The 127,302-nt window shown below is 43.1% G+C and overlaps 2 protein-coding genes across 3 annotated transcripts; both read right to left on the reverse strand.

Annotated features, from left to right (window-relative positions):
* Nucleotides 1–8,990: 8,990 nt before the first annotated feature.
* LOC308420062 (histone H3.3A-like) lies at nucleotides 8,991–9,335 on the reverse strand (the record flags this gene model as incomplete). Its single annotated transcript, XM_080916007.1, has 1 exon — nucleotides 8,991–9,335. One exon carries the CDS (start codon nucleotides 9,333–9,335, stop codon nucleotides 8,991–8,993), a length of 345 nt encoding a protein of 114 aa, XP_080772133.1.
* Nucleotides 9,336–70,884: 61,549 nt separating this feature from the next.
* Nucleotides 70,885–121,649, reverse strand: LRIG2 (leucine rich repeats and immunoglobulin like domains 2). 2 transcript variants are annotated; one of them, XM_080915762.1, is made up of 18 exons: nucleotides 121,257–121,649; nucleotides 107,801–107,866; nucleotides 105,130–105,204; nucleotides 104,740–104,874; nucleotides 102,823–102,966; nucleotides 102,566–102,709; nucleotides 102,031–102,174; nucleotides 101,689–101,832; nucleotides 95,666–95,746; nucleotides 93,915–93,986; nucleotides 93,589–93,657; nucleotides 84,341–84,504; nucleotides 81,370–81,690; nucleotides 79,841–80,122; nucleotides 77,865–78,314; nucleotides 76,672–76,800; nucleotides 75,438–75,725; nucleotides 70,885–71,812 (listed from the first exon to the last, which is right to left on the reverse strand). In XM_080915762.1, the coding sequence occupies exons 1-18, from the start codon at nucleotides 121,490–121,492 to the stop codon at nucleotides 71,613–71,615; spliced, it is 3,144 nt and encodes a 1,047-aa protein (XP_080771888.1). In that variant the 5' UTR covers nucleotides 121,493–121,649; the 3' UTR covers nucleotides 70,885–71,612. The 2 variants fall into 2 exon arrangements, with proteins under 2 accessions (XP_080771888.1, XP_080771887.1); XM_080915761.1 differs by having other exon boundaries at nucleotides 76,672–76,821.
* Nucleotides 121,650–127,302: the final 5,653 nt, after the last annotated feature.

The raw sequence follows: 127,302 nt of genomic DNA on the forward strand, positions 1-127,302 counted from the left end.
TTCGAAGGCAGAATACTGGCCAGAACCAGTTACCTCAAACAGAGGCCTAGAAATCTCTCTTCTTCTTCTCCTCCTCCCTCTTCTTTTCCCTATCCTACTCTGTATAGATAAATTGTTAATTTTTATTAAAAAGCCCAAGAAGTCAGAGCCTCCTGAACAATCCTGCAGTGACTCACAGGGACAGGGAAACTGTTCTTGCTTTTCCAAATCTACTTTTGGTACCATCTTTGAGGATGAAACAATGTTTCTAAATTAAGAGACCCTGGCCATATATTTTACAATAACACAAAATTCATTCCCTCTCTCCCCTTCCTAAGAAGGGTTCATCTTGGCTCCTTTTCTGAAGTTCACAAAACAGTGATTTCCTGGTATTTAGTTCACTTTTTTTTAAGCCCTTTTCTCTTTATAATGATATACAAAGTAACTCTAAATTGGGATTACCTCCATGAAGGCAGAAATGGGCAGGAGGGGATTTTTAACTTCATCCCTTCAGCACTATTAAAATCAAGCTAAGTTCTTTATATAATTTTTTATGACTAATTATTTATTTCATGTATGTGAGTACACTGCCACTGTCTTCAGACACACCAGAAGAGGGCATCAGATCCCATTACAGATGGTCGTGAGCCACCATGTGGTTGCTGGGATTTAAACTCAGGGCCTCAAGAAGAGCAGTCAGTGCTCCTAACTGCTGAGCATCTCTCCAGCCCCTGTATAATTTAAAAATAATTTTTGTAACTACAATGAGTGTTTGCACCGTCAGCAAATATTGCAATTTGTTAAGATATAGAAGAGAGTGAAAAGCTAAATGCCTAAATGCCGTTCTCATTCTTCAAGTACATACCTGGTGCGTCAAGTTCTTCTACTTAGGAACCCAGCAGGCTCCTGGATGATGACCAGGAAAAGGAATGTACCTGAGCTAGGGACAATGGTATCTTGGCATCTCCATGCTCTGACATCCTCTCAAGCAATCCTCACCTGCCCCGTCCCCAGGTACCTGGCAGCCATCTTACATTTAATGCTTGTCTGTTTGCTTTTAGCTTCTAACTTATTTTTTATCTTTTTTTTTTTTTTTTTTTTTTTTTTTTTTTGATACTGAGTCTCTTAAAGCCCAAGCTGGTTTTGAACCGATCCTCCTGCCTTTCTCCTGACTGCCTGCACCTCTGGAAAGCTGGACAGCCACAGGATAGCCTGAGTCCCAAGCTTCTAAAGCTTGGCTGTTGTGTTCTCTCCTGTTCTGCTAGCCTGAGGATATTTTGCTTGTTTTGACTCCTATTCATAGACTCTTATAGGATTTTCCAAATGGATAAAGGTTTGTGTGTTCAACTTGGCATCTTTAACTAGGAGTTGCCCACAAACAGCTTGAAATATTTAACATTTTTTAATGACTGCATAGTCATTGCTGCATGTAAATGGGCCATGATTTACTTGATCTCCTCTAACAGGTAAGTTCCTGTCTGTATTATTTATATTTGCTAAGATAAAATACTAAAGACAGACATGTGCCTAGAAATATGGGCAACGTATAGACTCTTGGCAGGTACGTCTACATACTGGAAGGGTGTCTGTTTCTGTGTCCTGGGGTTAAAGGTGTGTCCCTCCCTGCTCCCCGTGAGTCTGCCCTGCCTTTCTGTGCTCCACTGTCTAAGACTGTTCTTCCTTAGGAAATGGGTCCACGTCCTGTTTGACTCTTCTCTTTGGCTTTTGCTCTCTACACAGTTCCTCTGGGCCTTGGGGGATTATATGCTTGATGGGAAAAAGATTTCATTCAATTTTTGTGTCCAATGCTTTGTCTGCATGTATGTTTCCACACCAAGCACATGTAGCACCCACAGAGGTCAGAAGATGGTGAGTTACATCTATAACTCCATCATGTGGGTACTGGGAATTGAACCTGAGTCTTCTGGATGAGTATCCAGTGCTCTTAGCCACTAAGCCATCTAGCCAGGATGCCAGGCTTTGCCGTTCAGCCTAGGTAACTTTGATGTTCCTAAGCCATGGTATTTCTTCTAGTCATCGGCTTTTTCGATTGAATGGAGATTTGTGCTTTAGCCTCATTAGTCTGTATCTCAGAATCTCTGAAGCAACTGTGATATTAAATCCAACTGTGATTTTGTTGGTCTATTCTGAGTAGGGAGAGAGCTTGACAAATTAAAGAACAAGACAAGTACTGGATATTTTTGTAGGTAAAATGCTCCTATGTGTAACAGACTGATTTTTCACTGACTAAATGTACTGGTTTGAGTGTGTCTGGGATGAGGGGAGATGTCCTGAGCCAGAGCACAGTCCCCTTTGACTGCCTTCTCTTAGGTTCAAGGAAGAATCCTAGCATATTCATAATCACTAATTGAGAATAAAGGCCTGAGAGTTTCCCATAGGGTGCAGAGCCCCTTTGGTTCCTAATTTCCCTTGTTTTTCACTGCTAACTTGACTGGGTTAGAATCACAGAGGAAACACACTTCTGGGGCTTTCTGGGAGGCCAATTCTAGAGAAATAACTAAGGATAAAAGACTCATTCAGCTACATGTGACTTGTCCCATAGTTGGACTGAATAAAAATTTCCAATGAGGGCTGGAGGGATGGCTCATGGTTAAGAGCACTGACTGCTCTTCCAGAGGTCCTGAGTTCAAATTCCAACAACCACATGGTGGCTCACAACCATCTATAATGAGATCTGATGCCCTCTTCTGTTGTGTCTGAAAACAGCTACAGTGTACTTATAATAAATAAATAAATACATACATACATACATACATACATACATATTTTTAAAATTTTTTTCAATGAGCTGAACATTAGCATTTGTCTTCCTCTACTTTCTGACTTTGGAAGCAGTCTGACCAGCTACCTCAGGGCTCCTGTCAGCCATTTTGTTCGGCCATGATGAACTATATCACCTCTTAAACCAATAGTCAAAATTAACACTTCCCTCCCTCCCTTCCCTTCTCATTCTCTTCCTATGTTTTTCTGTCAAATATTTGTCATAGCAACAAGTAATAAACATCTCTGTCAATAGAGAAGCATCCTGGCACTGCCTGCTCAGTGGTTTTCCTTTCCATGACATTACAAAGGGCAGAAGATGAGGTTTGTCTCCCTGACTTTGCTCCTCGTATCTTATCTGTTTCATGGTTTTGTATTTTATCTTTGGCCCCATTATTGTTCACTCTCTACATTTCCCCTTTTCTCCTTTTTATTTAATGTTTCTCCTTGGTCTTTCTTTACTGCTTCGACAGGACTGATACTTAAACTTTCAACCACTGAATACCCATCCACGGCTGCTCGATTTGATGCATTCAACTGTTTTCTGTCTCAGTTCTAGAGGTTACTGTTTTCTCTTTTTAATGTGATTTTTTTTTCTCTTTATATTAGAAATTGCTTTTGAATTGTTTGTTTTATGGCTCAGCTTTTGTCCCCTATGGTCAGTAACATCTGGTGGCAGGGTTTCTTCGTGTGCAGAAGCTCTCACTGTCCTGCCAACTCTTCCAAAATACTGTCAAGACTCTGATGTTGTCTTCTATGCGTTGCTTTCTCACTTTTATGTGTATACTTTTATGTTATCTTATTTTTATGTTTTTGTGTATGTAATTCAACATATTATGTGCATGTCTGGTACCCACAGAGACCAGAAGAATGTGTTAGATCCCCTGGAACCGGAGTTACAGGCAGTTGTGAGCCACCATGTAGGTCTAGGAATTAAATCTGGGACCTCTAGTAGAGGATCGTTGCTAAGCCATCTCTCCAGCCTCCATTTCAAACCAGTTCGAATGCATCACATTTAAAAAGTGTTATTATTGGTACTGGAAATTTCAAATGTAGATGATGAAAATACCAGTCAGGTTTCCTCTCAGCACCAACCTTCCTAACCCTTGATTCTGGCTTTTGTTTGCTGTAAGGAATGGTCTCACTAGGCAGCCCAAACTAACCTCACACTGCAGGTATACCTCTTCCTCAGAGTGCTGGGATGTATAGGTATGCACCACACTGCACCAGACCACATCCCCACACCCCAGCACACCCACCTCCCATCCTCCCATCCCCATTACCTCATCCCCTACACCACCCAACCCCCACACCCCCTCACCTCCTCAACACCACCACTCTACTCTGACTTTCCTTAGTCCTTGTCCTTAGTGAGAGAAACAAAGATCTTCACTTAATAAAAACAAACACAGAAGCGTAGGAGTAGCCAAGTGAGGCCATTGGTTTTGCAACATTACACAGTGGGGCATCAGCCCAGGACAGGCGGGCTGACAGCCGAGAATAGATTTTATAACTCTAACACAGCAAGCCCTTCCTCCTGACCTTTGTGACCGAGTGTGACAGGCTTACACATCATCTAGGTGTTCTCTTCTGTAGTTTATGCCCACCTTCTATTTAATTGTTTCAACAAAGACCACATGTGTTCATCTCTACATTTTACATCCTGTTTATTTTAACGCTTAACCAGACCTTGTCATGGCTAAAGGTCACTAGGTTATCCAGACTGTTGGGGTATGGGGTAGTTTAGCAACCATTTAGTCTCCACCATGTCCTCGAACATCACCCCCATTTTAAAGATGAGAAAACAGAGGCACAGGACAGTTGAGTGCTTGTAACAGCAGGCACATTTGTAGGTGAAGGAGCAAGCAGCCTCCCCACCCCCTCCCCAACTCTTGCTCCACAGTCTTTGCTGGTTGTCAGCAAGAGTACCCAGTCTCTGATGTTTGCTTTTTTTCTAAGCAAAATAGAATTTTGTAAGGAAACAAAAATGCTGTAAAGTCATGTGAGGCCTCTTTAGCCTCCTATTTCTGCTCTCTGCAGTGTCCCTCACAGATAATGCCTGGAGCTGGTGTGTCCCCTTCCCGCCTCTGCCTGGCTGCCTTGCTATCTGGAACTGTCTTCTTGAGGCTGAGCCAGAGTGTTGCCTGGGCCTCCACAACACTCCCAGATCCACCCAAGGCGAGTATCAACTCCCATGCGTTCACTTTCCTGGTGTTGGAGTGATTTTTTCCCTCTCTTTTCTACTTACAGACACCCATTTTTCTAGCTGAAAATAGAAAGCCTTATCAGGTTGGAATAACAGTCCTTTTTGCTGTAGTTTCCCCCCCCCCCAAAGACTGGATGAATTTGGGCTTCATCAGAAAGCCATCTGCTCTGTACGCACAGACCTATTCCGAGCCAGAAAAAGAAAACGAGGGAGGAGAAAACCCTGGCTTCTCATCTTAATGCAAAGAGCTGTGGTCTGTCAACTCCAACTCCTCAAAAGGAAACTGACCCTGTGACTGGGGACCTAGGACTGGGGAGGTCTCACTGAACACAATGACCTTGTAGCCAAAACTCTGTTTGAAGAGGGAATCAAGCTGGTCTTCCTCAGACCTACATGGTTTGTGGCCAGCCGCCTATTTCATCCAGACCATACCCTCTCCTGGCCATAATTAACCACTTGTCATCCCTGCTATGTTCGACTTCGGCAGTCTCAGGCCAGGACTATGTCAGAAAGACTCAGGTTTTTTAGAGACTACCTCGTTCTCTCGTTGAGTAGCCTTACCAACAAGGAAGCACTCAAATTTGCTCCTATAGACAGGCAAAGGACAAGAGGGAGCACCGTGTTCACTGCTATGAGGAGCACTCACAGTTGCTGCTGTGTACAGAGGGAGCACGTCTAGTTCACTAAGTAGATGAATGGATGAAGCATGCATATTCATTTCTGTAGATGAGCAGAAGGGAGCACTCGCTTTCACTACTGCAGATAAACAGGTCCTCCACTAAGTACAGTCTCGGGGTCCTGAAGAAAACCCTTATCTCTACCTTTCTCAGACCAGCATGGCAAAAATTAAAGTCAAGTGCTGTCATAGTCTTAAGAATACTCAATACTTTTGACTGAGAGATGGCTCTGCAGTTAAAAGCACCAGCTGCTATTTCAGAGAACCCATGATCAATTTTCAGTATCCATGTAGTAGCTAAAAACTATTGGTAACGGTATTTCAGGGAATCTAAGGCACTTTTCTGGCCTCCACAGACACTAGGTAAGCATATGGTGCCCAGATATATATTCAACCAAAACACCCATACAAACACACACACACACACACAATTTTTTTTTTTGTTTTGTTTAAAGGATACTCGATACTTTTTTGAAATCAATTAATTAATTTTCAAGGCCTTCATTTCCATAAGTACAAAAGTAATATAATCTTGTTATAAAACATTTAAGGAATACCTATATACCTTAGAATGCTAAAGGGGTAATTGTTACAAGTTTGTTGCGTATGCTTATAGACTTTTCACCATTTGTATAGCCGTGACATGTGTAAATCTGTATGCCTCATAGACCACTGTACTTTCCAAAGAAGTAACCCTCCCCTCCCTCCTCTGGTCACTATTTAGTGTCTGTGTTTCCTTCCTACAAGAAGCTCCACCACAGTCTTTTGAGATCAAATGGAAACTCTGTCATCCAAGAACATCTTCCTCTTGGCAACTGTTGGGAAGCCATGACCATGTTCCCAACCAGAAGTCTTGCCAGTATTCAAAACATCCCATGGAGGAGCCTAGGAGCCTCCCCATTCTATATTAGGGGGATAAGTCACATTCCATCTGACATTTTTGAGTAAATGACTTACAGAGGAAAGATTATCATTCATTATCTTGGAGCACAGCAGTGTCCAGGGACTGATTTGTGAGACATCTTGTTGAATAAATGACTCGGTCATGAAGGGCGGTTCTACTTGGCCACCATGGAGACAGAAGTGTGGGCCTCTCCCACTCTTGGCTGGCTCCCACAGCTCTGGGCTCAGAGCTGCACAGTTTATTCAACTCAAAGAGCTGCAGCAAACCAGGGGCTGTGTGGTATCACCCGGAAGTGAGGCTCTGGATCAGAGCCGCGTGATGTAGCAGGCCCTCATGACTGTAGCTCTATACAGAACGTGTCTGTCCATGCCATCGAGGCTGGGCAAGGATCCATGCAGTTCTCATGGATCCAGAGACTCTCAGGTGAACAATCCCCAGCAATGACTGGCCGCTCAGATGGCTCTGTTATGGTGTGATCCGTTTTTTATTTATTCATTATCCAGTCTTATATACCTTTGGCGCCTTCATTTCAAAGGGGACAATTTTCTTCAGAGAGAAATTGTACCAATTCTTCAACAATATGTCTCCACTTGAAGGACATTCATCATCCTCCCTTCGGTTTTAATTTTTCCTTAAGCTAGTTTCAGAAGGTAATTCTGATGCAGAATAGTGTAATTGGGTTCTTTGAACGCTCATTGCCTTAGTCATAAAAAGGGAAATAGTATTTCTCTCCCGTCTTCCCCCTCCCTCCTCCTCCCCCTCTCTTCTTGCCACATGCCCGCCAGAGCTTCCTTCTCTTCTTGCTCTGTCTCTCCCCTCCCTCTTTCTCTCTCTCCTTCTTTCTCTCTCTGTCTCTTCCTCCCCCCTCCCACTTTTCCTCCTTCTCTCTTTTCCTTCTTGGGCACTACATCCTGTTCTTGTTCTGTGTGGCACAGTTGGGTGCCCAGCTCAGCAATCCTTTACCTCAGCCTCCCGAGAGCCAGAATCCCAGGCCTGCCCCTCTCTACCCAGGATTCCTTTTTCGAATTTACACATTTACTTTATGTGTATGAGTGCTTTGCTCTCGTATATAAATGTGTAATGTGTGCATGTCTATTGCCCACAAAGGCAAGAGATGTAGGATCCCCTGGAACTGGAGTTACAGGTGATGGTGAGCTGTCTTCCAGCTGCCGGGAACCAAGTTCCGAAACCGCCAAGATGCTCTTAGCCACCAAGCCGTCCTTCCATATCTGATTTTTAAATACGGTTTTATAAAAAATTCTATTAATAAAAGATGTTAATTCTACTCCCCCCCCCAAATATTAAAATATCTTTCAACATTGCAGTCACCGAATCTATGAGATTACCGAGACAGAGCATAGAGAGTACTATGAAACTGCACATGGTCCCAAGCGAGTAAGGGGTCATGTGGGGGTTAAACATTATAATAGGGACACTTCAAATCAACAGAGAGATCGAGGTGGTGAAACTACCACACAGACATTTGAGAAACTAAGCCTGGATCCAAACCTTATTTTTATAGCAGAATAAAACCCAGTAATATTGCCAAAGGTCACATACAAAATGTAATCATAAAAATAATAAAAGTAAGTTAAGTTTTTAATAATTTTGGGACAGAGAGGGAGACCTTTAAAAGTAAAAACATAAATTCAAACAGAAAGTTATAGTAGCTTTTGCTACATAAAAATGGAAAGAAATACACTATTTAACATTTTGAATGACAGAGAATAAATTCTTAATTTTACCTAAACACATACATATCTCTGTACTAGGTATCCTCAATATACAGAAAGCCTTAGTAAATAAAAAATATTAACTATCATGAAAAATGGAATCTTTCACTTCTCTCTATTCATAATTTGTTTTTTTATAGTTTAATGTATTTTAATAGCAAACTTACAGGAACAGCACAGAAGACAGACAACATTAAAAACATGTACTTGTATGTAGGAAAACTCAGAAAAGTCTAGTGAATGGATGGAATCTATTGGATGATAAAAACGTTACAAACACCATTTAGTTGCCATCAATAAGAAATTTAAGCTTAAAAAACAAAAAACAAAAAACAAAAAACTGCTGGCGTTGCCCAGAAAATTTTAACAGGTTTATTTATAATTGTTATAAAGTTGAACTGTTGAAATGTGTTCACTGAAACATTTTGCTTGCATTAATGCTTTACATCTTGCATTTATATTAAAAATTCACACACAAATGAACGTGGAGAAACTGCCAATACCTGATTCTGTCCTCTATGTTTCCACTCAAAATCATATACTTAGGTACTTTTGACCCTATGGAAAAAATATCTAACTTTCAGAACTACTGATAACAGGAAGAAGAGGGAAAAATTTTTTTTGAGAATGAAATGTTTCCCCTCATAGTGGACTCTTAAGCACGTTCCTCGCGTACGCGGCGTGCTAGCTGGATATCTTTTGGCATAATTGTTACACGTTTGGCACGGATAACACACAGGTTGGTATCTTCAAAAAGCCAATCAAACAGGCCTCACTTGCCTCCTGCAAAGCACCAATAGCTGCGCTCTGGAAGCGCAGGTCTGTTTTGAAGTCCTGAGCAATTTCTCGCACCGGACGCTGAAAGGGGAGCTTGCGAATCAGAAGTTCAGTGGACTTCTGATAGCGTCTGATTTCACAGACTGCCACAGCGTCAGGCCTGTAACGATAAGGTTTATTCACCCCTCCAGCAGAGGGCGCACTCTTGCGAGCAGCTTTTGTAGCCAATTGTTTCCTGGGTGCTTTACCACCGGTGGCAGTAGGCTTTGTACGAGCCATGGTATGAGCACCTCCTTAATTACCCCCCTTCTTCTTCGGCTGGAGCTCAGCAAGCGAGAGGCGGCATCGCTGGCTTTAGAGAGTGGAGACTGCGAACACAATTCATAATTTGATTTTCTTACAGTGAGGTTTGTTGGGGGAGGGAACAAATCGGAGCCCAGGGCCTAGAGCCCAGGGCCCTGCAATGCACATTAAGAATTTTAATGTTAAACCTACTGTTAATTAAAAAGATTAAACATAGATGGACATTTTTAGTAGTTAGATCTGAAGCCTAAAGTGCATTTGCAGAATCATCTTATGATTCTAGCCTCACTATAAATCATTAATAGCCTTCCATAACCTGTGTCATAATTCAGACAAGCAAATGACTGAGAAATAGTGGGGAAATCATGAGACACAAATACATAATGAAGAATTTGTTCTTCAAAAACTGATTCCAATCTGTATCTTTGGATTAAATTTATCTTTAAAAAATTCTCCAAGGATAACCGTCCATTTGGCAGAAGCTCTTTCACCCCCAAGACACTCATTTTTAATTCCAAGGTCTTTTCGTCTTAATACAGGTGTCGCCTCGACACCTCTCTCCTTTCTCCCAACATCTAAGTTGTTCCATTAAATAAAATGTATGATTTAAATTTCAATTTTACTGAAGCTGTGGATAGAATTAAAGGGCTCATTCAGGTGAGTGATTTCATTGAATGTCACTTCACATGAATTTACATAAAGGTTCAAAGAGATATGGCAAAGCCTCCAAAAATTCTTCTGAAGGACAAAGGAAGAAAATGTATATTTATTGGGCACCTATGGTTGTCAAGCAATGGTCTGGGCTACTTTATGTCATCCCATTTAATCCTTGTGGCCAGCAGGTGACATCGGCAGTCTCACACCCATTTGCTAGGAGATGAGGTGCCCCCAGGAGATGAGGTGGTCAGCAGAGAGTCACACCCAGCTGACACACTCTTGGCCTCCCCAGACCCCTGACATCCAAATGTAGTTATCTCCTCGTAGAAGGGAACTCACACAGCATCAGGCATGGTCCTGGAAGTACCCTGCTAGCATCTCAAGTGGTCTTCAAACCACACATGAGTCCTATCTACTGCCAAGACATAACCACATTGTCCCATCTCCAGGTCCAGATGCACCATGGGAACCATTGCTGCTCCCAAGGTTGAGAGTCCAGGGTCAAGGCTGGATTCTTGACTTCCTTTCTCTCCCACCCCTCTGCTAGGTGCTGCTGGCCTCAGTAGCACTAGTGGACATGATCCAGTACTCGTATCTGAGATATGGAGAGACAGTCTGTGGAAGTGACCAAGCCCTGCCTGGCTTTGCACAAGTGATTTAACATCTCAGTGCCCACCTCCTTCTCTGAAAGTTGGAGTCCGCATCTGCCAGCATCGTGAATTTAATGATCAAAACTATGAATGCTTAGCACAGTGCTCAGTGTGACAAGTGCTCCCACTGCTATGGCTGTCGGCCTCATCACAGGTTCACTCAGCAGATGGCAGATTCACCCTTCCTGGTCATTATGTCTTCACCAAACCTATGGTCATTCTGGGTTTATCTGGAATCTAGGATGGCTCCAAGTTAGGCACAAGCTTGTTCTGGAGATAGATCCAAGTCCTCCCTAAGGTAAATACAACCCCATATGCCACGCTAATGGAATCAAGGTTGAATTAAAAGTTTCCCGGCCAAAGACTGATCTGTGGATTTCCGAAGGAAACTTGTCTACAAGACTCAGTGGTGGTGAGGAAGGCTGTGTCTGGAATACCGGTGATCCCTAAGGACTCCTCTTCGTGTTAATTTTCCCTGCTGACAATCCTGCCTGAGACTTGTTCCAACAGAATAAAGGAGGGCTGGCAAATAAAAGGGCATCTTTCAGGGAAGGTGTAAGCCACTGGATAGCTGCTTTTCCCTCTGCACTGAAATCCCAACATTCTATCCCGGGCCAGCGTGAGGTTGCTAGGAGGTGCCCTCTTCCTGGGGTCTCTCTTGCTTGCTCTCTTCTTACCCACTTTCTTGACCTTCCTTGAAGTCTTTGCTGATCCATTTTGTCATCTTATAGCCATGACTGACTCACTGTCATCTCTGCCCACGTTTGCCATTGCCTAGGACTAGAGAGTGAGTGAAGAACCCCAGCTACAGACAGTGTAGCTCAGTATTTCCCACCAAACCCCAGCCTCCTTCCCTCCATTAACCATTCCCTTCCTTTGACTCTCCAACTGCTTCCTCTTCAGGAAAGGCTTTGGGGCTGGAGAGATGGATCGGTGGTCAAGAGCACCTGTTGCACTTGCAGAGAACCTGGGCTCTGTTCCCACAGGGTGGCTCGCAACCATCTGTAACTCTAGGGCCAAGGGAACCGTTGCCCTCTTCGGGACTCTGAGGGCACCTGGGACAGACGTGGTATACATGCATATGTGAATGCAAAATATCCATACACATAAAATTAAATAAATCTAAGAGAAGGGAAAGGAAAAAACACCTTTCCCCATCTGCAGGGGATAGGGTAGAGGAGTAGGAGTCATGGACTTCCACAGTTTCTAGATCTCTCATCTTCATTTATGACCCACACAAATCTCTGTTAGCAACACCCTCCCCACTTTGTGTTGGGGTGAAGGGTGAAGAGAGCACTTCTAGAAACTTCCACTTAAGGGCTGTCTTCGTATTGTTTTATTTTGTATATATGAACACGGTGTTCTGGGATGGTGTCTATGTGCTCCTCTAACCCTTCCCCACAGTTTGTTGAGGTGTTGAGATGAACTGGACCTTCATGGATAATAGTTCTCACAGCCAGTGCATCAGTGTATCTTCAAGTACACTGCTTGGGTGGCCGTAATGTCCCGTGGGACGGCCCAGGGTTATTCTAATGCTATGCATGCTGCTCTGCTGGTCCAGGTCCCAGAATGGCTTTGGGGGCTCCTGGGCATCTGACCCAGCTGTCTTTACACCAGGCTGGGATCCAGACGCCAGCATGTCTGTGGCTTCTCAAGGTCAAGGGAAGGCTCCATCTTGGAGCATAGGCTCTCAAGTCTGAAAAGCAGCCTCAGCAGAATTTGCTTTTGGCTAATTTGTCTTTTTTAGCATCCAATGAGGGAAATTGAACTCATTGTTCTGCTCTTAATAAAATGGAGCGCAGCCTGCAGAAGCTCAGAGCTGCTGGTGTCGCTCACCCGTGCAGGCCAGCTTTCCCTAAAATTGATTGATAGCTACACATAAAATGATGTAATTTTTATGTCTCTGGAAATCCCTCATTACATATTTTACCCCCTCCTTGAGGGGCCTCAGCAGTAAATGATTCTGTGTAGAGAATATTATAGGAAAACTGCCCCAAGGTGACAGGCGCAGGCTGAGGAAGGGGGTCAACACAAGCCATCTGAGTGTCTACTGTGTCCCAGAGAGTATCACACAGTTTGCTCACATACTGTCACTGTGACCCTCTGGGTAAGGTGGACAGATCTACACTTCAAAGATGGGGAAGCTAAGAGTCAGAGGCGGTGAGACACTCACACCCTAGGACGTGAGCATCAGGACCAGGCTGGAGCTCATTGTGGCCCTGCTACAAAGCTTTCTCTTTCCCATGGAAGCACATATAAACACACCTTTCTACCTGTGCTTATGTGTGTGTTTAGCCCTCTCACCTGGATCGGCCCATGTGTCCACAATCCCTGGTGCTGTCTGGCCTCACCAGTCCCTGGGAAGGTGTGGAATGTCCCACCACTTTACTAGCAGTGAGCAAGCTGGCAGAGGAAGTGCCCTGGGATTCTAGGGCAGGACTCCACAACCTCACCCAGGCTTATAAAGGACACTGGCATTTCTACAAACCTCCAATTCATGGTTGCCTTTGTTCCTTTGTGATGCTGTTCCCTTTCAGTTACCATCTCTAAACATCTTCACAGAGCTTTCTCTTCATCTTTTCTTACAGAAACCTGCCCCAGCCCAAAGTCAAATGTAACAGTTGTGCTGACTCTGGGGAGCCCAGAGCTCCCACTCAACAGTCCTTGAATTTTCCAGGAGCCCAGAGGCCTTACACCTAAGGAATGGATTTGTGCCATGGAGCTCTTTGAGTAATGGGCAATCTAAGAGATGATGGGGGAGAGAGGAGGTGTGGACCATCTTCCTGTGAAGTTCTGCAATTCCATTTGGCACACAGGTGAAATGGCAAAATCGGCTCTTTAAGGGGCAGCATCTGATGGAGATTCCAGGCTTGGTTCAGTGACCTCTGAAGCATTCACCTGCCCCCAACCCACTCGTATATCCCTTTAAAAACCCCAGAGGGCCATAAAGAGCTCGGCTTGCCACCATGTCTCTGAACTTGCTGCATGGTACTGGTTCCTTAGCTGCCCATTTAGCTGTTGTCTGGAAACGTCAGAGCAGCAGGGTATAGGGAGTATATATGGGTCAGTATGGGCCCCATGACTTGGTCCTAGGGATGACAGTTTGGGTCAGTGTGCTAGATATTCTTGGTTGTCAACTTGACTACATCTGGAACTAACTAAAACACAAATAACTGGGCACACCTGTGAAGGATTTTTTTTTTAATTAAATCATTGGGAGTTGAAAGACCCACTTTAATCCAGATCTTTGAGGTGGGAAGATAAACCTTTAATCCAGATTTTTGAGGTAGAAAGATGCTCTTTTAGTTTGGGCCACATCTTCGACCAGCAACCATATAAAAGATATGGACAAGGGAAGCGTGCTCTCTCTTTGCCTGCTCGACTTTGTCCTTTCTAGCAAGTCTGCTCCTTCACTGGCATTAGACTCTTTTCCTTCAGGATTCTGACTTATACTAAAGACCCTGCTGGGACATCTAGTCTTTCGGACTAAACAAGTACTGCATTCTTGAACCTTCCTTTGGTAAAAAGACCAAAGGACTAGCTGGACCACAGCATGTAATCCATTCTAATAATCCCATGTTATCCCTCTGTCTCTGCTTATGTCTGTATGAGATAGATAGATAGATAGATAGATAGATAGATAGATAGATAGATAGATAGATACAGAGAGAGGGGGAAGGAGAGGGAGGGGGAGGGATTTATTCCATAAATTCTGTTCCTCTAGAGAACTCTAAGACAATTGAAACCAGGTCTCTGTCCCCAAGGAGCTTTGTCTGATAGGGGAACAGGGTGACCTCACCTCATGTCCACATATTTTTGCTGCCTACAAGTGGGTGCTGCAAATAGCAATGAACCCTAACACGTGAGGATGGCTTTGGAAGTAGACCTGCTGAGTGGACGGATGTGCTCTGTTCTAAAGTGATGTGTTTGGGTGCAAGTTAGCAAAGAATGTATTTGTGCAATTAATCTCTATTGTCAGCTCAACAGCATTTAGACCTTTCTAGAAGAGATGGCACTGGTCAAGTGTATCGGCTAGGATGCTTCCAGAAAAAACTAGCAGATGGGCAGTAAAACCTACCTCAGTCCTCAGCACTACAAAAGATGGGTGTGGGAAACGTGTGCAGGGCCTTCCAGAAGACACTCTCACATCTGAACTTCAGACCCATTTCAGACATTCTTTGAGCACCTGCCTCATGTCTGCTAGGTACGCTGGCAGGTCTCTCAGCAGGAAGCTGAGAGAGTTCATCCTTGGAGCGGAGAGAGGAAGCAGGAAGGAGTTATATAAAGCCTGCCCCTGGTGACATACTTCCACCAGCAAGGCGGCTCCACCTGCTCTTCCCCACACAGCGCCTCCAGCTGGGACCCAAGTGTTCCAACACCCAAGCCTATGGAGAACAGTCTCCATTCCAGCCACGACGTCACTGCAGCCCAGACGCATTTGCCCGGAAACCATTCTTCCCGCTTCCAAGTTTTTTTTCCTTGTCTGTTCTCCGTGTCAGTGTGTCGCAGCTTTGATCCATCTCAGCAAAGGGCACTCTCTCTGTCTATCGGTGCTTTGCTCAGACGGAAATGTGGCACCGTGCCGCACTTGCCCCGATTGTCGCTGCCAAGGCCGACTCTGTGCAGCCAGCACCACCTCTCAGAGCACAGAAAGGAGGGGGTGCTGCTCCCAGTGTGTCTCTCACGCACAGTCTGTGTGCTTATCGTCTCTGCCATTGCATCTGGCATCCAGAAATTCTGCACATGTGTGCTGAGGAAGAAATGCACTGTGATAAAGTGAGCGCAGAACAAGCTTGGACCCTCCATACCTTAGGACAAACTATCACTATCTCCTCTCTCTCCCTTCATCCCCTTCTTCTTTTTCCTCTTTCCCCTCCTCTCTTCACTAAAACACTATCTACAGTGAGTTAATGACAGCTTTTGCTCTTTCAGATGTAATCTAATAACACAAATTATATTACTGTTCCTGCTTCCAAAGCATTGCATCCAGAGCTGAAAACCCATCCTGAACCTTGCCGAAACCTGAACTCCCTCTGTCCACATGGCCAACCCTGCTCAGCACTCTGCATACCTAAAGCCACCTTCCCCTAGACACTACCTATTCCTAACAATGTCTGTGATTCACTCAGACCAGGACCTGACTGTTAGGGTTTTTTTCTAAAGATTTATCTATTTTATGTATACGAGTACGCCATAGCTTTCTTCAGACACACAAGAAGACGGTATTTGATTCCCATTACAGATGTTTGTGAGCCACTATGTGGTTGCTGGGAATTGAATTCAGGACTTCTGGAAGAGCAGTCAGGGCTCATAACTGCTGAGCCATTGCTGCAGCCCCCTGACTGTTAATCTTGATGGTCTCACTCTGGTAGGAGCCTGGAAGACAACAGTACTGAGAGAACACAGACAATGGAGGACTGGCTTATGGGGTTTCAGAGGAGAACAAGAACTCTGCCAAAACCTGGGCTAGAGGCCGTTCCTGTGCTGTTCTTTCGAGGAACCTGGCTGTCTGTCCATGTCCTGAGAGTCTGAATGGCTTTGGATTTAAAGTAGGGGATTAATTCATTTGGAGGCGGAAATTTCAAACAGGATGGCACGCAGACTGGGCTGTACATCTGTCCTTGCCCAGGGCTACAGTGAGAGAGCAAGGAGGACGCAGAAGGTGTGTGAACAGCTTTACAGCTTCAAGGGAGGAGTGTGAAGATGACACAGTCACTTGAATTATTAGTGATTAGTGTCACTAAAGAGAAACCCTGTAATGGGGACAATAAACTGACATAAGGGACAAGAACCCATCTAGCAAAGTCCCTATCTTGTGAAAATGCAAATTCATTTAAAAGGAGAAAGCCCAAAGTGAGAATGGGGTTCCCTGCTCAAAAATACCCACATATGAACACTTTGTCCTGAGATTAACACACAAAGACAATGTGCAAGTGTGTGCCAAAACCAGCCAGGCTCCATCCCAAGCTAGCGTCAGAACTTGGCAGCATTGTCCAGATGGTACTGGTACTATAGACACGAAAGGCAAAAGACCGAAGAGGTCATGGGGTCTTCTACCATGATTCCCGAGGTTAAGCAAGGAGATCCCAAGGGGCTACCACAGGGCTGTGAAAATCAAGCTAAGTTTCAGTGGAGTCTCCTGGATGGTTATTATATTAGCTATGCTGATTAACAGAGTAACAATCATATTAACGGATGATAATAAGCGATGTTGGAGATGCCAAGACCATGGGGCATCTGCTGAGGAAAGCCGCAGACCCGAAGTGGAGTTGGCACAAGAGAGCTGCTAAGTTTGCTGCAGGTAGCAGAGCCAGAGGCGTGAAGCACGCCAGCCCTTTGGAGCCCGAACAATTCTATCAGTGCTCCCAGATGTCAGACATCTAGCTATACCATTGCTGTTTGCCCTGCTAAGGCTCCATCTATGGTCTGATCAGTTCTTGCTAGTCACCTATCCATCCCTTCTGTAATGTATTCTACACATTGTAAACTGGAAGAATATAGTGTGTTTTTCTTTCATAAGAGCTCACAATTGAGAGATTGCCCAAGTCCAAGCTGAGGCTTGGATTTTGGACTTATAAAAGTGTTGCATTTGTTAAGATCATGTGGACTATTGAAGTTTGACTGGATGCATTTTGTTGTTATGAGCCTCTGGGGAGAAAGGTGGAAGATTATGGATGAAAAGTGATATGTTGGAGCCGGAGAGATGGCACAGCGGGTAAGAGCCATCACCGGCTGCTTTTCCATAGGTCCTGAGTTCAATTCCCAGCAACCACGTGGTGCTCAAAATCATCTATAATGGGATTTGATGCCCTCTTCTGGTGTGTCAGAAGACAGCTACAGTGTGCTCACATACGTTAAATAAATAAATAAATATTTTTTTAAGGTGATACTCTTAGGAGTCAAATTGACAGAGGTTAGGACAGTTAATCTTCATTATCAACTTGACGAGGTTTAGAGTCAATGTGGAAATAAATCTTAGGCATGTCTGTGAGGGCTTGTCTAGACTAGGATAAATGAGATCACAGGCTGGGGTCCTAGACGAAATAAAAAGAACAAAATAAGTTGAGCACAGACATTCATCTCTCCCTGCTTCTTGACTGTGAATGAAATGTTCTCTGCCCTGTAAAATTCTTCTGTTAGATGATGCATGTCAATTACTTCAAGTACCCACCCACATTAAAATGTTCAATAAATGATTAGCATTCTTAATCTCAGGAGGAGCAAATGGGTCAGCAGAGGGATCACAGACAGAAGTCCTTTCTCTGAAACTTCTTTTCAGGAGAGCCAGCACATCAGAACTGGGGCAGAGGAGGACCCTTCCTTACTGTGCGACACACACCTCACTTACAGCCTGCGCACTGAACACCTGCAATGAAACCTTCTTCATATTCACATCACTGAAGCGCTAGAGGCTGAACACAGCCTGGAGAAATGCTCCCAGCTCCTGACCTGGATAAGCAGGTGACTGATAGACACTGGGATGGGATCTCCTCATCAATAATAAAAGCATTTCACACAGGCAGGGCACAGGGCACAAGCCTATTTTGTTTTATTTTATTTTTATTTTCAATCTACTCTAAGAAGATATTTGACAGAAACACAAATAAAAACATTAAGGGGAATGTAATAGTCAGGCGCCTGTCCAAAGCCCCACACTGTGCCCCAGCAGGAAAGCAACACAAGTTGCCAAGCTTGCGGAGCACAGGAGAACCCACGCCAAATATCCACTTCCAAATTCGAGTGGAAGCCAGGGATGCTGCAGATCAAATCTGCAGGAGTGGCTCTGTCATTACGTCTGAAAATTAAGTTAGAAAAGCTTCATTAAGACCTTGGAGTCAGAGCAGGCTCTCATTTTGCAAACCTAAACAAAAGCAAGCATCTGAAGGAAGCCTATCTGCTCCGCAGATCTCAAATCCCAGTCACAAACCAAGTCTAGTGTGAGCCATTTGTCCCTGGAGGGGGATGGGGGGTGCTCCGGCAGGTCCTCTCAGATCTGTGCGGTATTAGGGGATGGGAGCCGGCACATCTCTGAGACCGGAATGGCTGATGAAATGAAACGAACTGTGCACCACCACAGCACAGTGTGGAAATGGAACTAGGTTCATAATGACCCAAGCCGAGAAACTCAGACAGTTACAAAAACAAGTAACACAGCCCTGGAGCCAAAGTGTGTTATTGTCCTACCACGGCCCTCCTGTCTGTCTGCTCTCTCCTAGCAACAAAGCTTGAAATAGGCTTTATTTTTAAAGGGTGTTGTGTTTCTATTTGTTGACCCTGTGAGCCACGCATATGCCCGGTGCCTAGGAGGCCAGAAGGCACCAGAGCCCTGGAGCTAGAGTAACAATACTTATAAACTGTCATGTGAGTGCTGGGAGCCAAAGCTGGGGCCTCTGAAAGACCAGCAAGTGCCTCACCCTCTGAGTCATCTATACAGTCCCAAGTTGATCAGCTTATTTTTTTTAAAAAAACAACCAAAGGTCTGGGCTGGGAAGATGGCTCAGGAGTTAGAGCACTTGCCACGGCAAATGTGAGGACTGTGGTTCAGACATCCAGAACCCACATAAATGCAAGGTTGCTGTGGCAGCCTGCCAGTGACTCAGCCTCAGAATCTCCAAAACGAAGAAATCTGGCTCTTGAGACTAGCCCCATCCGGAATTCTGGATTTGATGGCGAACCCCTTCCTCGGTGAAGAGCTACTGAGAATGATCCAGTTATCAACCTCAGGCCTCCACACATGCGCATTTGCATGTGCACCTACACTCACATGTGCAGATGCACACAGAAACATGCATATATGCATGTATGTGTTCCCAACCTCCCATGCAAGTCATGCACACACACACACACACACACACACACACATGCCCTCCTCTGGGATCCTTGAGCACCAGGCATACATGTGGCATACATATAAACATGTAGGCAAAATATCAATACATGTAAAAATATGTTACACAATGAAATATTCAGAAAGTAAAGAATGAACAAAACCAGTGTTTGAAGTCCAAAGGCATAGATGGAGGTGTCCATTGTCTATAGCTTGCTTCAAAGGGGTTTAGGGGTCACCCTACTTGAACCACCTGTTCCTCTAAGGAAAAATAGAGTTATCTCTGGAAGTAGGATAATAAGCCTAGCAAGAAAAGAGCAAATGTTCAACCTTTGTGGGTAAGAGAACTCACTTTGGAGGTGGGTAAACCGGTGCTCTAGATAATTAGAAAGAGATTGAATTGTATTGGCCTGTGTTGGAATTCAGTTCCAGGAAACACCCTGAGCCTCTCCTGCACCTCCTTGAAGGCTTTGTGAGTAGATTGCTGGCATCCATGGGGACTTCCCTTCCTCATGTCACTTGAGAGCCAAAACATCAAGTAACCCAGGCACCACTCAGAGGATTCTTCTTAGCTCTGCACCCCACACCCTGGCAAGAGGGGTTCTCCCAGCCCGGAACCCCTCAGCTCCATCTCCAGCTTGTAGTTCCAATGTCTGTGTTTATTCAACAGGCCCAGCAAAGCAAAACAGTCCTTCAGTTCCACCATGGCCTCAGACACCAGGGAGGGCTGTGATAAATGTTCACTAAGGTCCTTCCACAGCAGGTGAAAGTAAATACCCAAGGAAGAATTTGAATTTGAAGGACACACAGCCAGGTCCCCCTACTATCCATCCATCCATCCATCCATCCATCCATCCACCCTCCAGTTCAGGAGAGTGATATATATCAATGGTATGTGTGAGGTACACACACACATATAAGATCACCTTTGTGAGTGTTCTAGAAAGCACATGTGTAATCAAAGACCCACACCCATGACCATGCACAACTGTTTTCATTCAGTTAGTAACTGCTGAGTATTTGACAATTGCTCTCCAAAAAACCACAAAGGTGTTCCAAGTCAATGGGCAGAGAGCTCTTTTATCTGCCCAACAAGGCTGGAGGCAGCACTTGGAAGGGCTCTGCCACACAGAGGCAGGGAGGAGCTCGGAGTTTTGCCTGGCATCTCCTCCTGCTTCTCACCAGCTACTGCCAAGGAAAGAGGCAGCAAGGCTGTACCCCACTGGGTCCTAAATACCCGTCATTGCACCCCGGGTAAACCCAGAAAAAATATTTATACTGTTCTATTGTCCGTTAAGTTGTATAGAGGCAAACCCTAAATTCCCACCACTCCAACCAAATTTATATGTTGAGGTTCTAAACTCCAGGACTCCAGAATGTGAGTGTATTTGCAAATCGGGTCCTAAAAGAGGTGATTAAGCTAAGAATGAAGTAAAATGAGGTCATTAGGGTGGGCTGTCATCCAATGAACCTACTTTCCACATAAGAGACAATTAGGAGACAGGTGTTCACAGAAGGAAGGCCATGTACAGAGGGAAGGCAGTCATCCACAAGCCAAAGAAGAGGCTTTGAAAGAAAACCTGCTGCCACTGTGACCTCAGAATCCCACCCCCAGAACTGAGGCACCAAACTCCAGCTGTTTAAACTCCCTAGCTACGGAATTTTATTACCCTAGGAAACTGCTATGCAGGCTCTAAATATGCAAGTCCTTCGCTCAAACCTCACTTCATTTTTATGAAGTCACTCCGTTCATAAGAGCCTTGGCCCCTCAGTTGCTGACTCTGAATCCTTCTGATGGCCCGTACTGCTTCCGAGTGTTCCTGCCCCTCTGTCAAGAAGGGGTTAAAATTGGATCCTGACCTAGTGAGATGCTGTGGAGCTCAAGCTTCGGCAATGGGTTGGCAGCAGGGATGCCATTCACATTCCTGTGCTTGGTCACTGTAACAAAATGCCTGAGGAAACCAACTTAAAGCAGAGGTAAGGTTAGGGTTGGGGAGATGGCTAAATCAATAAAACATTTTTCTCCTTTAAGCATGAGGACCTAAGTGCAGAGCCCCAGCACCAAAAATTCAGGCCTGCATTTGTAACCCAGCACTGGAGAGGCAGACCCAGCCAGATCTCTGGAGTTTGCTAGCCAGTGAACTCTTGGATCCTTGAGAGACCTTGTTTTTTTTAAAAAATAAGGTGACCAGCACTTGAGAAGAGGCAGGCAGATCTCTGTGAGTTGAGGCCCAGCCTGATTCACACAGTAAAGTTCTGAGTCAGCTAGGATTACAAACGCGGTTGCATGCATACCTGCATGCATTCACACACATGTGGAGAGCAACTAAGGAAGACACCTGACATTGACCTCTGGTCTCTACATGCTTACACACACACACACACACACACACACACGCACGCATGCACATGGACACACACAGAGGTGGGACATTTTAACTTACAGTTTCAGGTTGGTTCTGTTACAGGAGTTGGGGGTTGGGGTTTCTGAGGGAGAATATTACGGCAGGAGCTTGTTGTTAAGGAGGAGCCTGTTGTTAAGGAGGTGCCTGATGTGGTAAATATTATAAGGATGGTTTAACCTTATATCAGCCCCCACGTTCTCACTCCATGGATGCCGCTCTAGTGTGGAGCTAAGCCCACGGACTGTCACTCGGTCTGCAAGCCGCCCTCTCCACGTGGTTCCCTTCCCAGGCCGTTCATTCCGCCCGCCCTGCTGTTTCTGTCCTGGATGGATATGACCGCCCCAGTGTGTTCCGTTCCTCCACGCCAGGCACAAACATGACTCCAAAGCCCAGTAGCTTATCAAGCAGGTTTATATATTAAATTCTCAATCCACAAACCCTCTATACAATAAGCTTACATCCAACGAACAAAGATACAAACTGCCCTTCTATATGAGATAAAATGACCTACAGAAACCCTTAAAAATATTCCTATCTACCTATTGCCAATTCTGACCACCTGGTCTAGAGCCTTCTTCTTCAGCGCCATCTTGATTCCTCCTGGAATCTCTCTTTCTCTCCTCCTCTTCCATTTTCCTAGCCTTTTCCCCACCTACCTCTCCACTGTCCAATCATGTATCACCTTAACATCAACCCACAGGTCCCCATATCATGGTGGCCAGGAAGAAAAGGAGAGGAAGGAGTTGAGGGCCCAATGTCCTATTTAAGGAAATATCCCAGTGATCCAACTTCCTTCTAGTAGGCCCACCCTTCAGCAGCACTACAGATTGGGAACCAAGACTTCAACCCCTCATCCTTTGGGAGATACTTAAAATCCAAGGCACAACAGTATTCACGTGGCTCAGGTCACTGTGAAAGGCTGATTTCTTGTTTTTCCCATTCATGTTTCCAAATCCAACGAGGAACTAGTGAGTATCTTTGTGGCTTCCAGGCCCTCCTCTGCTGTCTACTCCAGGAGGACAAGCCCCGCCCAGGACTGCTGGTTGCTTGTCTGCCTTGGCCCTCATTGCAGGGGGACCAGGGGGAACGTTCCCACTGAGTCACAACACACTGGAAGGAACACCACCAGAGAAATGGGTTCACCTGAGGGTTGCTTTCAAAACAGTCATATCTTTTCCTCTGAATATTGATTGAAAAGTTGATAGCATACTAAGGAGTCAGACTGGCAAATCCCAGTGGTTCCGTTTCTTTTTCCCTTCCTGTGTATGTGTTTGAGGGTTGGGGGGATGGGCTAAAGGGGAGGGCTGAAGGGCTGAGACCGGGCAGGATGGAAGTACAAGACAGTGAGCAAGATTTTAAAGTGTTTTCTATTTCTGTCATTTTTGTATTGTAAGTGTGTGTACGGGTGGCGTGTTCATGTGAGTGCAGAACATGAACACATGGTGCTCATAGAATCCAGAAAGAGGAGCTGGGATTTCTGAAGCTTGAGTTATAGGCTGTAGTCAACCACCCAAAATGGGTACTGGAAAACAAACTTGGGTCCTCTGGAAGAATAGCAACCTCTGGGCCATCTCTATAGCCCCTTAAAATATTTTTTTTATTTAGATACCAGAATATATCAGAAAGGTGAAATTATATTCATGATCTTACTCTCCTATATCCTTAAAAAGTATTCCTTCCTGTTCTTATCTAGATGTTCATATAATTTTTACAGCTATATTCATGGCAAAAAGGATGCGATTTGCTATTTCCATTTAACATTATACTAGAACATTTTCCCAAGTCACTACATAATCCTCCCGATTATTATTATTTTTTTAATGGCATAATACAGCCCAGCGCAACAGAAGCACCACCATTCTCCTTCGATAACCAATTTGGGTTCTGTCCGATTTTTCACCCCAGATGAAAGTCCCCCCACCTCTAAGACTCCAGCAAAGCAGCAGAGCTGATGTAACTGGGAGTTTGGGTATTGAACAGTGGTTTCTCGAGGAGGTGCTTTGCCCAGGACTCACCCTCAACAGTGAAAACAAATGGGTGGGTCGGCCTGGCAGAAAGGCTGGGTGAGAAAGGCACCCTGGAAACAGTGATGCCAGCCACATCATCCATTCCCCAGGTCCCTCGGGAACCCACGCCAGCTACTCAGCTGGTACCAAGGTAAGGGGGCACTTAAGGTGAATGACACAGGGTCTCAATTTAGTTCCTACAAGTTTCCAGGGATAGGGAAACTCTGCCTCCTCTAGATCTTGCCACTTTCAATTTTTAAGATTCACTTATTTATTATATATAAGTACACTGTAGCTGCCTTCATATACACCAAAAGAGGGCATCAGATCTCATTACAGATGGTTGTGAGCCACCATGTGTTGCTAGGAATTAACTCAGGACCTCTGCAAGAGCAGTCGGTCCTCTTAACCACTGAGCCATCTCTCCAGCCCAATCTTGCCACTTTCTTGAGCCTTGGACCTCCAGAGCATGAAAACTGAGGACTCGATGCTCCCCCCAGGGGCCAGGCAGAAGTGGTGTGACTCTTCCTGGTGACAAGTCTGGCTGATCCAATGCTGGTTCTTGTCATTCTCCTGAACCTCTGCCTCACAGACAGACAGTTCTAGCCCCAGGTCGGTAGCCTGGTACCGCCCCTCATACTGATGGTGCCACTGGGACTCCTGGCCCAGGAGCCTCTCTCCTGGCTCATTTGGGGAAAGTACCTGGTATGAGAAGTACTGGCAACTTTAGGGGGTGACAATAGCAGAAGGCAGAGGATGTCACTGTTGCTTTTTAGGTCAGATCTGTTTGGAGAGAATTCGAAATGCAAGCATACTAACGCAGTCACCGTGGCCAGGTTAATTTATTGTCTCCTGTTCACAGCTGCCCTGCCCCTTAGAGTGAGTTGAATTTTGAGGTCTTCTGGTGGGGCAGAACCCAGTGCAAACTTCACCATCACCCATGGTCAATGTCAAGGTCACTCTAGACTGACTTTCATTTGTCACAGAAGCAGCCAATGCATTTATTATTCAGTATTATGTGAAATAATACCTGTGTTCTCCACAAGACACAAATAACCCTCATCGCAACTCTAGAATAAAGGGCTGTTGCTTGTTGACTGTGTTCAGTGAGTGAGACAGTATAAGGGCAGGAAAGGGGAGTAGCTAACCCAAGCCATCCTGGCAAGCAGTACAGCTAGCTAAGATGCAGGTTCAGGTTGGGTCTGGTAGCACTAACCTATGATTGGTCCTCCAGAGGTTGAGGCAGAAGGATCATCAGTTCAAGACCTGCCTAGACTATAGAGTGAGTTTAAAGGCAACTTGGGCAAAATAGTGAGAGGCTATCCCAAAACTAAAAAGAGGGGCTGACAAGATGGCTCAGCACTAAGCCTGATGGTATGAGTTCAATCTCTGGGCCCCACATGGGAGGATAGAACCAACTCCCCAAATTTCTCATCTCCACATGAGTACCATGGCACAGGAATGTGTGTGCGTGCGCACACTCAGACTCAGGCAGACTCGTTTGTATGCATAAGCTCCCTCTCAGGTGAACACCTTCTGCCAGCCTTGCCGCAACCATGGTAAAATAATCATAATGACTGAGCCCTTAGGGAATGCCAGACACTTCACTAAGAGGTTTGCTCTAGCTCCTGAATGAGGAAATTGGGAGTTAAAGAGGTTATGTAAGACCTGTGGCTACTGAGCCTCCAGTCATGTTCTCTCCATTCCTCCTTCCTACAGAATAGGCCCCACTTTTAGCTGCACATGTGGCCTTCTAGAATGAAGGCTGCACTCCCAAACTGTAGTGGGGTGGGGTACAGTCATGTGACTGCTGTAATGGATGCAATGGATATAACCAAACATAGCTTTCTGCCACAGCCGGACTTCTTTTCTCCTCCCAGATGACAGGACACAGCTGTGACGGTAGAGCTACCTGGAGCTCAGGGAGGGCAGCCAGATCCCTGAACAGCAGAGCCACAGGACAGCAAGAACCAGGCTCTCCAGGGGATTTATGAAGTCGAGATGAGGTGACTACCTGTAGATTTTTCCATTAAAAAAAGAAATAAACATTACCTTGCTAAAGCCATCATTGTGTTAAGGTGTGTGAGAGTTTCAGCCCAGCCCCATTCTTGTTAGCAAAGAGGATGAGGCCAAACTCAAATAACTTCTGCAACTTATCGGAGTAAAAATCTCATAGTAAATAGAATGGAGACCCGGAGTAGCGTTCTCAGATCTCACGGTTGGGTCCCGGTGGTCCACACGGCCGAAGGCTCCCCCTGAGGAAGGCAGGTTCACCTTACGACATGCCAAAAGACAGGCAAACATAACTGGTTTCTCACTTTGGAGCTAGATTATTCAGAAAAGGGTGTCCTCTCCTTTCTATCTCTTTCCTCAATACTTTGGCTGTTCCCCAACATTCTGGGCTTTCCTCACTCTGCCCCTAAAGCCTCCCTTCCTGCTATGTGGCTGATGAGGGCCATCCTCTGTGAGCTCCGTGCCAGCTCACGTGGGGCTTTTTCTCTTCTCTCCTCCCTCTCCTTCTCTGGGTAGTGCCTGAACTTTACGGTTTACCCACTTTGGGGTTTTTTTCTTTTAAACTCTAATAAAATTGACCTTGAGTCCGTTCTTAAATTATGTTTATTAATGAGATTGAAAACCACCAAGAGGGACCCTGATTTCCCTTGTATCGATGTTATTTCTACTACAACACTTTGCCCCACTTGGTGGCTTGGTTTTGAGCAAAGCGTCCATTCTTAGGCCCCACCCCACCCCCACCCGACACTCCGGTCAGTCTGTTGATATTCTTCAGGGCCAAGCTCTGTGGTGGGGACCTGTATTGATTACATCATCATGTACTGCTGTCACAAAACACCTGGTGAGAATCACCTTAAGGAAGGAAGTTGATTTGCTTTGTTCTTATAGTTTGAAGCTAGGGTATCACAGCAGGGAAGACATGGCAGCAGGAGCCGGAAGAAGCTGGTCACAAGGAGAGATGGATCAAGGCTGGTACTCAGCGCTCTCTCTCCTTTTGCTCAGTTCAAGAGTTAGAATGAGTCTATCCATGTCAACTCACCCAATGTAGAAAAATCCCTCCTGGATATGCAGAGATTTGTCTTCAAGATGAATGAACACAAACCATGCATGTGACTTGATTTATACTCTAGAAGAGCCAGCAGTCCATCCTGGAAGGTAGATGCTGAGTCTTGTGACAGGGACATGAGCCCACTGCCATGGAGACATGTAGAGGGGAGTGACTTTCTAGATGCTGGTCACAACACTTAAATCAAAGAGATGTCAGGGAGCTGGGACTGCCATGCTCTCTGGAGCAACTGTGACATGTGTGGTTCTCGGTACCCACCACTTTGGTGCCTCAGCCCCTGGGTGCTGGGATAGTAATCGTATACATTATCAATACATTCCGACCATTGTTCTCAAGCCTGGTCCAGAAATGTCCCATGTTTTCCTTGGCCTATCATTTTAGATGCTGATCTATCGTCACTGGAGACCCCTAGCCCTTGGCAATCTAGAACTTTCTGTGAAGGAGATGCAACACTATGAAGAAAAATGTGAGAGGGAGGATCCCCAAGGCCAACCTCCTGACAAGGAATAAAAGGAAATGGGGAACTGGGAGGGCCCCCACACTGGGCTAGATACTCTTCAGCATTGCAGTAGAAGCCATGAGTTCTGTCTGTAATGACTCCGTACTTGAAAATGGTATTTCCAATGTGACCTTTCTCCCTGTTCTTCCAACAGTGGAGCTATTGTCACTATCAATAAAAGGCAGCCGTGGCTATCCCTGACTGCAGCCAATTAGAATTACCTTGAGAAGTCAACAAGGGTAACTTGGCTGCTAATGAGGGCAGCTGACATCTGGGCACTGGCCTACTTGCCTGATCAAGAAGAAAAGGAAAAACTTACCCCACCAAATGTTCTTCTTCCCCCACTGAGCACCTCCAACACTACTATTCTGTGAGGACCAAGGCAATGTGACTCACTAGGCAAAGGGGCTTCCCCATCCCCTGGGTAATAGCACCAAGCAGCTCTGCCCTTACCAGCAAATACTCCTTGTCATGGGTAATCTGCATTGTTGAATTTGGGGCCATCTAGGAGACACGCCTCTAGGTATGTTTCCAGAGGTTGAACTGAGAAAGGAGAGCCGGCCATGAATACAAGCAGCACCATCCCGTGGTGGGCTGAGAGACTAAACCAGGGAACGGGAAAATGAGTGGGCGCCAGCATTCTTCATCTCTGCCTTCTGACTGTGGCCTCCATGTGACCACCTGTCCCACATCCCTGCTGCCTTGCCTTCCTGCCATGAGAGACTTTGGTCAGGCATTTGTCACAGCCCTGAAGAAAGTGACTGTACACTCACTACGTAACAACCATAAGCCAGATGTGACATGGCACTAAAAAAACAAGCAGAGGTACACTCAGAATGAAGCTGAGGAAGTTTAAGCTTATGGGCCTGAGGCTTGTGGTGTAGCTCAGGAGTGAAGCATTCACCTAACACCAGCCAGCCTTGTGTTTGACCCACAGCACTGAGAAAGGACAGTTTGGGGTCTATCGTTCACATGGTCGTATGATTTGTAAAGGTTACGGACGTTCACCAGCTGCCTTTAGCACACACAGTCAAAGCTGCTGTCTCTTTCATCCAAACCTACGCACTGTCATACTGGCTGGTTAATCTTCATTTCAGCCATTTTGAAAGGCTCATTAAGGAGATGTTAAGTCAGGTATAAACTAGGTTTTGGGGTTCTGTGGGCCATGGGTAGGTGGTCTGCAGTCACTTCTGAGAGTAGTCACCCTTCACTAGCTGGTTCAGTGTGGAAATGGCTTCAAGAATAACCCTGCCCATGGTGCTGACCTATTCTGGCATTGCTATACTGAGGTCCAGCGCCAAGGCTCTCTCGGAAAGGAGAGCGCCCCCTGGAGCCCAACTCTGGGTGTGTGGGTAGTATAGCCGAAAGAAGACGAACAAAACAGCCTGGGGGACTTGTCCTGTCACCCACGGCATAAAATATAAGCACAGGACTAAGTCGCCACCATAGTCATGGCACTGGGACTGTAATGAGCCATGCGGCGAGTCAGTTATGTGCTTGTCATTTGTTTCTCTTTTGATGGGAACGACGCCCAGTGGGATTCGTGGGAATTCCTGTGTGTACGGTACAAACTGCTGCAGTCCTGGGGACAGCAAGTGTACCCGGCTGTGAAATCATGTGTGTTATGCATCCCATCCATCAACATAAATAGTTTTTATTATGCTGGAGGAAAGATTAATTATCTTCCCTTTCTCTGTACAGAAAACATCACATAATCGTTGAATATGAAGAGGTGATGAGTGTTCAGCCAAAAAAAAAAAAAAAAAAAGAACAGAAAACATGACAGTGGTGCACTAGGCAGTTAATTAATACAAAATCCTATTATTTCTCTGGATTTTATGATATTTGTGACATTTTTTCCACACTAAATAAAGACTTGTTTTCTATTCTAATCTTATACTGGTAATTTTGTATTGTTCTTAAAGGGATCCTTCTACATGGCGTAAGCTTTTAAGTTCACCCTGATCAGTCTGTCTCTATTTATCCTTTATTGTTTCTTAGTTTGAGTTTTATTGCTATGAAAAGACACTATTACCCTGGCAGCTCTTTTTTTTTTTTTTTTTTTAATCTTTATTGTTTCTACTGGGAGAAGCCTTTGCCTCTTCTCCCCTCACGTATGTGATATATGACCAACACATGGCAGGCACTGCACCGGTAATGAGAACACGGAGAGAACAGGGCAGATCCCCTTCCTATCTGGAGACTGAGTGATGGAGAAGGTGCTGGGAGAAGAACTTCATGGAGGAAATATTTCCTCCTCTGAAAATCCTAAAATAGAGTTAGAGAACACATAGGCCAATAGTGTGGGCACCTGGGTTGGTTGGGACAGGCTCAGTAGAATATACCCAGTAAATACCTACTGAACTAAAACAAGTAAATAAACATTGTGACTTGGGTCAGGATTGAGATGCTAGGCACAGATGAGGAGTACACATCAAGCCCTTCCCATGGCAGCTAGCAACAGAGAAAAGAAGGAGGAGAGTCAGGGTAGACTTGATGGAACTCCTTATGAAATAGTGAATCAGCACATGCAAAGGCCCTGGGGTCAGGGAAAGATCAGAGAACAGCTCTGCGTGACTGGACCACACTAGCGAGATTTGCAAAGGAGAAGTTTTTGAAGGAAAGTTTCCAATTTAAAAGGTGGTGAAATATGATAAGTCTGGCAAGAAAGGGGCTGGAACCTCAGAAACCTCAGAAGCCTCAGAAGCCATGATGAAATATGGAGCTCTATGTTGGATGCTCTGGTGAGGTGCTCTCGGGGAGTGAAATGGCATGCTCAGATCAGCAAGTTAAAAAGACTGTTTCTGTGGCTGACAGAAGCCTGAATGAGGGAGAAGCAAGGACATGAACCGCTCAGCTCAGCCTCCCTCCCTGATGACAAATGCCCATCAGAGAGGGTGTGGCACCCTGAGGAACTCTGTGTGCCTGCTGCAGAGGCAAATAAGAGGTCACATCAGGGCTGGGAACCTGGCTGTCCCTCCCCAAAGCCAAACACTCTCACAGAAGACCCTTGGTAGTCAGTCTTTCTTTCTGTACAGAGATTGTGGTGTCCCAGTATGGTAAGCCTATGTGGTGTTTCCTGTTCACTCATCCCCTCCTAAATGCCTGCCCATTGACTTCTCATTGGAATTTGCTGTCTGTTTTTTTAGTGGGGTTTTCCCAATGGCAAACAGGTTTGTTTGTTCGGTTGTTTTTGTTTTTTTTTTCTGCAAAACAAGGTGGGGCTCTTAGAGACAAGACCCAGCCATTGATGCGTTCAATCTTATACCACTGCTGGCCAGATATGGGAGTAACCTGGTTGCCGAAACGTTGATGTTTTCTTCCAGGCTGTAGACAAACAGTCACCTTACCTGTACCCCCACTTCCCTCTTAGATAATTAACAAAGAGCTGAACCTCCAAATCTCTCTACAGGAGCTTTTTCACCCTAGGCTAAGGAATTTCATGAACCGAGTGAAGGTTGGTTGGAAGAATGAATATTCTCTGAAATGTCTGACCTTACCCTTTCCCAAGGATGTGCTTACCCACCCTCTACAGGCCTCTGACAACAGAGGCCACAGTCACCCGAGGCTTTTCTCTAATTTGAGTGACACCTGTGATCAGCACCACTCACGACTCCGAATAGCCTGTCACGTGGCAAGACTCACTGTATCATCACCTTCAATATTAGCTACCTCTCGGGGTTTGTTACAGAACTTTCCGAAATCTGTACCCGAGTGTCTCTCTGACTAAATTATGAGCTCCCAAAGGGCAGAAACTGCTTTAGATTCCTGTTGGCTTGGGTAGAAGTTGACTTTAGGAGACTCAATGACTCTGGCAGAGGCCTCTAGAGAGCAGGCTTTCAGGGGGTGGGGGGAAGCAGTGAGGTGTGTGTGTGTAAGGTGTGTGTGTATGTATGAGGTGTGTGTGAGGGAAGTATGAGGGGTGTGTGAGGGTTCACACGTGAGGGAAGTGTGAGGGGTGTGTGTGTGAAGAGGGTGTGGAGGGTTGTGTAAGGTAGGTGTGTGTGTGTATGTGTGTGTGTGTGTGTGTGTGTGTGTGTAAGGTGTGAGGGCTGTGTGATGTAAATGTGTGTGTGTGTGTGCATCAGAGGTGAGATGCAATGCAGCTGTGCACAGTAGAGCTGAAGCTATCAGGAAAAAGCTGTCATGGCTGCAAGGCCCCGTTTGGAAGAAAGACCTACCTTTCAGATATGAGAAAACTCTGGCTTCAAAAGGAAAAGGCAGAATGATCAGATGCCAGCAATGTAGCCAAGTCCCAAAGGTTGTCATCCAAAATTGTCAGGTGGACTGGTCACCAGGATAGAGGAGGCGGATTATCCATGATGGGAAGTTGATGGTGGCCTTTAGGGTCCTCATAGTACAGTGTCAGCAAGGACAAAGCTACAAGAGTAATGGATAGGGGAGACAGGGCAGAGGCAGCACTGGAGGAAGTCCAGGGGTGACTGATGTCTGGCACACAGCAGGCATAGTTTCTCATATAAATGTGAAATGGCTGGATATTTTAATAAACTCTCACAGTATTATAAGCCACGTTTATGAGACATGGTAGGAAGAGCCTTTGGGGGTAGTGTGTGTGTGTGTGTGTGTGTGTGTGTGTGTTTTCTTCTTGCAGTACTGGGCTTGAACCCTATACCTTATATGTGCTGAGTAAACACGGCAGCTCTGAGCTACACACCAGCCCTAAAAGGACCCTTTGCAAGGGAGCATTTAAAGCTGAGAGTAAGCCAAGTCTGTGTAGAAGTGTGGGATTCTGTTAGGATTCTGTAAACCCCACCCCACAGTTACCTGGCACTACAAAAGGGACTGCTTGCCCCCTCCTCCCTCCCTCCCTCTCTATCTTTCTCTCTCTGCCTCTCTCTCTCTCTCTCTGCCTCTCTCTCTCTCTCTCTCTCTCTCTCTCTATCTATCTATCTCTCTATCTCTATCTCTCTGCCTCTTGCTCTCTTGCTCTCTCCCTTGTCCCTCTTCTCCCCATTCCCTTCCCCCTTCTCTCTCCACATGCTCATGGCCGGCCTCTACTCTTCTCTTCTCTTTCTCTGCCTCTACTACCCTCTTAACTCTCTTCCCCATGCCCTGAATAGACTCTATTCTGTACTATACCGTCACGTGGCTGGTCCCTCAGGGGGAAGGGATTCTCAACATGGCCTCCCCAGAGGCATTGCCCTTCCCCCCAGGCCTCACCACACCTCCATGGAACAATCCCCCCACTCTCTTCATCCTTTTCCTAACAATGGTGTTGAAACCCAGGACTTCTCTTTCCGTTCATTGGTCCCAGCCACTCTCTTCCTCCCTTTCCTAACATCTTCAGATGGAGGCCACACACTCAGGAAAGAGAAAGGCGTTTCCCATGAGGTGAGAATGAGGGGAAGAAAAAAAGGCAAGGAAAGTGGGTGTTTGAGGTAATGGCATCCCTGGCAATTTTGCCAAGTTTTTAAAATGATCCTGGCTTCTCCTGCTCTATGTAGAAGCTTCTGGTGGCTCCCAAGCCTCCTACAGAACAAGAAATTCCCACCATTGCATCGAAGATGGCTTCCTTTAATGTTACAGTGCTATCCTGGACAGGACGTTGGGGCAGGCCCAGAAAAGAACCACAGAGGGTTCAGAAAAGCAAAACACCTCCTTCAAAAGCAGAGAGGACAGTAATATTTTTTTAAAGGGCTTACTACCAATTAATACAAAGGTAGGATGGAAAGAAATGGGAAACGCAACTCTAAACTCTATGATATGCACTCTCCCTCTTTATAACCCTGGCAAAAGCTAGCAAGAGGCAAATCCCACTTACAAGGACAGCAGAAACTGTCTCCTCCCTGCCTCGTGCCTTCCCGTGCATCATAAATATTCCCACAGACATAAATATCCCTGATGAGGAAGCAGAAGGCTCTTAATTGGCTCCAAGTAATTTCATGGTGGAGGGTGCTGGGTGAGGTGCATAGAATGGGAACAGGACAGGGGAGGGGCATCCCAGGAGGACACTAAAATCTGATCTATGCTGCATCGAGAAAGCAAAAGCTGGCTCATGAGAAGACCATGTTCTTCCTTTGTCTCAAGCCAGTTCCCTTCTGGTTAAATCTTATGGCCACTGATGTTCTTTATTCTATACCACTGGAAAATAAGAACCATGACGACATTTATTAAAAAGAAATGTTAGAATAATAAGCAAGTGGCGGTGTCTTGATGCAGTAGCAGACTGTGTAGCAATAAAAAATGTGAACTACTAACCACAGAACAGAGATGAGCTTCAGAGACCGTCTACAGCACTAGGTCTGGTGGGTTTGTAATCACAGCACTTAGGAGGCTAAGGTAGACACATCTTTAATATAATGGTAGCCTGAGCTACACAGCCAAGTCCCTCACTAGCCTGAGCTATATATAGTGAGACTATCTTGTAGTGGTAACATTAAAATTGGCTCTATGTTCTTGCCACTTGCCCAAACATTTTGGATCCATGAGTGAAACACACACACATGCAACCTTTTTATTTTAATATGTCATAATTAGCTCAATTCGACAAAATGTCTGGCGAAAACAACTTAATGAATGAAGGTTTATTTTGGCTCACAGTTTGAGAGAACACTGTCTACAATGATGGAGAAAGTACGGAGCAAGACCACAAGGTGGCTGATCACATTGTATCTGCACTTAGGAAACTGAGAGGGGAATGTTGGTGTGCTCGCTACACTGGTGTATACACTTTCTCCTTTAGTTCTTTTAATTCAATCCGGGTTCTTATCCCATGGGATGACCCACAATCAGACTATGTTTTCATTACTCAGTTAAATACCTCTAGAAACACCTTCACAGATAAGCCTAGAAGTGTCTCCTAGGTGATCTTAAATCCAGCCAACTTGACAATGAAAATTAACCATCATAAACCTACCACTTGTTAACTTGGCGTCCAAATGCATCCCTTTAGTCCCTAACATTCCACTCTTGGCCTCACAAAAGGTCCATAGCCATCTCTGAATACAAAATGTATTCTGTTCTTCTCCAAGAGACCCCTAAGTCTTAATGGTTCTAAATTGTTCAAACCTCCAGAGTCTTCTGATACTCAGAGTAATCTCCTAACTGTGAGCTCCTATAAAGTTAAAAATAATAGTAAGTTTCTAGTGCTGGAGAGATGGCTCAGCAGTGAAGAATATTTACAGAGAATCTAAATTCAGTTCCCAGCAACCACATCAGGTGGTTCACACTGCATCCAGTTCCAGCTATGGGGGATCCAATGCCCTCTTCTTGACTCTGTGGGTACCCCACCCCCCCCACACACACATTAGAAATAAAATATATTTTTTTAAAATTACACATCTACAATATATAATAATAAAATAAACATTTTATTCCAGAAGGGAAGAACGGGATCAGAGTAAGGAAGATGGATCTGAAGCAAGACAGAAACCCGTCAGAGTAAACACCAAATCTGCAAGCTCTAAACCCAGCATCGGGTGCCATGATGGAATTCTCTGGGCAGCCCTGCTCCTCCAGCACTGCCTGATTTTAACACACACAGCCTTGGGCTAGGTCCACCTTGTGCCTTCAGTTTTGCTCAGAAGATGTGGCATGGTCCCAGCATCTCAAACATCCTAGGACTATCAACGTTCACAGCTTCACCCACTGGCCTCTCAGAGAAGGTCTGTGGGGTGTCTCACCTGATGAAAGCCTCCATTACCAGCCTCCAGACTTGCACAATCAATACATAGATGACGCTGACAAGTTCTTCAGCCAGATCAATATGGTCTGGCCCACTTCTGCCAGTTATGAGGGCTCTGTGTGCCTTGGTTGCCAGACCTGCGGGCGAACATCTTCCACAGGCATTTGTTTCTAAGTAGAGAACTCCTTTAGCTACATTCTCCACTCAGTTCTCTCCTTCCAAATAAACTTACACTTTCCCAGACTGGAGATCTGGAGCTTCAGAAGTCTGAGGTCTTACCTTTGAGGTACTTATTCTCTTCCTAGTTCAAAGTGAAAGATTTCTCCTTAATTGTGCTAATGTCTCTAACAAGTCCAGCTGCTTTCCCCAAACCCTCAGTCCTAGCTTTCAACACCTCAGGCTCTCATCCTCTCCAATGGCTCACTTTCCCAGCTTTCTACACCACTTGCTGCTCTTCCTCACTGCAAGCCGGACTAAGAGCGGTGTAATCACAGCACAGCCCGAATATCACACTCTCTTGAAATGCTCTGTTTCAAAAAAAAAATTTATATCTTTTGGATTCAGTTTCACTCAAATTCCTCATAACATGGGAAGGGTACAGATTCTTTGCCAAGATAAAACATCAATGGCCTCTAATTAAGTTCCTGATAGACAAGATGTTGAAGGTTAGCCATATTGGGAGCCTGGTTACCAGGGCTGCCTTCTGCTCAGGATCTGACAAAGTGGATATTGTCGCCATCAACGACCCCTTCATTGACCTCAACTATGTGCTCTACATGTTCCAGTATGACTCTACCCATGGCAGATTCAATGGTATAGTCAAGGCTGAGAATGGGAAGCTTGTCATCAACGGGAAGCCCATCACCATCTTCCAGGAGTGAGATCCCGCTAACATCAAATGGGGTGATGGTGGTGCTGAGTATGTTGTGGAGTCTACTGGCATCTTCACCACCATGGAGAAGGTCTGGGCCCACTTGAAGCGTGGGGCCAAAAGGGTCATCATCTCCACCCCTTTGGCCAATGCCCCGATGTTTGTGATGGGTGTGAATGAACCATGAGAAACATGACAACTCCCTCAAGTTTGTCAGCAATGCACCCTGCACCAACTGCTTAGTGCCCCCCTGCCCCAACCTCCCCCCTCTGCTAAAGTCATCCATGACAACTTTGGCATGATGGAAGGGCTCATGACCACAGTTCATGTCATCACTGCCACTCAGAAGACTGTGGATGGCCCCTCTGGAAAGCTGTGGTGTGATGGCTGTGGGGCTGCCTAGAACATCATCCCTGCATCCACTGGTGCTGCCAAGGCTGTGGGCAAGGTCATCCCAGAGCTGAATGGGAAGCTCACTGGCATGGCCTTCCATGTTCCTAACCCCAGTGTATCGGTTGTGGATCTGACATGCCGCCTGGAGAAACCTGCCAAGTATGACGACATCGAGAAGGTGGTGAAGTAGGCATCTGAGGGCCCACTAAAGGGCATCTTGGGCTACACTGAGCACCAGGTTGTCTCCTGCGATTTCAACAGCAACTCCCACTGTTCCACCTTTGATGCTGGAGCTGGCATTGCTCTCAATGACAACTTTGTGAAGCTAATTTCCTGGTATGACAATGAATATGGCTACAGCAACAGGGTGGTGGACCTCATGGCCTACATGGCCTCCAAGGAGTAAGAAACCCTGGGCCACCCACCCCCTAGCAAGGACACTGAGAGCAAGAAAGAGGCCCTCAGTTGTTGAGGAGTCCCCATCCCAACTTGGCCCCCTACACTGAGCATCTCCCTCATAATTTCCATCCCAGACCCTCATAATAACAGGAGGGGCCTAGGGAGCCCTCCCTACTCTCTTGAATACCATCAATAAAGTTCCGCCGCACCCTCCCACAAAAAAAAAAAAAAAAAAAAAAAAGATGGATTAATGGGTAGATAGAGGGATGACTGATAGACAAGCTTTAGAAAAACTCTAATAAAATGTTAATGGCAGGGTCTGGGTGGCTCATATTACACCTCTTCACTGTGCAAGTTATTTTTTTCTTTCAAAATTTTTACAATGAAATAAAAAAGAGGTAACCTTTAAATAGCAATGGTTAACTGGTTACCTAGGTACAGGGAGTTTTATAAAGATTTTCCTAATCCCATTATCCTAATGTTACAGGTCAGAAAGTTGAATTCAGAAGCTAAGTTCAGCCACGTGGTTTTAGGCACTGAGCTAGACCTGCTGGATTCTCCTACATGCTGACACTTAGAACTCCACAGGCCCTCTGCACTCAGGAAGAGGGACACTTGTGGTCACCCTTTTTCTGTACATACTTCTCCAAGGCAGGATCTGAAGAGGCTAGTCTCTCTCAACCATCCTTCTTAGTACTGAGTGGCCTCAAAGGGATGAGGGATGCATTTCTGATCCTCAGCCACAATCTATCAACAGCCCCAGGAATATTAACAGAACACTATGTTTAGGGACGTTGAGGAAATTTCAGATAGTGTCTACATTCAAGAGGCTACGAGAATAGTTAACCTAGCCTGGAGAACTAGACTGTGAACCCAGGCATGATGTACGTATCTGTAATTACAGAGCTCAGGAGGGTGAGACATGAAAACACAGCACTGCTTGAACTATACACTGAGTAAGAGGCTGGGCTTCTATCAAAAAGAAGAGGAGGAGGAAGAGCAAAAATCTAGACTCTCAACTTCGGCATGGATTATGTGACTTCGAACAAGCTACTTCAAGTCTCCTCTTCTACGCAATGAGAACTTACCCCACAAGTGTCCCCAACCCTCATGTCTCTCTGATGTTGACCCATGGATGCAGTCAATTTATGCTAATGGAAGCAGATGATAGAAAAAATGTGCTGGGTAGAAAGATGACTTCGCTGAAGCAGTGTCTAAGAAGGGTTTCAAAGAATATCCATGGTGGGGAACGAGGCAGGACAAGCAGACTGTGTGGTGTAACATGGGTACATGTGAACAAATGTTGATTTGACCCCAGATAGGGCATTGATAATGGACCAAAGAAATCATTTCATCCAAGTCTAGCTCCGTGAAGCAGTGAGTTTATGGGGGTTACTTATGGGAACATAGGTGACTCAAAGGTTACACCACTGAGAATCCCACCCTACATGGAGGATGACCTACAAAAGTTGCCGATAAAAACAGAGCTCCCGACACAGCTTGCAAACAGTTCAGCTGATCACAGCATCTCTTCTTTCCAGCCATTGTTTGCTGATCACATGACCTTGGAGAGGGTCCCTGGGGATCTTGTTAAATTCCAGGAGTTTCCTGAGCCTTTTAAATTTCATTTACTTCCTGGCTTTGTATGTTTTTACTTCCTGAATCTTAGAAGCCTCCTTTCTTCCTTCAAAGGGGAATAGCTCCCCTTTGGGAGGAAATAGCTGGATAGCAAAATACAAACAGGGACCAAGACGAGACAGAAGCTTTGACCTTAACATCTGAGAAAGATCCATCCCAGGGGACTGAAGAATAGTGACGTGTGAGGAGATGGTGTCTGAAAAAGATTAATCTGGTTATTTATAGCATGGGTAAAGGAAAAACACTGGCAAGAAACCACCCAAGTGCCATCTTACCAAAGAGCTGCGTAGCAGGCTCCCTGACCCTCCGGGTCTTTGGTCCTTAGCACACTGGTGTTCTTATAAAGTGCCTCAGCACAGCAGGAGGCCAGGCTCAGCCTGCACCCCACCTCAACTGCAACAGCACACACTGGAGTTCCAAATGAAACTCACTCTAATAGGACTCAACAGACCTCACTGAATAGTACCAACAAATGACAGAGTAGCCATGGCTCGGCTGGTGAAGGAACTCTCCACCAAGCTTGACAATCTCAGTTTGGTTTCCAGAACCTACACGATAGAAAGAGAGAACCAACTCCCAGAAGCAGTCCTTGAACCTCCACACACATGCCCTGGCAAACACACACACACACACACACACACACACACACACACACACACACACACACGAACACGAACACAATGAATGAATAGATGCAAAAATAAATTCCAGACAAACATGTCAAGAGGAGGTTACAGGAGGATGATGCCAAGCTATACCCAGAAAGATCAACTTAAATGATATTGTTTTTAATTGAGGTGGAGCTCTGGCCAGAACTAAAATCCTCAAAGAGCTGGGCAAGCCATTGTGCCTGGAACTGCATTGTCACTGGGCCAGTCTCTCTCCATCTCTTACTTATTAACACCCAGCCCACCACAGGCCCAGTGGGGCTCAGCTTCCAGCTTTGTTCCTTCCATAAAGGCTTCTCTTTTCTTCCCCTCTGGGGCTTCCTAATCCTTCACCCCCTTCCTTCCTCACCCAAACAGAGCTTTTCACCCTGTAAAATCGGCCCAGGGTAAAAAACCAAACCAAAACAAACAAACAAAAAAAAAAAAAAAAAAAAAAAACTTAGGGAATCACACAAGATCTATATCCTTGAGAACATTATCTTGAATCTCTCAGGTCCTAAGGGACCAACTTTAGCCCTGCTCTGGTCTCAGGTGTTTCCTGATCCTCTGTCCTCTGTGAAAAAAAGTCCCTTTTAGTAAGGATTTCCTCACAGCTGAGTCTCACCACACTCGTGAGTAACCTCTGGGCGTGCGTTTCATCTGTGCTGCATGTGAAAGTTCCAGTCAGTCATGCACCACCTCCTGTCATTTCTGTCAGGGATGCAAGGAGCTTTCTTTCAGTTGTAATCGTGTCTGATGGGGATTCATCACCATCACACGGGTAAGAATGCCTCATCCGGGTCTATCACGACCATAAGGGTAAGAATGTGTGATTGGGGTTTATCTATCACCACCACAAGGGTAAAAATGTGTGATCGGCACCGTCACGCGGGTAAGAGACCCCACTTCTAAGTTGGCTCATTCACTTGACTGACAAGCTGGTGGATCGCTTTGGTCCAAGGACTGGGTTCTACTCCGTGTGGCCATTTGGCATGAGTTTCATAGCCTCGCCTCCAACATCACACACTGCCACTTCTATGTCATTTATGCATCACAAAGGCCCTGCCCCTTCCGTGTGACCAAGCACTGGAGGGCCCCAGGGTCACCAAAGGACAGCTTGAAGCCTGGCTCCATAGACTATAGGGAGAATCCTAGTCCAAGAAAAGAACAAGTAGTCCTCTACTGTGGATGAATATTGCCAAGTGAGAGGACATAGCCTCTATCCCCCAAGCTTCTGAGCCAGTGGGAGATGATTTCACAGAAAACAACTGCTCTCTGAATAAAACCCAGTCTCCCGAGCTCTGTGTCCACCTACTTCTCTACTCATCGGAGCCTCTCTCACGGAGCTTCACTTCACCAGTCTTCTCTAATGCTCTCACAGATCAAGCTCCTGCCTTCCTTGGGGCCTGTGCACTGGCGGTTCCTTCTAGAATACTGTGACCTCAAGCCCCAGCCACACTACTAAGCCAGCTTGCCTTCCAAGAGCGGGTAAATTGCAAACCCAGTTTCCAGCCTAACTTTGCTGCCTGCCAGGTGAGCAAACAGCACTCCTCTGTCTCTCCTGGCCCGGCCTGGCCCGGCCTGACTACAGGACAGATCTTCACTCTGGCTTGATTTCCAGTGCCCACCCTCCTCCAGGGAATTACCATCCCAACGTCATTGTGCTGAGCATGTGCTTCTGGCTTTTCTGGGCTGAAAGGTGAGAAGCAGCCACTCAGTAACACCCCAAACACTTTCCAGAAGAAAACACCATGATGCACCAGGACCCCCACGCATATTTATTTTTAAAATATGTTTTTTAATTTGAAAGCACACGGCCTCTGCTGGTCTGCGGGCCACCTCACCTGCTGCGGTGTGTGATTAGCCAGGCCTTTTCTCACCGGGTGGCAAGGACAGCTAATGGACTTGTGCTCCCCATGTATGTTTATCTCCCGTTAATTAAAATTTTGCCAAATCTTCCTCACAGCAAGGCCAAGCCTTGGCTTGTGGCCCTGATCTGGGCTGGCAGGCTGGATGGGGGCGGTCATCCTATTAAATATTAATCTAAGAAAGCAATCAGGCCTATGGGCTTCCACCCCTGAACCTCTCCTGCTGGGAAGTCACAGATGCCAAAAGCTCAGTGCCTGTGGCAACTCTTCCTGCCAGGCCTCGGTCAGCATCAGACATAGCTTTTCAGAACTGTTTGATGATAAATCTGAGCAGAATTCTGAGCTCTCTCTCTCTCTCTCTCTCTCTCTCTCTCTCTCTCTCTCTCTCTTTCTCTCTCTCTTAAAAACTGGGGTAAATTATACCACAGGTCTGCCTTGGAAAGGGATACTAAGCATGGTGTGAAAGTGCACCTTATAAATGATGAAGAAGCCGATTGAACAGCAGTTATTTGGAAGTGTTGGGTTGGGTAAAGACTCGAAAGTATCTTGCACATCAGATGCCAGCTCTGAAACCATCTTTGAGGGAAGGGGAAGATGAGGGCACAGTAGACTCCTCAGAGCCTTCACTACCCCTCTGGAGATTTGTGGAAGCTGCTGTCTTTGAAGTTCACCTTTGTCTCATCAGTTGCTCTTCAGCTGGAGTCCCAGTGCCCAGATCATTCCAGTGGGTACCTTCTGCCAGCAAATTTGGGAGACACAAGAAACACTCCATGGGGCCCCAGGTGGTAGTGGCACATGCCTTTAATCCCAGCACTTGGGAAGCAGAAGCAGACAGATCTCAGAGTTCAAGGCCAGCCTGGTCTACAGAGCAAGTTCTAAGACAGCCCAGGCTACACAGAGAAACCCTGTCTCAAAACCAAACAAAACACCAAAACAACAAAAAGAAACAGTGTACAATGGCTTTAGTTTTATCACTCAGAAGGATCAGCCATGTCCAGTACCTGTACCACATTTAAAAAGAGGATCTTTGCAAATGTAATTAAGACTAGGCCTTGGCCCAAGGACTAGTGTTTTTGGAACATAGGTAACAGAGGCACAGAGGCTTGCGGATTGCCAATGAAGAGAGAGGCAGAGACTGGAATGATGTATCTACAAGTCAAGCATCTCCTAGGAACATCAACGGTTGCCTGTGGCTGCAAAGCAGCAGAGATAAGTCTTCCCCAGAACCCAAGAAACCCTGGCCCTGCTGACTCACGCCTCCAGAACCAGGGAGAATAAACAACTGTTGTTTTAAGACACCAGTGTTGTAGTGTTTACTGTGACAACATAGACATTAACAGGCCTACACCACTCGGGTGCTTCCTTTTCTGCAGACTCTGAAGACTGTCAGTCATCCTGAACCCTTCTCTTTGTGGGATGTTGAGGACAAAGCAAAGAAGGAAGAAAAACAGCTGAGCTTAATCTACTTAATCCTTCTAGAGTTGAAAGCTGAAAAGGAGGCTGAGGAGAGAGACAAAGACAGACAGAGATACACAGGAGAGAGACAGACAGACAAAGACAGACTCAACAACATTATCAACTAACTAGATCCCGATGATTTCAACCAACTACATCCATCAGCAGGGGAAGCCACGTTCTTTTCACAGCCCTTAAACAGTACTGAGACCTAGCACCTTTGGGACTCTAAAGCAAACCTTAATACATTTAAAAGAAGAGAAATCATCTAGCCTGTGTTCCTGGGCTGAAAAGAAACAGAAACTAGACACCGATCACAGAAGGACAGCTAGAAAATACCAACACAGTCATACAATGGACATTTACAATAACACATGGGTCAGAGATAAAGTAGCATTGAGAAATATCCAAGTGTCTGAAATAAAATGAAAATGTGCAGGATGTAGCAAAAGTTGAGGTTGTCAGGGGTTGGGGGTGAGTGTGCCACCAAGTGTGTGTTTTGGCAACAAAGGAATAGTAAAATCAGTCACCTGAGTTGAGCTGAAGGTCCACAGGAGAAGCTGGGCATGAGGACATGCCTTTAATCCCAGCTCTGAGAGATGGAGACGTCATCTACGTAGTGAGTTCAAGGCCAGTCAGGACTAGAGTGAGACCCTATCTATAAACAAACAGACAAGTAGAAGAAAAGAAATAATGTGGGCTCAGCAGTGTGTGCCCATGGTCCTAGTTACTTAGTGAATAAGAATGAGGGCCTGGCCACTCCTAGGTATTGTTGAGAAGGATTTTATTGTCCATATGAGGGAGAGGATAACCAGAGGCATCTGGGAGAGTCCAGATTGAACATGGCCATTAGAATAGACCAGACCATGAGATCAGAAAGAGGCAGAACAGTGAGAGGAGAAAGAGGGAAGCTAAAGAAAACCAAGGCACACATGACCAAAATGGTGGGGTTTTATAGGAAAGAGAAGCTGGGGGAGAGAAAGGAGAGGTTAGGGTGGGGAGAGCAGGGTAGTGGTGGGTAAGAAGTGCTGAGAGGGGCCAGGACTGTGCAACAGGTACTTGAGACCCTGGGAGAGTCTGGCAGCCAGGGTATGCTTTGATATGTTAATAGGCACCTCAGCTAACCATTTGTCCTTGATTTCTTCCTGACCTAACACTTAGGAGGCTGAGGCTAGAGGATCACTTGAACTCAGGAATTTGAGGCCAGCCTGGGGTATCACAGCATGACCCTGTATCTTTAAAAAAAAAAAAAAAATCAAAGAAACTACAAACAGGAAACCAGTAGAGGAAGCTAGTAAAACTAGAAGCTGATTCTTTGAAAAGATCAGTAAAATGCATAAGCCTTTAGCCAGACTATGAAGAAGAAAAGCTATAGATCAATAATGTCAGAGATGAAGGGAGGTTCTCACCACAGTTCTTACAGACATTAAAGAGTAATGGAGAAATAACACAAACAGCTCAGTGTTTGTATTTGACAACCCCAGTGAAGGGGGTCGAGTCTTCAAAAGAGAGAATCTGCTGAAATTCAAGCCAGAAGAACCTGACAAATCTGAACATTTTCTGTATGGATGAAGTTAAATCAATGATAAACTGATTGAACAGATTAACCGGTGGGGTTCACCAATATTTAAGGAACCACCAAGACCCACTGTCTGTGGTCTCTGAGCAGGAGTGTTTCTTTATTCACTTCATGAAGCCAACATGACCACACTACCAAAACCAGTGTCTACAAGAAAACGACTGTACAATGCTTCCTGTGGACACAGACATGAAACTTATCAGGAAGGGACTGGAGAGATGGCTAAGACATTAACAATGCTATCTCTTGCAGAGGACGTGGGTTTGATCTTCAGCACCCACACCGTGGCTCACAAACTCTGTAAACCCAGTTCCAGGGCATCCAATGGCTTCTTTTGGCCTCTGTGAACACTGCATGCACAAGACACCAGACAAACAGGATAGAAAAACATCTAAACACACAGAAAATATAAATCAGTGGGCGGTTTATTTGTGTGGTGCATGCCACAGCATGTGTATGAAGATCAGAAGACAACCTACAAAAGTTAGTTCTCCTGGCTGGGTTCTGGGATTGAACTCAAGGCCTTAGGTTTGGTAGTTAGAGTCTGCCTTCTGAGCCATCCATTTGCCCACAGTAAGACATGTTAAGAAGGGTAAGTAGGGCTGGAGAGATGGCTCAGAGGTTAAGAACACTGACTGCTCTTCCAAAGATCCTGAGTTCTATTCCCAGCAACCACATGGTGGCTCACAACCATCTGTAATGGGATCTGATGCCCTCTTCTGGTGTGTCTGAAGACAACTACAGTGTACTCACATACAATAAATAAATAAATCTTAAAAAAAAAACGGTAAGCAGAGAGAATGTCTATTATAGTATAATTGTATAATTATTGGTCCATGTTATTATTAGGTCTTATCTCTTATCACGTCTAATTTATAAATTAAATTTTATCATAAATATGTGGAACCAAAAATAATAAATATAGGTTTGAGGTGTCCACTGGGCCTCTCAGAACATATCCCTTGAGGATGGTAGAACTACTCTATTCTCATTCTTCACACATGTGTGCACATGTATATGGATGTGTACTTGGAGATAGGAGACTGATGTCCCTTCTACCTTATTGAGGCAGGATTTCCCAATCAAACCCAGAGCTCACTGATAACTAGTCTTCCTAGGCAACTTGCTTTGGGGATCTGTTTTCTCCTTTGAGGCTGGAACAAATTACACCCATGCCCATCCAACACTTACATGAACTCTGGGCCTCATGCCTGTGCAGCAAGATCTATAGCACAGAGCCATTTCCCCAGGCCCCTGGCAGCCTTTCTTGAGAACCATGCTGGCCATGGGGGAAGGAAGAACTCTCTCTCAAGGCATCTCAAACCTTCTCCAGTCATAATTGCTTTTCCAGATATATTTTCATGTGATTCTGAGTACATTTGTATATAAAACAGGTAAACTAATCAACTACTGATAGTAAATCATAAATGTATCTTTAAAAATTTCTTTGAGTTATATAATTTTATAATTTTTATTAAACACTAAATGAAATTTGCATGCCAATGAGAGGATATGCATATTTACTTTTAATGCATAGAGTATTAAATCTTGATCCAAATATTTGATATTGCATAAGAGAAACCATGAAGGTTTTTCAGAGTTCACTGATATTTTGATTTTATAATCAATGCTCAGAATGTCATTTTTGCATAGATATTATCCATACTAAATGTCATACAGCAGAAGTTTCAGAAATTGCTGGAAACTCTTTCCTAATCCCAAACTCAAGACAGAAAGTCTTCCCAAGAAACATCCCAATACAGCACAATCCAACGATATCTGACTCCGATGCATCTATGCTGAGCAATGGCGGCAGGTACATCTCGCGTCTCTTCTCTGTAATTAAACCAGTATGCTTCTCCAAGAGCAGAAAACTTCACACCGCAATTCACACATAAGAGCCTTGAGTCTGAGCAGAGTTGTCTGCGGCAGCCCTCAGTGTCTCCTGGACAGACAGCATGCGCAGGGCACCTGTTGTCTGTGTGCTACAGGGAAGTCACGTGACGCAGCGACATGTGCCCTCCCAGAAACACCTCAGACCCACCCTGAATTGGGTTCCTAAGTGGATTTTTGATTTTTATACATTCAGAGATCTTATGCCCTGACCAAATTTTTCAGTACCCTACACCCAGTTACTCCCTTTGGGACCGTGACTCAGTTTAAGGCGCTCAGCTCTCTATGACATCACGGAGAAGATTAAACCATGAAAGAGTCCTAGAGGGGACCGGAGAGATGGCTCAGCGGTTAAGAGCACTGACTGTTCTTCTAGAGGTCCTGAGTTCAAATCCCCAGCAACCACATGGTGGCTCACAACCATCTATAATGAGATTCGATACTCTCTTCTGGTGTGTCTGAAGACAGCTACAGTGTGCTTATATTTAGTAAATAAATCTTTAAAAAAAAAAAAAAACCTGGGGTGCCTAGGGAAAGTTGTCTACATGTGGAGACTGGAGCGATGGCCCAGAAGCTTTGGTCCCTGGAACCCACACGGTGGTAGAAGAGGAAATAACAAAGTTGTTCTCTGCCCTCTACACACACACACACACACACATATATATACATGCCATGCATGTGCCCATGGTTACCATACACGTCACATGCGTGCTATTCACAATTATTGTTTTAAAAATCATATTTGTGACTTGGAAAACAAAAGGGCCACGGACGAAGTCTTCCATTCTGTCCTACCACCAACTAACTCGGCCCTTGCCACCCGCAACTCTCCCGGCATAACAGATTTCTTGAGAGACCTTCAAAAATATTCTTGGTCTCCATACATACCAAATGTGGGACCAGCGAGATGGCTCAACCAGTAAAGGTGTTTGCTGCGAAGCCTGGCGACCTGAGTTCAATCCCCTGGCACTCAAATAGTGGAAGAAAGAACAGATTCCTATGGGCTATTCTCCAGTCTCTACATTGTGTCGTGGTATGAGAACCTGTGGTTCTTCCTTCTCTGTCCCATAAATAAATGTGAGAGAAAAAAAATAAATCTCAAGGGTGTCCAATAGGACAAACACGTTGCTCCTTCCTCAGGAGAAAAAAAATATCTGGAATTAACCTACAGAGGCCACACCTTTCCTCGTCCTTCTCTAAGCTCTTTTGAACTTCAGGTGCTCGAAAGCCAAAGGGGAAAGTTTCTGTGTTTCCCCGAATGCTGGCAAGTTGCCCTGCCCAAGCCTGGTACCTGGAGTCTGACAGAGACATTGAGATCCGCACCACCAGAGGCTGACTTCGCTCTAGGCTAAAAAAAGAACAGGGCAATCTCCCTAACCTCCAAGGGACTGCTGTGAGCAGAAACCACGGGAGAGCAGGGGAAACATCTGGCGTGTCTGGCCCCTCTCCCTCCCTCCCACGGTTTCTCCAGCACTTCTTCCAGAAGACTGGGAAAAGGAGCCGTGGATCTCCACCGTCTACACGCTGTTTGAGCACCAGCTTTGACCCAGTTATCTTTCAAAGCACTACCCACCTCCCAGCCCCCCGCCGAGTACAGACAACACCGAGAGAACCTAGGCCAAACGGAAACCTGGGATGGTAAAGCCTTTGGGAAAACAGCTGTTTGTTTGTGATTACGATCATGTTTTTGCTCCTATCTCTTTGATTACAAGAACTTGTGGGGAAAAGAATACTCCTTTACACTTTGGAGGAGGCTGTACTGGGCTCCGACCTCCATGCCATTTCAAAGCAACTCTGAGGTCAGACAGTCCTCCTCCTGGTCCCTGCCTCCCTCAGTGTGGCCAGCTGACCTTTATGCGCAGTCTCAGAAAGAGGCCTGTGGCTGCAAGGGACAGAGAACTCAAGGCTCTAGCAGCTGAAGAGGCAGGAGCAGCATCTGCAGCGGCTCAGACTGCCCCTCACCCCGACCTGTGGTTCCCCCTCGGAATCAGACCCTGCTAGCAGATGTCTTTGGGGATGTCCGGCATCACTCCAACCTCCCCGGTCAGGTCATTTCCCTTCTGAGGAAACTGCCCTGTATATATAAAGCTTCCCTTCTGTGGCTGCCGGAAAGGTCAGATTGTTCTTCTTCCTGGCTGCCCCCCCACCTCCTCGATTTGCGGGACACGCAGGGAAGGTGGGTAGCATAAGGCTAACCCAAGTGGTCGCTCCCTCGCAGATGCTGGATTGTTCCAGAAGGCCAGCTGTGGCGGTGAGCAATTGGCATTTCTCCCAGTATCACGGCCTGGGTCCCCACCAGGACTCAGACCCCTTCTGGTGAAATTTTGCCCTGACTTTCTCCTGCCTCTAGCCTCTTCCCCTGCAGTTCCGCCTGGGGAAGCTGTGGAAACTAGAACCCACCCTCCTCAAAGCCAATCTAAAAATATGTCTCTACTCCATTCCCGGTTCTTTCATGTAAATGCCGACCTCAGGTCTGGAGAGATGGCTCACTGGCTGCTCTGTTTGTTTCTCAGCCCCTATACCGCAGCTCATAGTCATCTTTAAGTACGGTTCCAAGCGATCTGCCTCCTCTCTTTCGGCCTCTATGGGAGCCAGACACGCATGTGGTACACATACATACTCATGGGCAAAATACCCACAAGATGAAACTAAATCTTAAAAAACAAAAAGAAATCCAACAACAAATACTGGTAAGAATGTGGGGACAGAGGATGCCTTGTTTGTTTCTGGCGGGAGTGCAAACTGAAACAGCCATTGTGGGAATCAGTTCAGAGTCTCCAAAAAATGTAAAAATAGAATTACCATATAACCTACCTATACCATTCCTAGGCCTTTGCTCAAAGAACTCCATGTCCTACCTCAGAGATGTCCACACGGTCATATATTTACTGGTGCTGTATTCACGCTAGCAAGAAAATGCAACCAACCTGAATGTCCATCAGCAAAAGAACAGGTAATGAAAATGTGGCTCATGTACAAAATAGAGTATTATTCAGCTGTTAAAAGAAAGAAAGAAAGAAAGAAACTTGGGAGATGGCTCAGCAGTTAAGAGCACTGGCTGCTCTTCCAGAGGTCCTGAGTTCAATTCCCAGCAATCACAAAGCGGCTCACAACCATCTGTAATGGAATCTGATGCCCTCTTCTGGTGTATCTGAGGACAGCTACCTTGTACTTATAATAAATAAATAAATAAATCTTTTTAAAAAAAAAAATGAACATGAAACTTACAGGAAATGAATGGATCTGAAAATCATAACATTAAGAGGGTATAATCTTAAACTCCAGAAGACCAAAAAAAAAAAAAAAAAAAAAAAATTCTTCCTCATATGTGAGCTATAGACTAAAATATATACGTGAATTATGTGTGAACAGGTATTAAGTATGGGTATACTTTCTAAACCTTAAAAAATTAGATGAAGTGGTAGGTCAGATATAAAGGGCACATGAGTCATGGGCAGTATAAACTAATTTTTCCTCGTTTAAACTCAGCCATCCTGGTATGCGAGCCCCCCCCTCTCTCTCAGGGAGGGGTGTGTGTGTGTGTTAGATACATGAATTCAATTCTGCATACTGAAATAACCAAAAAGATTTCTGCATTTCCAAAGACTGCAGCCTGGGTTGCTACTCTGAGGCGTGACTGTGGGAGCTGGGCTTGCTTTAATCCTGTCAGTATAACAGGAGTTAGATGCACTGGTCACTGAATACATTTGTCACAGACCCACTTAGAAAATACTGATTTTAAAAAAATATTTAGGGAAAAGAAATTTTGTAGACTAAAGAGAAAAAAAAAAAAAAAGCCAAAGTCAAGAGACTCTGTGAAAGAGAATAAAGAGAACACACACAGAAAAACAAAAGGTTTCTTATGTTTGCAGACTATACATTTTTATCCCATTAAACTGTCCACACGTCTGAACATGATCTGCAGATTCTGTGTAACTTCCCTCAGAATACCCTGGGATTCCAAGCAGAATGGCTCAGTGGTTTGACCAAGCCAGCTCAGTCAGTCAATGGGGTTCTTCAGCAGCAGAGCAAGGATTAAAAAGAGACAGACAAAACTGCAGCATGACCCCAGCCAGTTCTGAGGCTGAAGCATGGGTTTAATTCTTCCAGTTTCCTTTTATACCATTTTAATTACATGCAGGTAATAATAAGGTCAGTTTTAGGTTAAGGGAACAAGCAAGACAATGAACCAAACAAACAGGGAACAAGCAAGGCCATAAACAAAATCCCACAACCCCTGATTCTTAGGGCTTGTAAAGATGACAGGATTATCTGAGCCTAGTTCCCTGTCCTAGTCAAAGGCATACTCTTGCCTGAAGCCTAAAATCAGAATCCTGCCTCAGCATACTTCCCTGACCTAGCCCAGTGCCAAATTCCTACCTGGAGAAGCTCTGCTTCCTTGTCCTGGCCCAATGTCAAGCTCTTGCCAAGCAACCCGAAAGCTCTCCACAGTGGGTAAGAGCACTGATTGCTCTTCCAGAGGTCCTGAGTTCAATTCCCAGCAACCACATGGTGGCTCACCATTTGTAATGAGCTGTGATGCCCTCTTCTGATGTGTCTGAGGGCAGCTACCATATACTTATATAAAATAAATAAATAAATCAAAAAGAAGGAAAGAAAGAGAAAGGGGACCTGGAATGCCACTTAGTAGTACAGCACCTGCCTGGCACACATGAAGCCATAAATTTAATCTCTAATACTGGGGTGTGGGGAGAGTGAAACAGAGAGGGTAGAGGGGAGGGAGGAGGAGGGAGGGAGGAAGAGAGAATAAGAATTTATGTGGAATCTCCAACCCCAAAATTTCAAAGCACCTCATCTAAAAAGAGCAAAGCTGAAGTCATTGTAATTCCTGGCTTCAAAACATGCTACAAAGCTCTAGTAACCAAAGTGCAAGGTATAGATATCATCCAGTGAAACAGAGAACCAGGAATAAACACATGTATTTGCTATAAACTGGAACATATGTAAAATGAACGCTCTTTTTAATAATGGTGCTGGGTAAACTGGACATCTATATGCAGAAGAAACTAGATTCTCATCTCTCACTATGTAAAAAAAAATCAACACAAAATGGAGTAAAGACTTAAAAGCAAAATAACTAAACCAAACACTTATGAAATCAGTAGAGCAGGACACAGGGGAGCACTTTGGGATATGAGCAAACAGTGACCCCCAACCCCTTCAGGAAAAAAACTGAGAAGTGGAAAGAGAACAGGGGGGTGGGGCAGGCATTTTCTAACAATATATGTAAGGAATTTGAACAACTCAATAGAAAGCAAAACCCACATGGGAACCGTAAATGGGTTGAAAAAGAGGCCAAGCCCTAACTAGATTTCTCCAAAGAAGATATACAGATAGGCAACAATCACTCGGGGTGGGGGAGAAGGGGGGAGGGAACTATCATCAATCACCAGGGAGCACAAAGCAAAACCACAGAGTTGGGGGTGGGAGTCTGACATCAGAGATGACTCAGCAGATAAGAGCAACTGCTGACCTTGCAGAAGTTCAGTTCCCAGCACCTACAGTGACTCACAGCTGCCTATGACACTAACCCTAGGGGACCTGACACCCTCCGACTTCTGCAGGCTCCTGGGCTCAGGTTCTCTCTCTCTCTCTCTCTCTCTCTCTCTCTCTCTCTCTCTCTCTCTCTCTCTCTCTCTCTCACACACACACACACACACACACACTCAATGCAGCATCAAGTCAGCCCTGATAGCATGTCACTTATTAAAAAGACAATGATAACAAATGCTGGTGGAAATGGCAGGTGGAGGCGTGAACACGGTAGAAACTGTGTGCAGATGCCTCGGAAAAGAAGAAACACAACAGCAGTGTGACCCAGAAAGCTCTCACTGAGTATAAATCAGGAGGTAGGAATCAGCCCGACAAAGAGTCTGCGTTTCAGAGTTATATGGCAACTCACAGCAGCAGAGACAGGATCAGCCTAGGTGCCCAGTAACAAATGATTAAGAACATATGGCAATCAGACATGGTGCACACCTTTAATCCCAGTACCAGGGAGGCAGAGGCAGTGGGATCTCTGTGAGTTTGAAGCCAGCCTGGTCTACACAGAGAAACCCTGGTCTAAAAAATATTATTTGTCCATAAACAGAAACTGTGTCATTCACCCAACATGGGTGGAGTCGGAAGTTGATGTGACATAAATCAAGTAAAGAAAGACGCTGTGTGTTATCTCATGTACTGGCTGAATGCAGTGGAGACACAATGGGCCAGAGCTGAGCAGAGAGGTGGAGAGAGACTGGTTAATGGGCAGAGGGGTGCAGCGGGAGGGAGGACTCACTGCTAATGTCCTCCAGAATCCAGGGTAGCAGTGGCTGGCAAGTTACGAGTGGGAGGATTTCGCATGTTCCCACGCTGAGAAATGACAACTATCTGGGGTGATGGATACGCCAGTCATCCTGATCCAATCATAACACATTGCGCGCAGACACTGAAAAATCACAACCACGTTGTAGCTCATGAGTACATGCAATATGTCGATTAAAAATTGAATCCATAAGTCAAAAACTCTCTGACCTACCTCTAAGGTCCCAAAACATCTCGGAAAATGTGGGTAAACAGTGGCTGCACAGAGAGGCCAGAAAGAATCTAGACATACAGGACCCATGGGGGAGCTCAGCTATGACTGATCACCATTAGCTCCTGCCCTGGGTCTTTGGGCCTTCAGTCTGAGGACCCCCCATGTCCCGTCAAACTATGACCAGGCTCATTACATGTTGTTAACCTGCCTGTTGTTAAGGTGCTGGTGATGGCCAGTAAAGGGCTCGCCCCCATCCACTGCACTGCCTCGCCACTGAACGTTCTGGAACTTTTGTCCATTTTCTAGGCCCATCCCTTATTCTCTCTGGATTCTGGGAGCCTCCGTGATACTGCCAGTAAATGTCCTCTTTATTAATAACCAGTAAACAGTTCCTGTTGTCTGTACTCAAGAGCTCCAGCCACGCCGAGTGACTCAGCAGCTCTTCTCTGGGGTACAGTCCCAAAAGCAATTACAGTGTAGGCCCGTGTGAAATCAAGGACCCCAGTGTTCAGGTAGCGCTGTTTCATGATAGACAGACAAGCCTGAAACAGCTTATCCCCGTGTGCTTCTTCGCTGCTGTCATAAAACACTGACCAAAGGCGATTTGAGATTGATGAAGGTTTCGTTTCACGGTCCACCTTTTCCCTGCTTGTTGGCTTTCTCTCTCTGCTATACTCAATGTATCTTCTTATACAAGCCAGGACCACCTGCCCAGTGTGGCACCATCCACAGTGGACCGGGCCCTTCCACAACAATCCTTCAGTAAGAAAACACCCTACAGACTTTCCTACATGCTAATCTGCGGGAGGCAATTCCTCAGCTGAACTTCTCTCTCCCAAGATGACTCTAGTTTGGGACTAGTTTGACGAAAACTGATCAGCACACTTGTAAGACAGGAATAGGAGTGCTCCTAGCCCCTGGGATTGTGAAATGATCTCATATTTGTAAAGAATGGCAACCTCTCTATAATGCTAGCTACTGTTCTTTTATCAAAATACGAATGAAGACGGGGCTCAGAAAGCCTGTTCCTGGGGCTGGAGAGATGGTTCGGCGCTTCAGAACACTTGCTGCTCTTCTTGCAGAGGGCCCAGGTTCAGTGTTCAGAAAGAAAGCTGGTGGGACTTGGCCTTGGAAAACCCATGGTGCCAGACTCCCTGCCCACTGTAAGGTGGCCACTGAAAAAAACTGGAGGGAAAGGCCCCTTCAGAGTGTGTGGGACAAAAATGACCTTGAGGCAAAGCTGAACAGCAGACCATGGATCCGTAGAAGTGCTTGGTGTGCATTAACTGTTTCATACCTTTTCCGAGCCGCTCCCTTGCTTATCCTAGGTCTTCCTAGTGGGGTAATAGACGAGGTTTCCAAGCCTTTCTGCTGTAATCTACTCCTCAACCTAGACCCAAGCATGGGACCAGCTTGTGGTGTGCCTGGGGAGCCTAAGGCAAGAGATTCTGACCTAAGCGCTGGTTCTGGGACTTTGTCAAAGTGACTTAAGTAAGATTGTGTTCTTCTCTGACCCCCAGTTTGCTCACATAGGAATAGAGTCATGAGTGAAAAGGATTTGACCCTGCCTTCTAATCACCTCAAAACACAGAATGTGGGTCCCCGGCTCAGCTCCAGCTCTCTGGAAACAGGCTGGCATCAGCATCTTGTTGAGCTCATTCGAGTTTGTGATGCTCAGGTATTGTACACATGTGAAGGATGGTGTGTATGTTTGATGCTGGGGACTGAACCCTGAAAGGATAAAAAATATATAGCCTAACCCCTCCAAGGACCTCAAGCTACCTCGCTCTAAAGGACCCTTAACCCCTGCTCCTTAGAGGCCCTAAATATCTCAAATTCCAGACCCAGTCTCAGCCAGTAAGTAGGTATGAAGTCACACTCCTTGCTGTTCCGGAGCCTGCTTTCTGTAAGAAACTGGGTGAAAGGGCGTAGGGCAGGCACCTGGATATGTGAACTGGGCCTAGTAAGTTAATAAAAGATAAGCTGACGAACTGCTTATCTGGCCTCTGCAAACTGCTCGAACAATAGAACCACCCCCCCCCCCCGCCCTAGTGACATATCTTGACCGCCATTGCCACCCCCACCCAGGAGACCAAGCAAATACAGACCTCTGAGACTATAGGGAAATGATTGGTTTGTGATTCGCGGGCTTTGCAATGATTGGTTGTAATTTACAGGCTTTTGCTATGAAATGATTGGTTTGCGATTTGCGGGCTTTGTTGTGAGCCATATAAAATCTGTCCCTATTCTGCCCTCATGGTCCGCAGTCCTCTACTCCAACATGGTGTACGGTTGTGGGCTCCAAGCACACTCGGAATAAAAATCCTCTTGCAGTTTGCATCAAGACCATTGCTTGTGAGTGATTTGGGAGCCTTTCCTGGGAGGTGCGGAGAACCCGTACTTTGAGCGTTGGAGGATCCCCGACCGGGGAGTTTAGCTTTTCAAACCTCACACCTCATAGATGCTAAGCTGCTATTCAACCACTGAGTCCTGTTCAGTCAGGTTTGAAAGCCACTGCCTAGAGATGCTCCAAAACCTCTGCTCATATTCAGATTCCCAAGTAAATTAATGCTGTTCTCATCTAGCAGAAAACAGTTTTGAGTGGCCTGCCTTATGGTCCAGGATGATGGCCACTTGGTGGCCTGGCCCAGCATGAGAAGATGCTCTTGTATCTCATCAAATACCTTAGCAATTTGCCTCCCCTGTGCTGCTTTTGTTCTAAAGCCAGTACCTTCCCCTGGAGGCCCAGTTTCAGGGGCCTGAAAGCTCTTGAAGACAATGACAAGTCTCTCCCGACTCTCGGCTTTTCTATTTCTGCAGTAACTATCCTCCCTGATGCTGTTCAGCATCTCCTGTTTATTTTGACATCTGTTAAGTGTTTCAAGTAACCTAGGCTGGCCTTGAGCTCCCTATGTAACCAAGGATGACCCTGAACTTCTGATCCTCCTGCCTTTCTAGTACTGGAATTACAAGCACGGACCACCATGCATCACTGGAGACTGCACCCAAGGCTTCACACATGCTAAGAAGCAGTTTATCCACTGAGCTACATCCCCAGCCTTGTTAAAACCTTACTCCGACCACACAATAGTTCCTTCGTCCTCTTCAGACCCCCCAGTTTCTCCTGCCTTTAGTCCCTCTTTCACGGTGCCCACAGTGACTTTACTTTGCCAGCCTTCACCCCATCTCCTCTGCCCAGCTGTGTACCTCCCAGTCAAAACCAGCCTCCTCCCCTGTTCTTCAGGGCCCTTCAGAACTGGAGCCTCAGAACATTCCTCTCCTACACCTCCTTCCGGCTAATCATCACTCCCAGGAGATGTGAATAAAGGATATTGTATAGTATGAAACTGTAATTGTGATTTTTTGTCCTGTTAATAGCTTCAAATAAATAATAAACGATCCACTTTGAGCTCAGTAAGCTTTTTAAAAACTCTTGTCATAGGATTCCCTAGGTTGATGGAACCTCATCACTGCCTGATTTTCAAGGCAAAAACGTTTACGGAAAAGGCAGGAGTGCTGAGCAATGCGGTGCTCAGGGAGGGAAACTCTCCCTGTCCTTCCATCTGCTTAACATTAGCTTCTCTTTCTCTTTTCTAGGGTCTACCCAGGTCTTAACTCCAGAGCCAGCATCTCACCTTGCCATTCCATCTGAGTGTTTTAATAGGGACAGGTCTACAGGGACTTGGAGTATCCATGTTCCCCTACCTCGCCAATGTCCTTTGGCGTTTGCTAGCTTCCTGCACTGCTGCTCACTGCCCATTGTGAGCTAATTAAATGAGTGTCCTTGACCAGTCAACCATCTTCATAAACATCTTCCTCCTCTCATTAGCAACTGGAGCAGGTACATACCCACCATTCCCCGGGCGGTTTCCCATTCTGCACCTATGACAGGCATGGCTATCAGAGCACTTGCCCCTGAGTGTCAAGTGGTCAAGTGACAGGCACACTCAGAATCCTTCTCAACACAAGGTTATATTCATCAGTGTGTGCAGGTGCCTGAGACATTCCTTCCTGCTTACCATCAGTGACCCAGCTGGTTAATAGCTAATGTGTTTACTAGGCAATCACTAAGAGTTTCAATTTCCTCTCCCTGTGGAAACCTAAACTCAAGTAGCATCCAGTTACATTCTGTCTACTCCAATCCTTTCTGGCTGCACAATCCAGGCTGTGGGTGGGCTATTTTAGGGTTTTTTTTTTTTTTTTTTTTACTTCTTTCTTTTCTAAGACAGGGTTTTTCTGTGTAGCCCTGGCTGGCCTGGAATTCACTCTGTAGACCATGCTGTTCTGAAAACCATAGAGATCTACCTGCCTCTGCCTCCTGAGTGAGTGCTGGGATTAAAGGCGGGCATGCACAACCGCCACCTGGCTTCTTTAGAAGTGTATTAGCATTTGACATGAGAATTGGAATAAGACAGCTACAGTCAGAAAAGTTTCTATTAAAAATGACTCGTGGTGGTGTACGCCTTTAGTCCTAGCACTTGGGAGGCAGAAGAAGGTGGGGCCATCCTGATCTACGAAGTTCCAGGACAGTCAGGGCTCTGTTACACGGAGAAAAATCTGCCTCAAAAAGAAAAAATAAAAAGAAAGAAAGAAAGAAAGAAAGAAAGAAAGAAAAGAAAGAAAGAAAGAACCTACCCTGAAGGGCTAAAAATGTGGCTCCTTGGTAGGAGTGCTTGCCACCGTGCACAATATCCTGGGTTCAATCCTCAGCACCACATAAAACAAGTGTGGTGGGTACAGCTGGAATCTCAGTACTAGGAGGTGAGGGTGGGAAGATCTGGCCAAGGTCATCTTCAGCAAGTTCCCCACCAACCTGAGCTATAAAAGCCAGGAGGGGGAGGGGTGCATTCTGCTTTTCTCCTACTCAGGCCTACACTCAAGCTGGTGAGCCAGCTGGTCTCGAGCCATAAAGAAAGGTACCTAAGAGGCTATGAAACAAATGACAGACTCCCGCACAGAACATGACTCCTAAGCAGGCAACTGGAGACCCAGAGTAGTGGTGAGGTTTTCAACCTGGCCTGAACCATGGAACCCTGAGCAATGGAAAACGATGCTTCTGGCTGATAGCAAGCAGCTATGGTTTCTTCTCTTCTATACAACCCCCCTTTCTGTTTCAAGCTGATCACATTTCCTTGGTGATTTTCATGCTTAGTCAGAAGACTTAAGGGATAGCTTTGCATTCCACGGGATCTTGTCCAGATAAAGTATTCTGTACTAATTAGTGTGGTCATCTGAAAGGTCCCACTTCCCGTCTGCTGTGAGTTTGTATTGAACAACTGCCATGCACTATATAGGGAGCCCGAATAGCGAGAAGAGAGCTCTGAACTTTGGCTGGACCCCTGGAGAGGATGAAGATGATGTCAGTGCTTCCGTCAGAAAAAAACAAGACAAAACCAGTCTGTTTCAAGTGCTTCCCTCCCCCACGTAGACACAAGAACGTTATAACTGAATGGGAGAAAGGTGAGTCTGGCAGCTGATCTGGGGAAATCTTACACAATTTTGATGAGACCCCCACCCCACCCCAGGGTGAATCAAACCAGTCCTCAAGTACAGGATAACTTCAGAGAGACGGCTGAGGTGTGAGGCAGGGACCTCGATGGTAAAGTATTCAAGCAAAAACCAAGCAAAGAGTGGGTCCATATCCAACAGGGGCAGGATAGGTAATATAGCCACAAGGAACACACGCCCCTCCTGGGCATTCTCAGTGAGGACAGACGGCTTTTGATAAGAGGAGTCAGAGAGCCTCTCTACCCGGCGTTTTAGATAAGGCCTCAAACACCACTCATTCCGACTTGCCCATACTGTCACATGTCCCCTTAGAGAGGTACTCCAGGACCTAACCTGTCAGGCACCGAGACGGGGTCCCAGGGTTTCTGCACGCTGTTCTGCCCGCAGAAGTTAACTGTAACTGCTGTAACTAGTGTCTCATGCAGCCTTGTTAGTGGTTCTAGGATCTGAGCCCTGACCTTTAGAACACAGTCTACAGACCCACGGTTCCTCCAGAGCTTCTCATCTGTAAAGAGTTCTTCATGCTGGAAATAGTTTCCAGTGCCAAGCTCTCAAACCACCAAGTTGAATTCAATGTTTGCCCAAAGCTGCTCAATGTTTGCTGAGGTCATGGGAAGGGACCTTGTCAAGACTCTAGAGTACAGGGACTGAGAGATCGCCCCAACCTGTCCCTCTATCCTGGGAACAGGAGCTGCAAATGAGATCGCACAGGGAAATCGATTTGTAAAAAGCATAAGGTGTGAATGGGGTGTGGAGAGAGAAGGGGGGGGTAGAGGGAGGGAGAAGTGAAGAAGCGGGCAAGACTACAGCCTTGGATCAGAATGCATTGTCTGAAGACCTCGGAGAGCCAAGATGCGAGCTCATCCTGGGCTAGGAGCCCAGAGCACGAACTCCAGCCTCTGAGCACAAAGCCTAGAGCTCTGGCCTCTCCCTTCCAACAGGCCAAGCTGCCCTGGGCTTCATCTTGGCAGCGGCCTAGAACTTTCGAGCCCTGCACCATCCCGGACAGATTTTGAGTTACAGTCTGAGCCACGACAAAGGCCAGGCCTCTCCTCCATTGTGCAATCAGAGAAGCCGGATTTTCCTGTGAATCCCCTTACGTAAGGACATCCCTGAGCAACGGTGGCCTGGGTAGCGCCCTCTGCTGCCATTCTCTGTGCTGAAGCGCCACCTGGAGGCCAGTTCTCGCTCAAAGCGTTATGTAGTAGACCTATTCAAAATCAGCCTCCGCACAGGGAAACAAGAGATGCCTTAGAACAAAAAGGCACCTTTTGAAAGAATCTCAACAGTTTCTTCACCTGCCCTTTAGCTCTTGCTGATGGGATGGATATTCAAGGCTTCTTAAAGGGACAGGATCTCTCCACGGCTTAGAACCACAGCCTCTCATAAATTCTAATATCTGGATCTGAAGAGCACACGTGAGGAAAAAGCTGCAGTTTGCCTTCCATCTCAGACTCCAACCTCTTCGTTCCCCTACTGTCATTCTATGTCCAGTAGCTGACAACTTACAGATTTGAACCTGTTCCACAGAAAGGAATTTAGACCTAATCAAAAGCCCATCGCCAAAGAGGACACAAGGCACTAGGAGGAGAGCCACTGTTGTTTTGCTAAATGTACGTGTTATTCTGTTGATTTCTAAGCATTTATGGTTTCTTGTTATATTTTATTATTTGTACGTGTAGGGAGGCACACACATGTGTATTAAAGTCTGAGAACAGCTTATGTAAATAAGTTCTTGTCATACCATGTGGGCCCTGGGGATTGAACTCGAACCGTCAAGCTTGGCAGCAAGCTCCTTTACCTGCTAAGCCATCCCACTGGCCCAATACTTAGTGTCACGGTAAGTGTTGGTCAGAGAAGCCCCATTTGCTGTGGACAATGTTACTGCACAGCCGCATAACTAGTGAAGTGCTGGGAACAGCTGGACATGGAGTGCTCAGCTCTACAGGAGAGGTACTTATCCCCCTCAGACTAGGGGACCATCCTGGAAGAGGAGGTGGAAAGAATGCAAGAGCTGGGGGCTGGGGAGGAGTGCTATGGGGAGCTTTCTTCCAGCTGTGGCCAGTTCCCTCCCTGAAGTCACAGCAGCCTCGCACCCGACAACACAGGACACTGTCATCGTTCTGTCCCAGGTGGGGAGGGGTTACTGGTAGTTAACAGTTACCAGAAGAAAGAGAGACGGTTGCTTCAGTGGTGTTGACACTAGTAATGTGCCCATTCCCAGAAACTACCCCACCATGCTTACACAAGCAACCTCAATTAAACGCAGTGGACCACCCCTTCACACACACACACACACACACACACACACACACACACACACACACAATCGCAGAAATAAAAGGTAGTTTAGTTGGGAAGGGGTTCAGCAAGAGGAAAAGAGGAGGTGATGTTAAGCAAAGTAAACCAGTTTCAGAAACATGACTACCTAGTGTTTTCTCTCATGTGTGTAACCTTATGTTAAATTACATGTGTATATGTTTATATCTGCTTGTAGGTTACAAAACAGAAAGAGGATCATGAGAAGGGAGGAAATGATCTCAAGGGCACTGGTAACCAGGGAGGATCGTGGGATACATACAACAGTACCCTTGGGAACCAGAAAGGATCATGGGATACATACAACAAGAAATCAGAAGGAGTCTGACTGGGGTAGAAAGGACAGGGGAAGGATCCAGGAGGACAACTGAAGACAAATGTAATGGTGCCTACCTACAGGACTCCGTGCTGAAACTTTGTATTTGACCCACATTTTTTTATTATAAAGCGTTCTGCTTGGCTTACTGCTGTTTAGCTAACTGGACTCTGAAACACAGTCAGAGAACAGGACGTGAAACAGGCAAGCCGTGGTTTTCAGAGCAGCAGTGTGCAGTGCCCGGGTGCCCACAAAGGTGCCCATGTCTTCACACGCAGCTGCTGCTGTCATTCTTCCGACCAACAGTTCCAAGAATTGCCCTTGAAGGTTTTGGGGGAACAAGAGTCATGTCGAACTAATTAAAAGATACAACTGTTCCCCGGGAAACAACATGTAGCCTACTGGTTGGCTGAAGAACACAAAGAAAGTGATGTCATTTATCCGTATCCCCGCCCCACATTAGACTTCCAAAAGACGAACTACGGTATGGTTGTAAGCCAAGGCAAGGCAGCTTGGACTCCCTAGTGAGATCCTATTAAACAAATAAAATGGCAACATATTTGCTTCCCTAGTAGAAATGAGTTCATTGGTGCTCACAGTGATCTTATAGAATAAGGATTATCATTACTGTCCTGCAGAACAGAAAACAGAGGTTAAAAGAAATTTAGTAATTTGCCTAAAAGACAAGTAGCCATGCGAACTCAAGCATTCTGGCTCCAGAACATTTGTGGTCTTCCAAGATGCTGCCTCCCCTCTTGGCATAAAGCCAGTATGCTAAGTACTGAAGATATTATTCTGAGAAGCAATTCAGTTTGCCACAGAGTGCTACAGGAGTTCACATGCAATCATGGGGACTGGACTACATGGGGGAATGTCTGGGCTAAAGAGGATCTTCAATCAAAAATAATGTCCATTGATGGTCTCAACACACATTACAGTTTGTAGAGGGCTCAGAACGTCTCAACCCTTTGCTTCCCATATCCTCATTTAAAGCAGCTGGTCTCTCTGCCCTCATTAAAATTCTGTATGTGCATTCATAAGTATTATTCTTTTAAAGAGCCTTTCCAGAGAGTTATGAACAATTAGAAAACTGAGGGGAGGAGAGAGGATGGGACAAAATCTCATTGGAGACCATGTTGGGAATGGTTCAGTGTGCTTGAGATCTATAGGACTCCAGAGTAGAAAGGGCTTCCAAGTTGGGATGTAGGCAGGCATCTTCAGCATCAAGGGTACTACCCAGACTCTTCAGCCAGGAGCTTACCAAACTGCAGTACATGGATGTGTGCAGACCAGTCAGTCTCAGTCCTACTGACTCCTGGGTCAATGCACTCTTTATTTCTTCAAAGTGTCTTGTTTCCAAGCAAAGTCCAACTAGGAACACAGATCTCCAGGGCTAGCACTAGAAAACCAACCTTCCCCCACTCTCTACCCAGAGAGAGCTGGTCCAGACAGGGGAAGAGGAGGTGCTCCATTTTGAAAGCCTGTAATGTATGGATGGCTGAATGCTGTGTTTGTTAACTGCATTAGCGGATGTGGCCCGCTCTAGTCAAAGTAAGGCTTATTTGCATTCTACAAATCAGGAACACAGGTACACAAAACTGAAGGGACTGGCTTAAGCCTCCGAAACTACAAAGTGGGTCTGGAGTCTGATGCTTACTTTGTAAAGTCATGTGGTAAATGCAGGGCCCAGCTGAGCAGGCAGGACTTCTATGTGCTCACGAGCTGTCTCACAGCAGGTCGCTGGTGTCTTGGGACTCCCACCAGTGATGGCAAATTGGAGCCTTTGGAATCAAACTTTTTGTGCTTCTGCCCAAATGTCCTTCCTGAGGACCAAGGGAAGGATAGGGAAAACATAAAGAAAGACACATTGCAGGGTATATAGAGAGAAAACAAGCCTGAACTCTTAACGGGAGCTTTCACAGAACCATACATCAGCTTCAGGAGCTCCAAGAGACAATCTGGGCTGATCCTAAATTTTCCTACACTTGTGTTCATCATTTCACTAGCAACTCTTGCATCATGTACAACTCAGACTCAAGGACTTTACAGAAAGTGACCAACTGGTCGTTTGTCTTTCCTGGACCAAGGAAAGCAATGAGCAGAGTGAGCTGAGAGGCCTCCCTAAATTTAAATTAAGGCTGGCCAAAGATACAAAGCTGGAAACATTCACAGCTGGAAGTGTGAGGTCCTCTGCAAACTCCTGACCTCTGGGTACTGAGGGCTGCTGTGCTCCTGCAAATGTCAGGGGAGCAGGACACGCTTGGCAGATGAAGACAGGTGACTCGGGGCTAAGAGAGGTGTGAGAGAAGGGCTGGTGCTGATGGCACAGGCCCACGAGGCAGCACACCTGCCAACATGATTCATGGCTTTCCCTCCAGACCTGCAATCTATTATGATTTTGTATTTCTCCAAAAATCAAATTTTCTCAACATCACATGCTTAAATTTTCACCTTAAAAGTCCCATTTTAGTAAGGGCAGCTTGTGTAGTCCTTGAGCCAGCCCCCACCCCTCCCATGACACGTGTAAAGGACAAAGGCACCAGGCAGCAGCAATCCACTGCTGGAAGAGAAATGTATTTCTTTTCTCTGCCCTTGCTGTTTCTGGCATGGGACACATACTCTGATGCTCGTCTCTGGAGCTTGCTCCAAAGAATAAATAATTCAAGCTACTGTCTCACTGCCAATGCCAGCCACAGGGCCATTGCTTTCAAGACTGAGGGATTTCACACTGGCTTTGTTGGAGCATTTAGAAAAGAAACTGAAGCTACTCAGATCTTAGTGCAGTCTGCTCTTACACAGAACCTGAAGGTCAGTTCCCAGCACCCTTATCGCCTATATCAGGTGGCTCATAACTTCCTGTCACTCCAGCTCCATGGGGAGACCTCTGGTCTCTGATCTCACATGTACAGACACACATATACACATAACTAAAAATAAAGACAGACCTTTAAACAACCCAATCTTGCACATATACCTCAAGAGCTGGCCTGTTGTCAGTCTGTGTATGGGATTCTATTGCATCTGGTTTCTCCTTGGAAAAGAATAAAACAGGAGCTTGAAAGTATACACTAAGCTGGGCACGGTAGAGCACACCTATAGTCTCAGATATCAGGGAGGCAGAGTCAAGCAGATCTGAATTCTAGCAGCCTGATTTACATAGAAAATTCCATGCCAACCAGGACTACATGGTGAGACCCTTGTCTAAATGAACACTTATTCGTAAATGCTCCAAGTACCCCTTCTTTGTTCCTAGACTCACCTATTTCTGTGGTAGAATTGGTTTGGTGCTTAATGGTTTCAGTTTCTTATACTTTTGTGATCCCTGGGGTGGATCAGAACATCACCTTAGACAGTATGCTTGTCTGCTTGGTTTCCTTTCTCCTCAGAAAATCTAAAAATGTGAGCCTCCATGATGTATTTCCGCTTATAATGAACTGGAGGGGGCTGGAGAGACAGCTCAGCAAAGTGTAAGGAACCAAGTTGATTGCCTAGAACCCACCAAAACCAAGGCAGTGCCTCTGTCATCCCAGTATTCCTACAGGGAGATGGGAAACAGAGACAAGAATGCCTATGAGCTCAGCCTGTAAACGGAAAAGCAAGACAACTCATCTCAACAAGGTGGAAGGGAGAGGCAGACGCCCAAGGCTGTCCTGGCTGCCAAATATACACCATAGCACATGCTCATGCGAACACCACACACACACACACACACACACACACACACACGAGACGGGGGGTTAGAAACATCAAACCAGAAGCTAACAGCTAGTCATGGTAGTACATAACTTTAATCTCAGCACTCCAGAGGCAGAAGCAGGTGGACCAGCCTGGTCTACATAGTGAATTCCAGGATAGCCAGGGTTACATAATAGAGAGACCCTGTTTGAAAACAAAACAAAACTGAACATAGGGGCATCTGTTTACTCAGGAAATGGAGCAGGATGATCATACTGTGCTACATGGTAAGTTTAAAGCTGGCCTGGACTATGTGAGACCTCATCTTAAAAAAAAAAAAAAAGAAAGAAAGAAAGAAAGAGGGGGGAGGAATGAAGGAAGAAACAAACAAACCAACAACAAAACTAGTCAGAGCCCAGTATCTTTCAATTGAAAAGGGCTTTGGAACACATCACCTTAGGCAAACCACATAATATGGAATGAACTCCTTACATACAAAAAAGGAATCTGAGCGGCCTGGCTGAGTCCTTGGACATTATGTCTGTCAGGGTTGCAGACTGGGCAGAGAAGTTTTGAAGTGGGCCGAAGAGATGGCTCAGAGGCTAAGAGCAAGTAGTCCTCTTCAGGAGGCTCCAAGTTCAGCACCCAGCACCCACATCAGGTGGCCCTAGCTCCAAGAAACCCAACACCCTATTCTGGCCCATGTGAGCACCAGTATGCATACACATAAATAAAAGTCAACCTTTAAAGGAACTTGTCTTCTTCTACTTATAGAATTGAGAAGTGAGACGGTCTGGTTTCTTCTAAGAGTTCTGGTCTACACAGAGCCTTCTTAGCTAGTTCACTTCTAGCCTTCTGTCTGGCTACTATGTCTGATATTTTCTCCTTTCTTAGCATCCAGTCAAGTTAAATCCTGCTCTTTAAAGATATCATTTTACCTTAATCATGTCTTTCAAGGGCTATCTTGAAATAGGACTATAATCTGAGATCCTGGGAAATATCACATCAACATTTCTATTTGCTAATTCAGTCAATAAAGACTAAAAGAAAAAACAAAGGCTTCCCAAAGGCTCATATTTTCCCTTTAACATAGTAACTTGCACTTTGAGACCCTCACTGCAACTCCTGGTTCTACTGCTTGCTTGTTATGTGAATTTGTTTTTCCTGTTTCTTTGAGACAAGGTTTGTGAAGCCCAAGCTGGCTTCAAACTCAACAGGAACTGTGGCGTGCACCTCCCAAGTGCTTGGTTTGCTGGTGTGAGACACAAGCTTCATCATCCATAAAGTACAGAGAATACCTCTCTCCAATGGGTAGCTGTGTGGTAAAACACTAAGTGGAGGAGTGAATACAATGTATTTGCTATTGATTTTAACTTCCTCCCATCAGTAATTGTTGAGTAATTCTTCATGTTTGTCTTGACAAATAGACTGCAATCTGGGAACTAAATGGATGCTGAGAAAACATCTGAAATTTTCTGTTTTAAAGACTTGTTCATTTAGCCTGGAGAGATGGCTCAGCAGTTAAGAATACTTCCTCTTCCAGAGAATGCTAGTTCACACACACACACACACACACACACACACACACACACACACACCATACATATAAGGTAGATACAGATACCAGATCCCCTGAAACTGGATTTATAAGCTATCTTGAACTACCTAATGTGTAATGGGAATCAAACCCAGGTCCTCTACAAGAACAAAGTGCTCTCAACCTCTTCGTCATCTCTCCAGCTCCAAATCTGAGCTGTCAAGAAACACTGGCTGAAAACGCAGCAGAGGTGGCAAATTCAACAGCTCCCGCAGCCTTGTTTCAGGTGCCACAAGCCCCACGACACCCACATTGGCAATCTCTTTCCTTTGAAGACGAATCTATATATTTTCTTCTCCTTGAAGCCACCTTGTGATAAAATTTCCCTGGTAACAAACTATAGGTTTCCCATCCCAGGGAGCATCCGATAAAAACCACAGCAGGCCTGGGAAGCAACGCTGTACTCAGTGGATAAGGAGCCGGCACACAGGGGAGGATGCTGAGCTGCAAAGTCCTTTCAGTTGCTGCTTTTGGCCAGAGCTGGTTTTCAAGTTCCAAATATTTCATATCACTGGGTTAAAAGGAACCCTGAGATAGGAGTACAACCAAGCTACACACACACACACACACACACACACACACACACACACACATACACACATACAAACTGGTCAGAAAATGTTCATAAACTGGCAAGAGTACCTACCTCTTGAATATATAAAAAAAACTTACACTTGCGCTGTCTTTGTGTGTATGCGCACCTTCACGTGCAGGTGTTCATGTGTACAGAGGCCAGAAGATAACTTTGGATGCCACTCCCTGAGAGTGCTCCTTTCAACTCTTTACAACTCGGTCTCTCACTAACCTGGACCTCCCAAATGGGCTAGCCTGGCTGGCATCCGCCTGTCTCCATGTCCACAGAGCAGGACTGTAAAGCACACCACCAAGACTCAAACTCAGCACCACCCGCCCACCTTTGTGTGTGTGTGTGTGTGTGTGTGTGTTGAGATAGGGTGTCTAGCACACACTAGCCTCAAACTCAGCTATATAACCAAGGATGACCTTGAATTCCTGGTCCTCCGGCCTTTCTCAGGTACTGGGATTGTTGGCATGTACCAACACACCAAGCCTGTACTTTATCTTTTCTTTTTTTCAGCTTTCACTCATGGTCCATAGCGAGTAAGCATGCTATATGGACAGCTCAGTACTAGGTCACAAACCCTGAAATACCTTTTAGTGTAAACAATATTTTTATAACAACAGGATGTTGCTAGAAGGCCCTACCATATTCCACTCCAAAAAGAGAAAGGATTAAAACCATGACGCTGGATGTGGTTTTGCATTCTACAAGAGAACAAAATGATAGTTTTTTTCCATCAGACTTTTGTAAAAAGATTGTGATTCTTCTAGCTCATACTCCCACCCTAGGCACGACTAGCAGCTTCACCGAGTGCTTCCTTAGATTGCAGCCAAGTCACGGAGCTCAGAACTAGAAGGCGTCCTCGCAGACAGCCCCTGTATGAGTGAGAGCCTGGACCCAAGCCCTAGCTTCGCTGCCTCATAGTTTCTTATCATCAGGTATATGGCTTCACTGAAGCAGTCTCTTCAACTACACAATGCAGATTAAAGCTGTCTTCCTGAGCTATGCCCCAGACTGCTGGGAGACCCAAGTGAGTACTTCCCAGAGTATGGCAGATGCACACAATGAGACACCCCAGTCTTCAAAGAGCTGACACCCCAGAAGAGACCAAACCCCTGAGGAGGTAGAGCAGAGATACAGACATTCCTCAAATATCATGTTAACCAAACCAGACTAGAAAATACTGCTCTCAAATTCCCCCTTCAAAAAACACTTTCATGACTCTTAAAGCCACGTGTCTCTCAGCACCTAGCACCACAGGGGACCTCAGGAAGGACAAGCAGGAGAGCATACAGTGCCCCCACCCTAACCCTCAGCACAGCTCCATTCCAGGACACTGCCAGCATGGCTCAGAAGTTAGGACTTGGTGAAAGCTAGAGAAAAGCAAGCACCTCATCTTACCTACTTGAAAATTCCCCTCTAAAGGGCCCAACACACACTATCCATTCCTATACTTTAGGCAAGAGGAGACCCGAGAATCAATGTCTTCGCTTTATTGACATTACAGTAGACAGGACGAACACATGCTCTGTAAAACATACATTCTTATGTGAGAAAATATAAAGGATACCAGGAAACAGCCACAATGAACAACATGACTTGTATTTCTCTTTAGAGACGCCTTACACCAGGGCTGCTCAGCCCGATACCCTCTACTGGGCAAGAAAAGAGAGGGCAGCAGGGAGTCTAAGTCACTCAGGTTGAAGAGGCCATCTCCAGTAGCCAGGTAATATACTTCAAGGGCACTTGGCCACCTGAAGATCAGTCCTCTTTGGAAACAGTTACAGTTGCTACAAGATCACTTCACATCCAACACAGGTGCAGACAAGTCAAGCTGCTCTTCACAAAGGTACCAGGAACTGTGCAGCCTAGAGGGAGAGGATGTAAACCATAACTTACAGCACACTTACCTCAAGAGAGCTTGCCTGGGTTGGATTCCTAGGACATCATACAACCTCTCTCATGTCCCACCTTCTCACAAACCTCCAAGTGATTCTTGCATTTTCAGATGTCCCAAGTGTAGTTCCTAATACATCCTTACCTCAGAAACTTAGTACTTCTGTCAGTGAACCAGACAGATGTCCAAAAAGGAATTTAAAAAAATTCTAGACTAACTGCTATATATTTAACCTTGCTCCAAGCAAAAAGCTTAAGTAGGTGGGAGCACACCTCCAAACTGGACTGGGAAAGAGATCTTCTAACAGAAACAAACAGCTCAACTACTCATGGCCCCACTGTCTTTATAACCACCCATTAACCTGCAGCAAACAGCAGTTCAGCTGAGGCTGCAGCTCAGAGGTAGAACTTGCCTGGAATGGAGAAAGCTTTAGACTTAATTCCTAGTACTGCCAAAAGTGGGGAAAAGGCCCAAAGAATGAATATCTCACTTAAAGAGAACAACTATGGGTCCTGAATTGAGTGGGAGAACATGCACCCGGCATTCAGGAACCTGTACGTTCAATCCCAGCACTGGGGGAAACATCCAAGCTTTCCTGTAGTGTGTTGGTGAATATCCAATCATAAGAAAGGCCATCCACACACTTGGATAAAACAAAACTGAAAGCTGTAATACCAATCTCACTCTAGTTGGCTCCATAAGCAAGAATAAAAATTAATCAAGTGAGAAATATCTAGAGTCTCCACATTTGGGAGAGAGACAACAGATCAAGAGTTCAAGGTCAGTGGGTGCTTTAAAAAAAATCAAGAGTGAAGATTTATAATACATATACTTAATTTTTTTGTCAATGACATTTGTGTCAGAAGTATAGGGTTGGTTTTGTTTGTTTTTTCAGGAAAATGATGCTGTCATTTCATGTTTTTAGCTGTGAACATAGAGAAGATTCCTTTGTTAACTAAGCAGTCCTGTGGTTAGGAGGACAGGGACCACTTGGTCAAACATGTGCAACCAAGTTCTATAGGGTAAGAATCTGCTGTTGTTATTTTAGGAGCAGAGGCAGGCTTCTCATTTGTAAATGGGTTCCTAATCAGTTAAGCAAGCCAGGGATCTGAGAGAGCAGGTCAACATTTCACCAACACTCAGGAGATCAAACTGACACCCCAGCAGATGGACCACTGCTGGGTAAAGTATTTGTAGAGGACCAGGCCAGGGCCGGCTTCCTACCCTGACTGCCCTACGCTCTCTTGGGATGGCGCACTATAAATGAGCTGCTGTACACCTCCGTCTGAGCCTCCTGAGAGCAGCAGCTTCAGAACAAAAGGTGACTTTTCAATTCAGATGTGAGTTTTTGTTTACTGACACTGTTTAGAAGCAGAATATTTTTTTTCCTCCCCTGAGCATGGCTTAGGCTGTTAAGTCTTGTATTGGCAAAATAAATACAGCTCAAGTTAGAGCAAGCGGCAGCATCCTTGATCTAGCTAACAGCTCACAAAGGCAGCTCTTTACTGAAGTGGCACAATCCTCTTTGGTTCCTGGAGGGAGCTGGAGAGCAGCTTAGAGCAGCTAATAAACAGTCTCTTTCCATCAGTAAAAATCAGACACACAGCTAGCAAGGGCAGTGCCAAGAGAGCAGGCTCTTAATTCCTAGTCAGACCAGTAAAAAAACTGAATACAGCCTAGAAGGAAGAAAGCATATAGTCTAAACAGATAAGACTATAAATTTTCAATGTTCAAAGTGGAAATAAAGGAAACATGGCAGTTTAAATAAAAGAAAGTTTAAAAAGCAAACAGTGCTGCTGTCTGGAAAGAAAAATTTAGGTTTGAAAAAAAGCATGGGAAAAAATGTCAGAATTTCATCTGAACTTTCTGACCAAAAGTTAAGAACCTGTGAGTTTGGAACTCTAGATATATACAGTTACTTATAAATAGACACCTTTAAAAATTGAGAGCCATCTAGCAGTAAGCTGGTATTATACTCAGAGGACAGACTAAAAGCACATGACATTTCATTAGTGTAACATTCTGTGTTTACATAAATCTTTTTGCTATCAGAAATTCACAAAGCTGTTTGGCTTAAATAATACTTGTATAAAGGAAGGCCCACACTAGCTCTACAGAGTACAGGAACTTCAGTGTGATCTACTCCCAAGGGTACACTTCCTTTCTTAGTATGCTACATTCATGAAGGAGATTAAAAACAAAGTAAACACAAAAAGGAACAATCTTTGGTTTCCTTGTCATCCAAGTATTTTGCTGAAAGAAGACAGTTCCAAAATAAGTCATCTTCTATGTTCACAGGACAGTGACAACACTGCTGGGCTCTGGAAGAGCAAGATGTTTATGATAGAACGAGACTGTCACCTGGCACTTGTAAAGAGATGGCAAGTATGAGATGCATAGAACTTCAGGCATGAAGCAAGCAGTTAATTACACAAGACTGAGTCTATTAGCACAGTCACTAAGTACCCTGCCTCTACACATACACCTGGCAACAGTTTTAGAACTTTGAACAGTTTGCAGACCTCACTACACTAAGTTATGTAAAATCTGAGATTTTGAGAAGCTGCTACCCATACAGTAACCAGACAGACATTATATATAATTTGTGCATATCAAAAATATTTACACTATATCCAACACACAAGGTCAATGAGTAGAAAAATTATTTATAAATGCACATATATTTACAATGACATCCCCCAGTTATAGAGACAAAACCCACAAAATACACACACACACACACACACACACACACACACCCCACAAGAATACAAAAGCCTTTGATCTGGTACTACCAGTTGGTGAAACTTGGATTTCTAGCTGAAGACCTTGAATATCAAAGCCTCAGCCGCTCTGTTCAACACCACTGGGAAATCCTTGATATACTTATGAAAGCTCGGAAGATCTCTCGGCTCCTTGCTTGGAAGGCAAAGTAGAAATCAAAGTAGAGACGTCTTCTCGGAACCATTCTGAGGACTGGAACAATCCAGTAGGCTAAGCAGCAATGACTCTTCATGACAGGCAGTGCACTCCTGGGCACACCTCTGTGGGGACCAGGAAGGACACCTGCCCATATTGTCTTCTGCCAGGGCTGTGTACTTTCAACATGGTACACTTTTCTGTGGCACACTTCTGTCAGCCACTACTTCTCTTTGCCAGGTGTGAGCCCAAACAAGCATCAGGGCTACTCTGATGTGGTCAGATGTTACTTGAAGCAAAGGGAAATGAAAATGCTGACTTTTCTTCTCAATTCTGAGGTAGTAAACTTACTAACTTGAGTCTTTGCTCAGACTTCCTCCTGGATGGGCTTCATGTGCCCTCAGTACCGTCTCGAATGTTCCGAGTCCTACTAAAATCAAAAGCATGGTCCTGTAACCTGTGGCAAGACACAGGTGAAGAGCAGTTTGGCTCCCTCTCTGCCAGCTGTGGTGATTCAAGGACAGGCTGCTGGGGGAAGGGAAGTAGGCCCAGTTCTCTGTTCACATTCCACAGAGGCCGCTGAAATATTTCTGAGAATGAGAGTAAGACAAGAAATATCATCAGTGATGGCTAGAATTTCAAAATTAATTTCCTAAAGCCTGATGTGCTTTCCCCCAAATGTTCTGCCTGCATCTACGTCTATACACTGCATGTGTGTTTGTTTGGAGGCTGAAGAGGCCAAAAAAGGGCATTGGATCTTCTGGAACTGGACTTACAAATGGTTGTGAGCTGCCATGTGGCTTGTAGGAATGAAACCCAGGTTCTCTGTAAAAGCAACAAATGCCCTTTACCCCTCAGCCATCTATCCAGCCCCTGGTATCCATCTAATCCAATCTTCAAAAGAAATTCAGATACCAGCATCCTTGATAAAGACATGAAGATCACAATGCCAACGTTAAAAACAAAATAAAAACTGGAACCACAAACTACCAGACCTTTATGGTCAACAAGCCTAATAAGCTAATTTCCGAAGTCATGCTGTTCTTTTTCACCTGTCATTTTAACACCTTTTCTCTGCAAAGAACTGTGCTGACTAGTTTTATGTCAACTTGACACAGGATGAAGTTGTCAGAAAGGACCTCAATTAAGAAAATGCCTTAATGAGATTGGGCATTTCACTGGCTGCAGCACCAGGAGAGCAGGCCGAGAGCACAGGAAACTGGCCCTACTGAGAGGTGGTATGGCTGTGATGCCCCCCACCACCTTGCCCCTCACCAACTGTAGTATTTGGGAGAGATGGCCCTGGGGACATGTGGAGTTGGTACTCCACCTTGCCTGAATAGCACAGCAGAGCTGGCCCTAGTGGCCCCCTCACTCCTTGTCAACTGCAGTAGTTGGAAGAGCTGTACCCAAGTGCATGAGTGTGGAAAAGCTGGCCCTGTCTCCTCACTGGCAATAGCAATCAGGAAAGTGGCCCCTGTACCTCACCTGAGCAACACAGTAGAGCTGGTCCTGATGGCAAAGGCACAGGTGAGGCTGCAAATGTGAAAAAGTGGGAGGGCTGACCGGTCCCTCACCAGCTGCAGCACTTTGGAAGCATGGGCCCCATGTTTTGACTAGGCAGCATGGTGGAGCTGGCCCCTAAGGGCATGAAAACAGGAGAGCATAGCCTGCCTCCTGCCAATGGCAGCACTGGGTGGCCTAGCTGGAGCAGTGCCCAGACAGCTTGCCCTAGTGGTGTGGGTGTGGGAGAGCTGGCAGGCTCACGAACTCAGCTACCACCTAGACTCAGATCCAGGGCTTTGAGCTGGCCTACCCCAAAATCTACTCCAACTATAAATCGCTGAAGCATGTGAAAAGGCCAGTTCTGCAGATCCAAAGCTGCAGGATCTTCATGATACAGGGTAATAACCAGGAAAAATCCAGTGAGGATCAAATATTGATGGTGTCACAGAAGACAAGATCCCAAACCAAACCACTGACTCACTGCAATGAACATTCCCAAGTGAAGATGTGAGACACACTGTGACAAACTTATAGCTTCCACACTGAGATGTCTTCTCTGCTTTGTTTGGGGATGGGGAAATGAGCAGGACTGGGATGCAGGATGTGAAACTTTCAAAGAACCAACAAAAAGTTGTGGTTTTTGTTTGTTTGTTTGTTTGTTTGTTTGTTTTTTAAAAGACTGGGCTATAAGCAAGTCTGTATGGCATTTTCTTAAGTAGTAATTGATGGGGGGGCAGAGCGTTGTGGGTGGGGCCATCTCTGGACAGATGGTCCTGGGTTCTATAAAAAAGCAGGATGAGCAAGCCATGAGGAGCAAGCCAGTAAGCAGCATCCTCTATGGCCTCCACAGAAGCTCCTGGCTTCTGGTTCCTAGCCTGCCTGAGTTCCTGCCCTCACTGCTTTTGCTGGTAAGCTGTTGTGTGAAACTATAAACAGAGTAAACCCTTTCCTTCGCAAGTTGCTTTGGTCATGGTGTTTATCATAGCAATAGAAACCATGACTAAGACAAAAACAAGAGCACAAATTTTAGACTCATGGAAAAAGAACCTAAAAAGACAATGCAATGACAGGTTCACAGCACATAAATAATATTCATTGTTTCTTTCAGTGGAGCTGTTACTTCTTTAAATACATTTTAAAATTTTTTATTTTATGTGTGTGGGTGTTTGCCAGTGTGTCTATGCACCACAGGTGCTGGGTGCTTGGAGGGGGCAGAAGAGGGTATGAGATCTCCTGGAACTGTAGTTACAGTTGTGAACCATCTTATGGGTGCTAGGAACTGAACCTGGGTTCAGGGGTAGTCAAAGCACTGAGAAGATAGAGGCAGAAGAACACACACACATAGAAGCTATATTATATTTTAGGAAAAACAAGTCTAACAATCTAGAAACAAAATCCCACAAATGAAACAAAATGCACCTAGAATATAAGCTAGGTCATGACTTCTCAGGAGTTAATATGCATGTGGGGGCCGAGGACATGGCTCAGTAGATAGGAGGGCTTGTTGTGAAAGCAAGAAGACCTGAGTTCTAATTCCCAGCATGAATAAAAATCCAGGCATGGTCATGAATGACTGTAACTCCATCACTGAGGAGCAGTGACAAGAGGATCCCAGAAGCTTGCTAGCCAGTCAGCCCAGCCTAGCTGAAACAGCAACCTTATTGTTTATGAAATGACTCTGTCTCAACAAACAGAAAATGACTCAGGACTTTCTCCTTTAGTCTCCCCATACATGTGCCTGCATGCACATGAATGCTCCTGCAAGCGCATGCACCTATATATAACTCACATATAAAAGAAACACAAAATGTAATATAAGCCATGAGCCACATGCCCATAATCCCAGCATTTGCCTGTTATTCCAGTACTTGGAAGGCTAAGGCAGGTGTTACTGTTAAATTTGAGTATGACACTGTTGCAAAAATACCCCAAAGCGTACAAATAGTCCTTGGACCTTAATATTTGAATTTAGACTCACTAGGTCTAGGGTGGGAACACAACTGCATGTCTAACAAGTTCTAAGGTCATGCTAGTAAACTCTAGCATACACTGAGTAGAACTAATTAGAGTACCCTAGGCACAAAATAGACAATGCCCCGAGGCACTCTCATTTAAGTGACAATGACTCCTTAAAACCAGGCTCAAAAAACGAAGCCATCCCACAAGTTAGAAGATGTAGTGTACCTCAGTTCTTCATGACCCTGATTGTAAACCTGAGACTACTCAGTGACAGCGCTCTTTTCAAACCCATTCCTCTAGAAAAATCTTTAGAACTGGTCTCTTACAGAGCACATCTTCAGTTTCATGTTAGATCATTTACTGCTGCCAGAATTGTCCTTGGAAACAACCTGTTCATTCCCCAATGGTTTTGTTCTGAGGAAGGACAGCTTGAGAATAATTCCCACCATGGTCCAGAAAGAGCTTTGTTTTATGACATGGGGATGTGATGCTGAGAGTGTTTGCTTGACAGAAGAGTAACCAAACAAAACAGTTTGGGTTTCTCAAGCTCCATTTTTAGCACTTCAAATCTCTATTATTTAAATGAAAGATGGGAAAATGTAAATAAAGACCTCTAGCTGACGCTAGTGAATGGCAATTATTCTAGTATACTAATTTGTCTGATACAGGAGCAGGTGACTGATACAACAGAAGGGCAGATCTGGTCAAAGTGAAACCAAAAGCTTCAAACAGAACAAAAGCACCCATTACCACTGCTCCTCTGTGAGAAGGGAGGGTTCTCATTCATCCTCTCATGGTTGGTGGGAAAGGCAGACAGCTCTCTCTCTGTTGATGGTATCACACTCTCCAGATTAGCAGCATCTTGGGGAGGATGTGACAAGAATGTCTCCTTGGGCATCTGGACCATGAGGCTGGAGAGTGCCTGATCTAAAACCTCCTCCTCAGCAATGTAGGTGTAGGGACAGTACTCTCTGGTCCTCGAATAGATGTTCGCATTGTCATAACAATCTGAACAGATCACCCTGGTGCCAGTGCCACCTAGTAACAACATGGAAAGAACCCAGATGTTTTTTGATAAGGAAGAGTTTTGGAACAATCAACTTTCTTCAACAGTTCTAACATTTACTGCACACTTACTTTACAAACCAGGTGAAATTCCAAGGTCTTTACATGAATTACCTCATTTACCCCTCACAATATCCCTATGAAGTAGATATAATTTTCATCTCCACTTTACAGATAAAGTTATGACAGGAAGAAGAGCTGAAACGTAAATCTAGACACTCTGGCTTGAATTCTAATGTTAAATCTCTGTCTAGGCTGGAGAGATTAAATTCCAATCAAGGAATCCAAGACAGGCCTGGACCTCTGAGATTTGTGTGTGGCTCAAGCAAACTAAAGTAAAATGGGCACTGCTGTGATATGAGCCCATGGTACTTTTGAGTCTAGAAGGTAAGCAACAGCAGCTGCCAAGCTATCCCCTAGTCAGATCCACTCTCCTGTGCCTGTCACTTTCTACAGAAGTGATGTAAAGAGAGAAGGACGTCCTAGTCACTTTATCAGGGACATTTTATAACCTTCTGAAGTTCTCCATGAGAGGCTCAAAGTCATTTTGCCCTTTAAACTTGACTAAGTATCTATCTGTCAGCAGGAGAACCAAATGCACTGGATGTTATCTGAAGGAGGCTCTCTACAGGAATGAGACACTGAGGTGAGTTTCTAGAACATCTCTTCTGGTCAGGAGAGAGATCCAGAAGCCTCAGTTGTGTCCTTCATCCCAGTTTAAGGGTAACGTGTTTCTTTCTGTGAGATGGCCTGCTTCGGTTAAGACTTTATAGTTAATTTTCATTCCATTTTGCACAAAGTTAAATGTACTGAGTGTTTTAACCTAAATATTGCTTCAGGCTAATGGAGAAACTATACACTGAACAATAAACCTAAGAAAACAGGCTGAAATTGTAACTATAAACAGCAAAGTGCCTACCGTCAGTGCCTTTGTGTATGTATCCGTTGGCAGGGGGCATAAGTTGCTGATGACTGCCTGCCTCAGAGTTGCTGTAGCCTTCCTGTGGTTCAGACAATGTTCCTTGGGAAGACAAATAGCTGGGAATGTCTGCAGGCAAATTAAGCTCCTCTGTAAAGAGACATCTGTAACTCTCAAACTCAGGCAGTTGAAGTCAATACACAGAAGACAATTTTATACTGTGTCCCAGTTTGACAATGGCCTGAAAACTGGTGTGGACTTGGGATCCCAACAGCTCTTCATACTTCCCTTAGCATATTATTTTTCTAATTAAAGTTCTTCTCAAAGTTTCATTTTAGAAGTATTACTTACTCTACAGATACAACACAGTGGTAAAGTACTTGCCTAGCATGTATAGGCTGTAAGTTCAGTCCCCAGAATCAATGGCAAAGGGCTGAAGGTGAGGGAATTATCAAAAGAAAAAGAAAAAAAAAAAAACCTTAAGATTAAAATCCTATCTACAGCTACATTTTCACAATCTCTCTACATGGACTCCTTCTCCTACAGATCCCAGGATGAGTGGGGCAAAAGACTAACTTACTCATAAGGGTTTGACTCTACAGAAAAACTATGGTGGAAATGAACTTAGACTCTAAAGAAAGAAGGTGCAAAAAACCAAAAATACAACCCAGTACAACCCAGCTAGGCATGGTTGACTGATCCTGTAATCCTAGCACAAAGAGGGAGAAGTTAATGAGTTCCATGCTTTCCAGCACTATATATACACTGAGATCCTCTGAGGAACAAGCTGGGCATAATGGCGCACACCTTCAATCCCAGAACTTTAGAGCCAGAGGCAGGTAGCTCTCTGACTTTAAGGCCAGCTTCATCTACAGAACAATGTACCAAGGGTACATAAAGAAACTCTTGTCTCAAATAAACAAAGGACAACAACAAAAGAACAAAACCAAGAAAATATACCTGCAGTATAATTCTAAGAGGTAATTTAGGAGGGAAGTATATAAAGTATATACAAATTCTTAAAACTATTTCCCCAAATTGGTTCTATTACCTGAAAAAAGCTGAATATTTTGTCAGAAAAACTTCCTAGCATCTCTTATCAAGTAACCAATCACAGTGGTCCAGCTTTTATTATGTTCTACTAAATCCTACATTCCTAAGAACATGCCATGTGTCATCTGGGTACCACTTACCTGTGTTTGTGATACTGTAGTCTTCATTCTTCCTTCTCATGTGGTAAATAACAATGACCCAGATCAAAGAAGTGCCCACAACACAACAGACCACAACAATGATGACGATGCCAACAGTGGTCCAACCATCATCCTCATGACCAATGCTATTCTGAGAAGAGTCACAATTGGGGGATGAAATGACATTTAAGTAAATATGTCCCCGTTCTGTCCCAAGAGTATTAGACATAAGGCAGGTATATTTTCCAGCATCTTCTAACCCAGCATCTACAATGATGAGAAGCTGATTGGCTGCAGCAAAGAAGTGGCGTTCTGTTACTAGGAGTGGCCCATCATCCTTGGTCCAATTGAGGCGAGGGGCAGGACTCCCTCCAGCGATGCACTGCAGTACTGCCGTCTCACCTCGTGTGACAGTCTTGTCCTCCAGAGGCCTAATAAACGAGGGTGTCTCTAAGGGGAGAAGGGTAAAAATACTAAATTAGGAAATGTATACCCCAAATCCTATAAGAATGGGACTACAAAGGTATGATGAAATGTACAGTTTAATTAAGATTAACAATTAATGTTCAGATACACAAAAGCCTCAAAAGGAAAAAACTTGTAAATGTGAACTGGCTGTGGTGTTCAGGGCTGTAATTTCATCTACTCTACTCAGGAGGCCAAAGCAGAAGATCACAAGTTTACAGCCATCCAGGCACCTTAGCAAGTAAGTAGAGTAGGGAAGAGAAGAAAGTAGAGCAGGGTAGGACACTTGCTCGAACAACACTGCTACGCACAAGCCCGTCAGTGAGTGCCGGGGGTTTCTGCTGTTTCCGAGACAGGTTCTCAGCTACAGACCCCAAGCTGAACTAGAACTCTTGATCCTTCTGCCTCAGCCTCCGAGTTAAGAAATTTATTTTAAAGGTTTTTAACAGCCAGGTCAGAGTGACTCACCTGTAAAACCTGAGTTCTCCAGGCCAATCTGAATTATAGAGCAAGAGAGACTCTATCTTTAAAAAAGAGACAGAAAGGGGGGAGAGGAGGAAGAGGAGAATAAGAAAAGGAGGAGGAGATGACCCCATCTAAGAAAAGAGACCTAGGCAGCATAACTTGCCTGGGCTTGAGTTACATAAAGAATAACAAGGCACACAGCTATAATCCCAGAACATGGAAGATAGAGGAAGATGGAGGCAGCTTCAAGTCCAGCCTCAAACACCAAAGATGAGTAAAAGAGGGAAAACTTCCAGGAAAATTCTTTTCTCTTCTCATTTCTAGACACAGATTCTTGCTGTGTAGCCCCAGCTGACCCAGAACTCACTAAAGCTGGCCACTCGCAAACTTAATGTAATCCTCATGTGTGTGTGCCTGCCTCCCTGTACTGGGATTACAGGATACGTCATAATGCCCAGCATGGGAGAAGGCATTTTTATAGAATATTAAGATTATGTGAAACATACTGAAAAGACAGAAAATCTAACCAGAAGACGAATCATTTTTGATACTAAATTTTTTTTAATTAAAGAAAATATAAAGTTTCTTAAGTTTTGTATGTAGCTGTATCGAATGGTTAGAATCCTTCTAGGAAAATCAGAACTCTCAATGAAAATGTTACAGAGGGAACATAAAAGAGTAAGGGGATCTGAAGCTGTGATAAAGATTTATGCCCTGGGAGTGTTCCAACATGTATGTCATTTGACCCACTCAGACCTTCAGCTGACACACCCGAGTCAAGTAGGAAGTAAGAACAACATAAGCCTGATGGTGTGGCACACGCTCTTAGACCCAGCACCCGGAAGCAGACTCAGTGGATCTCTGAGCTCAGGGCCAGCCTGGTCTACAGAGGGAGTTCCAGGACGGTCAGGGCTATGCAGAGAAACCCTGACTTGGTAGGAAATAAAACACAACCAAACCCTCCAAATTGTTTTTCTTGCCTTTCTAAGCCATGCATAGCTCTTAAAGGCTCCAGTAAAGCAGCAGTCCTAACAAAGTAAGCGTACCTAACACTGTGAGAGAGGCATTTGCTGAGAGGCCTCCTGCTGTATTCTGTGCCATGCAGCTATAGATTCCCATATCTTCTATCTTCACATTGGCGATGAAGAAGACATCATCCTCAGGCATGACATGCATGCGTCTTTCTCGGGCTGCAGGAAAATCAGTGCCACCGTCCTTCTGCCAGGAAATCTGAGGTGTAGGGTGCCCCTCTGCAGCACACTCTAATCTCGCCATGGCACCAGTGCGAATAGTTAGGTCCATCGGAGTTTTCAAAAAAGACGGCATCTCTGTTCCAAAAATAGTAGAGAAAGTAGGCAAAAGGAAAATACACATGCACACAAATCTAGCAGGCAGAATTCTGATGTAAAATGTTCCATTTCATTGAGACTTCTCTGGACTGACAATGAAAACAGCATTTACAACTATCTTTCCCACCAGCCCTTCAGTGTATACAGCACGGTAACAGAATACTTCTAGAATACATGCCAGGCCCATTTCACCATGCTGATGAGAAGGAAATCAGAAAGCCAAAACTGTTTTGTATTCCAGTTTAGAATTTGATGTTTAATATTACTCTTTCACTTAGAACAGTCATACTTCCCAATCTAACATAAACAGCTGTCAACAGAACCCTGTTTTGTTTTTTAATTATGCTTTTAAAAAATCTCATTTAAGAAACATCAGAGTGGGTTGTAGAGCTGAAGGTATTGCTCTTGCAGGACTCAGGTTAATTTCCAGCACCGACATGGCAGCTTACAACTGTCTGTTACTTCAGTCTTAGGAGATCCAATGCCCTCTTTAGGCCTTTGTGGGTACCAGGCATGCATGTGGTGCAGACATACATGAAGGCAAACAACTCATACACATAAACAATACGATAAAATCTAAAAGAAAAGCTAGAAATGTCGAAAAAAGAAACACAGGCACAGGGCACACGTACATCATTTAGTTGAAGTACAGGAGTTGCTCAGTCTCACAGATAATAGCACAAGCTGCTCTAGAAAGGTTTTTACAGCTACTAGGAGAGCTTTATTTTCAAAGTCATTTTGGCTAGGTCAACAGAGCTATAGAGCCACTAGACCCAGAGATGTCCTAAGCAGCACTCTTAAGAATTAGAGGACACAGTGCAATATTAGAGAAAGGAAATTATAGTTTCCAGAGAATTGTGGTTTTAGAAAGAAACTGAAACCATAAAAGAATGCCTTTTGGCAAACAGAAATGGAAGTAAAGTATCTTCTAGGGCAAAGAAGAATGTAGGCTAGTGGGCAGGTGGGTAAACTACAAATGCACCCCTTTCATGTGCCAGTCAAGAGAAAGTAACACTAAGGGCTCCCTCCAAATGTTGGGTATGACCCAATTTTCTTGTCAACTTAGATGTAAATTGATTTATAACTGAGGATTTTAATTTAGATGTAAAAACATACTTTAAAGTACTTTTTCCCAACAGCATAGCCAGACAGACATGGCGATTATTCTAGAAATACATAAATTTTTTAAAAATGCATTTTAAAAGTCCATTAGCACAATTCCTTACCATTTACAGTCAATTTGGCTTTCTGAGAATAATTAGAACCAAAGTGATTAGTAACAATGCACTGATATTTCCCTTCATCAGTGAAGTTCACACTACAGAGGCGCAAGACACTAGTATATTCCAGAGCTTCTCCATCCTGCTGCCGATAACGAACAAAATTCTCAATATCCACGTCATACAGGATCTCACTGTCCTTGCGCCATGTGGTGGACATGGGTGAGTCACTGCTGCTCACTGCAGTGCACGTCAGTGTCACATTAACACCTCTCAATGCAACTGTGTTTTCAGGGTGTGTCCTTATCTGAGGCTTCAGAAAATCATCTAAGGGAATAAATGCAACAGTGGCCACGTCAGTTACATATTTTACCTCAAATCCAATTCTAAAACAAAGACTGTAATACTGTAAGTTTGCCTTCTTTTTGGATTTATTGATTCATTTAATGTATATGAGTACATTATAGCAGTGTACACCAGAGGAGGGCATCAGATCCCATTACAGATGGCTGTGAGCCACCATGTGGTTACTGGGAATTGAACTCAGTCAGTGCTCTCTTAACCACTGAGCCATCTCTCCAGCCCTGACACTGTATGTATCAGTCACAAGAGCTATGTTAAGATTAAAGGAGACTGTAGAGCTGAGGAAAATGAACTCCAGAAGTCAAATAGCTTGTCAAAGGTGCCAGGCAGTGACAGAAGATTGGCTAGAACTCAGGTTCTGGACCTCGGCACCTAGTGCTCTTCCACCATCCTCCGGACTCTTCTATGCTTACTATACATTACCAGTGGATGAGGGTAAGGATGGAGAGAAACCTTATAAAACAATTTCCAGGTAAGTCCTAATGCTATCACTCCATATACATGACATTTATGTCCTATAATGCTATACATACAAAATGTTTATAATAACTATTATCCTTTCTATATAATACAGAAAATGGGAATATAAACATTTTTCATGGAGAAGACTAATACATACATGACTTGAAAATACTTTGTACATATCTTCCACACTAAAATAGTGAAGAATATGAACAGGATACACACACAAGCTAAACTGGTTTAAGACTGCCTAGTACACTATGGGTTCATGACTAAAATCACTATGGGTTGAGAGTGACTGCTATAGAAATTCTAGACCAGTATCTTCATTTAGTAACATTACTTTGTGCCTTACAAGGTAATTGGAGGAATGGAGAGACGGCTCAGCTGTTAAGAGCAATGACTGCTCTTCCAGAGGTCCTTAGTTCAATTCCCAGCAACCACATGGTGGCTCACAACCATCTTTAATGGGATCCGATGCCCTCTTCTGGTGTGTCTGAAGACAGCTACAGTGTACTCACATACATAAAATAAGTAATTTTTTTTTTTAAAAAGGGTAATTGGAATTGTATAAAAATATAGTATGAGCCAGAGTGGTAGCACACATCATTAATCTCAGTATTTGGGAAGCAGAGGCAGGCAGATCTCGGAGTTAAAGGACAACCTGGTCTGGTCTGCATAGTGAATTTTAAGCCAGCCAAGGCTATATAGGGAGACCCTTTCTCAAAAACAAACAAACAAAGCATAGTATGCTTTACATAAAACTAAGTAAAAGTCAAAGGGGAATGTGTGACAATGGAAACAGAATTTAATCCATTGTAAAGAAGATTTAGGTATAAAAGAAAATCTTCCAAGTTGAGAAAGAAAATTATAGATTTATTTTTGAAAATACTTTCAAAATAAAAATGTTGGGCTGGAGATATGAAGAGAAATCCTGTTTCAAAAACAAAAAACAAAACAAAACAACAAAAAAACCCCAAGATAACAACAACAAAGTATTTAGGACATATGACTATCTCCATTGTCTCCAAGATATGCTACCACATGGAAGGTTTCTCTGTATAGCCTTGGCTGTCCTATAATTTACTTTGTAGACCAATCTGGCCTCAAACTCAGAGGTCCACCTGCCTTTGCCTCCTGAGTGCTGAGATTAAAGGCATGTGCCACCACTGACTGGCCACTTTAAGTCTTAAGAAATTTTAGTCTTTAGAAACTTAAGTCTAAAGAAATTGTAAAAAGGGATTCAAGAGCAGTTAAGAGCACTGGCTGTTCCTGCAAAGGACCCAGTTCCAGTTCCCAGAACACCAGAACTATCAAACTTTTTCAACTCCAGTTTCAGAGGATCTGATATCCTCTTCTGGCCTCCTTGGACACTGCAAAAACACAGTGCATAGACATGCATGCAGGGAAAACACCTATACACATAAAATAAAAATAGATTAATCTAAAGAAAGAAATTGAGAGGGGTGAAGGGAGGGAGGGAGGGAGGGAGGGAGGGAGGGAGGGAGGGAGGGAGGGAGGGAAGGAAGGAAGGAAGGAAGGAAGGAATTCCATCAAGGCCAATGAAATGGCTCAGTGGGTACTAGACTTTGTCTTAAAGCCTAATGACATGAGTGTGCTCTCTGGAACCCCCATGATGGAAAAAGAGAACTGATCATCCCAAGTTGTCGGGCATATTTTTCCATGAGACTGCATACAAAAAAAAATGAAATTGGTCATTATAAACACATACTATTTATACACTTATGATTATAGCATAAACTAATATAATTTCTAGATTTTTCTTGGTAGTTTTCAGAATCTACTAAGTCTTCACATTAAAAAAAATGCTACTATGTATGCTAAAGTTATAATTCCTCTCAAATGAAAGCCTACATTCACATTGCCACTCAAAGACACTGAGAAGGTCCTTGTGCTAAGGCAAACAAACAAAACAAAAACAGTGAGAAGAACACCATCACAGAACACAGAATGTGGCCTGTATTAAGTAAGCACTGAGGCAGGGCTTGGAGAACAGCACAAGGCCTCACAACACGTTAGTCAGGTCACGAGAGTGCTTCTGTCAATGGTGATGGTGATGGTGTTTTGTCCTCTCTATTTTGTTGTTACAATAGTTAAGAGAAACTTTAAAATTTAAAACAGAAATACAAACCGCAGACAAAATCTTTCAAGTCCACATTCAAGATGCTTTGCCCTGCTAACCATTCAGGATGTGCACAGCTTACATTCACAGAGTGATGGAAGTTGTTATCCACCAGCCACTGAAGTAACCACTTCAGATGACAATCGCAGAGCAAACTGCTTGTGTTCAGAACACTACAGAAGGAAAACAAGGAAAAGAACCTTTCATTTTAGCTTCTGCAGTAAAATCCTGCTACACATATATAAATTTAACTATCAAAAATATTCACCTAATTATAATAAAACAAACAGACCATTAGCCTTAGTAAAGTCAGCACTATAAAAAAAAATCAGAAAGACTGAAAGAGAATTGTTTTAAATTAAAGACAGTAAAAGCCACTGCAATTGAAGGACTGTATGCATACACATTTATTTGTTGTGGGAGAACTGTTTTGAGACAGTTTCTAACTACCCAGTTTGGCCTCAAACTTGCAATTCCAGATATACAACATGACACCCACTAACAAACATGATTCTTGACTGGCGGGGGTGGGGGTGTGTCTAAACAGAGAGAGATATGTATGTGTATATATTGTGTGTGTAAATATACATACATTTGTATGCTTTGTTTTTGGTTGAAGATAGGGTCTCATATATTCCAGGATAGTTTTGAGCTTACTGTGTATGTGTGGTAAAGAATAACCTTTAATTTCTGGTCCTTCTGCTTCCACTTCCACTTAAACACTGGTATTACAAGTGTTCAACGCCACATCTAATTTAACATGATCTCGGGGACTGAATGTCTCAGGCATGCTAAAGAAGCACCTCACCAACTGAGCTGCATCTCCAGCCAGGGCGCTATTCCTGATATTCAGAAAATATGAAAATTAGCAATCTACTATGTAATTTTGTAAATGTTAACTTTGTTGAGGATGAAAACGATAATATAGCTATGTAAAAAATGTCCCTGTTTTTAGGAATTTTACATCAAGCTGTAACAGATAGTTATGAGCCTCTATGTGGGCACTGGGTACTAAACCTGAGTCCTCTGCAAAACCAACAACTGCTTTTAACTGCCAAGCTAACTCTCTACTCCCTTGATATCTCTCTACAACTTTTAAATGGTCTGAGAACAACAAAAGACATACATACACACACACAATATACATATATACATAAAAACTATATATATGTAGAGCGTGTAAAGGTCAGCATGAGAAAAGAAACAGGAATTGGGTATGTTTGTGAAAGATTAATAACTGGTACATCCTGGCGAATGGTTTGCAGGTTTGTAGATATTCACTGTACAATCCTTTATACTCCTGAGGTTTAAAATCTTGAAACATTGAAGGCAAAAGCTAATCACAGATTTTGGAGCACCAAAAGAGCTTTTTACTGTGGGAAGTGTATTTTACTTCCAAATTATTCCATCAAGACTGAAAGCACTTCATCTCTCTGGCAATGTGTACTTCAACTCAGAGCAAGAACCTCTTTTTTAAAAACTGTGGTCTATAAGACAGATCCCTTTGAAGAATCAGTGTGATTCTCACCATGATCCCTTAAATATAAAAGCAGAGAAAGCAAATTATCTGGGGAACACTACAACTTACTCTGACTGAAAGCTCTATTCTTAACTTGGTGAGGATTGGGTCTTGCCACAGTGTATGTGTGGAGGCTCTTTCCTTCCACTGATCTAAAATCCAACTCAGGTCATCAGGCTGGAAGTTTAGAGGTGCTTTTACCTCTTTTATCATCTAACAAGCTCTTAAAGTATTTTTAAATTGGTATTTATTAAAATTACTATGGTCTTTGGTATTCTTCCTCATGCATAAATGTAGAAGCACATGAAAGAGTTATATATAAATTAAAAATAGTTTATTAATATTTTATTATGTAGTATTCACATACTTTGGGGAGGACTGTGTGCGTGTATACTCTGTTAGGCTCTTTGGGCAGAGTCAAGTGTGTAGGGTAGAAAGCAAACGAGACAAATGAAGAGTTAAATAAATACTGTATGTGGGCATCATGGTTCTAAAGGCTCACGTTTCAGCCTCCTAGTTGCTAAAATTATAGACCTGAGTTATCATCTTGCATGCTACAGGTTTTCTTCCTTCCTTCCTTTCCTTCCTTCCTTCCTTCCTTCCTTCCTTCCTTCCTTCCTCCCTCCCTCCCTCTCTCTTTCCTTCCTCCCTCCCTCCCTCCCTCCCTCCTTAAAAGAAAAAAGGAAAGAAGGAAGGAGAGAATAGTGCTATAAGTAGTTGAGCTATTTAATGGGGGGGGGGGGTCATTTCTATGAAAAGAAAAACAAGGATTAGTGGCTAAACCAAAACAAACTTTAAACTCATGTTTTTAAGTCCAGAGAAGATTAGCTGCAGCTGGACAGTGGTGGCACACACCTTTAATCCCAGCACTTGGTGCAGAGGCAAATAGAGCTCTGAACTTGAGGCCAGCCTGGTCTACAGATCAAGTTCCAAGACATCCAGGGCTACATTGAGAAACTGTCTGGGAGGTGAGGGTGTGGGGAAGTGGGGAGGTGTAGCTACAAATTCTTAGATGCTGGCCTCAAAGCAGCTTTAGGATAAATCTTGGCAACTGTCAGATTTTTCCATTTATTACTTGAATACATGAAATGTCATGAGGTATTTAGCTAACAGAACTTTGGGAAAGGCTGTTTTATCAAGCACCAAATCAGGATGCTGGGGAATAAATAGACATATAATCTCAGAAAGCTAGAGAGGACAAGAGCAAACTACAGGACGGAGAACTTGGTAAGGATTGATAATCAGAAGCTTAAGCAGGAGGATTAGGAGTTTAAGGCAGGCCTGGTCAATTACAGTTTCAAGGGGGGATGGGGTGGGTGGGGAAGCTGGAGGTGTGGTTGGCTTAGTGTCAGAGAATATGCTTAGCAGGACAAAACAAATCAAGAGGCAATATAGGTGGACCTCAGAAATCTTGTTTTAATGAAAGAAAATGTATTTTAATGGTACAGAGGAGAATAATTAATATTAATGCTCTTTGTCAAAGTTCTTAGAATTGCTTCAATTTAGCCAGCTTGACTACATGAGATTTTTCAACTTTCTAACACCTATTCAAATTTTGTGTTCTTTGTTCTCCAATTTCATTCTGCATCAACTCCATACTGACAAAAAAATTACTTTCCCCTCAACTTTACAAATATATCTCTGAGGCTTTGGTGAGATGCTCAGTGGGTAAAGGTACCCATTGGCATGCTTGACTTAAGCTGACCCACATGGTAGAAGGAAAGAACTGATACCCACATGCTGCCCTCTGATCTAGACAGACACACACACAAATAAATAAGATCGACAAATGCAAATGAATAATTTTAAATAAAAACACAAAAAAATCTTTATATCCTTTCGTAACAAAACTATATTTATCTCTCCTTGTATACAGCATTGTTGCTTTCAGGATTAGCTAACAACATTAACAGTAACTCCTTTTTAATTTATATACATGAATTAAAACTGAGTAACCTTAATTTCTCATGAAAACTATAAAGTTAAAAAAAATTAAGTGTGGAGCTAGAGCGATGTCTCAGCAGTTAAGAGCACTGCTGCTCTTCCAGAGGACCCTGCTCAAGTCCCACCAATCAAGTTCTCAATCATCTGAAACTCCAAATCTGGGAGCTCTGAGTTTCTTCTAGCTTCCACTGACACGAGTCTGGCTTACCTCTCCCCCAAGACTCCTTTACAATTATATCTTTTTTTTTTCCTGAGCTCATGACTAGATTAATCTCCTAGTCCGTCTTTGTAGTTAGGGAGTATTCACATCCCAGAATTCCCACCATTGAATGTGTGCAGAATAGACTTATGTGTTCACTGCAGCACCCAAGCCTGACCTATAAAGATCTTCCCACTCAGAGGTTAGTAGTACTTGCTGCTCGCAGAAGACCCAGGCTCAGTTTCCACCACCCATATGATGGCTCACAACCATCTTGAGTTCCAGGAGATCCAACATTCTATCATCTCCTTAGACAACAAGCATGCACGTGGTGCCAAATGTATATGCAGGCACATCACCCATATACATAAAACAGTAAAAATTTTTACAAGTTTAAAGGAATACTTAAGACATTTTAAAGAAAAAAAAAACCCACAAAAAGTAAATTACCATATACCGGCATCTGAAGAGTAACAAATTTAAATTTAGAATGTACCATTTAAAAATTTCTGCAAGCATATAGCTATAGTACATTTTTTTTCTCTACAGCCCAGAACATACTAACAGGCTTAAATACATTTTGTTTCTACAGAATTTAAGCCATTTAAAGTCCTTAAGTTTGAAAATATTTGACAATTAATGCCTCAAATTTTATTATACTTTGAAATTATCCACAGATTCAATGAATAAATCTCACCAATTCACTTAGTATGGCTTAGTTGTTTTACATAGACACATTACATAAAAATAGTGACTAGTGAAAAGTTCACTCATAAACTTATCCTTTTTACATCTGCCTGACTCACTTGTGCTTAATTATGATTAAAGGTCTTATGGAAAATCTGTTTTCATTATGTTAAGAGAGGTAAGAGTCAAAAATATGACTGAAAACTGACTATGAAGGTACATGGCTATTCACACCCTCATTCAGGAGGCTGAAGCAGGAGAAAAGCTGGCCTGTAAGACTCACAGGCTGAGAGTGGCCCAGCATGTGTTCAGCATCTGCAAGGCATGCCCGGAACTCTCAAAAAAGAAAAATGGATCACATAAAAACCTACAAAATTAAACACTATTCTTTTCTTTTTTTTTTCCTTTGACTGTGACTTGATGTGTAACTAATTTTAGTGCACATGCTGTTCACAGATTGAATTATAGTTTCACAGTCCAAACATTAGGGAAGATAACAAGCTGAGTATAAATCCAGATAAAGTGAAACTGTCTGTGTCACAGTCAATGCTGACAATTCTGAAAATACAGCTATTTTTAACAAGCCAACATTAGACTAATCTTATTCGTGAATGGTTTACCCAAGCTATATAAACTTGAAAAGCATATGGGCTATGTATCTGACAGTTCAATGCTTATTCGTATAAGTACTTGTTTGTTTTCTCTTTTTGTTTTCTTATTTTGTTTTTTTTTTGGGGGGGGGGGGTGTTTGTTTGAGACAGTTTCTCTGTGTAGCCCTGACTGTCCTGGAACTCACTCTGTAGACTAGTCTGGCCTTGAACTCAGAGATCCACCTGCCTGTGCCTCCCAAGTGCTAGGATTAAAGGCATGTGTTACCACCACCTAGCTCTTTCCTTTTCCTTCTTCCCTTACTTTCCCTCCTTCCTTTCATCTTTCTTTCTTTTTTTTTCCCCTAAGACAATTCCAAAAGAACTCTTTTTTTAAAAAGTATAAATTAATTTGGCAATACCATCTAGAGCGTTGGTTCTCATCCTCCCTAATGCTACAACCCTTTAACACATGTTCCTCATGTTGTAGTGACCCCAGCTGTAAAATTATTTTTGTTGCTTCTTCATAGCTGTAATATTGCTACTGTTAAGAATAGTAATGTAATATTTTTGGAGCTATAAGTTTGTCAAAGGGGTTGTAACTCAAAGGTTGAAAACCACTAATCAGAGCTACACAATTATCACAGGGCTACAGGGTTTCTTGTGAAAGTATGAATCCAATCCCCAGCACCCATGTAAAAGGCAGGTGCCGCCACATGCATATGTGACCTCAGCTCTGAAGGAAGCAGGGGCAGGGAGACTCCCAAGAGTTAAAACACAACTCCATGATCAGTGGGAGACCCTAGCTCAAAAACTAAGGTGTGAACAGGAGAGGACCTCCTCATGTCAATTCCGGCCTCTTACTGCACAAACATATTTAACATTCATACCTAACACATACAAACTACTATATAAAAACATGCAAACAGAAATTATATCTTTCAGTCTAACATTTCAATCTTGAACCAGTAAAACACTAACATAAACTCTTTTATTTACTTTTTTTGAGACAGGGTCTCTCTATAGCCCTGGTTGGCCTGGAACTCACTATGTAGATCAGGTTGGTCTTAAACTCACAGAGATCCTCCTGCCTCTGCCTCACAAAGGCAGTTTTAAGTAAAAAAAAAAATTATGTTTTTCTTATACTTTACATTGTTTTCCAAACTTTTGCTGAAAAACAAAGAGAAAGATACTTATTTACAAATTCAGTACATCTCTCTAATCCACAGCTTGCTTCCTGCAATTTCAATAATATATAAAAATGTTACATGGAAAAGCAGCACAAAAGTAAACAATTCCTGCTTTGCAAATTGTATACCATTTTGGTTAATGAGATAAAATGCTGCCCCATTCAGGATATAAATCATCCTTTTGTCTAGTACATCTACTGCATATGCTGATCACCCACCAATGATTTCATGGCCATACTATGAGATCAAGTGGTATAATGTTACAGTGGCTTGGGTTCAAATAACTTTTCTTTAATTTGTTAAAGTTCCAACCCACAGGGGATAAGGAAGCAATAACAGGGCTCAAGACATTGAAGGACAAGTGAGCCCTATTATTCTGCAGAGGTAATTTTATAGTGTGTATAGGTTTGGTACTATGCAGTCTCAGCACAGGGAATGCAGTCCTAAAGGATAAGGCGAAACACATTTTTGTAGAGGAGACTACGAACTTGGGCTCCCCTCTGAGGATTTATACACTGTTAAGGGTTATTGCAGATGGAGAGACATTTCCTGCAGTGCTATAGGCATGAATAAGGTGCCCATACTTCTGTAAACAGCCCTAAGAAACTCACTGGGTCACAAAAGTAAACAAAAAAAGACATAAAAATACAAGTGGGGCTACTTGGGAAGAGGATTAGTGGAAGTGGTAGGGGATGAGAGGATAAAGGGGACAGGGAATAATATGATCAAAATACATTACATACATGCATGAAGATGTCATAAGGAAACTTATTGTCATATATAATCAATATATGCTAATTATAAAATTGTAAATTATTCTGCCATGACATATAATCAATCTTAGGGAGGACACAGAAACACATAGGAGCTATTTGGGTATCACCAAAGCCCATCTGAGTATAGATAAAATAATACTTCCATTCAGTGTTTCTCAGACTTACACAATTGCTATTTGGGGTCTATTAGTCCTGACAATCTCCAATGGATGATAGGTACCCTGAAAGGGGAGCAGCTAGAATAGGATGTGGACACACATCAGACATATCAAAGACTCAAAAGGGACTGAAGGGAGTGATCTTAAGAAGAACGAGTACAGGGAGACCATAAGTTTCCCACAAGAGGACAATAAAATTCCAGTAATTAGGAAGTGAACAGTTAAGTAAATAGAGTTAGCAGAACATGTTATTGCCAGGGTTTCCAGTGAGGGCAGAGAAGTTCCTAGAGGAAAAACAGAATATGATCAAGAAAAATAAAAGATTCTACAGAGGACAAATACACCAGGGAGTCAGGTAAAAAAAAAAAAAAACCCACTCAGGAAAGAGGTCCAGGAAGAGCAGGTGTGAAGTATAGCAAGCACTCTGCCCAGCTCAGAAGCTGAACTCAGAATCTCAAGAATCAAAATCTCTCCTCACCAGCTCCAGTGGATGTTTGTCCAGAGCAATGGCTCACCACTGTGACTCACCATTGGATCCCCAATCAATCAGTCAGTCAGGAATGAAGACAAAGGCTTCAAAGGTGTATATTTGGGAATCCTGGGTGAGAGGCCCGGGGGGTCCAATGATGAATCTGATCCTATCCATGTCACAACACCATAATTGTTAAAGGATAAGTTATTCAATGAAACTTGCTAAAGCAAGGTAAGGCAGAATGTATTCAAGACCATCTCCCAGGCACAGAGATCACTGCAATGAAATTCTGTAACAGAGGAAAGAAGCTGGGCTCAACTCCAATTACAAGCAACAGCAAACAGGAACTTTTAGCCAATGATAAAGAGGAGTAAGAATCAGTAGGTGGTTTCAGAACTGAGGAGGGTTCAGCTAAAACCTAAATCTAGAAAGACTTGCTAGAGGCAAGCCAGAGTGTTCAACATCACCTGGGAAAAATGGTAGAGGAAAAATGTGATCAGTTATCTAGGGTATCTAGGAATACCCAGATATGTCTATGGAAGAATCCTTGCTAAACTTTTAGGCTCAGAAAGGTTTCAGATAAAACTAATCTTAAAAAACAGTAGGGGTTGGGGGATGGGCTGTAGAAATGGCTCCCTGGTTAAGAGCACTGGTTGAGGTCCTGTGTTCAATTCCCAGCAACCACATGGTGGTTCACAACCATATGCAATGGGATATGATTCCCTCTTTTGGTGTGTCTGTCTGAAGACAGCTACAGTGTACTCATATACATAAAATAAATCTTAAAAAAAAAAAAAAACAGGTGGGCTAGAGGACGCATGTCTCTAAGCCTAGCACTCAGCAGGCAGAGGCAGGCAGGTATCTTTAAGTTCAAGGCCAGCCTGATCCACATATAGAGATCCTGTTCAAACACAGATAGACCTAGAAGAGTCAGGAGCCTGCCTGAAATCTGTTTAAATTGCTATTCATCTCCCTAGTGAATCTCTACATTGAAACTAGACTGCTTAGTACCCAAAGTATACATTGAACTAGGTTCTCATAATAGTTAAAATGTTCTTGCTGACTCTCAGATTACACTGATAGAAAAAAGGATAAACTGATTTGTAGTTAAATTGAATTCTTACAAATCAGCTATATACCTAGAAGTAAGTCCACATTGGAGCCTAGGAGTAGTGCTAAGGTTCCGACTTGTGAACACAGGCAGCACACATGTGGTAGCTCACACTCCAGACTGCACAGTGCTGGGTTATCTCTAACTGACAGCACCACTGAAACAACTCAGTGTTAATACTAGCTTGCTTGTTTGTTTTTTTAAAGATTTATTTTATATAAGTACACTGCTGCTGTCTCCAGACACACCAGAAGGTGGCATCAGATCTTATTACAGAAGGTTGTGAGCCACCATGTAGTTGCTGGGAATTGAACTCAGGACCTCTGGAAGAGCAGTCAGTGCTCTTAACCACTAAGCCATCTCTCCAGCCTAACATTGTTCTATCTCTTGCTTAAATCACATGCTTCTGAAATGTGAGTTACCTTCTTTACTGTACAGATAATGAAGGGCTGGAGAGGTGGTTTAATTCTATCACCCACATGGCAGTTTTCAATCACCTGTAACTCCAGTTCCAGAGAATCTAATGATCTCCTCTGACCTATATGAGCACCATGCACACAAACTGTGTACTTTATATACAATGAGCATTAACAAAAGAGAAGAAAATTACTTACAGTTCCTTTAAGTGAGTCTGAGAAAAAGCATTTTCTTGGATAGACATTATAGCATTGTTGTTCAAATCTCTGAAATCAAGAAAATGCAATATCAGTAACCACTTCTGTAGTGAAGTTACATAAGTGCTTAAATGTTCATTAATGCCTGCTGACATACAGTCTCAGTATGCAACCCTGGCTGGCCTTAAACTTGCTATATAAAGCAGGCTGTCCTCAAAGTCACAAAGATTTGCCTGCCACTGCCTCCTAAGGACTGGGATTAAAGGCAAGTACCACCATGTCTAGCACAATGATTATACAGTGAGTAATATATATGAAATACTTACAGATACTCCAGGGATTCAAGGCCAATGAATGCTTTCTGTGTAACTGACTTAATCCGGTTTCCTTGCAAGATTCTGAAATAAAATTAAAATCATTAAATATTTACCTACATGAGGTATAATTGTATTAACATGCTTGCACTGTGGTATTATACACATTTTAAAAATTATTTTTTAGTTATGTGTCTGTGTGTATGTGTTGGGGAACAGTATGTTTATGTACAGTGTTGTGCCTGCAGAAGGCAGAAGAGAATATCAGATCCCCTGAAGTGAAGTTATAAGTGCTTATAAGCCTCCTAATATTGGTACTAAGAACCAAACTCAGGTCATCTGGAAGAGCAGTGCACATTCTTAACCTCTGAGCCATCCCTTTGGTCCCTGCAATGGCTTTACTGAGATACAACTAAGGGAAAAATTACACACGCTAGCTTAATGAAAGCAAGTATTTTAAAGAAAGTTATGAACTTAATAATTAATACAAAGCACAATATGAAAGCACCTACTAAGATCCCAGAGCTCAGTGGAAGTCCTCTGAACATTCATCCTAGCCACTACAATACGGTAGCTTGCCTATGCTAAGTGAGATTAAATTCTCCATCTTTTTCTTTAAATTTTTATTTTAATTTCACACATTATACATTTGACCATACTATTTCCTCTCCTTCATTTTGTCACAATTCTCCATTTCTCTCTTTAATAAAAGATGGTCAGATTAAAGAGGTTCAGACAGATATGAATCTCTGGAGAAATTCTTATCAGAGATCTCAAATGTCTTATGGGAGAATATTTTTCCTATTAGACTGATTCCCTAGATAGCTCCCATGATTAAACACACTACTAGCTGTACTATGTTTTCTCAGAGCATTGCTTTTACTTGAATAGAAAACTCTATTCAGTAACTCATTTAAATCCCACAAGACTGAGAATGCTAACTTGTACAGTCACTATGGAAATCAATATGGAGGCTCCTCCAAAAACTAAAAACAGGACGACCATATGGCCAGCCGTGCTACTGGTAGATATATACCTGAAGGATTCTAGAGCATTATGCCACAGGGACACTTGCATCACCGAGCTGCACTACTTTCAACAGCCAAGAAACACGACAGCCTAGATGCCCATTAAAGCACAGATAAAGAAAAGGTAACACAAATATATGCAAAACATTTTATGTAGCCATAAGAAAAATTAATTTATAGCATTTACAAGAAAATGGATACAACCAAACATCTTCTTTCATATGCAGAACTTAGATTTAGAATTACGTGTGTGTGTGTGTGTGTGTGTGTGTGTGTGTGTGTGTGTGTGTGTGTTTGTAGGTCATAAAACTAGGAAAGGGATCCTGAGAGGAAAGCAAGAGACCTAATAGAGAATGGTACATATGTTATCAGAAAGCAGAAGAGACTACCTGGATGTAAAAGGGGAACCACCAACAGCAGGGAGAAAGTGGAAAGAGGACTGTAAGAAAGGGGAACGAATGTGAACAAAAGTAATAAAACATATATATGAACATGCCATGATGAGACCCATCTCTTACAATGCTAATTGTAAGAATTCAATTAATAAAAAAAAATGTCCATAGAAATACTTTATAAACAAAAGGTACCAAACAACAATCTATCTGACAAACAAACAAAACTTTCCTTTTTAGGAGATGGTAGGAAGACTCAGACTTTCTGGCTACGTTATGCAGTAACATTTTAAACTGCTCCTTAAAAAGACATTAGATATATATAAACATCACAGATACATACAATTTAGTGAGACTTTTGAGTCCTGAAAAGGCTTCACTAGCATCTTCTATGGCCCATGAAATTTCATTGTTTCTCAAATCTCTGAAAGTGTCAGGGAGAAAAAGATTATTAGCCAATATTAGCCACACAACTAGGCAGCATCCTGATAGGCAACACCAAGGGACATACATGCTAAATTTCAATGCTTATTTTAACAGTCATTTAGAATGAAGACTCAGTACTGCTTCTAAAAGGAATATTTGTGATAAACATAGAGAAATTAATAAATTAACTAAGCAGCAGGGCATGGCAGTGCACATCTTTAGTCCCAGCACTCAACTGTTGGAGGCAGAGGCAGGCCTAAGCTACACAGCGAGTTCCAAGACAGTCAAAACTTCATAGAGAGACCTTGCCTCAAAAATAGATACATGGATGAATAAATGTGAATAAGCAAACTAAGCAACCTGATAAGATTATTAATCTTCCTAGTTAGCCTTATCTAATTGTACTAGCCTATTAAAAATTTTAGGTGGGGCCCTATAAAAAGGAAGGTTTCAAAATAAAGGTGATAGATACAGCTTGCAAATATAAGATTCCTGAGTGCTCCAAGACTCCCTCTGGGCTCTTAAGAGCTCAAAGAGAAAGACCAACACAGAACGTCACAGCTCAAGAGAAATCCAACATTCCTCTTGGGAAGCGAAAGATGATACAACTACATCTTAGAGTGCTGTATTTTCTTCCTTCCTTTTTTTTTTTAAAAGAATTATTTATTTTATATATAAGAGTATAGCTCTCTTCAGACATATCAGAAGATGGTATAGGATCCCATTACAGATGGTTGTGAGCCACCATGTGGTTGCTGGGAATTGAACTCAGGACCTCTAGAAGAGCAGTCACTTTTCTTAACCACTGTGCCATCTCTCCAGCCCCTCACTGTGTTTTCTTTAAAAGTATTTTCTTTAAAAACTATTCCATTCTTAGAGGAAGCACACTTTTCTATATCATGCACTGATATATAAAATATATCATATATTAATATAACTGGTATAATATAAAATACCAGTTATATTAGAAGTATTTAATTACTTTTACATCCTAAAGCAATCTCATACTAAACTAAGAAACACACTTTCTGATTTATAAGATTATATAAAGTATGGATGCCAAAAGAGGTTTCTTCGTGCTTAGCCTTCAAGTAAAATGCTAATATAGCTCATTTTATTTTACCATCAATTCTTCAGAACATTCCCCCTTCTCCAAATTATTCACCAAGAGAGGCATGGTGGCTTGTGACAATAATTCCAGGACTCAGGAGATTAAGACAGGAAGATGCAGAGTTCAAAGTTAGCCTGGGTAATGCAGCAGGACCTTGTATCGAGACAGACAGACAGACAGACAGACAGACAGACACACACACACACACACACACGGGGGGGGGGCAAAAATAGGGAGCTGGGCATGTGGAATATGGTGGCATATACCTTTAATCCCAGGCATTCTGGAGGCAGAAGTATGTAGATCTCTCTCAGTTTAAAGCCAGGTGTGTGTGTGTGTGTGTGTGTGTGTGTGTGTGTGTGTGTGTGTGTGTTTATACACATGTGTGTGCTGTGGTTTGAATGAGAATGGCCCCCATGAACTCATATGTTTGAGTAACTGATTCTCGTTACTTGGGGAAGGATTAAGTGGTATGGTTTTGTTTGAGGAGGTTTGTCACTGGGGATGGATTTCAAAAGCCCACAACAGGCCCAGTCTTGTTTTCTCTGACTCCATCTTGTGGTTCAATGTAAGCTCTCAATTACTACTCCAGGACCACTGCCTGCCTATCTGCTGCCTACACAGTCCCTGCCAAGATGGTTATGGACTATAAGCAAGCACCCAAGTAAATGTTTCCTTTTATAGGTTGCCATGCTCATAGTGTTTCATCATAGAAGCAGAACTTAGAGAGAAGCTGATACCAGGGACTAGGGTACTGTTGGGAGAGGCCTGACCATACTGTTGTTTAGAGATATATGCAACACTCTAGGACTTTGAATTAAGAAAGTTGAATGCTGCAAGTAGAGCTTAATTGGACCATCCTAGTAGAAACATGGAAGACAGTAGTGCTGAAAGCAATGTGGCCTATGGAGGCCCAGCTCAAAAGGTTTCAGAAGGGAAGAATATTAGAGACCATTCTTGTGATATTTTGGCAAAGAATGTACTTGTTTTCTGCCCTTAATCCATCTGCCAGAGACTAAATCGAAGAGGTCCAGACTCATGCCATTGGCAGAGGTGTTGAGACAGCTTAGCCCTTGTGTTATGTAGTTATCATTATTACACAGATGTATAATGAAAGGGGGCCAGAAGGGCAAAAGGAAATATAAAATGTACAGTCTGGGGTAAAACAGCACCAGGCAATTGTTTGAGCCAAGCCCTATGCTCACAGAGATGGTAAATTTCTTAAAAAGTCTGATGCTAAATGGAATAAAGAGAATGGTACCTCATGGTAAGACCCAACCAGAAACTTGTTAAAAGCAAAGTGCTGGGGTAACCTTTGGTACACTGGGTGAAGGCTGTCTCTGTATATTCAACTGTTGATCACCAAACCCGCAGAGTACTGGCAGATATTATTCCTATGGCCCATCACAGACCTCATATTTTTTGAACATTCACCTTCCTTACTTGCTGATTAGCTTTAATACAGACCTGACAGTCAATAGCTAAGCAGGAAATGGAAGGAAGGACTTCCTTGCAGAGAGAGGGGTCTCTGGAAGAAGAAATGAGAAAGGGAACTCACCGGCAGGCATAGAGGGAACAGGATAGACATCAGAGCAGAAAGGTACAGACCTGGCCACATAGAGGGTTATAGTCTAGCTGACCTGGTTAGGTTTACATAGCTGGCTAGGAGACTGCCCTAGCTAAAAGGCCTACGCTTTAAAATATTAAAAAGCTGGAGAGATGGCTCAGCAGTTAAGAGCAGTGGCTGCTCTGACAGAGGTCCTGAGTTCAATTCCCAGCAACCACATGGTGGCTCACAACCATCTATCTGTAATAAGATCTGATGCCCTTTTCTAGTGAGTCTGATGACAGCTACAGTGTACTCATATAAATAAAAAAAATTTTTTTAAAGATTCTATCTATGTCATTAGTTATACTGCTGGCAGATCCAAGAAAAGTCCCATTACAGGAAGTTTATGTAGCAAAGGAAACCACCAATAAGCCAAAGCTTATGCAAATGGAGGGGGAGCAGGCACCAACCCACGCAGGCAGTACAACTTGGCGCTTTGGACACACAGTGAAAGAATTATAGAATCTGCTTCAGCAGTTAAAGAAAGCCACAAAGACAAGGTGTGTGGCAGAAGAGTCCCTGCATGGTCCAAAGAGGCCAGGGCATGAAGCTGTGAAAGGGAAACCTGATAACACTGGAAACTCCAAGACAATGAAGATGACAGAACCTTGAGATGCCTGTCAAGGAAAGCTACAGAAAGGATGTGGAACCAGCCCAAGAGAGAAGTATGTTTCAGTCAACAAAGCTGGAAGAAATGGGATATAAAAAGCCATCTAACAGGCCCTTGACACTGGATACAGAGATGCAGAGTTTGGAGCTCACCCTACTGGGTTTCAGTTCTGCTTTGGTCTAGTGTTTCCTGACTATGCTCCCTTCTCTCCCTTTTGAAATAGAAATATGTCTTCTCTGGCGGCACTGGATGTTAGAAACATGTGCTTTGATTTTTTATTTTATAGGGTCACAATTAGAAGACTGCTTTGCATCGCAGAAGAGACTCTGGACTACAGGATTGAGACTGTGAAAGACTCTGAGGACTGAATGCATTTGCATTATGATGTGGCTATAAGCCTACTGTGTCAGGAGCCATCTAGGAAAGGCTAAGTCTAGCAGGTGGTCTTCCTGGAGGTATTCTATTTTTTGCATGGACTAAGATGTATGAGCTCTATGAGGCAAGGTTCCAAAGAGACTTCACCTCAGGATTTCTTCCTGCAGCTGATATGCCTTTCTTCATTATTAAATTAGCACAATAATCCCTGGGCATTAGCCTATGCTAATAAAGATTTACTGCAGATCAACATAAAGATGAACTTTCATGAATTAATGTTGTTTAAATTAATTACTGATTTTATAGAATTCCTCATTTGATTCATATAATTTTAAGAACATTTTAAGAGATGGTCACAGTAGTTTTACCAGAAAGATGTAATAAAGTCAGAACCAAGAACAGAATGTATGCACTCCTCATAAGACTAAGTAAAGGCTACATAACAGGAAATGCAATGAGCTTTCATAATTACACTAAAAAGAGAAATAGGTAGGCTTAGGACAAAACTGTGTTGAAGGAAAAACATTCAGATCCAAGGATGAAGCCACAGGTGTGCACTATGATAAGGCAGGGCCATGTAAAACTGTTGCTTTGAACTTATAATGAGCTCACAAAATGAAACACTGCTTTAAACTTTGTATCAATATCCTTCTGTAACTCCCCCTTTGTGCAACATTTCATCTATGAGGTAATTTTCTAAGGAACTTTTATCTAAGAAGGCTAAGAACTTTTATATAAAAAGGCCAAAGGAAAAAAAACAAAGATGAGGTGGCTTGGGGAGCTCTCCCCCATCCATATATCCATCCATCCAAATGTATGTGTGTATAATGTCTGTTTGCTTATATGTGCATATACAGGTATATGTGCCCACTGGTATTAACATCAACAAGACTGTTACCAACTACTTTGTGATTGGATTTCAGGCCTGCTCCACAAACATGGTCCATGGCTGGGGAAGCAACTGCTAGTATTTTCCTAATGGACACAGTGTGCCCCATATTTGACATCTAAATAACTGCTTATGAATATAGATTTGTCATATATATATGACACATATATGACACATTTACATTTGTGTGTGTGTATATATTTGTGTGTGTGTGTGTGTATATATATATATAGCCATATAGACAGACTATAATTGTCAGCTTTGATCAGAGAAGCTCCCTTTCTGGAGTGGGCCAGCAGAGACTCATAATTGGTCAAGATAAGGAGAATGAGTATTTAATATTCAGTCATAAGTGGGATGCTGAAATCATCACACACACACACACACACACACACACACACCACACACACACACAGCTGAGGGAATATCTTGGAAAAGGGAATAGACAGAATGCAAGGGCAGAGACAAGGAGTTAAGTGTTGTAGAATAATGTCATCCAAACATGACACGACATAATAATCATAAACTCCCAGAAGCTGTAATTACCTATATAACACTTATAATGGAGGAAGAAGTATATTACACATACTTAATGGTTGATGGGGGAGGAGAGAGACATTTCCTTCAGTCTTATGGCCACTGGTATCTGAGCCAGACTCATGTGAGCAATCTTAATGAAATTCATCGGTGGTGGTGCTGCTGCTGACTGATTGATTACTGGTCTTGTGTATACTAGGAGAGTGTTCCACTGAACAGGGCCGATAATCAAATAGCAGCACCACCACATATACAAGCACGTGCTCAAGCATACACACACACATACATTCACACACACACAATTTTACCAGGCATGGTAGTACATGCCTATAATCCCTGCACCTAGAAGGCAGAGTTCAAGTCCAACCTAAGCTACAAACTGAGATCTTATATCCAAAACCAAATAAAAAAAGGAGTTAGTTTCTTTTGGGAACAGTCGTGAAGATGTAAGTCAGTGGTCAGGTGCTGGCCTAGTATGCTGAAGTTTTAATTCCTAGCATTATCCCTAAATCAGAGTTCACAGAACTGCTACCTCTATCTAACTACACCCTTCCAGACAAAAGCCAGTAGTGTGGGACACTATGTGTCATGAGAACAGATGGCATTCTGACACTGCCAACTGACAGGGAGAATCTTTGCTGTTATGATACTTAACTCAGAATAAAGTATAAACTGCTCTATAATTTATTTATGGGATAGAGAAAAAAGAAGCACAAAACACTAGCACATTCATTTTCAAATTGGTTATTTTCACTCATTTGCTTAATTTCTTTCTAAAAAGATTAAAAACCAAACCAAACAAAACTTACAATGTCTGAAGATTGGTAAGAAACCTAAATACACCATCAGCAATGTGAGTGACTCTATTGTCCCCTAAATTCAATCTCTCCAGTAAGCTCAGACCCACAAAGGCAGATTCATCAAGTCGGGTCAGCTGGTTATAGGACAAATCCCTAAAAAACAAGAAACACTGAGAATCAGGAATTATTGTATTAGCCCAATCTGTGAATTTTACTCCACTGACATGCTAAGTCTAGTTTTCTAACAAAAACTGAGGTACTAGGGATGCCAGATTCACAACTACCATGAGAATAATTGACCCCAATCTGCCTAGTTTCACACCCTCCCATGAAGCACAACTCAACACTTACAGTTCAGACAGTCTCTGGCAGAACTCCCATGCATCAGGGCTGATTTTTTCAATAGCATTCTGGCTCATATACAGTTGCTGTAACATTCGCAAGCCATATAGCCAACCCTTGTTCACTCCTGTAAGATTATTATGTTCCAGTTCTCTGTACAATTATAGAGAGAAGTAAGTAACTCAAAACAAGGCATTCAATAGCAAGTACAGTTTTAAATCTCCTTTAAACTGACAGACAACTTTGCCGAACTCTAGTGACCCAAGAAACTTAAGTAAGCTCTAAAGTGACTATGTATCTATAAAACCAACAGACCAAGTGGTACAGCATTCCCAATCCAGATAAATTCTGGCAATTTTGAGTCAAAACAATATGAAATATAATTATTTTTATATTGAAAAGTTTATGAATGACAACAAAATTCCAGTAAACTAAAAAAACTTTAAAGTCTGTATGAAAGCAAGGGGTGTGGCCTGTGTAAGGCCTTGGGTTCAATCTAGAGGGAGGAAGAGTCCTCACAACTATCCTCTATTCTAATACTTACAATTCTTCCATATTATTCAAGCCAAAAAATGCTCCATCTTTGAGTTTGCTAATTCCATTCCGCTGCATTTTCAATGAGCGTAAGGAATCAAGCCCTTGGAAGGTAAGGCCTTCTACAATTTTAATTCTGTTTCTTTTCAGTTCCCTTAAACAAAAAAATTTACAGTTAGAAAATTGGCTGAGTTATTCTAACAGTAATTTAAAAGAAAAACCGCTGTAAAGGAAAACTTCTTATAATCCATCAATTTTGTTACTCACAAGAATTGAAGATGAGGCAACTTGAAGACTTTAGGTGGAATCATGCTAATTCGGTTCCGATTCAATTTTACCACTAATAAAGAACCTGATAAGTTGTCAAAGCAACCAGCCTCCAAGGTGGTTATCCTGTTATTACTCAAGTTCCTAAAATGACAAGAAAAGAAACAGTGGTAACTACTACATCTAACTCCAGTTCCAGCTCCGTCACCTAACTATACACATTTCAACAAATCATTTAACTGCCATTCCCAGTGCCCACCCCAAGTCAGGCTTTTTTTTTTTTTAAACATCAGATAAAATCATATATATTTGCCAAGGCTGTAAGTAACAAGGTTCATGGGAAACACATGTGATGCAAAGGCACAAATACTCAATTATCATGCTTATGAACCAAAACAAAAAAATCTTAACTGATTATTTGTTGTGTGCAAGTATATGTGTGTGGGGGGGGGGGTGCAGAGGCCAGAGCAGGATAGAAAAGAGAGAGCTATCTCAAATTTTGCTTCTACCATTCTCTGACTTATACACCTTGTGACAGGGTTTCTCATGGAACCAAAGCTCAGTCTCAGAGAACTGCAAGTTCACCATTTTGGCTAGGCTTGATAGCCACTGAACTCTCGGGATCTGCCTCTCATTACTCCCAATGCTGGAGTTAAGACATACACAGACATGCCTGAATTTTCATATGGATATTTGGGATTTGAACTCAGGTCCTTGTGCTTGTAGAGCCAAGCACTTGTACCCACTGAGCAATCGCCTCAGCCTCTTAACTGATATTTTATTTCACAAATCATTTACGTGCTTCCTCCCTTCACCTACAAAATTGATTAATTAGAGCTGGAGGTATAGGAGTGCTTGTCTAGGACATAGTAAGGTCCTAGGTTTAGACCCTAGCATTGAAAAACAAGAGGAAGGTGGGACTTTGTAGAGCACACCCTTAAATTTAATCCCAGCACTTGGAAGATAGAGGCAGCTAGTTCTCTATGAATTTGAGGCCATGCAAGTCTATATAGTGGGTTGCCAGCCAGGACTACAGAGTAAAATCCTGTCTAAAAGCATGACTCCTACTGCACTTAGGATGACTAGCCTTTAGGAACTAGCACACATGCTAACTATCAGCAGCAGCACACAGGGTAAGCTACTGGTCAACAAACAGTAGCACATCAGACCTCTTTACTTTTCACAAAACTGCTGACTAGAACTGGATGTGGTTCATAGCACAGCCACTGCCAAGCATGACTAGATCCTACATTTAGTTCCCAGTACTAAAATAAAGAAATTCTCAAACTAAATCTTGGGCTGACAAGATGGCTTAGCAAATAAAAACAGTTCCCAAACAAGCTTAACAACCTGAATTTCATCCCTGAAACACTCCTATAAAGATGGAAGAAAAGGCTGGCCAGGTATGTCACATGCCTTTAATGGCAAAGTAGGTGAGTCTCTGAGTTTGAGGCCAGCATGGTCTACAGAGTGCATTCCAGACAGCCAGGGTTACAGAGAAACCCTGTCTTGAAAAACCAAAAAAGAAAGAAAAAGATGGAAGAAAAAACCCAACTGCACACAGCTGACTCTGACTTGCACACTCTCACTTCAGGATGTACATATTACATCACCCCGTGCACAATAAATGTTAAAACTAAACCTCAAGCTGTGCTCTCAATGTCTAGCAATTTTCTCTGGCAACGAAGCACTCTTTCTTCTCAGGTAAAATGAGGAAATAACTACAGAAGCCCAAAACTAAGCTTGTTTTACACACACATAACAAAATGTTTACCATAAACAGACTCGTGAGGGATAGTCAGTGAATGACAGAAATGCACTGGCAGCAGTACAACAGTCCTGCCCAGCCTAATGCAGTTGACTCCATAAACTATTCTTCCAATTAATTGAGTACATCTAAGTATCTATTTTACTTACAGGTATTTCAGTGACATTCGAGGAAATGAGGATGTCTTGATTTCTGCTATTATATTGGAGCTGAGGTCTAAACTCTCGAGAGCAGAGTAATGCTGAAATGCTTCTGCATTTATTTCTGGAATTAAATTATGGACCCTACAAAACAAGGATTATACTGAAGTTATTGTCAGTTACCCAACCCAGGCCACAAAGATAGTAAATATTAGGATCAACAGTATAGGTACTGGAAAAACAAGCAACAACAGGTACTGTTACAGTGAAGGCAGAGTGGTAGGTAGCAGGTGGTTCTCCAAAACAGGGATTTCTACACAGACATATATGGGTGGGTTGGTGTATACAATGTACACACACAATTCATAATTAAATAAGAGATCTGAAATCTTGACTTACAATGAAAGTAGAGTAATATTAGATGTTGGTTCTCCAAAATATGGTATTTCTGTTAGCTCATTGTAATTCATTTTCCTAAGCAAAAGAGAAAAAAGTTTTAAAGTTTAATAATGGAAATTACCTCCTGAATTCCAGTTTTGGCTAATATCTTAATGTATCCAAATTTGAAAGGGCCTATGATTCAGTCTGTTAGACAAATGTATAATTCTGAGAAATTAGATATTTTTAAGACTTTTATTAGTTCTAATTATGTGAGGAGGAGAAGAAGGTTGTACACTTAAGGGCAGTGCCTTCAGAAACCAGTGGCATCAGATCCCCTAAAGCTTGAGTTAAGGTGGTAGCCTCCCAATGTGGGTGTTGGTTCTCTGCAAGAGCAGTAAGTGTGCTTAACCACTGAGCTCTGAGAAATTAGCAATTTTAATGCTACTTCATAGCAATGATCTACCATTAAAGTCAGCATTAGATGCTAGATATAGTTCTAGCATACCTATAATCCCATTACTTTGGAGTAACAGAAAGGAGAATATAAGTCAAAACCAGTCTGAACTATATAACAGAAAGACTGTCTCAAAAAACAGTAACATCAAAAACAAAGAGAAAAATCAGTATTACACAGGCTTGTACCAGATACGATGACACACGCCAGTAACCCCAGTCCTGTGATGGTATGTAAGAGAATGCACAGGTCCTTTGGACAGCCTATCCTACACAGTATGTTCTAGACCAATAAAAGCTATTTAGCAAGATGCTGTCTTTTTTAAACAGAGGAGCTGAGGGCTGAAGAGACAGTTCCATGGTTAAAAGCACTGGGTTTCTTCCATAAGACTCAAATTTGATTCCCAGCACCCATATGGCAACTCACAACTGTCTCTAACTCCAGGGTATCTGACTTCCTGTTCTAGCCTCTGTGAATCCTGTATGCATGTGCTGCACAGACATACATGCAAGCAAACTATCTATACACATAAAATAATAATAAAGTTTTTTAGGGGATTGAAGAAGTACTGCAATCATATTTTAATTTTAGAAATTGATTTTTAGAAAAGGACGGGATAGAGTTGTAGCTCAATAGTAGGATAGGGTAGGTGTAAGCTGCCTCACATGGTTGTTAGGTATGGAACCCAGGTCCTCTGGAAGAGCATCAAATGCTCTTAACCACAAAGCCATCTTTCCAGCCTTCAATTCCTTCATTTTTTATTTTTCTCAGCAACTCCAGACTAAATATTCCCAAATTCATACTAGAAAAATGGTCCAGGCAGTAAAGTACTTACTATACAAACATGAGGCCCCAAGTTTGGATCCCTAAAACCAACAACACAAAGCTGAACAGAGCAGCACACATCTGTACACCCAGTATTGAGGTGAGAAAGTGGAGCTTAGTTGGATCCCTGATGATTAATGACCAGTCTACGAGGTCCAGATTTCAAAGATGATTCTTCAAAAAATAAGGTAGAATGAGGTCAAGAACCTGAAGCTAGATAGGTCATAGGTCCTAATGGAAAATCTACTACTATTATTCTGCTAACTGAGCATATCAATGACACAACTCCTAATCACAGTGCTGTACACATAGATCAGTGTCTCTCTCAACCCTCAGCAGAGAAGCTTCTCACAGTAGATGTTAATTAACTAATCAACATACAGAGAGAAAGAGACTTTGGAATGCTCAGCCCTAAATTCAAAATCTATACCTGAACCCTCCCACCCAGGTTCAGGGATCTATGAAAAAGAGTGGGCAGAAAGATCCTAAGGGACAGAGGTAATGGGTAACTTCAACAAAACAGCTGTCTTCTTAGACACAATAGGACAAAAGCACGTATGAACTCAAGACCATGATAGCATGCACAAGACCTGCACAAACTCAAGCCAGACAAAACCCCAAGGGGAAGTGGGCATAAAGTCCCACTCCAAGACAAAAAGCTATTTACAACTGATAACTGCTAGGAGAGGAAATCCATTTTCTTCAATGGAGTGATACTGAGTCTATCAATCATACTCTAAGGAAAGCTCCATGCTCAGGAAGAATCCTTACTTAATTTTTTGTTCTTTTAAAATTTATCTAATTTTATTTTACATGCATTGATGTTTTGCCTGCCTGTATGTAGAAGTGTCAGATCTTGGAGACAGCTGTGAGCTGCCACATGGGTGCTAGAACTTGAACTCTGGTCCTTTGCGAGAGCAGTCAGTGCTTATAAACCACTGAGTTATCATCTCTCCAGCCCCTAGTTTTTGTTTTTTAAGAAAGAGAAAGAGTGCCAGGCTTGGTGGTAAAGGCAAGTGGATTTTTTGGAGTCTGAGGCCAGCCTGATCCACAAAGTGAGTTCCTGTCTAGCGAGGGCTATACAGTAAAACCCTTTTTCAAAAACAAAATAGAGAGAGAACATGAAGTTGTCAGGATAGGAAAATATGTTACGATCTGGGAGAAATTGGGGGAAGGGAAAGAATATGATCAAAATATATGAAATTCACAAAAGATAAATAAAGGCATTATTTTAAATAAGTAAGGTAGACAAGCAACTCAGGAAGTTACTAAATGTTGATCTCTGGACTCCACAAGCACATACAGTGCTCAGGTACACACAAAGACACACAAATACACACCAAAAACATTCAAATTCATAATTAGGTTACTTTAAAGACTTTAAATATTGAATGAATAAAAATAACTTACACTTCTTGTAATATTTCTGATTCCAAGCTGATGTTCCAGTTAGACAACCGGTTATGACTCAAATCCCTGAAAGAAGACAGATACACTGAGCTTAGTGGTAGAAGCTAAACCTCAGAGGAAACTCAAACAGAACAGGAGCTAGGAAGACATCTCTTGGTGGTAGAGGGGCTAAAATCTAGGCAGCTCTCTAGTGTGCCCAAGGAAGGGAGAAGGGAGGAAGTACAAAACTAAAGCAGGATACTAAGTCCTACAAAGGCAAATTGTTTTCTTTTTGTTTAATTCATTAATTTGCTTATTCACTTTAAAACTCAGAATCAACTCTTCCTCTTCTCCCAGTACCGCCTCACACAAGTACTCCCCCAATTCCACCTTCCCCTTCTCTTGTGAAAAGGGGAAGCCCCCCTCTGGATGTCATCCCTCCACTAACACCACCATCTCTACCATCGCCACCAACAACCTGCCTAGTCACTGTGGGCCTAAGTGCATCCTCTCCCACAGAGGCCAGAGCTTAGCCAGGCATTGTGGTACCTGCCTTTAATCCCAGCACTCAGAAAGCAGAGGCACAAGTTTCAGGCCAGCCTGATCTACATAGCAAGTTCCAGCCCAGCCAGAGCTACACAGTAAGATTCAGTCTCAAAAATAAATAACCAACCAAACAAAAGGTTTCTTTTTATTTTCAATTATATTTACATGTGGGTATGTGCTTGGGGCTATAAGTGCCTATGGAGGCCAAAGGCATCAGATTCCCCAGGAGGTAGGGTGACATTCAATGTTATCTTCTGCAAGAGTCCTGCTCTTAACCTCTGAGCTATCTCACCAGCTCCTAAAAGTAAATTTGGCTTGGTGCTAAACTGTCTGTAATCTCAACACTAAGAAAACAGAGGCAGGAGGATCACTAAATGTGAGCTTTGCCTGTAAACTTTAGGCCAACCAGGGTTATATAACAAGACCATGCCTCAAAAAAAGTACAACAGGATGGAGAGACAACTCATGGTCAAGAGCATTGACTGCTCTTCTAAAGGTCCTGAGTTCAATCCCAGCAACCACATGGTGGCTCACAACCAACTGTAATGGGATCCAAATCTTTTCTGGTGTGTCTGAAGCTACAATGTACTCATATAAATAAAATAAAAAGTGCAAGTAAATTTCAGTATTACCAAAAGAAATGCTTATGAGTAAGTCTGTCCAAATTTTAACAGATCTAATACTTTTCAATTTTAATGGGTTTTTTTTAGTAATTTAGAATATATTAATATGGCTCAATAATAAAAATGCATAAACCATATAGGCATGGACCCAATACTTGGAAAGCTGAGGTAGAAAGGCACAAGCTATAGTCCAACCTAGACTACATAGCAAAGTCTTTTCTCAAAAACAAACAAGCTAGGTGTGGTTGTGCACCTGGAAGGCAGAATTAGGCAGATCTCCGTGAGTTCCAAGACAGCTAAGGTTACACGGTGAGACACTGAGACCCTGTCTCAAAAATAAAAATAAAATAAAAATTTAAAAGAATAAAAGGATATTAAGTCTTCTGTCCTTTGTCACTAGCTTCCTAACAGTTTATCTTTTTCTAATAGCAACAAATAAAACTACTATTAAAAATAAAATAAAAATTTAAAAGAATAAAAGGATATTAAGTTTTCTATCCTTTGTCACTAGCTTCCTAACAGTTTATCTTTTTCTAATAGCAACAAATAAAACTACTATGTATATTGCAGCCCTCTACATATTTTAGACATACACCAACAAACTTTTATCCAAATTATAATATTTTATCCCTTGCTTTCTTAACAATGGGTTTTTCATCTCTTATAGTGATTATATTGTATTATATTATACCAGATCAGCTACAAACAATTTTTTTTTTTTTTTTGAGGCAGGGTTTCTTTATGTAGCCCTGGATGTTCTGAAACTAGCTCTGTAGACTAGGCTAACCTGGTCCACATGTCTTTGCCTCCCAGTGCTGGGATTAAAGGCATATGCCCCACCACTGGCCAGCTGTAAACAGATCTAAAATGAAGGTAGATTTCACAAGTCAAAGTAAGAGTTTGAACTGAGCTGGGTATGCAGAGGTAATAAATACATAAAGGCTAACACTAAGGGATAGTGCAAGGCTAACCTGTGCTCATAGCAAGACCCAGTCAAGGAATATGGTCTTTCTAAAAAGAACTATCTAACTTCTGGAGAAGGTAATAAATCTTCAAATTATGTTGATGATGGTGACAGTTCTAGTCTTCTGTGTACTACCAGATGAATCAGTACATAACTACAAGGCAAATATTCCTCACTTTGCTTATATATAAACAAGCATACAAACTAATAACTTGCTAATCCAAAGTCACACAAAACTAAAATAGAGAAGCTATTTATTCAAAATTTCATCCCATCTCTACCATGTAGTTTATTAGAGTAAAAATTTTACTAAAGTTCATTATAAGTTTAAATTTTTATTTTTAGATTTATTTATTTATATGAGTACACACTGTAGCCATCTTCAGCCACACCAGAAGAGAGCATTGGATCCCACTACAGATGGTTGTGAGCCACCATGTGGTTGAACTCAGGACCTCTGGAAGTCATTGCTCTTAACTGCTGAGCCATCTCTCCAGCTCCCTGAGTTTACACTTGTAAACAATCTTTTAAAAAATTCACCTGAATGATTCCTGTGGTCTTTACAATACTCAAGTAGAACCTAGCCCACACAGCTATTTGCCCAAAAGACCTACTGCAGGTTACAATGTGGCTAGTGACAGAGACACACTGGAGAAACACTACAGATCATCTGTCTCCCTGTGCTACCACGGCAGTTGGCAAGTTGGATAAACAATTTGCTCTCAGCTAGATTCATGCCTGCTCATCAGTAACTCTTAGCCACCTTCATTTAAGAGCTTAATTTACACGGGGACAAATCTAAGCACTGTTATTGTTTTTTAAGTACTGACATAAAACTATCTTTTAAAGTATTTTATTTAAAAGAAATTGGGCTGGACAGTGAAGGCGCATGCCAAAGGCAGAGAGGCGGATCTCTGAGTTTAGGGCCAGCCTGGTCTATAGAGCAAGTTTCAAGATAGCCAGTGCTACACAGAGAAAACACATCTAGGAAAAAAAATTAGAAGAAAAAAGAGAAAAGAAATTAATTGGTCAAGAACTCTCTATATTACACTGAGTGGCACCCATGGGAGAACTCTTAGGAAGGAGTGCAATCAAGAGTTAACTACCAACAACCTGAGGAGACAAAAGATGCTTGTCATGCAATCCTAAAAGCCAGAGTTTGGATCCCTTATAATCTCATAAATGACACAAGATCCCAAGACCAACCTGGATAGGTAGACTAACAAATTCAATGAGCTCTGGGTTCAACTGAGGGACCCCTGCTCAAAAGAATACTTCCAACACCAACCTTGAACCTCCTTCACCCATGTGCACACATGTGCACCCACATCAGCACAACTATATATGCCTACACATATGCAAGATGCATCATCATCATCTACCAGGAAGACTTAGGGTTTGGTACAGCATCACAGGCACTACTATTATTAGAATGAAAGCCCCAACTATTATTCCCTTCAACTATCCCCAAAATGTATTTAACAATCAATAGCCTTTCCTGTGTTTTCTAACACTACAAATACGAGTAACAATGGATGACTGATATGTAAAGCTCTCTCCCCTCCCACACATGCTACAGGGAAGCAGCTGCAATAGTCGATGAATTATTAAAGTGCTTTTATCATCCGGAGCCAAAGGTGCCATTACTGTGGTTGTACAGTGCCATCAGGGTGTAAATTATTTACAGAATGTTCAGAGAAGTCACAAGTTCTGCAAGCCAACTACAAAGAATTCCTGCAGCCACAGAGTACAGTTTTCTTCTGCCTACTCAGGTTTGTCCACCTCTGTGTCAGTATCTTTTGTTTTCAAGAATCAACAGCATTATTAACTTCAATGATAACAAAGCCCCCAATAAGGGAGTCTTTTACAAAGGGTATTAAAATATGTGCACACACACGTACACATCTAGCCAAGCAATGTGGCTCAGAAATGTAAATCTGGGAGGCTGAGGCAGGAAGACTACAAGTTGGAGGCCAACTTAGGCAACCAGTGAGAATTTGTGTAACTTCTTTTTTCTTTTTTTTTTTAAGAGGGCAGGAATATAGTCTACTGGTAGGGTGCTTGCCTAGCATACATCAAACTATTAGGTCTGCCTGATCTGCAGTGAGTTCTAGGACAGCTAGGGTTACATAGAAAGATGTAATCACAAAACAAAAACAAAAAACCAGTCTGGAAAGATGGTTCAGCAATTAAAAGAACTTGATGGTCTCACAGAAGACCCAGGTTCAGTACCATGTAAGTACAATTTGAGGGTACAGCATGCATAGTGCTATTCTTCAGACAAAATTCTCTGGTGTCCTTTGTGCTATTTCTAACACAGTGTTGCTGTATGCAAATGTAATGTCCACCTCAGGCTCATGTGGCTGAACACATTTCCCAGCTAGCAAAACTGTCTGGGGAAGCTGTCCATCCACTAGAGAAAATGAGACCTAGAGGGCAGGCTTGATAACGGGTCAGCTCTGCTCCCACCTGGGCGCTCTGCCTCCTGAGTATCACTGCCACATAACCAACCACTCACATTTCCACTGCCACAGTCCAAACTGCTCCTGACACACCTTCCCTTCTTGACAGACTATACCTCTCAAACCTATGAGCCAAGCCAGGCAGTTGGCGATGCCCGCCCTTGATCCCAGCACTTGAGTGGCAACAGCAGGTGGATCTCTGTGAATCTGAGGCCAGGCTAGTCTACAAAGTGAGTTCCAGGACAGCCAGTGAAATCCTGTCCAAAAAAAAAAGAACCAAAATAACACTTTCATAACTCTTTTCCCACTTAAGTTGCTTCTGTAAGGTTATTTTGCTACCACAATGACAAAAAAAAAATGGTATTGCTATATAACAGTGGTTTTAAACCTGTCAGAAAACAGATATTTACATTACAATTCATAACAATAGAAAATTGCAGTTATGAAGTAGCAACAAAAATAATTTTATAGTTGTGATCACCACAGCATGAGGAACTGTATTAAAGGGTCACACATCGGGAAGGTTAAGAACCATTGCTTTCTAAGAATATCCTTTATAAGGATCCAAACAGTAGGATGACAAGAACACTCATTTCAGACATAAGGGGCACATTTCTGTTTTCTACTACTAGATATTATTACTGAGATTTTGTGGTCCTGGGAAGTAAGCACAGCCCCACTGAGCTACATCTCCAGCTCTTTTAATTTTTATTTTTCATCTGAAAAGGTATCTCACTCTACTACCACGCAGCCCTTCAACTTGCAATCTTGCTTCCTCAGCCTACAAGCTACACCGCTTCCCTTAGGTTCTTAACAACTTAAAGTGGGACTTCTTGGGACTATCATAATAATACAGGACACAAGAAGCTAGTCTTTGCACAGCCAGTTCAGGAAGCGCAGACTTTCCCTCTCTATACTTCACTTGAGTCTCTTCTAATATAAATTGTGAATACCAGTACCAACTTTATATGACTGCTTTATATATCAATAAAATGATTAACACAGAGGTCAATGTATAAAGGTACCTGAAATAAAACAATGGTCTAGCACCATCTCTTTTAAGTATTTATCTAGTGAACATGCAAGTATAATCCATTTTCCAAGGCAAAGCCTTAGTTGCAAATATTCCCCTACCTTAGTGTGTTGGATATTCATGGTTGTCAACTTGACTACATCAGGAATTAGCCAAAAATCATTTTTCTTCATTGGATCATTCAAGGGAAAGACATGTTTAAATCTAGATCCTTTGAGGTAGAATGATCCACCTTAAATCTGGGCCACCCCTTCTAGTGACAACCTATAAAGGCCATGAAAGAAGGAAGTTCTTGCCTTTTGCCTGCTGCCCTCATGCTTGCTGGCAAGTCCCTTCCTTCAGTGATAGCATGAAAGCTTACTTCTTTAGAATTCTGGTGTATACTGAAGACATACATGTTCAGCCTCGTGGGTATCATTATAACTGAACTTTTAGTCTGGAGACATCTTGCCAGACAGAGGGGGGAAGGGAGAAAAAGAGGGGGAGGAGTGTCTGTGTGTGTGTGTGTGTGTGTGTGTGTGTGTGTGTGTATGTGTGTGTGTGTAACTGACTAATACAACTACTCCCCCACCTTCTTGCTGTATTGGGATTCAACCTCAGGCCTTACACCTGTTAGGTAAGCATTTTTATCACTCAGTTGTAAAACTGCTTAGTCCTCTATTTATTTGTTTGTTTATTGTAGTTTACTTTTTAGCTAATCAGTTGGCTCTGGGATTATAAGTACATACTACTCTTACAGAGGATCTGAGCTCAGTTTCCAGAACTCACATTTTATAGCTCATAATTGCCTGTAACTCTAACTCCAGGGGACCCAACGGTCTCTTCTGGACCCCAAAGGCACCTGTTCTCACATATACATATCATATATATATATATATATATATATATATATATATATATATATATATACATAACTAAAACAAATTTATAAATAAGTCTTAAGTGTTGGTTCTCCTGGAACTGGAGTTACAGACTGTTATAAGCTTTCATGTGTGTGCTAAGAACTAGACCCATAGCTTCTGTAAGAACAGCAAGTGCTCTTAACCTCTGAGCTATCTCTCCAGCCTTGTCTTTTCATTTTTAAGACAGAATCTCACTAAATTGCTTGAGTTGGCCTTCAACCTGCAATCCTCCTTGGTCAGCCTCTGAAATAACTGGGACTTATGCACCACCAGGCCAAGCTCCCTTAAAAATTTTTAAAACATAATCTTAAATATTGGTTCTGAACTCTGACTCCATGAGTAAAGTAGCAATAAGAAAATGGATAGACTACCAAAAACCTGGTCAACATGTTGAGGGCACACACCAATATTGTGCTACTTGATATTCCAGAATTCCGCATTAACACATCTAACAATCTATTCTATATATGTAGTTATATAATTTTGGAAAACGACTTACTAAAAAGTTATTGTACAAAAAAAAAAACTTAAACAAAACCTACATGCAAACAAGATAAGTTAAATAACTTAAGAAAGTTCTATCCTACAATTTTCTGCAACCAGTTAAAACATACATACACATATTTATGGCTTCATTTGTGTTTCCAAATGAAAAGAAAAAGATACATGTGTAAAATGCTTATCTAGCAAACAGTGGCTTTTCTTAAGTGTGACAAAAGAATTTTTACTTTTCCATCTTAAATGTCTCCATTCTATTTTAACAGCTGATCAAGGGGGGGGGGAACTGCTTAAAAACTCATCATACAGGGCTGGAGAAATGGCTCAGTAGTTAAGAGCACTGTCTGCTCTTCCAGAGGTCCTGAGTTCAATTCCCAGTAACCACATGGTGGCTCACAGCCATCTGTAATGAGATCTGGTGGTGCCCTCCTCTGGCCTGCAGGCATACATACACACAGAATGCTAAATAAATAAATAAATAAATAAATAAATAAATAAATAAATAAATGAATGAATGAATGAATGAATGGATGAATAAATAAGTAAATAAATAAATAAATAAATAAATAAATAAATAAATAAATAAATAAATAAATAAATAAATCGGCAGACCTGGGCAAAGAGGAGAGCCCAAGTAACTATGAGTGCTGAGTTGTGGCTGAATCACCTATCGACCTCCCCACTCCCACATGGCAATCCATCCAAGGCACAGAGAATATCTGCAAGGAGGCAGAAAGAATTCAAGAGCTGGTGGACAAGGAGGAGAACTGTGAAATGATATGGCTATTACACTCACAAACTTGCAACTGCATAAGACTGAGCCAGCCAAAATTCCAGCATAAACGAGGAGGAGAGCACCCCTGCCCCTGCCCCATGCTTGGCCGAGGAGCTATTGATAACTTATGACTGAAGGTGAGAGTCGTACAGGCTGAGTATAGTGATAACACCTGTAATCCCAGCACTCAGAGATCAAGGAAGACTGTAAAATAAAGGCAGCCTGGACAATATAAAGCAAGAGTCTGTCAAAAAAAAAAAAAAGAAAAAGAAAAAGAAAAAAGAAAGAAAGAAAAAAAAGGAGAAAGTCTGGAAATAATGTTGATTATATCCAATACTATAAAGAAAGATAAGGTATTTCTCCATTATTTGTGAGCATTTCTGAGAATCAATTGGATTCACGTCTTTTTATCAGACTATTTATAATTACTGAGTTAAGACTCTAAAATGTGAAATGGACATTAAAAACAAGCTATCTTAGCTCCAGGTAGAAGGTGGATCTCTGTGAGTTCCAGGCCAACCAGAGTGCAATAGGGAGACCCTGTCTGAAAACAAACAAGCAACACCAAAAAAGCTATTTTACCATTCAAAACAGTTTAAGGGCTGGTGAGAAGGCTCAGTGGGTAAAGGCACTTGTACAACCTAAGTTTGACCCCCAGACCCCAAAGTAGAAGAGAGCAGACTTCACACAGCTGTTCTCTGGCCTCCACACTCAACACGCCACACAGGCACATGTCATGCCTGTATACATACCCACACCAAAACTTTTTAGTGTTAATTTAAATAAATAACATGCAGTAAAGACCTAATTATAAAGCCTATCAATTGGTTTTCTTGTCACTAAAATAACAACACATCATTCCTCTACAACTAATATAGGTTTTGTTTGGTTTTTTATTATTTTGTAGGAAGAATTTAAATTAGCTCTTAACTACTAAGCCATCTCCCCAGATCTCTCCATCTTACTTTTTAAGACAAGGTCTCTAAATGAACCTAAAGCTCACCATTTCCCTAGACTGGCTGGCTATCACGCTCCTGGGATCCGCCTGTCTCCCCAGTACACTGGTGTTCCAGGCATGAGCAGCCACACCCTCGTGCTGAGAATTTGATTTTAAGTCAGGTCCCCTTGCTTTCTCAGCAAGTGCTCTCATCCTCTAAGCCCACCTTCCCAGCACCATACTTAACAGTTTCCCAAAGAGAGACTCGTTTTTATTTTGTCTTATTTTGGTTTTTCAAGACAGGGTCTCTTTGTTTAGCCTTGGCAGTCCTAGAACTCCCTCTGTAGTCTAGGCTGGCATTGAACGCACAGAGATCCACCTGCCTCTGCCTCCCAAGTGCTAGAATTGAAGGTATGTGCCACACCGCCCAGCTTCCAGAGAAGACTCTTATGCTCAGGATTGTCTATACTTTTACCAATGAAACTTGCCAAGATTTAAGTTATATGTGTAAGCTGTAATAGTATTTTAAAACAAATATTAAAAACAAAATAAGAGGGCTGGAAGAGATGGCTCATGGTTAAGAGCACTGACTGCTCTTCCAGAGGTCCTGAGTTCAATTCCCAGCAACCACATGGTGGCTCACAACCATCTGTAGTGAGATCTGGTGCCCTCTTCTGGCCTATAGGCATTCATGCAGGCAGAAGGGTGTACAATTAAAAAAAAAAAAAAAGCAGCTTTTTAAAAAGATTTAAAAAAAAAAAAAAAGTTAAGTACATAAACTATTTCACTCTTCTAGAAATTGTCCTAAAAACAAATGTAGTAATTTGGTTGGGGTAAAATTATTTAATAGCTCTGATTTTAATTTGTATCAAGTGAACATTTTAACATTTTTCATGACTAGAGTAATAGAAAATTAGTTGAGTCATCTATTTTGGCACATAAAAGAAAATATAAGAACGCATTAAAAGCCTTTCTAAAAAACATTTCTGCTAAGCTTTTAATATGCTCTTTCTCCATTGGTTAAATGCCAGTTTTTCATTAGGCTTAGGACACCCTTTAAAGAATAAAACAGGGGTAGGAAGATGGTACTGCAGCTAAAAGCACTTGGCAAGTTAAAGACTGGAGTTTAGGTCCTCAGAACCCACATACACATTGGGTGGGAGTGATGACCCACCTTGTAATTCTCGTCTCCAAGGACAGAGGCAGAGGTTCCCCTAACAAGCTAGCTAATACAACCAGATCTTGGTTTAACTGAGAGTCTCTGCCTCGAAATAACGTAAAAGGGAAATCTCATAATCTTACAATACATCGCCTCTCCACAAAAATTTTGAACCTTAAGATTGGGGTGAACAGATGGTCAGCACCTAAGAGCACATAGCACTCTCCCGGAGACCTGAGTTCAATTCCTAGCAGTTCACAGAGTCCTCCTTCATGGAGATCTGATGCCTCGGGCCTCCAGGCACTTGTATATAAACAGACAGACTGACAGACAGACAGATTGAGAAACACACACATTGAAAATAAAAATGTATTCATTTTAAAAGGCTATTTACTAAGATGAGAGAAATATATTTTCAAGCATTAGAAAACTATGTGATTATCCCCCACCCTTCTTGGTTTTTTGAGACAGGGTTTGTCTGAAGAGCCCTGGCCTCAGACATCCTCAAGCTAGTTACAGATGGTTGTGATATGCCTGAGTACTGGGAATGGAACCCTACCCTATACAAAAGTAGCCAATGCTTTTTCTACTGAGCCTTCCTCCAGCTCCCTTCAAAGTAGTTTTAATAAAAATGAATCTGCGGGTCTTTTTTGACAGAATTTTGAAGAATTAAACAAAATACAGATCTCCTAAATTGGCATTTGAGAAGCAATGAACAAGTTGGGCTGGAGAGCTTAGAGGACTTGCCTAGCAGGCACAAGGCCCAAGCACTCTATAGCTATTTTGGCTAAGCGGTTCTCCATTATCAGAATAGCTAAGCAAGATTTTAAAATATAGGTTGAATATTCCTAACCAAAAAATCCAAAATCCTCCAAAGTCCAAAACTTTTAAGCATCAACATTATGACACAAATCAAAAATTACAGACACACCAGTGTTCAATATAGTTCACAGAATGATCCCAGCACTCAGGAGGCAAATACAGAAAAAACAGGAGTTTAAGGACAACATGAATTACTTAGAAAGGCCTTGTCTCAAACAACAAAAACTGTTTCCTCTTCCATCTAGCTGTGAGCAAGCCACCACATGCTCCTTCTGCTATGGAGTCTTCCTGTCTATAATAGACTGCATCTCTTAGAACATAAGCCAAAACTCCTCCCTTGAGTAGATGTGTGTCAGGTAATTGGTCATAGCAACAAGAAAAGTAACACTGGTGGCTCATGCCTTTGATCCCAGCACTCAGGAGAGAGAGGCAGGCTGATCTCTGAGTAGAGGCCAGCGTGGTCTACAGAGTGAGTTCGAGGATAGCCAGGACTATATAAAGAAACCCTATCTAGAAAAACCAAAAGAAAAAAAGGGAACTAATATAAAAATTCCACACTAAGAAGTGCGGCTGTTGTTGCAATATGCTGATTATATTGTTCTGTGGATCTTAGAATTGGTTTGCAAGAGGAAAGTAGGGGCATTTTGAGCTATGGGTTAGAAAAGCCCTATACTGCTAAGAGGTTAGTGAACCAATGCTAATATAAGTATAAGCAGTAGACACTATAGGTTTCAGAGAACAAGGATTTTCAGAGAACAAGAACAAGCAATCAAACTAGAGGCCATCACATTACATGGCTGCATTCTGCCTGTGGTTTGAAATTTTTGTGATGCTATATTCAAAGTAATTGACTACAAAAAAAAAAAAATTGTTCTTCAAGGCATTTCACTTCAACCAAAAATGTCAATTTCATTTTAACTTTCTGAATGCAAGCTGGGAATGGTGGGCAGCAGTCAGTAAGCTGAGGTAGGACAGACAGTTGGAGGTCATCCAGAGCTACCTGGCAGTACCTCCTCTCAAAACACAAAAGGGAAAAGACAAAAATAAAATAAAAAAATAACAAAACCAACTAAGTGTCAGTTAGCTTCTGGAAGTTTGCATCTTTGGTAACATTACTTCAAATTATTATATACTTACTAATGCTTTTTAAAAGACTTATTTATTTTATATATACTTATATACTATATATATAGTATGTGTGTTCATATAAATATATATATACATATATATATACATATATAATTGTAGCTGCCTTCAGACACACTAGAAGAATGCATCAGATCCTATTACAGATGGTTGTGAGCCACCATGTGGTTGCTGGGAACTGAACTCAGGACTCTGGAGGGCAGTCAGTGCTCTTAACCGCTGAGCATCCCTCCATGATTTTTTAATCTTTATTTTCAGCACTAGTGTTCAAACCCAGAGTTTCATGCACACTAAACAAGCACACTCAGCAAGCCTCAATGAAGGATCTTCAAAAGCAGGTGATGTTTATTTCAATTAGTTACCTTAAGTTATACTGTGTTTAAAACCTATGTCAGATTCAGTCTATCATAATCAGGTAGCTGTCTAAACAATTCCTTCCAAAAAGGAACCTACTGTATAAAGAAGATACTGTGCTAGGTTTAATTCAGACTATATGCTACATGATAATACTGAGTCTGAGTCAAACCAGAATAACCTACAGATATAATCATCATAAAATGACAGAAGATGTATTACTATATTGCAATTCTATATTAACTGTTAGCAGTTGCTAATTTTCTCAATGAATATACAAGTTAGCTTCTTTCCTATCTATGCTAACCTATAAATACATTCTGCAAATGTATACTTAACCTCTGCAATACAGATGTTCTATCTGTATTCTAGTTCCAATGAAAACCTAACCAGTCTTCAGATTTTAATTATATCACAAAACTATTTTTAGTGATAGCTCTTTTTCAGAGGTAACTGTAGCAGTCAATTTATAAGCATGTTGATCAGTTAGTGGCAGAGACATAACTGTATGCTGGTGGCTAAGAGGTCTCATAATTGCACTATTTAATACCTACTGTTGTATTTAATACCTACTGACTCAGACCAGACCAGTGAGCTCTCCAAGTGCCACTAGCTAATACAAGTTTGTCAGGATTTAAAGTAAGGGATAGAGACTCCAGACTCCACTCAACCACTGCATTGGACTCTCATACATAAACAAAGAGACCTGATATGAAGGTTCTTTGACTTAAAGCAACATAGTGAAAACAAAGTATTGTGATTTGGGAAGAAAAAAAATCTTTCCCTTCTTTAAACTGATTACTAAAGAATATGCTTTTACAAAAAAAATATTACGGATCAGCAATGATCCTTATGCATGCTGAGGTTTTCAACCCTATCAAGAACTCAAGTATCAAAACTGAAACATGCAATGCGCCCATGGGAGAACTGGGGACAAAAGAGACCTCCTGTATCTTTGGGAGAGAGCGTGTTTGCATCACGTGACCAAGGACCAGTCAAGCTGGAATACAAAAATGATGCAGCCCATAGAGGGCTTCGCGCTTGGACCCGACCCACAGCCACCCAGAGACTCAGTTGTGCTGCTCAGGACCAACATTAAATACCTCCAGCCCAGAACGTCAGATACCCCAGGACCCCAGATCTTAACCCAGATCTTCCCACAAATACCAGGAATCCCTAACATTCAAAGTTCACAATCTCAATAAGGCAGCTCCCTTCCGAACTCGCTAGACCGCGCCCTCGGGCCCTCTACTCACAGGCTGGAGGTGTCGGGGGGCAGCGGGCCAGACAGTGCCCTCCAGCTGGGCGCGGGCAGCTTCCTGCGACTGCAGTCCAGCAGAGGAAGGCGGCAGATGCAGGGCGCCGGGCACAGGCCGGCCCGGGCAGCGGGCAGCAGTAGCAGCGCCTGCGCAAGGATGAGCAGCCTTGCGAGGGGTCCCAACCCACAGCCCAGGCGCCGCTGCTCCCAGACGCCGCGGGGCGCGGCCGCCATCTTCCCCCGGCCGGGACCCGCTCGAGGACAGCAGCAAGCTCAGAGAGTCGGCTGAGGAGAGATGCCTGGAGGCTGAACCGCCACCCGGAGCCCGGGCCGTCACCTGTCCCCTCTCAGAGCAGGCGAGAGGAGGAAACGACGAGACCGCAGGGGAGGGGGCGGCGGTCGGGGGCGTAGAGCTGAAACCCTGACAGACACCACTGGTCCGCCCCGCCCCGCGACGCAACGTCCTCACGCTCAGAAGCCAGCCAATCGGAGCCCCAGGATGAGGTTGCGTCGGAAATTGGGTTTTGAGAGGGGCGAAGCTTAAGATAGCCCCGCCCCCAGGAGGTGAACATTAAAGTGGCCCTTTCTCCTTTTCAGAGCTTCTTCTGCAGTTCTGCAGCTATTCCTCCGCTTGTGGGCGCACTAGGTCCTTAAAATAGAACAGAGGAAAACCTGGAGCGCCAAATCCTCACTGCGGTGGATCTGCAGTAGTAGTGAAGGACCTATTCTGCAGACTCCAGAAGGGAATGACAGAAGGGCTACCTTCCAAGCCGCAGCCGCGAATGAGTGCGGGATTCAAGCCTAACTTCGACCACATCGGCTTCTAAAACCCAACCTGGGAGGCCTCTGCGGCGCGTACTGCCTGCCCTGGTAGTCCCGGAGCACTGCACGCTGTCACTGTGAAAGGACTTCCAGTTCCCACTGGCAGAGGCGCTATTTAGTCTTCAGTACACCTCCACCTTCTGCTGTAGCCTGGAGTTCAATTATTGTCTCTAAGGAAAATTCTTTCCTCGGTTTGTGAGAATATTGTTTCATCTTCAGAAAAACCAGTGGGACAAATAGATAAAGGGTTGTTTTGGGGATGTGGGTTTTCTGGTTTCTGTTCGTGGTTTTTGGCCATCAACAAAAGTGAAGGCTGGAAGGAAACTATCCTGAAGTAAAGACTTACTGGGAACAGCAGAATCTAGCTAGCCATCTTATGCTCTCTTCGCCGTGTGTTACCTACAAAGTGAGTAAGACTGAAAATATCAGTAACGGCTCACCGACTTTGCAAGCCAGGTATAAACCAGCACACCTGCAATCCCAGGGCTCCTTGGGAGTTTGAGGCAGAAGAACCCAAGTCCTAGTTCAGCCTCATCTGCATAATTATACTTCATATCGAAGAAAAGGAGGAGAAAAGAAAAAAAGGGTGGATAAGATGCTTCAGCAATAATAAGTAGCCTTACAACCAAGTTTATCAACTTGAGTTGGATCTGCAGACCCCACATAGTGGAATGAGACAATTGATACCTTCAAGTCCCTGTCCTCTGATCTCCATATGCACGCACACACACACACACGCGCGCGCGCGCGCGCGCGCGCGCGCCATTTTCATCCATTGTCATGCCTTTGGGTTAAAATTACTTTTCTGACTGTCCTTGTGTGCTTGTCTACTGCATAGGACTTTTAGAAAGCTGTCTCCTCCTACCTCTTCTCCCTTCTTCTCCCAATAAACATGACCATGAAAATTAACAACAACTACGATTTATTATCATTGAAGCAAAATGTGAAGTCAGAAAAATAATAGAGATATTGGACTTCATCAAAAATTTACACTTTGGGGACAAAAGAGATGGCTCCACTATTAAGCATATAATGCTCTTGCAGAGGACCAGGTTTCTATTCCCAGCACACATACTGGACAGCATGAAACCCAGCTCTGAGAATTCTAATGCCCTCTTCTGGCCTCTGAGGGCTTTCTGGAAGAGGAACAAGAGCTAAGCCATCTCTCCAGCCCCTGATTTTTTTTTTCAGTGTGTGTGAGTATTTTGCTAGCATGCATTATCTATGTACCACATGCATGCAGTGCCTGAGGAGCCCAGAAGAAGGCAAGGGATCCACTGAGACTGGTGTCACAGAAGGTTATGGGTGCTAGAGATTAAACCTGGGTTTCTGCTAGTGCTTTTAACTGCCTAGCCATATCTCTACCCAGCCCAACTCCAATTATATTTTTATAGCATAGGGGTCTCACTCTGTAGTCCAAGGTGGCCTTGAACTCAAGAGCATTCAGCCTCAGCCTCTTGAGTGCTTGGGTTTCATGCATACACCACCATGCCTGGCAAATTTATTTTAATATAGCTAAATTTCTTATTCTTTTATGATTAATAACTTTTTTACATCTTAAAGAACCTATTTCTACTCCAAAGTGAAAAAAAAAGTCTCTGATAATTTTCTTCCAAAACCTTTATAAATTTGCATATAATTTTTGGTCTGGAATTTATTTAATGTTTCTTTATTCTTATGTACACAGATGTTTTGTCTGCACATATGACTACATACCATGTGTATGAAGTGCCCAAAGAGGCCAGAAGAGGGCATTGGATTCCCTGGAATAGAGTCGCAGACCATTCATTGTCAGCCACCCTCTGGGTGCTAGGAATTGAACCTGGACCCTCTGGAAGGGCACCCTGTGTTCTTTAACTGATAAGCCATCTCTCCAACCACTGATTATCATATATGTGTGTGTGTGTGTGTATGATATGTGGTGTTGTGTGTGTATGCCATGATTCTAGCATAAAGGTCAGAGTGGACATCCTTGTCAGGTGGGTCTCTCCCTTCATCTTTTTGTGGGTCCTAGGGACTGAATGTAAGTCATCAGCTTTGGGCAACAAGTGACTTTATCTCATGAACAATCTCCCTGGCCCTTCTATTGATTTTTGCATATGATATAATTAAGAAAAGATGCAGGTATCATGTGTCTTTGATCCCAATACTAGGGAGGCAAAGGCAAGCTGATTTTGAGTTCAACTTGGTCTGTGGAGTGAGTTCCAGGACAACCAAGGCTACATAGTGAAACCCTAACTGAAAACACACAGAGAGAGAGACAGTCAGAGAGGAAAGAGAAAAAAAAAGTGGAATCCAAGTTCTTTTTGCTCTCATGTGACAACCCAGTGAGATATCCTTATTCAGAGAAAGTTCTGTGCTTTCATCACTACTGTGAAGTTCTAAGTCATAGATCAAGTATCTAGTTAAACAGCTGATAAGTATCAAAAGTCAAATGAACTTTCCATGGGGCAGCCCTATATTTTTAAATTACAGTAGCCTTCAAATATATCTTGATAGATAGCCCAGTGAGTTCTGCATTTTCACCCTGCAGTGTCATACATTGGGGTATTTTCTCAGGGTTGCACTAAATCTAAAAATCAACCCTAGAGAACTTGACATCTTTATAGAAATGAGTCTTTCAGTCTAAAAGCATAATATACTTTTCCCTGTCCAGATGTTTTGCTTCTTTTAAGATTTATTTATTTATTTTATTTTTGTGAGTACACTGTCTCTGCAGACACATGGAAGGCGTCGGATCTCATTACAGATGGTTGTGAGCCACCATGTGCTTTCTGAGAACTGAACTCAGGAGCTCTGGAAGAGCAGTCAGTGCTTTTAACTGCTGAGACATTTCTCAGGCCCCTGGTTTTTGTTTTTTTATTACATTTATTGTGTGTGGCCACAGAGTACATGTGAAAAATCAGAGGACAACTTATAGAAATTGATTCTCTTCTTCCACCATGTTCCTTCTGATGTTTTCATATTGAATTCCAGGCCAACTAGACCCTACATAATTAGACCCTAGTTGTTGTTGTTAAATAATAATAATAATAATAATAATAATAATAATAATAATAAAACAAGTGAGCACAGTAACACATACCTAAAATCCCAGCTGGGAGGTAGAAGCAAGAGTATTAGAAATTCAAGGTCAGCCTTTAATACATAGCCAGTTTGAGTCCAATTCCTATGCTACATGAGAGCAAAAAGAAAAAAAAAAACCAGACAATAACAAGAAACCTTGGTTTGGTGGTACACACTTATAATCTCTGTACTCAAGAAGCCTCAGCAGTAGGACTGTTGCAGACTGAACAACAACTAGCTAGTCTCAGCTAGACAGTGAGTTCCAGGCCAGTCTTAGTAATTAACACATATGGTAAGCTTGTCTCAGTAAACAAAAATTAAAAATGAAACAGAACTTGGGCCCGGTAGCTCTGTCCCAGCTGGTGTAATCCCAGCACTCAAGAGTCTGGTACAAAAATAACCATAAGTTCAAGGCCATCCTGGACTACAGAGTGAGCTTAAAGCCAACATGGGCATTACCTGGGCTTTTATTTCTGTCTCAAAATAAAAAATAAAAATGGGCTGGGTATGTAACTCAGTGCTAAGGAGTTGCCCCTTGCCTAAAATGTGCAAAGCCATGTAATACTATAAAACAAAAAACAAAGAACTTACCCTTCCAGATAACAAGAATGATAGTAGGGTCTTAGCTAGTAAAAAAAGAAAGGAAGAAGTATGTGGGTAAGCAAATAGTCAGACAGGGGTACAGAATTAAAGCCAATAGGGATACAGAATTAAAGTTTGTATAAAGGCAATACAGGAAATGTATCGCCAAAAGTCACATTACAAAGCAGCAGATCAGTCATCACACACCCTAAGAGCTGGAGTGTAGCTCAGTGGTAAAGCAGTGTCTAGCATACATGAGGCCCTGGTATTGTATGTGTACATGTGTATGTACACACTGGAATTACTTGTTAGTCACTATATATACATACATATATATATGTGTGTGTATATATCCTAAAATAAAAACAAAATTCTCCTAAAGACCTAAGTGAGAGAAACAAAACTTTTAGAAGAAATATGTTGAGAATTTCCTTGTGTGTAGGTAGAGAAAGTGGAACAAAGACAACTTCCTGTCTCTGAGAGCCACTCTCCCATTCTTCAGTAATAACCATCCTGTAGGTGGGCACATTTCCCAACCTCCTCTGTTTGAGTTTTGGTTTGTTGGGTTGTTTTTTGGGTTTTTTTCCTGTTGTGTGTGTGTGTGTGTGTGTGTGTTTGAGACAGTGTCTCTTAAGTAGTCTGGCTGTCTATCTGTCTGTCTATCTATCTATCTGTGAATAACTTGGTCTCACATTGTAGCCCAGACAGTCTCTGTATCTGACACAGGGTCTCATTCTGTAGCCTATGGCTCAGAACTCATTCTGTGGGCTAGGCTAGCTGTAAATTCATGGCAATCCACTCCTGCAATACCTCAGACTCCTGCATGCTGGGATTATAGGTATGAGCTACCACACCCAGCTGTTCTTCACTTTGCTGTAGTCAGATGTTATCAAGCAAAAACACCTCCAAGAGTGTCACTCAGCTTTTCATCTGGATAACAAATATCAGCGATAGTCAAGTTATAAAAGTGATTTATGTTGGCTTCTAGTTATTGAAGTTTCAGAAGTTTATATGTCCCCATGGCTTTGGCATCCTTCAGCAGGAAGGCATGGCAAAGCAGAAGTGCTTATCTCATGGTCAGGAGGCAAAGAGAAAAAAGTGCTTGGGGTCCACTGTCTCCAAGGACCTGAAGATCTCCCACCAAACCCCACCTCAGATGCTTCCCACTGTCTCCCAACAGTGCCTAGTTAGATGGTGTCCTTTTCCACCAAAGCCTTTGAGGAAACTCACAGTCCCTACACCATTCAGAGTTCCTCTTACATTTTTTTTTTTTTGTGGTGAAAAAAAGGTGAATATTTAGAATTAGCCATCTGGACTCAGTTTAGATGATCCCAATCTTGGCAACATCTAGAGCATCATAATCAGGAGCCAAGTGAACACACGCCTTCTTCTCTCCATCAGGCCTTATCAGGGGAATGACTTCGGCCACATCAATGTCATAGAGTTCCTTCACGGCCTGTTTGATCTGGTGCTTGTTGGCCTCGACACCCACAATGAACACAATCGTGTTGTTGTCCTCTAGCTTTTTCATGGCTGACTCGGTGGTCAGTGGGAATTTGGTGATAGCATAGCGG

Source organism: Micromys minutus (genome assembly GCF_963924665.1).
Source record: "Micromys minutus genome assembly, chromosome: 4".
In the NCBI taxonomy this organism is placed as follows: domain Eukaryota; kingdom Metazoa; phylum Chordata; class Mammalia; order Rodentia; family Muridae; genus Micromys; species Micromys minutus.

Excerpts from the sequence above, each read along its gene's own strand:
- LRIG2 (XM_080915761.1), bottom strand. The coding sequence starts at position 121,492 with ATGGCGGCCGCGCCCCGCGGCGTCTGGGAGCAGCGGCGCCTGGGCTGT. Across the intron at positions 102,967-104,739 it reads CGAATGTCACTGAAATACCT|GAACTTGAGTAATAACAGGA; the intron begins GTAAGTAAAATA and ends TTGTCATTTTAG. Across the intron at positions 102,710-102,822 it reads TTGCCTCATCTTCAATTCTT|GGAACTGAAAAGAAACAGAA; the intron begins GTGAGTAACAAA and ends TTTTTGTTTAAG.